Here is a 144,179-nt window from a genome sequence, read left to right as displayed (position 1 = left end):
ACTGGGCTAGCGCTGGGCGGGCGCCCATCTTCCACTGCTTGGCGGTCTCATGGACCGCAGAGCTACAGCACAGTGGGTGGGTAGGAGGTGTTCCAGTGAGGGGGGTGGCAGGCAGAGGGCGGAGAGAGGGTGGGCGGGAGGCATGTGGGGGGGAGGGAGGTCCCATGGAGCTCCACTCCACCTGATCCAAGGCATTCGTGTGGGGGGCAGCGCTAAGGTCAGCGGTAAAGTGAGTAGCTCCATTGTGGGGCTGCTTCCCTTACATGGGAGAAGGGGACAAAAGTCCCTTTCTCCTGAGGCGCTGCCTGCGGCAGGCTGAGGTACACAGGATGCAGTGGGAGCCGTTCTCGGAGCCACTGCAGCTGTGCACCCTGGGCAGCTCAGGATTGGGCTGTTGCTCAGAGTCACATGTGTTCCTGGGGGGGGGGGGCAAAGTAGTACATTTCTTCAGGTGCCAGGATGCCTGTATAAAGCTTCCCTCCCCTTCGGCTTCTGAGGTGTTCAGGAAGATGAGAGTAAAGCGGAGGAGATGCCTCCACTTTGCTTTCACAGCTGCAACTGGCTCAGAAGCCAAGGGGGAGGGGGCCACTTTACATGGATGTCCTGGCACATGAAGAAACTTATTGCTTTGCCACCCCCACCAGGAACACCTCTGAACTGGGATACAGAAGCCAGGAGTTTCATGCACTAGTTAAATGGTCTGTCCACTGGATTATATTACTTGTATTGTTTTCATTTCTGACATTTAGGGTTGATGATCAATTTTTCTGTATGTGAATAATATACCCAAATACAAAATATACCCATGCCTTGTCAAATGAGAATTATGCTCACATTTATTTGTTACTTGTTGCTTTTAAAATGCACACAAGCAGGGCCTGATCTATTTCATCTCCCTAGCTGGGTATATTTTAGAGAGAGAAGTACGAAAACCACACACATGGGCCCTTCTCACTTCATGGGACAGTTACACAAGTGCAAGACCTATAATAAAGCTGACTGGCTCATTGCAGGTATGTCAAAACAGCAAAGAGTTTATAAATATTATACATATACAGGTGTGACCTCGTTATCCACTGATTTGCTTTACCTCTGATACAGAAGTCCACCTTGTGATAAGGGAAAAAAAGCATCAGAATCCAATTTCTTATCTTCACACTATTAAATGTGCTATAGTGTCTATACCAATGCATTCTGGGGTGACAACTGAGGAGTAAGAAACCTGGAAGTAGGTCTTTAAAGTGGTTTTTCTCCTGATTTGGTATTCACTGATTTTTTTTTTTCTAATCCACTGGGGATTTTGGAAAGGAGCCCCAGTGGATAATGAGGCACCACCTGTAGACAGCAGTTGTAGCCCTAGTTCCTGGGGATAAGACATCCAATCCCTTCATTAGAAATAATTATAAAGGGTTCACGAAGTTCTGTTTGTACTAAAATCACAAGCCTCTTTGTAAGACAAACAAAAAAATTGTTGGAAATATAAAACGGGGTTTGTTTGATTTTAGATTTTTTAATTATTGTAAATTGTTTTTAATGATTGTTTTTCATGTTGTATTTTTAAATTGTTTGTAAGCTGCCTTGTGTGCCTGTTGGGCAAAAAGGGTATAAATTAATAAAATAAATAATAATAATCCAATAGCAGACATTTTTATCCATGTGTTATGTTTGCCCTATAATATACACTTTTGAGGGAACAGCGGTGAGACAAATAAGTGGAATGACAAATTATAACTTAGCATGGAATTCAACAGTAGTCAGACTATTAGAGAGGGTTTACAAAAGGAAACCTATGATCTAACCACCAATTTTTTAAACAGCCGCAGAACTCATAATTGCAAAAAATTGTTGCAATTTCACAGAAGCTCACAGAATGTGTAGAAAAAGTCAAGAGTATAGGAAGAACTTGTAAAGACATGGTACCGCTTTCATTCGTTTTTGAAAGCATAAATACAACTTTTTGACGGACAATGGATTTTCTGTGTTGATTTAAGTAAAACATGAATTTTGGTAAATCTGTATTTTTTTCATTGTATGACCATTTACACAATGCTGGAATGTAAGTATTTAAATAAAGATGTATAATGCAAGGCAAATTTTTTGTTGGTCTGTTCATTTTTTTAATTGTTCTCTCCCCCCTCCCCCCCAATCCTTGGTCTTCACAAATTGAGTTGTGTAACTGAAGAACTGGCAGCAAAAATAGCTATTGCGGTTCTTGTTTGCAGAACAACCTGCTCTCCGCCCCTTTTCCTACTCTAAGTATTCATTTTCCTTTATGTAATTTGTATGAAATGCAGATATGTGCAACATTTTAAACCACATGTTTGTACAATGGACTGTATTGTCTTTTTGACTCTACAACTCTGCTACTTTTGACATTTTTTCCCAGCACTGTTCAAATTAACTTAGTTCATCACTCACTTGGCATGTGCTCTCAATTTTCACCCAGAGCTGGTGGTCTCATTCACAGAATTCATTTTTTTTTTTTTACAAAGGACTCCTACTGAGCAGACTAAAGATTTCAAAGGCATTACAACATATTCCTTGGTTACCAGGCAACACATCCCTGTTGCTTAAAGAATGTAACAATTTATATTGCTTGCCTGTCTATCAGTAGCCACAGTTCATTTAGAAATGCAATTTTTCTAGAATTCTTACCCATTCATGCCAATTTATTTCTCCGTTTTCAGTAGTTTGACATTGGCTGGAATAGCCTTTTGCCTTTTACCTTTTACACAATACCTTTCAAGCTCAGTTTCCAATGTAATGCATGTATGAAATGACTTTTGAATGAATCTGTGTTGGTGCACACTGTGAAATATTGAAAAGAATGTAACTAAACCAAATTAACTACCAAGTTAACTAGTGTATTTCTAAAAATTGGGGTAAAACCAATGTTGTTTCTTTGTCACTATAGTCCGATGTACCTGCTGAAATTGGTGTCTAGTACCTAGCGAGGCTAATCAACTTTTGTCTGTATAATTCCTCTTTTGCACCACCCTAATGAATCTGATGAACTGTAGACTTTGGAGCTTTGCCACCATGTTCAGCTTTTTCTCCCCCCTACTTATTATTATTATTATTATTATTTTTGGCTACAGGCCGCCCAACTGACCTGCCTGTGCTAGAATAGGCAGGCCAACAGACCTGCACTGTATTCAGTGCAGTGCAACCCAGGGCTAGGGGAATCTACTCCCCTTCCCCCAGGTAACATGGCAGCAGTCCAAATGGAGCTGGTCAGATCTGTGACACGTAAAGAGAGATCTGGTCTTCCAGGGTGCCAGGCCGCCTGGGAGGAGGGATTAGGATCTGGCCTAAGTGTCAGATCCTGGCTCCACCCCCCTCCCAGGCCTGATCTGCCCACAGGTCTGCTTGCCCTCCCCCCTGCCCTAGGATGCCTCTCTGCCTTCCTGAGGCTCATGCACTGGCACCTGCTGCCAGCACATACCCTCCACCAGCACTGCTGGGGTGCAGTCAGCCTCCAGAAGCTGGTGCAAGTCCCCTGCACTGGCCTGCCGGCATCACAAAAGTGCCATAAGTCACTTCTGCACAACTGGGTGAGTTGGTAGGCCAGTGCAAGGGACTTGTGCCAGCCAAGGCCACTCTTTGGATCAGAGTAGCCCATTTAGGCACCTACCTAGGGGATGGATTTCACCATTAGAGCTCAGTCCTATGCATGTCTACTCAGAAGTAAGTCCAATTATAGTCAATGGGGCTTACTCCCAGGTAACTGGATAAGATTGTAGCATTAGTCTGTTACCTGATGTAGTGTTCCAAAGATGTACTTTCTATGCACTTCTGTTACTCCAATGCATTTAAGAACGGTGGGGCAGTCAGTCATCTTTCCTTAGGCCCAATGCCAGCTCTCAGTGGCCCTGCTCCCAAGTAAGCTATCCTGCATAGGATTTACAGCCTTTGTTAGGATGTGCTAACCAAGTAGTTTGGTAAGCAATAAGCCTGTGGTCAGGATCTTTTAAAAAAATCTACCCTTACCCCTTTGCACAAATGGAATCAATGTTGTATTACAACAAAATTTGTGTGTATGAAACTGCAGGAATAACGTCAAAAGTCACGAATGCAAAATGTTACAAAGGAATATGTCAGGCTTTTCTGGTGATGAATAGGTGTAGCAGACATCATTTGGGATATTTAAGAGGCATGCATTCTTATTTCTTTTTTAAAAGAGTTTTCCTTTTCCCCTGAAAAAAATATGCTTCCTTCTAGAAACTTTTCAGAGTGAAGTTAAGGACATGACAAACTGCCACTATACTCTTGTGTAGCTGTTTTATTCTCACCATTACAGTTTGAAATGCTAGGGTACAGACAGTAACTAATTAGCTATAAGTGGAAAAAGTTGAGAAGCTGACTTTAGTCATTCAGGGCATACATTCTGAGTCTACTTCCTCTGCTAGGTGACACTAGCCATATGCAAGTGTATGTTTGTGATAATTAACTATTGAAAAAATGCTTATGCCCAAAGTCTGATTTCATGCACCAAATGGCAAACTGAAATAGCAAGGTAATGGCTCAAAGTAGCAAAATACAACTGGAGTCCTAGGACACTAGAACGAATAGTTGTAAAGTCCAATCTCATCCATGTATATCCAGAAATTTGCCCAACTGACATCAGTGGAAGTGTGCAGAGAATTGCAGCCCTGTTGTGACATTAACTTTTATGGATTAGAGCAGGGGTGTCAAACATAAGGCCTGTGGGCCAGATGCGATCCCTAGAAGCAATTTATCCAGCCCCCATTATAACTGGACTGTCCCAGTGTGATAATTGGATTCTCTTGTATCTTGAAATTATGAATAAGATTTGTACATTTTCCCTTCTGTCATTTGCTGCTACTGAGTTTCTATGTGAGAACAAAGTGCTTATTTCTGGCCATCATCTGCTTAATGATGTCACTTTCGGCCCTCAGTAGGCACCATAAATGCTAACTTTGGCCCTCTGAGTGAAACAAGTTTGACACCCCTGAATTGGAGTGCATTTCATCAGATGCTTCCTCTGCTGGTAGACAGACACCACATGGGAACAGGGGGGAAATGTAAACTGTTGGGCAGAAAGGACATGCCTGAGAGGCATGCTCCCTGGTTTCATATTTCAAGAGATTCTGAAAGATTGACTTGGGAAAATCTCCAGAGTGAGCGCCATAATTTCTGAGGTAGCTGCTGAAAATACTTGTCTGTGCCTTTGCTCCCTAAACCTGGCACACAGATGGTATAATTAACAATGTGCTCTTGGTCACAGATTCAGATGGGATCTAGGGAAATATGTGTTGTGGTGCACCATGTGGGAAGCTGACATGTAGGAGCACTATGTGATGCTTTGTCATCTCATAAGTAGACTCTAGGAGTGGCCAAGAACTGAGGCTACTTAAGGGAGAAAAAAAGTGGGGGGGGGGGAGAAGGGAGGTGCTCTGTTAAAGTATCTTGTGCTATGGAATTCCATCCCTGCTTACTGAGCTCAGATCTTTAATCAGGATGGTAGGGACTGGGAGACTTCTTTAACTGGGCTTCTACTTGGATATCTTTTTGCTGCATGTCTGTAAATAGGCAAGACTTCTTCAAAATGGTTTTCTGGGTGAGTGTACTGTATGATTCCTAGCATACCTGGTATTCTGAATTCTGCTAATCGCAGAGTTGGAGGAGGTCTTCAAGGCCTTCAAGGTCTTCAAGGAGGTCTTCAAGGCCATCTCCTGACAGATCAGGAGAGAGATCTTGGGGTGGTGGTGGACAGGTCGATGAAAGTGTCGACCCAATGTGCGGTGGCAGTGAAGAAGGCCAATTCTATGCTTGGGATCATTAGGAAGGGTATTGAGAACAAAACGGTTAGTATTATAATGCCGTTGTACAAATCTATGGTAAGGCCACACCTGGAGTATTGTGTCCAGTTCTGGTCGCCGCATCTCAAAAAAGACATAGTGGAAATGGAGAAGGTGCAAAAGAGAGCGACTAAGCTGATTACGGGGCTGGGGCACCTTCCTTATGAGGAAAGGCTACGGCGTTTGGGCCTCTTCAGCCTAGAAAAGAGACGCTTGAGGGGGGACATGATTGAGACATACAAAATTATGCAGGGGATGGACAGAGTGGATAGGGAGATGCTCTTTACACTCTCACATAATACCAGAACCAGGGGACATCCACTAAAATTGAGTGTTGGGCGGGTTAGGACAGACAAAAGAAAATATTTCTTTACTCAGCGCGTGGTCGGTCTGTGGAACTCCTTGCCACAGGATGTGGTGCTGGCGTCTAGCCTAGACGCCTTTAAAAGGGGATTGGACGAGTTTCTGGAGGAAAAATCCATTATGGGGTACAAGCCATGATGAGTATGCGCAACCTCCTGATTTTAGGAATGGGTTAAGTCAGAATGCCAGATGTAGGGGAGGGCACCAGGATGAGGTCTCTTGTTATCTGGTGTGCTCTCTGGGGCATTTGGTGGGCCGCTGTGAGATACAGGAAGCTGGACTAGATGGGCCTATGGCCTGATCCAGTGGGGCTGTTCTTATGTTCTTATGTTCTTATGCCATCTAGTCCATCTCCCTACTTGAAGTAGGAAAACCCTCTTTACAACATATCTAAAAGGTGTGTGCTAAGCCTCTGCGTGAAGACCTCCAGCAAGGCAGAACGCTCCACTTCCCTTGTCTCCATTGCCAACTGGCTCTTACCATTGAGGAACTCCTGACATCCAACTGAAAACTCCCCTCCTGCAGAGTAAGCCCATTAGATTTAGTCCTACTTTCTTGGGCAGGAGAGAACAAATCCTTGCCTGCTTCCATGTGATAGCCCTTCAGGTATATGAAGAGCACTATTGTGTCTCCCCTTAACCTCTTCTCCAGGTGAAAGTTCCCTCAAATTCTCAATCTTTCCTTGCTTTCCAGACCCCTGGTTATCTTTGTTGCCCTTCTCTTATAGGGAAGATGTTTCTGAAGAATTGCCATATATTGAGAGAATAGCTTTGTTTGTAGGCACGGAGAACATGGGTAGGTGTGAGGGTAGTTGTGACAATTTTTGCTATGTGAAGGGCTTCCATCTCTTGACTATCCAGGCCTTCTCTATTTTCTGCTTACATAAGAACATAAGAACATAAGAACAGCCCCACTGGATCAGGCCATAGGCCCATCTAGTCCAGCTTCCTGTATCTCACAGCGGCCTACCAAATGCCCCAGGGAGCACACCAGATAACAAGAGACCTCATCCTGGTGCTCTCCCCTACATCTGGCATTCTGACTTAACCCATTCCTAAAATCAGGAGGTTGTGCATACACATCATGGCTTGTACCCCATAATGGATTTTTCCTCCAGAAACTCGTCCAATCCCCTTTTAAAGGCGTCTAGGCTAGACGCCAGCACCACATCCTGTGGCAAGGAGTTCCACAGACTGACCACGCGCTGAGTAAAGAAATATTTTCTTTTGCTTATAGAAAACATTGTCAGTGTGATTCATTCTCTTGGTTGTGTGGACTAGAAACTTGCTTTATTAGTTTGAAATAAAGGTAACTTTCTCTGGAATCTGCTCAAGCTATTGGATTCCATGTTCTGTGGCATGTAGCGCACTAGGGGGCATAATTGTGGCATTACAGATCTCTAGAGCCCTGGATTATATCAGACCCCACTGCTGCTCTTATAGGGTCAATGATGAAACAGATAGTTCAATATACCCAAATAAGCCTGCAGTCCTATCCACATTTTCTTGACAGTAAGCCCCATTGAACACAATAGGACTTACATCTGAGTAGACATGCATAGGCTTGTGCCCTAAGTCTCTAGGAGAGGAAGTAAATTGGTTTTAGCGAATTGGGGACTGGCTGCACTATTACAGACCTGACAGCTTGATGTTCTAGAATGCTAACATTTAGCAGGCCTATTATGAACTGGGAAAACTGTGACTCAGTTCCCATGGTAGCATCTACAGTTGTAAAGCAGCTATAGACAAGTGAGACTTTTGCAACAGCTGGATTTCCTTTCTCCTTTGTGTTTATGCATCAAAAACAAAACGGTATCAACAGGAGGCTGTCTGTCTTCCTCTACTTACCCCAATTGATGAATAGGATGGCAAGAGACACAAATAAATGACAGTGTAAGCTGCATGCTCCCTGGAGTCTAAATATAGGTCTCGTTGTCACAAATACCAGATGAGTTGCTTAAACCAGTTTCTGGCCTATCAACAGTCAGCCTGTGGGGATGGGGGAGGGCTTATATTTTTGAGTGCTTTGCCGTTAAAAAAAAAAAGTAAAAACAAATCTCCTGCATTTTAAAAGTTAGATCAGTGGTTCTCAAATTTTTTAGCATCGAGACCCACTTTTTAGAATGACAATCTGTTGGAACCCCCTGGAGGTGATGCCATTAATCTGGAAGTGACGTCATGGCTGGAAGTGACGTAATTAATTTAGGCTTCAAACCTAAACTGCGGCCAGCCAAAGGTCCCATTACACAGTGGCATCGCTAGGGGTGTGTGGGCTGCACTGGGTGACGCGCACAGGGGGGTGACGCACTGGGGGGTGAAACGCTAAAAACGTGGTGGTTAGGAGTAACCCCATCATATTATATACCGTTGGATGTGGAATTTCAAGTGGAATGCAATGCAAAAAACCAGAGTGAAATATCTCCTTTCTATCAAAAGTTATGGCCAAAAAACTGGAGAACAAAAAATGCATGGATCTCTATGGAAAGTGAAAGTGAGCTGTATTGCGTGTTTACTCGCGAGTAGGCGAACTTGCCTTAGTCTGTCGGAAAGGGCAGGCTGAGAGGAAACCAACAACACCAGAATGGTCCTGATCCAATGACTGCAGCCCCCAAAAGCACCTGAGAAGGAAGTCCCTACTTCTAAGCAGATTAATGTATCGAGCCCTATGGAAAGCGAAACTAAGCCATACTGCGAGTAAGCAAATGTGCCTTGGCTGGTGTGGAAGATCAGGTGAAGGAGAGTGCATGGTACCAGAATGGTCCTGATCCTATGCACCTGGAACTCAACAAGTGCTCCAGAAGGCTGCCTCCCCCCCCCCCAAAAAGGATCAAAACAGAGGCTTCAGCTGATAAGGTGAAAGTTTTTGAGACTTGCAAAGCCAGGTCGATCCTGACAGTGATCTGGTTTAAACAGAAGTTCTTAAATTGAACTGGGCACTGGGTAGGGCTGAAAATCTTATTAGTTTTGGAGGTGAGGTGTTATTGCAGGCAGGCTACACAGGAAATTTACTTGGTGGACCAGGCTGGCTTCTGCTTATTTATTTGTTTTACTTTAATTATTTATACTTATAAATATACGCCTGCATTGGCACGGTCATGTCGTGAGAATGGATGATGGCCGGATCCCAAAGGATCTCCTCTGTGGTGAACTCGTGCAAGGAAAGCGCCCTACAGGTAGACCACAGCTGCAATACAAGGACATCTGCAAGAGGGATCTGAAGGCCTTAGGAGTGGACCTCAACAGGTGGGAAACCCTGGCCTCTGAGCGGCCCGCTTGGAGGCAGGCTGTGCAGCATGGCCTTTCCCAGTTTGAAGAGACACTTGGCCAACAGACTGAGGCAAAGAAGGAAGGCCCATAGCCAGGGAGACAGGCCAGGGACACACTACACTTGCTCCCAGTGTGGAAGGGATTGTCACTCCTGAATCAGCCTTTTCAGCCACACTAGACGCTGCTCCAGAACCACCATCCAGAGCGCGATACCATAGACTTTCGAGACTGAAGGTTGCCAACACACACATTTATACTTATTTATTTTAATTTGCCTGATGATGTCACTTCCACCATGACATCACTTCTGGTGGGACTTGGACAGACTGTCATTCTAAGAAGTGGGTCCCAGTGCTAAAAGTTTGAGAACTGCTGCAATAAGGTGTTAGTAAGTTGACACCCTTGGGGGGGTGACACCACTAGTGAACAAAATAACTAAAATCACAGTTTGGAGGAATAATACCATCATGTTATATATCAATCAATGCATAATTTCATGCAGAATCTGTTCTATCTTTGTTCTATCAAAAGGTACAGCCAAAAAACCAGTGGGGGGCGGAGTGATGTTACATCACCACACCCACCACTTGGGGTGTTGCCCCGCCCACTGCATGGGGGGTGACGCACTGGCATCCTGCACTGGGTGACGCGAATCCTAGTGACGCCACTGCACAGTGTGCTCATGCTGTTATTTTGCATTGCTTGAAATTCAACCATTCTAGCTTGGAAGTCAAAGCACAACACAGACTTGGATTCTTTTCCATCTACACAGCCCTCCCCCCTTTCCAGCATTCCATTTTTCTCACCTATTCAGGGCAAAGCACTATGCCTCTCTCCTACCGGGAGCCCACCCTGCCGATAGCTCTGTACCTTGTATTTTCAGCTCTGTATTTTCAGTGGCAGCTGAGCTAGGTGCTACGTGACCCACCTGAAATTGGCTTGCAACCCACCTAGTGGGTCTTGACCTGCAATTTGAGAAACACTGAGTTAGATACTCGTATTAGGGTACAGGGACCAAGATGGCGATTTCTTGGCTTTGCAAAAGCCAGTAACCCAGAAGTCACAGCTGACATGGTTATCAATTGTAGTGAGCTAGTCAGACTTCTCGTGAACTGTTATGTCTGACTTCCACTGATGCAAAAAGTGTTCAAGATCTGCATCTAGAAATATGATTGCCTGATGATCTATTAAGATTTTATAAAATGTACTATATTGACTTTCTCATGACACCTACTGGTTTCTACAGTCTGAAGGCTATTTTCCATATTAGCACTGAGCTTCATTTTGAGTCAACAGCCTTGGCCTGCAAATGTACCTGACCATGCTTTTGTTGGTTTCAGCAGTGGATCTTGTGATTATTTCTATGTACACGTTATGAAGAATTTAAAATAGGATTGAGGGATAATTTCACCTAATAATTAAATTTGTCTCATTAATTTCATCTAATTAAATCGGTGATGTATTCTAGTATGGTGTCCTGGTAAACCGTGATTTTCATAAAGCATATTTAAAAGAATTATTGGGATGCCCTGAGTAAATTTCCACTGAAAAAAGCACTTACCCTTGGTACAGTCACAGCAAATATCTTCAGTTGTTTTAAAGAGGTAATAAAGAAAAATGCCCTATAATTCACATAGCTATATTTGTTATACCAGAGGGTTTGCCTCATTTATTTTTGTTGCCCTATTACTGAAGAAACCTCTCATACAGATTTTCTTCTTAAATGTCATGAATGTTGGTTGGATTTACGGAGAAATGTTCACATGATTCCCTGTGCTAGTAACACAGCAATGCAACAAGCACACTTTTTGCAACGGCTGAACAGCCCAACTGTGGACAGGTGTATCAGAATAAATTCTGCTTTAATAGGAATGGGGCAGCAGCAACATTGCACCCATACAGCAGGTGGGCAAATATCTACTTCCCCTCCTGTACTGCATTTCAAAAGGAAGAAAGTGGAAGAGGAAGTAGAAGGGAGAAAAGGGCTGGGCTACAGTGTCTCTTTTCCAGCAGCATTGACTGCCTTGGTACCATAGCACCATCTTGATGAGCAGGCTGGAGAGTGAGCTGTAAGGGTGGCAGTGTTTGTTGCTCCTCCCAATAATTCACCAGCTGACATTACTGTCTCAGTTCAGCTCATTATGAGGCTGGCAACTTTGTTGAGTAAATCTACATATGCTGAAAATGGTTTTTTTCCCCTGAAATGAGTATGTTGAAATGGTCAATTCCCATTTTTGATTTGTGAGTGATATGTTTTGATACTTTGTTACAACCTACAGCCGAGCAAATACATACTTGTGTGATATTAGTAGTAGAAGTTGAACAGCTGACAAGAATGTTTGTACTGACAGAGATATTGAGCTTAATAATAAGTTATTACACAATAACCTACAATGCTACACAATTCCCTTGAGTTCAAGGCAATGCTACGGGGAAAGAAAATGGCTTCTCGTAGTTTCTAGTTCTGAACATCCATCAGGGCTTTACATATGTCTGGTGATGTGGAGGTCTCTCAGGCAGCAGTTCTATGCACATTTACATGGGAGTAAGCTCTACTGAAATTAATCAGACTTCTGAGGAGACAGGCTTAGACTGGTGCTATAAGCAGAATGGAAATTTGCCAGCTCTGATTTTCCAGAGGAAATGCTTGGGTTTGTTTGTTTTTTGAAATGTAGTACCTAGCAGGGCTTTATCATTTATTTGGTTCAACAATGATGAGGCATTCAAAGTTAGTTATTATTTTTGAATGGTTCCACTAGACAACTTAGGGCGCAATCCTAACCCCTTATGTCAGTGCTTTCCAGCACTGACAGAAGGGCAATGCAGCTCTAAGGTAAGGGAATAAACAATCCCTTACTTTGAGGAGGCATCCGTGAGTGACGCCCAACTGCAGAATGCAGCACACGTCCCATTGGCACCACTATGCCAGTGCTGGAAAGTACTGACATAAGGGGTTAGGATTGCACCCTTGGGGTGCAGTCCTAACCCCTTATGTGCCTGCTTTCCAGCACTGACATAAGGACAATGCAGCACCGAGGTAAGGAAACAAACATTCCCTTACTTTGAGGAGACCTCCTTGAGTGACACCCAGCTACAGGATGCAGCACACATCCCATTGGCACTGCTATGCCAGTGCTGGAAAGCACTGACATAAGGGGTTAGAATTGTGCCCTTATTTTCTGAACTCTTACATGATGGGGAATATAGATTCTGGAATCTAGTCTAAAATTTGACTTAAAAAAACACAAGTAGTATCTGTTGAGAGTGCAGAAGCCAAAATGGGCTTTGGGATATACTTCAAATGGTAACAATGGACTCCAGTATCAAACATATTGATAGTATTTGTGATATAGTAATTATTTTTTTTAATTTAACTTTGTATGCTGTCTTGGGCATTTTTTAAAGAACGATGGAATAAAAATATTTTAATAAACACATACATACATGTTCTGTTCTACTTCTCATTCCTCTGCTTCATGTATCACTCCTTTCACCACCTTCATCTATGATATTTGCAAAGATATTCAAATGCAATGAAAACCCAAATACTGAAGTACTGTATATTATGCTCGCTGTGCAAATTTACAGACTTTTCTGTAATGATTTGTGATTGAAATATCTGGGTTTTCAAGAAACAAAATCTAGACTTTTTTTGGACAGAATTCATGTCTACAAAGAGTTATTCTTGGCAGCAGCCTAGCCATAGGGTGTGTTATTCAATGTTTTCAAGATCCTGCTCCCATAAAAACTTTTTCTAATGGTATTGCATTTCACCTTGCCCAGCAGTATATAGCAAGCAGCGCCTCAGGTCACCTTCAACTGTGCATGGCTGTGACACACACCAGAGCCTGACAGTTGTTTTATTTTGCAGTGATGGCCTGTCCACAAGTGACAAAGTGCTGCATCTCCTTGTTAATTCCACAGAAGCAATTGCTATTCCATTATGTTTTCATTGAGAACAGTAAAGTTAACAAGGTGGCAAAACCATCAGTACTATTTCTGTCAGAGGTGCCCAGTTTTATATTTGGTGGGCAGCTTAATATATAGGTGGGGTCTAGATATCCACAAGGGTCCTGTTCCTAGACCTCCCCTCCTGCAGATACAGAAACCCGCGAATAATGAAATCTGAGTTCCAACCCACAGGGACTTCTGGTAGTGTTTGGAGTCTTTCTGAGGCCAGTAGAAGCCATGCATAGCCTCTATGGGCCTCAGAAAGGTTCCTGGACACCGTAGAGTATCTCCGGTGGCATCTGGGAGCTCAGGTCTGGCTTCTACCACAGGTTCAAAACCTGCAGTTAGTTAAAACCACAGGTTCCAAATTTACAGTTAGGGAGTCTGGACCTGTGCTTAGTGCTATGTTGTCTTCCTCCTGCCTGGTGACTGCAGAAAACCATATATATCTAGCAGGCTAGCTTTCCAATTTTCTATATTTGAAAATTGTATAGAAACCAGTGTCAGGATACATTTACCATTTGGTTGGAAATGGGAAAATGCAAAGTGGCTTCTCCTATACTGACAAATGTTCTGATCATTGAGGATCTTATCATCTCGTGGGTCAATAAAGCAGCTAGCGTGCACAGAGTTACATGGGATATAAAGAGCAGGTTGCTTAGGTTGATTTTCAACATGTAGAACCTTGCAAATGCCCTGTGAGCTATATTGAGGTTTGTGGTGGAATGCAAAACTACACACTCTGTGAGTGACAAAAAAATCAAATGCCCCATCAGAGAAACAATCATTAGCAGAAAAACAAATGGCTGCTATGATCTAAGTAATAGAATACACCTATAGGCTTTGCATTTTCTAGTAAATTATTCTTATAAATAAATATTTATATCCCCACATACAGTCCATTCTTTTTATATGCAAATTTGCTCTCTGTGAATTTTCTTATCTGCTAGGGCCTGAATTGCCACTTGCCTCTCAGTATCTTCAACTCTGTTCTCATTATGTGCTAATTCAACCCTGGCAATGATAAGAGGCTGATGATGAGATGTCTTGGAAGGCTGCCTGAGGGCTGCTATGGGTCCAGGGCAAGCTAGGGGCAGGTGGAGGAGGGTGGGTGAAGCAACCCCCTCCCCACTGCTAAACTCTGAGGCCTTGTTGTTAGGCCAGCAACCTTCAATGAATCAAAGGATATCCAGAACAGAGAAATTGCCATTGCTGCAACCTTCCAACATGTTGAGGGGTACCAGCACAGAGGAGGACGCATCAGATTTTGGAGATGTTGATAAGCCTGCCCTATCACCCAGCCCCATAGACTTCAAGTTAAGATTCAGGTTCATAAAGATTCAGGTTCATAGTGTATATGGTGAAGAAGGTCTCCATTTTCCCCATAGGCTCAATGATTCAGTATTCGCTAATTTGGTATCCACTGGTTTTCCCAGGAACTTAGCCCTAGCAGGTAACGAGAGCAGATTGTATAAGGAGTAGGCCCCCCCCAAGAGGCTCACAATCTTAAAACAGATCATTTCAACCATACTTATGAAAATACAGTTGATACTTGGGCGATGCACACACCTTAGTTCTTCTGAGGCCTGCTCCACACACATACTTGTCAATGCAATATTGTGAGCACACGCATGTGTAAGTGGGCCATCGTAGAGATAACATCTCACACACAATGCTTTTGAGTAGACTCCATTCACACATTCAGTTCCCAGTCATCAAATAGACCATCAGCAAGTGTAGTACATGTGGTAGTGAACTTTTTTGGTGCTAGTCAACAGAGGAAGCAAGTTTTGACATCTCCATGTTTTCACCGGTTATCAGACAGACAACTTCTTTTTGCAGTCAGTCCTCTGATGGGTAAATCTAAATTAATTTTAGCAGCTGACACCAGTTTGGCTAAATGAGGCAAGCATATGAACATCATTAGTTGATAAATATGCAATTATCCATTCATAGGATTCTTTGCAAAGCAGAATGATGTGTGTAGTTGTCCAAGGTCCTGAAATACAATCAACTGTTGCTTGTTTCTTGATTCACCTACATTATTTCATAAAGCTCTTGGATTAAGCAATCTGGAAGACGCTATGCAGTCTTGGCTGATAGGGAAAAGTGGGATAGAAATACTAAAAAATATTAAAATATATCTAGAACACAAGTGTGTCTCAAATGACAATTTTTGTTATAGAATTATTTCTTAAAGCAGGGGTTCCCAAATTGGGGCATTGTCACAGACCAGCCAGGTAGGTCCTGTCTCTGCCCCCTTAAGGGGTGGGGCCATGATGAAAGTAGTGATGCGATCGCTGTGATCGCACAGCTGCCAAGGACAAAATGGTTTTTAAAACATAACCTTGGCAGCGTTGGCCTTGGGGGGGGGGGGAAGATTGTGATTGCAAACTGGGAATGGGTTGTGATCATTATTTTTAGCTATTCAGTGGCTTGGGGAGCCCTGCAGTGGAGACTGTGGGCTTCCTGTACCTCCAGGAAGGCAGGTACTACCAAGGGTATGTTAAGAAAAACCCCTTTTATCCCTGGCAGCAGCGCAGTCATGGTGATCATGTTGCTGCCTTTGCTCCTTTCCTGCAAGCACTTACAATAGTTCCCAGAGTGTTTGGGAATCACTGTCTTTACAGCACTGGATGCATTTCACAACTGTGATTATCAATATTGCCATAATTCTCTATTGCCCAGGGATCACAACAAACCATATGAAATAGAGCAGAGCTTTGAGCAGCTATGGTGCTTCATTGGTGTGACAAAAAATGCTTGTTAAGGCTGCAACTACCCTTAACTATATGAACAATATATAATAGAGGCCTACCAAAAAAAACAAAAAAACAAAACAACAAAACAAAACACTTTTTTTTTTTAGTTGCCAAAGATGTTTGAACAAATTTAGAATATTTTAGGGGTGATAATTTTAAAAATGCCCGATTAGCTCTGGGGGGTATGGCATAGCCACTTTTTATGCCAATTCAAGCAGCATCCTCATGAAGAATCTGACACCATGGCTTCTTCATGTGGAAGCTGCTTGAATCAGCATATAAGATAAGAACATAAGAACATAAGAACAGCCCCACTGGATCAGGCCATAGGCCCATCTAGTCCAGCTTCCTGTATCTCACAGCGGCCCACCAAATGCCCCAGGGAGCACACCAGATAACAAGAGACCTCATCCTGGTGCTCTCCCCTACATCTGGCATTCTGACTTAACCCATTCCTAAAATCAGGAGGTTGCGCATACACATCATGGCTTGTACCCCATAATGGATTTTTCCTCCAGAAACTCGTCCAATCCCCTTTTAAAGGCGTCTAGGCTAGACGCCAGCACCACATCCTGTGGCAAGGAGTTCCACAGACCGACCACGCGCTGAGTAAAGAAATATTTTCTTTTGTCTGTCCTAACCCGCCCAACACTCAATTTTAGTGGATGTCCCCTGGTTCTGGTATTATGTGAGAGTGTAAAGAGCATCTCCTTATCCACTCTGTCCATCCCCTGCATAATTTTGTATGTCTCAATCATGTCCCCACTCAAGCGTCTCTTTTCTAGGCTGAAGAGGCCCAAACGCCGTAGCCTTTCCTCATAAGGAAGGTGCCCCAGCCCCGTAATCATCTTAGTCGCTCTCTTTTGCACCTTTTCCATTTCCACTATGTCTTTTTTGAGATGCGGCGACCAGAACTGGACACAATACTCCAGGTGTGGCCTTACCATCGATTTGTACAACGGCATTATAATACTAACCGTTTTGTTCTCAATACCCTTCCTAATGATCCCAAGCATAGAATTGGCCTTCTTCACTGCCACCGCACATTGGGTCGACACTTTCATCGACCTGTCCACCACCACCCCAAGATCTCTCTCCTGATCTGTCACAGACAGCTCAGAACCCATCAGCCTATATCTAAAGCAATGCCATACCCCCCCCCTCCCAAAACTAGAGCCAATTGGGCAAAACTGATGCCATTCTTGGATTCAGCGCACAGGAATAGGTTCAACTTTCAAGACAGCAAAATGTGTGTAGGCCTGTGTAATAAGACAAACTCTAGAACAGTATCAGTGTTACAGTCCAATTCAGTGGACCACTTACGGCAATGGAACTAGTGATCTGCTCCTGTAAGTAGCCTTGGGACAGTGTAAACATCACACTGCTGTTGCATGCTATGGAGCTGCCAGCAGAAATGGCCAAAGGCTCTGTGCACACCACAGAACTCTCCGGAAACTCTCCTGGTGCAAGTAAGGTGGTAGATGGGGTGGTTTGTTAATAGTTCAGGGAATGATAGGGCTGGCTTGTTGAGGGCAGGATGAGAGCGGATCTCATTGGTGGTGGCGGCAGCAGCACTGAAATGCTATACCCATGGCCTAGGCCTGACATGCCCCCTTGGACCTACTTGGATTTATGCCCATTAAAGAGCTGGTGTAGATCCAGATAACCCCACTGGGAACCAAGGAATAGTGAAGTAGGTGAGTATAAAATTTCTTTACTTGCTGCCACTGCCTGGTCCCTGGAAAGCCTATAGCATGTAGCAGAGGTTCCATCAGTGCTACTGTATGCTCTCAGCTGGCCCTGGATAGGATTGAGCTGTTACAGCACAATCCTGAGTAGACATGCATAGAAGTAAGTCCCATTGTGTTTAATTCACATTCTGAACATCTTTTCATTAAGGCTGTCATTAAGTTGTACATATAAAAAACAAACCCCAAATCCACACATTTATTTTCTCATTTCATTTTTCCATTTCCCACTTCAGGTCTTTGTTTGGAAAAGTCATTTCTTTGTGGACTTTTGCCAATCATAGCAGGTTGTCATCAAGCAGTATAGATGCTGAAGCTTTCTGACATCAAGGCAGAATAAAACTGCATGACAAAGTACGTATGGAGTCATCTCCTGACAATCAAGAAGTGCTGGATTACCGAAGAATGAAAATATCCATTGAGTACACGTTATCGCTGACTGTCTGTGACTTGATAGCTAAAGTGACCGCCCAGATCTATTTTGAAATTTGAGGAAAAACAGAGAGGTTCCTCCATGGGCCAAACTTCTGTAAAGGAAGTTAAAAGGTATTTGGATAAGATTTGCACTCCCAGAGATCAACAAATGCCGCAATACTTCTGATAAATAGCTTCAACAGCAACGAGATCCACACAAGTCTGAAGTCTGTTTCATGTGGCAGCCCAATTCAGCATTCCTTTCATTAACCATGTGTATTAGGTTTTCAAAAACCAACAGTGTGCGCACTGTATGGATATCAACCTGGATGGAGAGGATCATTATCAATGGTACAAAAAATCTTCCTCACTGAAAATGAAGCTAAATAGTAACTTTTTTCAATTTTGTACAGTAGCATTATTGCATATCTCAAGATATCTTTTTTGTTTCTTACGGGTATAATGCTATCAGCAATTTTTTGGGGGCCAAACATATTTGATGTTTGCATTGATGAATAGTATGCATTCAATGATTTAATATGTTTGTTGTTTTGTTATATACTGGCTTCTCTCAGACTGTCTACACCAGCGATTTTCAACCTTTTTCATCTCACAGCACACTGACAAGACATTAAAATTGACTAATGGCACACCATCAGGTTTTTGACAATTGACAAGGTGCACCAATGCTGCCAGTGGAGGCTCACATTCCCCATTGGCCCTACTAATAAATGACCTTCCCCCAAATTCCTGTGGCACACCTGTGGACCACCCATGGCACACCAGTGCGCCATGGCACAGTGGTTGAAAATGGCTGGTCTATACCTTTCTGGAGTATCGTCACAGCGTGAGACAGTTTCAAGCACAGTAATGTGGCTCTTCCGAATGTCTGTTGCTGCAGTCAGTCCCAGAACCATCTGGGTAACTGATGACTGGATATGCTTTATTTCAATCATTTCACTTCCAGGTGAGACAAACTACCCAACATTATCTCCCACCCTGCTGAAGCACACAGCTGCCCCATGGAGGCAAGTCTGAGCCATTTCTGGGCAGTGACAGCAACAAACAGGCTCTCACCAACAAACAGCATCTTCTGCACTCTGCTGCCACTGCCTGGAATGGCTCCAATAGGTAGTAGAGGGCTTACATAGATCTGTGGAAGAGCATGTGCCTGATATGCAGAAAGTTCCAGGTTCAATTCCTGGTAGGACCTGTGAAGATCCCTCTGAAACCCCAGAGGACCAAATTGAACTAGATGGACCAACAGTTGGGTAGCCCAGTACTGAGCTGCCTGGCGCATGGGGCTGCAGAAGTGCTGAAAATGGCGGCCACAGCATCCAATGTGCCCCAGGCAGCTGCCTCTGCCTCCTTGGGGGACTTTTTTCCCCTTCCCACCAGGTAAAGCAAGTAACCTTGCAATGGGGCTACTTGATTCTACAATGACCCGAAGGTTGGCATAGAATGAAGAGTGTCCATCCCAGGCGGCCAGCCCAACATGGAAACTCAGTATCTAGTGGAGCAAAGCTCCATAGATCCCACCTTCCCCCTGCCCCACTCCCTCCCCCCAACATGCCCTCCCTCCACCTCCTCCCGCCCTGGAACACTACTTCCCTGCCTCCCCCCACACCCCCACCTACCTCTCCATTGCCCAGCTGTCCATGCGACCACTAAGTGCGGAGGTCCAGTGCTCCACCGGCGCTAGGCTAGTGCCAGTGCTCCACCAATGCTAGGGCCCGCAAACGTGCCTTACTCTTTAGGATTCATATGCTCTTAAGACTGCAGTTACCAGACAGGAAGTAGTTTTGAATAAGCAAAGTTAACAATAGTGGCTTGTTGCCAGCAAGTTGCACAAACCATTTAGCTGATGTTAAGACAACTGTTTTTTGCTGTTTACAATTACAGTTCATCAGTGATGAACACATTAATCCAGGAGACAAAACGCTGGCACTTAGGAAATTAATCTCAGCACTGAGGTCATTTTTAACACCAACATAAAATCAGAGCCTGGACAACTCATGAGACTTGGCAATGACCTAATGTGATGCTGCAAATAGTTATGTTCATGACACTGTTGGTTGCGTCTCAAAGCCCTGAATCAGAAAGTCTTGACTCAGGACATTTCTGCAACCTTTCTTTAATGAGTGTGTGAACATCAGACTTGTTTTGGCAGACAGGGGTAGAGTTGGAAGGGACATTGCCAAGCTTTTTATGTTGGAAACTGAAAATGGGCTCCAAGAAGTACAACACAAGGGCCATTGGTGGTCATATTCAGATCTAGGAGAAAGATAAGATTCTGTGGCGTTTTTAATAACAGCGTTATTAATTAAAGCAAAAAAAAAAAAAAACCACAAACACATTAAAACTAACTCTACCAATGAGTAAAGTGATGCTTAAATTGTTATATTCTGCATTTCTTTTGAAAGAAATATACATTCAGGACAGAAATACAATAATGAAGGTTAATGGCAGCATGCTTTTCCCTACTTGCTAAGGTGACTTTCTATTGATTTTTTTTAAAAAAGAAATAAGCTTAAAACTCCTGAAGAGTTCTAGTGCTCTAATACAAATTGTTAGTGCCTGGCTTCATTGGACATTAAGTCTGCATATTCAGATCTAAATCTGGATGATTCAGCTGATGAACCCTGAGGTCAACGATTGGGGCTGGAAGCTTGGGGAACTGGGGCCTGATTAATAGACCCAGGGTACTACTCTGCTGATTAAGCACCAGTATTTATACCAGCCCTTGCCAATCCAAAGCTGTTCTGAGCCTGCCAATTGCTATTGTTCATTTAAACTGTGCTTTTCAACCAAAATTGACTCCCTTACCTTGAGGAGGCCTCTGTGAATGCCCATTCCCCCGCTTCCCACTGCAGGATGCAGCACATGCCCCGTTGGCACTGCTGCATCGATGCAGGAAAGTTGGATAGACTGGGCCCTTAGTGAACTAATATGGACCATGTGTGTATGGATAGGTTTGGGCCCTAAGTTCAAGTCCAGCCTTAGGCCTTATCTAGTCATGCACAGCCCAATCCTAAGCTTTCCAACAGCTGTTGGAGCAGCGGTGCCAAAGTGGCTATCGCTGTATCCAGCCGGTGCTGGAAAGTTGCCAGGAGTCTCCTCAGTGGAAGAGAACATAAGAACAGCCCCACTGGATCAGGAGGTCTGGTCTGGGCAGGAGGTCTGGTCTAGAGGGCTGAGCCTCCGTTTGCCTGAAGATAACGTCCGAAGGTCGCCAGTTCGAGGCCACCGGCACCGTGAATGGCAAGACCTTGAAGCAAGCCTTGACCTGATAAGCCTAGCTAAGTTATTCCACCTGCTCTTGGAGAGATGAAGGAGCTGCTTGTCAGCCTGTGTGGGAGGAATCTGGAGGCCAGAAAGTGTTAACAGACCATAAAAGATCCACCTGAAATGTTGTGCAGTTCTTGAAAGATAGAACCTCTCTTCAATTGTAAAAATCCCTACAGGGATTTAGAACAGCCTGCCCATGTAAACTGCCTTGAATTAAAGTCTGAGGAGAAATCTGATGACCAAGAAAGGCGGTATATACGAGTAAATGCCTATATTATTATTATTATTATTATTATTATTATTATTATTATTATTATTATTATTATTATTATTAGGCCATAGGCCCATCTAGTCCAGCTTCCCGTATCTCACAGCGGCCCACCAAATGCCCCAGGGAGCACAACAGATAACAAGAGACCTCATCCTGGTGCCCTCCCTTGCATCTGACATAGCCCATTTCTAAAATCAGGAGGTTGCACATACACATAATGGCTTGTAACCAGTAATGGATTTTTCCTCCAGAAACTTGTCCAATCCCCTTTTAAAGGAATCCAGGCCAGATGCCATCACCAGATCCTGTGGCAAGGAGTTCCACAGACCAACCACACGCTGAGTAAAGAAATATTTTCTTTTGTCTGTTCTAACTCTCCCAACACTCAAATTTAGTGGATGCCCCCTGCTTCTGGTGTTATGTGAGAGTGTAAAGAGCATCTCTCTATCCACTCTGTCCATCCCCCCTTCCCTTGGAGAAAGGCTCAAGCCCTGCAATGGGGCTTCTCAAGGCTGTTTTGCCTGCGCAGACTTGAGAGACTTCAGTTGCTCTTACCCCCAGCAGCAGCATGTCCTCCTCCTGCTGGCACTGGGTCTGGTGCCCAAGTGGCACGGGCCCAGCTCCAGCACTCCCTGCTCACCGGGTGCTGTAAACATGCTTTACAGCACATTTATGACACCCAGTGTCTGCTCTAGAGCTCAGCATCGGCACTGGGCCAGTTTAGGATTGGACCATCAGTTCTTCAGACAGGCCCCTCTTCATGTCTCCTTTGGCTAGTTTGTGTCATTTCAATTCAAAATCTATAGATCTCAGCTGCTGGAACCATCATCAAAACAGTTTTTTTTTAAAAAAATTTTTTTATTGAGATTATCACAATACATTATATTTTCAATAAATCCAAATCAACAATTTTCATTCCAATCATTACCTTTATCCCATTTCCACTCCCCACCTCCCTCCCCACCTCAAGTCATTGAACTTTACTATTAAACCAACAACTATCCGGGTGCGGGGTCTGTCTTTTCCAGCAGTGTCCATACTGTACTACATTTTCCACCATCAAAGCAGTTTTACAAGCAATCTTTCAAGACCTCCCTGGCCTCTTCATTGATATACAGAGAAGGCCAGGATTTGGAATGCAACTCCCTCAATTTAGGTTTACGTAAAGATAAGCCTGAATAATCCACACTTTTCTGATCACTATCAAAGTTATTGTAAACAGCCTGCAAAGTGCAGTCTAATCTCATTCTGTTTTCCATTCAGGTTTGCTGAACTCATGTCACTTGGCATCCCAGAGCCTCTTCAGGCTTCAATGGGATTTTCACCTATTCAGAGGAAATCAGGCTTTGTCCTGGTCCCATAGTAGCAATCATGTAACATTCCAGTCTTACAGAACTCACTCATTAACATTCCTTCCATGTCTGCACTCAGTAACTCTTCTTCCCAATGTACAACACTGAGCACAGCAGGGGCGTCAAAATGATGGAGAAAAAAGAATGTAAACTGACAAACCTTATAGACAATGCTCATGGGGCTTCTTTACACAACTGTCGTTTCAAAACCCTCTCTGCCCTTCACAGATCAGCATTGCAACAATTAAAGTGGTGGCACTCATATTGATCCCCCCCCCCTTCCTGTTTGATTTAGTAATGTACAAAGTTTTGGGTTTGTTCCAAAGACTCCTGAACAAGAAGTACTGACTTTCCCCCTTATATTTTTTTGGAAGACTTTGGAGAAAATATAGTGATTCCTAGTATATGATATAACACTTAAGCGTGCAAAAAGTAGGCTGGAATTGCAACACTACATGGAAGTTTCACACCAAACAAAAATATATTTACTTGGTAAGCAAGCCATACGTGTACATTTTTCCAGCAGAGCAGACAGCAGTCCCAGGAAGTGATGGGGTTCTATTTATTTACAAAATTGATACTCCATTCTGATAAGATCACCAAAAAACCTCCCATAAATAGCAATAAAAACAATAAAACAATTACGCTTTCATTAGAACAGGGGAGCCCAAACCCCAGCCCTGGTGCCACTTGCGGCCCTTGAGGACTCCCAATTTGGCCCTCAAGGAGCCCACAGTCTCTAATGAGCCTCTGGCCCTCCGGAGGCTTGCTCGAGCCCGCGCTGGCCTGATGCAACTGCTCTTAGCGTGACGGCCAACTGTTTGACCTCTTGCGTGAGCTGTGGGACGAGGGGTCCCTCCTCTGCTTACTGTTCCACGTCTGTGATGCAGCAGCAGCAGCAGCAAAGGAAAGGTCAGTCTTGCTTTGTGCAAGGCCTTTTATAGGCCTTGAGCTATTGCAAAACCTTCATCCATTCATATAAGTTCCATTTCTAATATATTTATTTTTGTAAATTTATTCAAATTTGAAAAGTAAAATGGGACCCATCTCACTCACCCCAGAACAGTGTCTGTTCTGGTGACTGTCTGCTGGTATTCTTTTGCATCTTTTTCGATTGTGAGCCCTTTTGGGACAGGGAGCCATTTAGTTATTTGATTTTTCTCTGTAACCGCTTTGTGAACTTTTAGTTGAAAAGTGGTATATAAATACTGTTAATAATAATAATAATAATAATAATAATAATAATAATAATAATAATAATAATAATAATAATAATAATTGAGTGTTGGGTGGGTTAGGACAGACAAAAGAAAATATTTCTTTACTCAGCGTGTGGTTGGTCTGTGGAACTCCTTGCCACAGGATGTGGTGATGGCGTCTAGCCTGGACGCCTTTAAAAGGGGATTGGACAAGTTTCGGGAGGAAAAATCCATTATGGGGTACAAGCCATGATGTGTATGCGCAACCTCCTGATTTTAGAAATGGGTTATGTCAGAATGCCAGATGCAAGGGAGGGCACCAGGATGAGGTTTCTTGTTATCAGGTCTGCTCCCTGGGGCATTTGGTGGGCCGCTGTGAGATACAGGAAGCTGGACTAGATGGGCCTATGGCCTGATCCAGTGGGGCTGTTCTTATGTTCTTATATTCTACTACTACTACTACTACTACTAATAATAATAATAATAATAATAATAATTCTTTTTTCCGTGGCCTCTGACACAGTGTCAGAGAGATGATGTGGCCCTCCTGCCATAAAGTTTGGACATCCCTGCATTAGAACATAATAACAGTCCTGCTGGATCAGGCCAAAGGCCCACCTAGTTCAACTTCTTGTATCTCACAGTGGCCCACCAGATGCCTCAGGGAGCACAAAGACACAAGAGACCTGTATCCTGGTGCTCTCTCTTGCATCCGGCATTCTATGATACCTACTGCTAAAATCAGGAGGTTGCACATGCCCATCACAGCATGTAACCTTTGAACAAAACAGGCCAAATATCAAACAGTGGCAACTGCAAATCAGAACCAGAGAGAGCTGCTGCATTATGGACCAACTGTCTTCACAGTTGGCCCCATGTAGAGCACATTGCAGTACTTTATACTGGGAAAATGGTAAAGCAGGAAAGGCTTGGCTGCCACCCTTATTCACTTTGCAGTGGTTACAGATTTTTTTGAAAATGGAAATAACAGATATGCTCATGAATTTCCTGTGCCTTGACCAAGTCATCCTGATTTCAGTGAATTTTTATCCAAGTACGGGTGGTTAAGAGCACAGTATGTGCTTTTCTGCAAAAGGGATTTTTTTGTTTGTCTCATCCATTTGACTGACCAGGGCCCCAATCATCTGCAAAAACACAGGTGTTCCAGTGGAACATTGGATGGAAAATCACTAAAAATGCAAAATCCTGCAAAATTTGCATTTTTTTATTTGTTTGGCAACCTTCAGTCTCAAAAGACTATGGTATAAGCGTACAGCACCCAGTATTCTCAGGTGGTCTCCCACCCAAGTACTAACTAGGCCTGACCCTGCTTAGCTTCCAAGATCAGATGAGAAAGGGCATGTGCATTTGCACTTTCTCTCTAAAGAATTTAGGAATCTTTAGAAGGGGAGTCCAGAATCTTCCAGACTTTTAAAAGGTGGATTCAGCTCTGAATGTCAAACTCACTGATAGTTATAAGGAATGAAACAGTTCAATTCCACACATAGCCATATCCATCTGCACCCTGATATCCAAAGTGTCACGGCCGTGTGTGTTCCATACTAACTGTTTAAGCCATTTCTGCCCAACGTTGCATATACACAACAGGGATCAAATGCGTGTACCTGTGGGTTGTGTTTCAAAAGCTGCAAAACTATTTGTGAAATAGCATTGATCCAAACCCCTCTTGCCTTGCCAAAGATTCCTCTACCTCTTTATTTATTTTATAGTACCTCTGAAGACCAGTTCTTATGATGACTACACAGAGATGCTTTTGAAAGCTAAGATTATGTAGTTGCTGGGGGCCAAATGAGACATGAACATGGAAGATCTGTGATACCTTTTTATTTGATTAAAAGCAACTGCAACCGATCAGTGCCACTTTGGGAGAGGAGTTTCCCCAATTCCCCCCTCCAGCTGATATTAGCCACAGAAGGGGAAAAGACTTGTGACCAGTTTGTATGTTACACTCAGTGCCTAACAGCAGCTTCAAATTGTGCATGTGTGTGCAGTTTAAAGCGGAAGTTAATTTCTCTGCCTCTCTGCCTCTCTACATCATAGCTTCAGTCAAGATCATCAGGGAATCAGATAATAGACCCGAGCATGAACTGCGAAATGCTTGATTCAAATTGCCCCTGTCTTAAATTCACTGAATAGACCTAGGCAAGCCTCAGCCTCCTTACATCTGCAATATGGAAAGATTAATACTGACCAACTATACAAAGTTGCTGTAACTGAGATAATGTATGAGAGGCATTTTAAGCAGCAATCATTTCTTTGCAGGCCAGACTGCATCTGGCACTGGCAAATTGGTCACCTGAGATCACTGTTGCAAACTACCTATTTGCACAGTCCTGAGAGGTAGCATCCCAAACAGTGGTTTGTGCTCAGGTCACAACATTCCTGTTCCTTTAGATCAGGGGTGACCAAACCCCGGCCCTGGGGCCACTTGTGGCCCTCAAGGACTCCCAATGTGGCCCTCAGGGAGCCTCCAGTCTCTAATGAGCCTCTGGAGCCTGCACTGGCCCGACGCAACTGCTCTCAGTGTGAGGGCAACTGTTTGACCTCTCATGTGAGCTGTGGGATGAGGGCTCCCTCCACTGCTTACTGTTTCACATCTGTGATGCAGCAACGGCAGCAAAGGAAAGGCTAGCCTTGCTTTGTGCAAGGCCTTTTATAGGCCTTGAGCTATTACAAGACCTTCATTCATTGATTTAAATTCATCTTTAATATATTCATTTATGTAAACTTATGTAAATTTATTCAAATTGTACATGTAAATTAATCCCCCCCCCCCGACACAGTGTCAGAGAGATGATGTGGCCCTCCTGCCAAAAACTTTGGACACCCCTGCTTTAGATTATCAATTGCCATGAGCAAGGTGCAATCTGCAGCTGCCTATGCTGGAGAAGGATGTGTGTGTGTCTGTGTCAGAGAGAGAGAGAGAGAGAGAGAGAGAGAGCTGCCTTCAGAAAGTGGTAGAATTCATAGGCAGGATTCACAATCATCTTCTGGACTTACTGCAACATGTGCAATTAATGTTTTTCCTTCACACTGCATGGGCTGAGTGGGAGGCTGCATGGGCAAAGCAGCTTCCCACCTACTTTAAGCACTCAAGTGATTTCGGCTTGCGGCAGCTGATTCTTGCAAATTCAATGTGTGCAAGGAGAGAGCTGGGTTGAAAAGCACCACTGATGGGTCTAACCGGCTGCACTTTTGCTCAAATCTCAAAGGGACTCAAGATGGTCTTGTTTTCTGTCTGGGTGAATGCAGTCAAGCGTACAAGACTGCTGTGACACTGTCTCTAGAACTAGCTCCCTGGAGGGGTGTCTTGGTGCCAACCTGTCTCTGACCAGAAGTCCACCCCTAGAATGGAAGGAAGAAGGCAGAATCCTGCAGCAAATGCATGCTGGGAGTACAGGGGAGGGTCAGGATGGCAAAAGGAAATTTCCCCCAGAGATAAAAATTGGATAGGAAGAAGAGACCAGGGAATTTGCTTGAAAAGAAGGAAATGCAAGAAGCAGCCTACTTTGGAGATGGTTTTTCTTCTTATTCCTAGATCTACACAGTGGCTCAAAATGGAGCGATGACTACTCTCCAGTCACAATGCCTAATGCTTCCCTTCTGTCCTCTCACACACTCACACATGCACAGCATGCCAGTTAATTTCAGCCTCTTTCAGAACTATGGTGAAGCATGCAGCTTACTTAGTAATTTGTAGTGTCTTGCATCCGTTATTTTGAGTGAGTAAGTAAGTATTTTAAGTGTCGACCCAATGTGTGGCGGCAGTAAAGAAGGCCAATTCTATGCTTGGGATCATTAGAAAAGGTATTGAGAACAAAACGGCTAATATTATAGTGCCGTTGTACAAATTGATGGTAAGGCCACACCTGGAGTATTGTGTCCAGTTCTGGTCGCCACATCTCAAAAAGGACACAGTGGAAATGGAAAAGGTGCAAAAGAGAGCGACTAAGATGATTACTGGGCTGGGGCACCTTCCTTATGAGTAAAGGCTATGGTGTTTGGGCCTCTTCAGCCTTGAAAAGAGGCGCCTGAGGGAGGACATAATTGAGACATACAAAATTATGTACGGGAAGGATAGAGTGGATAGAGAGATGCTCTTTACAATCTCACATAACACCAGAACCAGGGGACATCCACTAAAATTGAGTGTTGGGAGGGTTAGGACAGACAAAAGAAAATATTTCTTTACTCAGTGTGTGGTTGGTCTGTGGAACTCCTTGCTGCAGGATGTGGTGACGGTATCTGGCCTAGATGCCTTTAAAAGGGGATTGGACAAATTTCTGGAGGAAAAATGCATTACGGATTACAAGCCATGATGTGTATGTGCAACCTCCTGATTTTAGAAATGGGCTACGTCAGAATGCCAGATGCAAGGGAGGGTGCCAAGATGCAGGTCTCTTGTTATCTGGTGTGCTCCCTGGGGCATTTGGTGGGCCGCTATGAGATACAGGAAGCTGGACTAGATGGGCCTATGGCCTGATCCAGTGGGGCTGTTCTTATGTTCTTATGAGTACACTCATCTTGTTCCTACTATAAGTGCAGTGGATTTTATTTTTGATTATCAGAGAAATTCATATGCATGGGATAAATCTAAGCCAGTATGGCATAGTGGCTAGACTCTAGCCCAGTGATTTTCAACCTTTTTCGTCTCATGGCATACTGGCAAGACACTAATATGGTCAAGGCACAGCATCGGTTTTTTGACAATTGACAAGGCACATTGTGCTGCCAATGAGGGGTTCACATCCCCAATGGCCCTACTAATAACTGACCCTTTCCCAAATTCCCACAGCACATCTGGGGACCATTCGCGGCACACCAATGTGCCATTGCACAGTTGTTGAAAATGGTTGCTCCAGCCACTCAACGGTTCTTAAGCTGTGGATCCATGCCCTACCAGAGCGTCACAACCAAATTTTTGGTGGGTTGCAAAACTTACAAGACAGATTCGGCTATATGCATCAAGGGTTAACCCATTTTTGCCCAGCTCAGAAGTGTTCACATTTGGTGCCTGTTGCGTATATGCAACATTGGGCAAAAATAGCTTAAACAACCTGCTAGTTGGGGGAGCAGTGCTGTCCAATCACTATTATAGCTGCAGAAGCTGAAATGGGTGGTAAAGTGAAACTTTTTTTTGGTGGGTCTCAATGCTAAAATGCAGCTTGAGCATTACACTAGGCCTGGGGAGAGCCCAGTTCAAATTCCAGCTCAGCTATGAAACTCACTGGATGACCTTGGGCCAGACACCTGCTTTCTGCCTAACTGATCTCCCAGGTTGTCCTAAAGATAAGATGTAGAGGAGAGCCACGTATGAGCTCCCTGGAGGAAGGCTCACTTCCAAAATGTGTCTTGAAAGCATGCGAGGATAAAGAAATTCAAGCATCCTGTGCACATTTACATGGGAGTAAGTCCTGTTAAATGCTGCAAACATGTATTTAAACATGTATCTGGGTAAATACGTATATGACATTTATTGATCACAATTAGAAAATCACCCTTGCTCCAAGGAACTCGGGGTGGTGTGAGTGATCCCTCTGGCCTGCCTTACAGCACAATCCTGTGCACACTTTCCTGGGAGCAAGCCCCAGTGAACGTAATTGAGTTGACCCACATAGGATTGGGCTATTAAGCCATTTCTGCCCAACCGTGGGTATATGCAACGGGATCCAACGGTGTACACCTGCGGGCCAGGCAGAAATGGGTTTTCATTATCAGAGGTCAGTGGTCAGAACCCGTCCCAAGCTTGATGCTCTAACCCAGCCATTTTCAACCACTGTGCCATGGTGCACTGGTGTGCTGTGAGTGCTCCACAGGTGTGCTGCTGAAATTTGTGGGAAGGTCATTTATTAGTAGGGTCAATGGGGGATGTGAGCCCCCCACTGGCAGCATGGTGTGCCCTGTCGATGGTCAGAAACTGGATGGTGGGCCTGGACAATTCTGGTGCCTTGTCAGGCTGCAAATCGCTGCTCTACCCACTGCACGGTACTGTCGCCCTCCAAGAAGACCCCCGTGGACGTGCCAGGCGCGGGGAGATCTCACTCCCTGAGCTCTGTCCCACCCTCGGAGGCGCACACCCCTCTGTCCGGGGGAAGGTCCTGGGTGCTAGCGATGGACCTGCGCGCCGGCCTGGGGACTGGGACTACTCCCCCCGCCCGGCTCCCTGCAGGTGCCAAGTGCCTGCTGCAGGGGCTTCCTCCGCAGCCCCCGCGCCCTCCTCCCGCCCCACTCGCACGGCCGCCGGCTCTGCCCTCCGCCCCCCAGCCCGGCGCGCCTCCGCGGCAAAACTCCACCTAACGACACTGCAGCGCAATCTCCTCCTCCAGGCGAGGAAGGGAGCCAGTAAGTAGCCAGCGCGCCCCAATGCAACCTGAGCCCAGCCCCCTCCCCTTTTCTCTCCCATCGCACCCCCTCCCCTGCGGCCCCCCCGCTTCCACCAGAGTCCCCCCACTGAAGTTTCAGATCAGCTGCTCCCAGCCCAGCCCAGCTGGAGCGCCTGCCTTCCTTCCCTCCTCCGCCTTCTCCCCCCCCATCCGCTGCTGCTTGCTGCATTCAGATGGGATGGTCTCCCCCCCATCCACCCACCCACCATGCGGCGGCTGCAGCAGCCTCCTGCAAGCGGGTGACTGACTCCCCCTTGCCAGCCTCTGCTCTGGAGCTGGGCTCGCCCTCGGTGGCTGCCTGGCGATGGTGGCGGAAGGGAGGTGGGGGGGGGGGTCGCTGAATGCCTTCTCCGGATGCATTCGCCCTGCAGCCTGGCAGGCGAGGCTTGACTGAGTGGCTGGCTGGCTGGCGAGGTTCCCTGGCACCCCCCCTCCCGATCTGCATCTGGCTGGATGATGCCTTCACGTGTGCCCCAGCCCAGTGTGTAATGCTGCAGTGGACAGCTTGCCACCCGAGGAGCCTGTGCGAGTGGGCAAGACCAACCGGCTGCTGATGGGGCTCCTAGAAAACCAGGCAGCGCCTTGGACCTGACTTCCTTCCTTTCTCCAGCTGGCTGCCTTTTTGCTTATGCCAACCCTCCCAAGGCTCACTTTGGCATATTCCCCACTGCTTGATCCCCCACTTGTTTCCCACTCCTCAGCCCCTCTCCTCCTTGTCGTGTGGCTCTGCTTGTCTGGAAACCACCGCTTCCTCCCCACCCCGCACTCTCAGGGCGCAGGCTCCCCCCTGATCTGAAATCAATTTGTTTGTTTGGCTGCAGCACCCAGGCAGGAAAGGTTGGGGAGTCATTCATTCAATTCTCTTTCCCTCCTTGCGCAAAGGAAGCGATGAAATTTCCAATCGAGACGCCAAGGAAACAGGTGAACTGGGATCCGAAAGGTTGGTGGTGCTTTTTCACTTTTGGAAAGAAAATCATGTTCTTTGACCCATTGTTCTAGCTGGGCTTGCTTTTTGACTGCCTAAGAACTGGGAGAAAAGGGTGGCTTTGGCTGAGATTTGAACTAGGGGCTTTGTTGTTGAGCTCTGCCCCTCCTCTCCTCTCCTTGCCTGCACTCTTGGAAGATGGGCAGTGTTAGTACGAGGGGGGGGGGAAGACTCAGGAGGGAATAAACTTATCTGACTGTAACAGCAGATAACAAAATTTGGCATTGCTTCTCTTTCCCTGCTGTTTCCCTTTCCTTCTCTCTCCCGTGACATTTCAGTCTCGGAAATGCAAACTTATTTTGGGATGATAGGTATCCTGGGAGATTCTTCATTTTATTATGAGATTCCTTTGTTGCTCTCCAATCATTGTCTCCCGGTAAACGGGTGGTCGTTATAGACAGCGAGTGTCTACTCCAATGTCCTCAATGTCAAACATCTCTTGGGACTGAGCTGGGTTAAAATGCCACTGCAGTACGCTCCTATTGGGATGGTAGTCACAAAAAACAGGGTAAATAAAGCCGAAAGAGTCCTTTAAGCTAGCTTACTTCCACCGTGTTCACAATTGAGCAGTGCGCCAGCTGTGTTGGGTGGCTGGGTTAACGTTGTGCTTTGGTGAAGGTTATGTTGTGGGGGGACCGGGTGGGTGAGGTGTAAAGGACAACGCCAATGGATGCATGCAGTGATGCTCTAGTTTTTGATAAAATAGTCTTGTGTAAAACACACGCATGGCTACGTTTTCACTCACACGCCACATGCACAGACACCTGCTTCCAGCAATCTGTGGAGTTGGTGCGTAGTGAAAGAAAGGTTTAGTACTGTCCTTGTGGTGAAGTATTCTGGGAAAGTGTGGCTGATGAGTAAAGGTTGCTTAATGTTTCGGAACAGGTTGAAAACACATGCCCAGAGGCTTCCGATAGCAAATACTGGCCATTTAATGTTTGCAGGAAAGATGGGGGATGCCAGATGAATGCTTTTCTGAGGGTCTCCTTTCCCACGTTCCTCATGGTTTGACTGAGTGGCTGGCCAGCCACAGTTTGCTTGCCCCACCCCTGCTCTCAAATGCATGTGTATTGACCCCAATATCCAATTAGGTGTTTGCGTACAGCACATTAAACTTGACTTCAAGCATGACTTGAGTGGCATGAAAAATCAGGTATGTAGTGACAAAAATATCCCAAGTAGCTGAATTTCTTGCCTCGGTTATGATGTGCCTGTGTGTAGTCACCATGAAATCTGTGTTCTTTTTGAAATCTCCATTGTGTGAGAACTGGGGAAATGGTATTATGTAATTCATTTTTCTTATTTGCCGTTTCTTCGGTTCTGCATAGATTGTACTCCTGACTCTTTGTGATTACTGAGGACCCTGGCAATGATGTTCTGTGTGTGTTCAAAACCTGTTAATTAATCAGATGTGAAGGGCATTTTTCTTCACACCCAACAGGTGGCTTGCTGCAGCTCTCCATTTGCAGGGAGAACTTCAACATCTCCAAGTGACTGACAATGAACCGCTATAGACGGTGTGATTCTTGCCCCAGAAAAGTGCATTTTTTTGTCTGTTCCCATTTTGGGCTCGAATCAACCCATTAGTCATTAAGTAACACCAAAGAGAAAGGAAAGGACATGTTAATTTCTAGTTGTGTTGCAAATGTTCAAAACAGAACACTTTTAGGTTCTCTGTAGATGTTATAGCAATGATGTAGGAGCAATTTTTCTGTCAATTTACCCCACTGTGCTACTGTATGATTGTAAGTTCTGTCAGCACCGGGACTGGGGGTTTCTTACCATCTAGTCCAGTGGTTCTGAAACTTTTTAGCACCAGGACCCACCTTTTAGAATGACAATCTGTCAATCTGTTGGGACTCACCAGAAGTGATATCATTAACCTGGAAGTGATGTCCTTGCCAGAAATGACATCATCAAGTAGGAAAATTTTTAACCGCCCCCCCATATGACCAAATCAAATCAAATCAAGTAAATTTAAAAGTTCACAGTAAGTATAAGTTTAAAAATTTATTTAAAATAAAAAAGAATCCTCCCAACCAGTTGCTGATCTGGTGTTTTTTTTTTAATTCCTCAAACAGCAAAGGCTTATCCACACTTACATGGGAAGTGTACACTCTGAATCTTATCCACACTTACATGGGAATAATCCCCACTGACTATCATTATTAAAAGCATACCTTTTAAAAGTACGACTCTGTAACATTTCCCCATATGCAGTCACATACCATCGTAGAATTAAGTCTAATATATTAAAAATAAAATACACATAGAAATGAATGGGGACCCACCTGAAATTGGCTTGCGACTTATCTAGTGGGTCCTGACCTACAGTTTGAGAAACATTGATCTAGTCATTGCCCCAGTCCTGGCTAGGACTTTCAGGCTGCACCTTCCCTTGAAATTGCGGAGAACTACCTTTGTCTTGGAGTCATGAAACAGCTTTGGATTCTGACCTCTCCAGTGGAGATTCTTTATGGGAGTGAATAGTCCTTCCTATGTGATGTATGGGCCAATTCAGACTCCTCAATGGAAAGATTCAAGGTGTCATTGATAATCCATCCTCTTCTTTCAGAAGTTTTTAGAGAAGTCTTCCTTGGACACTAGGACTACATACTTACCTGAGAGTTAACCTGTTGAATTCAGTGGGGCTTATTCTGAGTAGACATGCATAGGAGTGGGCTATAGGTCTGGCAAATTCTGGGGCTGTGAACTCCTGGATAGATGATCCTGGTTTGAATACATTGTTGGAGGAAATGTTAGAATGGACTGGGGGCCTGATCACAACAAAGGGCAATTTCCTGTCATAACTATTACATGTTGTAATATTCCTAGCTTTCATTAGAAGGGATGGTGGAAAATCATCTGAATTCATTTATGTAATACAACGTAATTACATAGAATTACGTAGAAGCTGACGGAACATACCAAGATCCAGGTCTACAGAGCTTGCGTCCTGAGTACACTTCTGTACTGCAGCGAGTCATGGACTCTTCACTCACAACAGGAGAGGAAACTGAACGCTTTCCACATGCGCTGCCTCCGACGCATTCTCGGCATCACCTGGCAGGACAAAGTTCCAAACAATACAGTCCTGGAACGTGCTGGAATCCCTAGCATGTATGTACTGCTGAAACAGAGATGCCTGCGTTGGCTCGGTCATGTCGTGAGAATGGATGATGGTCGGATCCCAAAGGATCTCCTCTATGGAGAACTCGTGCAAGGAAAGCGCCCTACAGGTAGACCACAGCTGCGATACAAGGACATCTGCAAGAGGGATCTGAAGGCCTTAGGAGTGGACCTCAACAAGTGGGAAACCCTGGCCTCTGAGCGGCCCGCTTGGAGGCAGGCTGTGCAGCATGGCCTCTCCCAGTTTGAAGAGACACTTTGCCAACAGTCTGAGGCAAAGAGGCAAAGAAGGAAGGCCCATAGCCAGGGAGACAGACCAGGGACAGACTGCACTTGCTCCCGGTGTGGAAGGGATTGTCACTCCTGGATTGGCCTTTTCAGCCACACTAGTCGCTGTTCCAGAACCACCTTTCAGAGCGCAATACCATAGTCTTTCGAGACTGAAGGTTGCCAACCAATACAACGTAACTACAATAGAAATCCCTGGAAAGGGTTATGCTGATAGGCCACTATGAATGAAATACTGCACAATAGTGGTAACTTAGGGCCCAATCCTATGGGCTGTGGCGCCAGTACCATGCTGGCTGCTGAACAAGCAGTAAGGTGGCTGTAAGGCACTTTTGTGCCAGTGCTAATGACACGCCACCAGCACTGAGCCCAGCACCAGTAGGTATTGGACTTCAGTGCCCAGAGGGACACTGGAAGCTCCTAATGGTGAATATGACTGCTGGCTGGTGGCAGGGCTTTTCAAGGCGGGGGGGGGGGGAAGGGGGCAGAACCAGGTGGGGAAGGCAGGGGAGGGGAGGAGCAAGCCTGGGAGGGGAGTGATTCAATTCAATTCACTTCACTTGCACCAGGTTCAATTCCTGGTATCTCCATGTAGGACTGCGGAAGACCCTTGTCTGAAACCCTGGAAAGGCACTTGATAGTCGTAAACTAGGTGGGGTGAAGGTTGGTTTCTATGTAAAAAGCATCATGTGCTCATAGTGCAAGTTCTCAGACTTTTGAACTTTATCAGTCACTTGAGTGTGACAGGCAGAAGTATATCTGGATGTAAAGACACTGGGATTCTTGTGCTTCGTCTCTGCCACTAAATCCAGAGTCAAGGTTTTGGCAAGTGGTTTGCTTATTTATATATTTGCATGCTGGTTTCTGCAGTTGTAAAATGTGTTGAAATAAACATTGTCTGATGTATGGGGCCAGTGCTAAATGTAATTACCATCTGTTAAGCGATTTGGTGTCCCCAAATGGATGGAGCTATGTAAGTTAATTACAGTGCATTTAGGATCCAGTGTTAAAGCAATTATATGGGCTGAACAACTGCAGGTGTGATTGGTTCACAGTGTTTTCAGGGCTGCCACCTATGCTACTTTTTGCTTTTTATGATCTGTAAGATGTAAGTCTGCAAATGACCAGATGTGAATCAAATTCCCAAAGTCGATTCTGATGGCCATATTATTAACCTGGTAAATGATCACAATATGTGGTTGTTTAAACTTTTCATTATGTGGTGATTCTCTGGAAGATGGTAATTTCTTATGCTTAGTAGGTGTTAGTGGAAAGATCTGATGCAGCAATCATGCTATAAATTGGTTAACAGTTTGTCTGAATCTGCATCCAGGTACCAGTTCAGCATCCTGCATGGAACCTGGTTGATCAAGGACTGATATGGGCAGTACTTTTACCAGCTCCCTTCACTCATGCAAGAAATCTTCTGTGTGAGCATTGTGGTGTGTAACTTTGAAGCGTACAGAACTTAGCAATAGCAATGTCAACAAGTGACACCTGGGTTGACCTCTGTGTAGTGCGCGGGAGAAATGTTCTTAAATAAATCTATAGCACTGGATGCTTTGTAAGGTGAATGTTGGCAGGTGAAGTGAAGTACCATCTGTAGTTTGGAGATGCAGACTATTGTGAAGCCTTTTTTTTTTTTTTTAAAGGGACAAATACAGCCAAGGTTATAGCCATTTTCAGACTGATGTTTCAAAATCATGCAGACTTTGTGCAATCAAAAAACATTTTATTCTAATAAATGTTCCTCGGTCTGGGCCTCTCTCTCTTCAGGCCAGAGGAAGGAGGTGTTGCTCTAAAGTTTTTCCTGCACTCAGGAAAGGTAGCATAGCCAGCCTGCCTCTAGTAGTTCTTTTCAAATGTCCACAGGAGGGATGCTCACACACGTACATAACATGATTCAGTCAGGCATGTGGGAAAGGGCTTCTCATGGATTTGGCCGGTCTCCATGGTCTATTTTCCAGCATTTTGCTGTTCATGGGGTCTCGTCGCACTGCTCCGGCTCCTTTTTTTGGGGCCACTGTCTTCAAACTACTTATTTGTTCCATCATTTTAATCAAGGCTCTTTCTACCCTTATTAAGTTTAGCACGTATGCACAGATTGTGGCTCTCAGGAGTCAGGACACATGCTCCAGTAAGGCTGATTGTTCTCATGTGTGCCTTGCTCTGTCTTAAAGGCTTTTCAAAAGATGAAGGGAGTCCATTATAATGAGACCTGTTTCTGAGGGAGTGGAGACATGTTCAGACCTCATAAAGTTCTCTCTTGGGCTGGAGAGCTTGCACAAATTCTCTCCAGCAGACAGGCCCAAACGAATGGTGTTACCGTGGCAACTGGGCAGATCTAACACTCTCAGACTATGCGACTGTAACACTCTATAGAAGTTCAAAATATTGAGCCGCTGGTAAGCGCCATAGAATTAGACCCACAAAGGGTGATAATTATTGTCTGGCAATCTACTTTGGGTTTTCCCTATGACTTTGTCTTTTATAACACATATTGGCTTGTATTGAAGCATCATTGACGCAAGCAATAAAAATAAAATAAGGTTCTTGAGAGTCACTGCATATTTGTGTGGCCCTTAAAACTGCAGGAAAAAAACACACACATGAATTTAAAGGAAAGAACTGATAGTAGGACAAGTAGAGGTTGTTATTGCTGACACTGGATATATACCCTGATAGTAAGGAGAGGGCTGTAGTGCTGCTGCTGAGGAAGTCATAAGTTTGCATCCCCAGCAAAATTGCAGTCTGGTGTAAATTCAGCAAAAGCTAATGCACACCAGATCTACAGGAACTGGACAGCTCAGCATGTGAATTGGCTGCACACCCATGCTTAAGGAGGTGCACCATAGACTTGCCTGAACGCTGGTGTCATCTCTCTCCTGGCATCTGCAGGCTTTGAGGTTAGCAAAATTGCTGTTGCCGATGTGGCTTCCTTCCACAGGGACACAAACGTGCTTTAAGGCACGTTTGTGACCCTCCTATGCCGGCCGGCATAAGGCGCCTTTTGGATTGCGCCCACATACGCACAACATTTGTTTTACTCCCATTTCATGCACCTGCTGAAGCCCATCCATGGACCCCAGGTTAAGAACATCTTCTCTAGGGAGTTGTTAGTAGTTACAATGAAAGCATGGACTGTTAAACTGAGAGCTTGGAGTGCAATGATAAATATTGCACTTTATGCTGTTGCCACTTTTGAATGAGAGTGATTCATTCATCCATTTATGGATAGTTCCCAGATCATCTCACAAATCCATACAGTGTCATCTCTAAGCACTTCTGAGTCTGCTATAGAAGAAAAAAAATTGAGAAATCACATGCTTTGATTTACTGTGAATTAGAAGGAACTGCATGATTTTCTTTTTCACAATATGTGGAATGTGCTGGAGTGACAAAATTCCCTGCTGCACCTGTATCAAGCAGAAGATTCACAGTTGTAACTGTAGTACAGTACAGTGGGCCCTTGGTATCCTTGGGGGATCTGTTCCAGAACCCCCGCAGATACTAAATTCAGTGGGTAATTAAATCCATAGGGGCCCACTCAGGGACTCACCTGCAGATACTCACCTGCAAGCTGTGGTGGGCACTCTGAAGGTCACGTGTAGCCTCCCGACCTCCTCAGAAGGTCACTTCCAATCATGCCTGGAAGGTCCTCTTGAGGCCTTCCAGCTGCAGGCTTGGTATCTTCAGATGCTGAAAATTGCTAATCCTCAGCCCATGGATAAGGAGGTCTCACTGTATAATGATGTTGTTGGTTCATTTTTACAGCAGCTAAGATTAAGTGTTGACTAAGTCCTATTCATATAACATTTGCTCAGTATGTCATTCAAGTGAGACCTTGAAGCAGCTGGCAAGCTGAGCTGAGTTATTCCACCTGCTCTTTGGTATGAGCAAAGAAATGGCTTGGCTGCCCTTCAGGTGAGAGATGAAGGAGCTGCTTGTCAGCCAGTGTGGGAGGAAACTGCAGGCCAGAAGTGATACCAGAACCTGAAAGATCCATCTGAAATGTTGTGTGGTTCTTGAAAGATAGAACCTTTCTGTTATTGTAAAAATCCCCTCGGGGGTTTAGAGATATGTGAACCACCTTGAATAAAGTCAGAGGAGTAATCTGATGACCAGAAAGGTGGTATATAAATACCAGTATGATGATGATGATGTCATTGGTTTCCGATCTCCAGTCTTGCACCATTTCTGTTAACACGTCTGTGTGTGTTCTGGGCACAGTTTAAAATGCTGGTTCTACCTCTAAAACCCTCAAAGGCTTGGGTTCAGGATTTCTCAGCAAATGTCTTCTCCCATTGGAACCTGCCCAATGCTCAGACAGGGCCTGCTTGATGGTGGTGCCAAAGTTATGAAATATCCTCTTCACTGAGAGCCACCTGGCTCCATCTTTGGGCATTTTTTAAAGACTGTTTTAGTATACTCTCATCTGTGCAATCTGCTAGTTTAGTCATTTCAATGTGTGTCTTTATTTTTTATTTTATTGCTGCCATCAGTATTGCTGTCTTGTGATTTTATTGTATTTTAAACATTTTGTAAGCATAATAATGTTGGTGACAATTAGATAGGCCATCTGCATCACCATCACCCCCAGAATTTGTCATAGTTGGCTCATTCTATGGGCAACTGGGAGATCTGCCCAAGATAGAACCAAGGTGACTGTCCAGGCTGCTAGTATGAGCAGTGGCACCTTGGGGAAAACTCATGGTTGGCGCCTTCCATTTTATCTTCTTCCCGGATCTATTCTTTGAAGAATTCTTTGAAGAAACTCATGAATAAGGTGGGAGAATAACAAATTGATCATCTAACAGACGCTATGAACTATGCACATCAACAAAATGGTTAACAACGAATCTGTACCAGATCAGGCTTTATCTCTGGGTTGTCAACAGAGGTTAAAGATATAATGTTTCAGACAGTATCTGTGCTGTAATGTACACGTCTGTAGTATTTAGATATCAAAGCATCTGTGCATTGGCAGGAGCAGGTGTGCAGTCCTGATGCCATACTGAGCACTGAGCATGCACACTTCTACAAATGTGCAGAGAGAGCTTTTTACCCCAAAGAACAAAAGACGACATACCTCAGACATTTTTAATTAATTCAGGGTGACTTGTGCCAGGTATCATTTCAAATCCATTGTCTGTGTTTTGCAATGGTGGAGTCAAACAGCTTCTTGCGAAAGGTTCATATTTTGCTCACTGTCCTCTTTAAAGGGATGAGCAGCAGACTTATTGCTCATGGATCATTTCCCTCTGAAATCTATTTCAGTACAAAAGGTGTGTGAACTAACTTCAGCTGTTTCCTTACCTGATAGTTGCTGACATGATGTGACTCTTCCTAGTCTCATTCTGCATTCCCTAAGAGAGCAGAAGAAGATGGGGGGGGGGGGGAATCTTCATTTTAAAAGCCTCTTTGTTGTGGAAGAGCAGCAATTAGCACTTCTATAGCAACGAATTCCCATAGGACCCGGTTGCTGTTTTGTGCAACAGGTATGAATACTATGATTTATCAGAGCTGCAGAGTGTATATTCTGGAAGGACTGGGTCAACCTTTCCCCTTAAATAGAAAACAGTTAATTAGAAAGCAATGCTTGGAACAAGCAACACAATGTGTTATTCTGTGCAGGAGTGCTTTTCACTACAGGTTGAGTCTCAGTATCCACAAGGGTTCCATTCCCAGAAACTCCCCCCCATGCAAAAAATCATGTTAAAGGAAATCCATTTAAAAAACAATGTCCCTTTGCTTAGCGATTAAAAACAACCTTTCTTACCTTTGTAATGCAAGACAGAGGTAGCAGGCAGACAATCAATCAATCAATCAATCTATCTCCAGGTGCTTAGAAAGGCTTCACTCTGAGGCAGCGACCCCACTCAGAGGGAACAAATGCAAAGAGGAGATGATCATCGATTCCACTCTGCATTCTTTCACATGCTCAGGAGGAAGGGAGGGGTTGCTTACCTCAGAGTGAAGCTGTTCTATGCACCAGGAGAGAAAGAGATTGATTGATTGATTGATTGTCTGCCTCTGTTACAATGGTAAGTGAGGCTAATGTTAAAGGATGTTTTTCCTTTAATTTAAAGGGCCCTTCTCATCGCGTTGAGAAGAAACCATGCATGAAAAATCTGGGGATAATTAGATTATACTTCTACTGCTGTAAGGGAGTTAGCACTGGCAGAAATCATGTTCTGCCAGTGCTACAGCCTGTTAGGATTGGGGTGTTAGTGAAATTCACTATTCTATTAAATGGGGTTTAATAGGTAAGTTTGTATAGGATTGTAGCCCTTTGACCCTATCCTGTGGGCATGCTGAGCTTCTGGAACTCATGTTCTGGCAGCATAGTGTTCTTTATGGTGGTCACAAAAGGCACAGCCTCTGAGCATGGCAGGCAGCTTCAGCCATACACCAGAGGCTTGTACAGAAGTTCCAGCGCTGGCAAGTTGGTGCAGAGGGCAGGTGAAGGGTGGGCAGAATGGGGTGGGTGGAGCAGGGTGGGGGGAGGAATGGGGCAGGGAGAGGGGTATATCAAGGCTGAGACAAAGGAGGTAGCAGTGGCAGCAGTGCCACCAATATCCTATGCATATTCCTGGCCTTCTCAAGTCCACTCTGACCTGCAAAATTGCAGGAGTAGGTTCAAGTAGAGCTATTCAGGCAGCAGAGGTTTACCCCTGGGCAAGGGAATAAATGTTCCCTTACTTAAAGGAAACCTCTACAACTGTCCCCCTGCAGGATGCAGCAAGTGCTCTGATGGCACGGTTGTATCGGTGGGTGGTTTTAGATAGAATTGGGCTGCTAGTTAGACAGACATAGTGCGAGGTCAAAAGAATGCTGTTGAAACTGGCATCCCTCCATTGACTCAGTAACAGACCAGTTGGTGTTTTCTGTTATTTCCAACTAGTCAGATGTTGTCAAAGCCAGTTTATTGCTGTTGCCACCAAGAGCTCACATGGTGATTATTCACACTGCGTATGAATCTGCAAGAAGAATTTTGACTTTTCAAGAAGAAAACAAAACAAAACCCAGCAGTTATTTCAGTCTCAGAAAACATAAACATCCATCCAAAGACTGTCAGATTTTTTGAAAACAACTTCTCAGGGATGTAAAGCAAGACTTGGCTTTAGCATTTTAGATAATTTTTTTTTAAGGTTAGAAAAATTCAATAGAATTTGTTAATAGCAACCAACCATGATAGCTAATATATCCGTCATGTCCAGGGGAAGTCTATCTGTATACCAGATGCTGGGAACATACAACAAGGGAAGACTATCATCTTCATGTAGTGTTGCATGAGTGTCCCAGGGGCATTTGGTTGGCCAATACAGGAAACCAGAAGCTACTCTAGATGTGGTTTGGTTTACAAGGCTCTTTTTGTGGTTTTAAGATTACAGTACTATAATCAACAGATGAGAAGAACTGGAAGGAGAGAAGTATATGTACAAGAAGAGAAAAATCCAGACTTTTCTTGTACAAATGGCATCCTTCTCCATGCGGATGCTGATTGGACCATGTTGGGAACTCAGCAAGTCATGGAAGAGGTGGTGTGAATTACTGAGACTTCAGGCGCACAACTTCATATAATGTTCTCACAGGTACCATGTTTCCAAGGTCTAAAGGACCTTCCCCATCCCTCACAGCCTTTGAAACCTTTGCAGAGAGCTCTCCAGGGTGCTGTATGCAGTCACCAGTTGTTAACAGAGCTGCCAGCTCAGTAAAGAGCTGCAGTATGAGAAAAGGGGGAATGAGTTTGCATCTCCAAGCTGGTGACTTCACTTGAGTACTTTTATTTCAGCGGAGAGATTTGGCAGCAGTCTGTGCAGTGCTGTAAAGTCAGCCTTGGGGCTACTGTTCTTCCTACAGATTGCTTCCTCTCATTGCTGAAGAGTTTGCTGGTAGCACTTGTAAAACACCTGCCCTTGAGCAATCTCTTTATGCTGACCTTGGTGCTGACTTTTTCATGCCAGCCTTACACTCCTGTCCCTATCTGATGCTTAGGAGGCCATTGATCTGAATTATGTTAGATCCTGTTTACACATCATGGCCACTGCCAGAAGGCTGCAGCATAAAAACTGGCTCTTATTGACTTAGGCCAGTGTTTCTCAAACTGTGGGTTGGGTCCCACTAAGTGGGTCGCGAGCCAATTTCAGGTGGGTCCCCATTCATTTCAATATTTTATTTTTAGTATATCAGACTTGATGCAACCCTGGAACTGCATTTGGGGAAATGTTACATATCTGTACATTTAACAGGCTACTATGTATATGCTTTTAACAATGATAGTAAATGGAACTTACTTCTGAGTAAGTGTGAGTAGGATTGCAGCCTAGGATTGTTAAAAATTTTTCCTGCTTGATGATGTCACCTCCAGTCATGACATCACATCTGGTGGATCCTGACAGTTTATCATACTAGAAAGTGGGTCCTGGTGCTAAAAGTTTGTGAACCACTGACTTAGGCAATACTTTAGCTGGTCCTAATGGTTTCCATTTTTTGTCCTGCAGTGGTGTTCTGCAGATTAAAGGACTGTGGTGTTGACTAACAGCATACTTCCATAGGAACAAGGTGGGAACAAGGGTGCATTGTTCAGTCAGGGGAAGGGTGTCAAGCAGAGAAGTGGGCAGGTATGAAACATTTTCCAGTTAAAAAGTAATGAACGAATAAAGGGAGTTTGGGAGAAAATTTCCTTGTCATGTTATGCTGGAACTATAGGAACTGCTAGAGCATGGCTCTGCCCTTCCTGTACTGCAAGAGTAGTATGGCAAGCCTGGAAAACGTGGGTTGTGACTTCTAAGTGGAAGAGCATTCAGAAATACAGTTGGCCAACTTGCAGTGCGAAGTAGTATACATGTTCTGTGTGTTGGAGACTGGACACAGGGATCATTGATGTGAATAGCAAGACCTTTGACTACCGGATGCTGTGGGTGACCATCACTTTTATGTCCTGCTTTTGAACTCCCAGAGACATCTGACTGTTGTAATGTTCATGCTGGTTATATACGTAAAACCTGACTTGATCCAAAAGTTGACTCCAGTGTTGTTGTTTTTAAATTGTCCTTATATTCTCATATGTCACCATGAAACCTTATCTTCTGCTTAGTGGTAACCATTCCAAAGAGGTTTCTAGTCCTAATCCTGGTTATGAAGCTTACAGCTTGCTTCACACTTGGATGCGCATCACTTGCTCTCTCAACACTTGACACAAGCAAATGTATTAGAATATAAGAAGTGCCCTGCTGGATCAGGCCCAAGACCCATCTAGTTCAGCTTCCTGTATCTTACAGTGGCCCACCAGATGCCTGAGGGAGCACACAAGATCACAAGATGCTTGCATTTTGCTGCCACTCCCCTGCATCTGGCATTCTATTTACCCTTGTACCCACCAGCAAAGACACCAGATTGCTTGGGTTTAACTCAGGTCATTTAATGAAATATAAGTGACCAATTTTTAATGCATGAAACCTACTAAACACATCTTCCCTCCTTCACCAGTCTGGGGTAGGAGAAAAAACTGGTCCATGGCCAATTTGGATGACAGAAAAAGTTTCCTACCTGGCCCTCATGATGAGCGACTAACTAATTTCAGACTGTACATACCAATTATGGCTCATAATCTGTGATGGAGTTTTCCTCCAGAAATCTGTCCAATCCCCTTTTAAAGGAATCTAGGCCAGTTACCATCATCACAACCTGTGGCAAGGAGTTCTACAGACTTTGTGGAACATACCTGCCCACTTCTCTGCTTGACACCCTTCCCCTGACTGAACCCAAAAATATTGTTTTGCATTTGAATTGGGTGATGGTATGTAGTTTCTTTGTGGTGATCAGTGGCATAGCTAAGGAGGTGCAGGGGGTAGCAGTTGCACTGGGCATCAAGCTTTAGGGGGGCAACAAGCTGAGCTTGACACTAGTGACCAAAATTGTGAAAGTCTTTATATGTATGAATAATACCATCATTTTATATATCATTGGAAAGGTAATTTAATGCAGAATGCAATGAAACAAACCTCTTTGGAATATCTGTAGTCTATCAAAAGTTACAGCCAATTAACCAGAAAATGAAAACACAACTGTCTTTTGGAACAAAAAGTGGATTTTCTTAACTCAAAATAGAGGGAGAATAATCCCTCTTCATTCCAGCACAGTGCCTCAAACCAATCAGGGGCACACTTTTTATTTATTTACTTAATTAAATTTGATTTTGTCTTGGCGTGGGGGGTTACAAATCTTTGACCCCAGGTACCAGATAGATGCCTTACCTATACCACTGGCTGGGGGAGGTGACAGAGCAATTGGGTGGTGAGCTGCTGGGGGGAGGCAGGTTTCCCCCCAATTTTCACTTTTTAAAAAGTCCGGTGTGATGTCACTTCCAGTTGTGACTTCATTTCCAGGGCATTTTTAGGAGCTTGGCACTGGGCTACACGATCATTAGCTATGCCACTGGTGGTGATCAGCCTGTAATAGCTCTTTGACACATGCAAGATGTGTGTTCATGGTGTGGACAGCAAGTGAAGAGTATACATTTGTGAACCAGACTTGATGTTTGGCTCTAATGTGTGGTTTCCTTTCTCTCTTTTATTGTCTTGACTACTGTTTTCTGCTAAAAGTGAACAAAGCTTCTACAAAATAGTGGCTTATTTATTTACTCTTTATACTGCTTTCCAGTAATTAGGATTTGGTTTAGACCAAGAGCTATTAATTACTGGTGTTTCAATTATAGATGATTAAAGAGGACCATGTTGATTTTCCAGAAGCTAACAAGAATTGCGTTATTAGACACTCTCTGATGATATACGGCAATTGTCACACCAGGATTGCTTTACTGTGACAGTTTTAAGGGGTTTTAAAGAACTGTTTGGATGACAAGTTGACAATTAAGCTTTGTTCCCACATGGACTAGGACACTGTGGACCCAATCCTATTCAACTTTCCAGCACTGATGCAGCTGCAATGCAGCCCTTTGTTCCCTTACCTTGAAGTGGTCTCCGTGATTAGTCCCCTACCAAAGGATGCAGTGCATACCTCATTAGTATGGTTGCATCAGTGCTGGAAAGTTGGGTAGGATTAGGTTCTGTGAAATCTTCTCAGCCAAATGAGAAACCTAGACCAGAAAAGTAGTCTTCCTTGTGTGGAGGAAAGAGAAGGAGAGACAGAACAAGGTGTAAAGTACTTCAGAGGTGAGCAGTATTTTCATTGTCCAACTCCCTTTTCAGATATTTGCATCTCTTGGGACGTGTTCCTCTTTGGCCTCCAAATCCAGAGATTTCACCACTTTTTCCCTTTCATATGTAGAGCCAAAATGATGTTCCCACCCACTGTGGGTTGAGACACAACTCCATAAATGTGTAGGGCTGGTACATGGATTGTAGTAGCCTGGTTATTTCACTTGTGTATGTATACAGTGATTCCCCCTTATCTGTGGGCTTGGCATCCTCAGGTTTGAATATTTGTGGATACTGAGCCTACAACTGGAGGGCCTCAGAAGACCACTTCCAGTGACCGCACTTCCAGTTTGCCGGAAAAACTGGAAGTACCTTTCAGAAGTGTCTGGGAGGCCTTTTGAGGCGTGAGGAGGTTGTGCGTGGCATCCACACTTCTCCGAAAGCACCCTGAGCATAACTGGAAGACACTTCCTGGTTTGCCAGTGGGGGGGGGGGGCAATTTCATTATTCGTGAAATTCGGTATCCTTGGAGGGTCCTGGAACAGATCCCTCACAGATACCAAGAGCCAACTGTAGTAGAATTTATGGTAGAAGATAGTAGGGTGAGGACCTATTAAGCCAGATGGGGCTATTTCAAAGTGAGGTCACTATTGGAAGCCTGATAGAAACAAATTCTTCTTTTACTGTATATGCTGACAGTTCTCAAATTGTGGTGGAAAATGTAGAAGGCTCTTGTGAAATCCCTAAGCACTATTGTTGTGGTAGGGTGTAGGAGTTTCTAGCAGAGCGAAAAAACAAACGGCAGCGCAGCAGAAACTCGAGGCTAATGTCCAAGGCAGTCCTTCAGGAGGCAAAGAAGTACTTGACACGAAAGTTAGGTTCCATCACCAAGATATATTATTTACAAGGATATTTACCATAACATGGTTAAACATACAGCAACACACATATACGGTATCCTGATTTCTATGCCCCCCTAACACCCAATTGAGCATTTGTCAGCAGCCTTGTTTTATGCACAAGGCACCCCCACGATCAGGTGCACAGAGTTAGCAATCAGTAACAGCTGCTACTTGCTACAGACAGACTATTCAAACATAGTGCTTGTCACATTTCCTCCTGTGCACAGGACCTGAGTGATTTCCTGGGTTCAGACCTCAACAACTATCTCATGACCCTTCAATTTTAGCCAAGCCAGGGCTCTGGTAGCTATGAAGTCCAGCAAAAATGGCAAGGGAGGTGAGGCTCCTGTAATAGTTTGACGCTCGTGACTGCTGTTACCAGGAAAGGTAGCCTAGCTGGCTTAAAAGATGGTGAGTCTCAGACTTCTCTGTTGAGCGAACATATCAACAAGTGACTGTGGATGTCACATCGCTCTCTGAGTGCTTTGATGGGCTAATAATAAAGCATGATATTTTGGGACAGAAGTGGTTGTTTTCAGAGTCTCAGGTAACCTTTTAGATTTGATTCTAATCATAGGCTTTGCTTTTTATGCTGGGCTGCTTTCCTCTATCTCTTCCCCTTTTCTGAATTAATTGACACAGCAGCGGCAGCATTTGCTGCAGATTGTGGCAATGTTGCTGAAGTCAGCACCACTATCGCTGCATTAGAGAATCCACTTTAGGGAGACAGATGTAGCTGTTCCCTTCTTGATTTCTGTGCTTGCTGCTTTGCTTCAGTGTTCAACGACTATTAGGATGAAATTTGTCTTATCAGGGCAAAAGAGAAAACCTTTTGCCAGGTATAGCTCACTCTGCAATGCAGTTATGGCGGTGGTAGTTGGGGTTTCCAGAAATTTGACCTAGAGCTTCACACAACTGGATGTCTTTAATGCCATGTTCAGCCCCGGAAATGGGAAGTAATGATAAAAAAGAGAGTAGGGGTATCTTTGAGTCTGTGCCAAGAGCCTTTGACTCCACAGTTAAATAACCCAGGCCTACGAAATTGAGGGTCAGAAAAGTTTTTCCCAAACTTTATGGTGGTTTGATATGAATTTGGGGTGCCGATTCCAAAAATGGCATCTGTTTTGCCCTATCACGTCTAGTTTTGGAGATATAGTATAGCCTCTTTAGTGAATGGTTCAAGCAGTTTCCTCATGAGGCAGCTTCTTCCTTAAAGAAGCGCTGGCCTGCAGAGGCCAACGCAAGCCTCCATGCTGGCTTCCTCTGAGTGCCTTGTGTTGGCCTGGTTACGCTGACACAAGGCTCTGAGGTAGGCGGGGGTGGGGAGGAGGGGGGAGGGAGGCGTTCCTGGGAGGGGGGAGGGTAAGCATTGGGTGGCCCTGGGGGCAGGCAAGAAGTGTTAGGCGGGGCTGGGATCTGGCAGTTATGCCGGATCCCAACCCCCCATTCCCAGGAAGAACAAAGCGGCTCCAAGCCACTCCACTCTCCTTGGACTTGTGCCCCCTCAAGAGGAGGTGCAAGTTCGAAGAGACCCATAGGGGCCAGCGGTCCTTACCCGGAGGTAAGGGGAAATCTTTCCTCTTGCCTCTGACTGAGCCGCTTTTGACTCCTATCCTGTGCTGGATACAGCGCAAGCCTCTTGTCTTGCTGTTCCAGTGCTGGATAGGATTGCGCCTTTAGCCACCATTTTTCTCCCAGAATGCTGTAGGAATTGCACTATAATATCATGATGCCAATGGGAACTTTGTTCTTTAGTTATTAGCCACCAGATTGGGTCCTCTGTAGATTAGGACCATGGTGGAGGGTGGGATTAAAAACTTCTCGTCCCCCACCATGGTCCTGATCCACAATGAGTTGAATCTGACTGGTATTAATCAACAAAAAAACTAAGCTTGTTCTAGTAAATAACTAATTTGTTATCTTGTGCCATCTTGTGCCATTTGGCTTTAAGGATATTTGGAAGACCAGTTTACATGACTAGTCTGCTTGTGGGTGAATACTTTTTTATGACTTGTTGTATCAGGCTCATGTTGAACACATTTGTTGAAATACATATATCACAACTACAGATTATAGTAACAGATGCTATTGCTTAAGTGTCATGTGCCAGGGTTTTGGTAGGGTGCAAAGTTGCAGCTTATGCTTGTGATTCATTAGCTCATTTACTACAAACATAGCACAGCCTGATCAAGAAAATAAACTGCATGGCTTGCCATGTACAGTGTAGTCATGAGTGAGGAACTAGTCCTCATGAGGTGTGATGAAGGGTTTGAATAGATGACTCTGTTCTGAAGCTCTCTGTTATAGCCAGGAGCAAATCACCTTTTCACCATCAAAGCAACAAGGGAGCATTTCAAAGAACATAATTCCTGAATATCTTTTATTGCTCATCTGCTGAGTAGGATGATGGCAACAGGCAGAGTGTGGGTTATCATAACAGTTCTGTTCTGCTGCATTCTTGTAGACTCATAACCAGGAAAATTTGGAAGTGAATTTACAATATTGGGTCTTGTTAGAAGCTGTTGTTTTGGGAGGTTAGATCTGGAGTCACCATCACTATGAGGATCTTCCTTCAAATTAGATTACTGATATAAAAGAATCATAGAAATTGAATTAGTGCTGGAGTGACATTTAGGCCATCTGGACTTTTCCCTCAAGACTTGCTTCATGCCAGCTCTTTAACCCATTTCCTTCAGAAGATAATTAGTGTTACCTTTTCCAGCACCCAATTTTGATAACAAGGCTGTTGACCTAAGACAGAGTAGTTCTCTTAACTACGAGTTGTTCATCCTGAAGCATTAGTGTTCCTGTGAAATCACCCTTGCCCTTATTTCAGCAATGGATTACTTGCAAATAATTAAAAATAGAATTGCAAATGTTAATTGATTTAATCGGTAGATCAATCAACTAAGCCTTTAGTCGATTAGTTTGTTAGGGCCATTTTTAAAGGTCAGAGAATATCAGGCTAGAGTTAGATAAAGGATATCTGCACAACTTGGAGGCTGGTTTGGTTTTTAGGCTGTGTTGATGCATTAGAAAATCAAAGCAAAAATGCAGTTATGACCTACCCTTTCAGATGTGGCAGCTCTGGTTTATTAAATTACAATAATATTGCCTTCATAAAGCGCATGTATTGAGATTTGGACACACCTTGAGTGCAAATTAAAAGATAATCCAAAAGCCATTTAAACTCCAGGAAAACATTTTCATCTAAAGGACATTGCATTTGGTGCCAGGCAAACTCATAAAGGCAAGGGCACAGGAAGTTGCCGTGTACATTGGTCCATCTCATTCAGCATTCACTACACTGATTGGCTCGTCAGGGTTTCAGTCAGAGGTCTTTCCCTTTCCTAACTACAGAAACCAAGGATTAAGCCTTTCCTCATGTGCTTTACTGCTGAGCTACGATCCCTCCTGTAGTCTCAAGGCTGAGGCACCACCTTTAAGAATGTCTGGGCCAGAAGACATTATCCCCAGAAACCATTCAGTTTACCTGAGAAGGGAACGGGACTTAGAGTTGAACCTCAAATGCTGTTGTTGATAACCAGGTAGATTTGTTTAGTTGTAGACAGTTCTTCAGACACTGAGCATTCTTTAAAATCTTTTTTTTTCCCACTGAAGTTACAAGCACTTCCCAAGACCAACTTTATGTTATATAGTGTTGTTAATAGGCCTTGTGTTCCATACCAAAAAAGGAAACTGGGCCATAGGACCCTTAGGCTTCTGGAAGTGGGCATGCAGATTAACAAAGAAAGGGAACTATAAAAAGAAAGAAAGAAAAACCCAGCAAAAATGCTTTAAAAGTTTAGGGGAGAAAAATGCTATAGTGTCAGTAGTTCCTTTCCTGAGGGCTTTTCACCTGAAGTAAGAAACTGTGTAGCTGCTACCTGTGAGGTGCTACATGGAGGTGCCAGCATCTCCCACAGTGTATATAGGATCATCAATCTCATGTTTTGACATGTATCTGCCCCAGCTTACTATCTTTGGCTGCCACTGGTTGGGATGGAGGAAAGTCTTCACTGTGGTGACATCACATCATAATGGGATTGGTACCAGTGGGTGTGTAATTCCTGGGGCTGGTTAAAGGCCCCCCATCCAGACTGAGACCATGATGGGGGCAAAGGGTTATAAAGCCCCCACTCCAGTTCTGCAGGCCTGATCTAGGTCATGTCCTTTCATGACTACTGTGTGTGTGGGTGAGAGAACATGCACACAATTGCTATGCCCATGCTTAATGAAGAATGTCGTTTGGACCTAGTCGGTCAAGGTAGCAGGTAAAGTCAGCAGGAGTTTTAGGACCTTGGATGGCTCCATGGTATAATGATGGGTAGAATCTAGTCAAGCTCTATATGTCCTTGCTGGTCCTGACTACCCCTTCCAGATTCTGTACCTTCCTTGAAAATGGAGAACCTGAGTCCCCTTGGGGAGAAAGGTGGGGTATAAATGCCTTAAATGAATAATTAAATAAAGGGATGGCACTATGGGCAGGAGCTAATGCTCTGTTGTCCTTTTGTGAGTTCTCATTGGCAGTTTGCCTGTCTTGGTGAGTAAGCTCTCCAGAGTGTGGTGCCCTTGGGGATACGAGTGCTGGTCCCCTGGTGGAATTTGATTCAGGGGCTGAAGTCTCTGGGGCTCTTGGCTTGGGATTCTAAGTCCAAGTTCTTTCAGGTTTGGGGGCTCAGGTTCGGAGTTAGGATCTTAGTGCCTGATCTGTCTGTGACAGATCAGGAGAGAGATCTTGGGGTGGTGGTGGACAAGTCGATGAACGTGTCGACCCAATGTGCGGCGGCAGTAAAGAAGGCCAATTCTATGCTTGGGATCATTAGAAAAGGTATTGAGAACAAAACTGCTAATATTGTAATTCCGTTGTAGAAATCTATGGTAAGGCCACACCTGGAGTATTGCGTCCAGTTCTGGTCTCCACATCTCAAAAAGGACATAGTGGAAATGGAAAAGGTGCAAAAGAGAGCAACTAAGATGATTACTGGGCTGGGGCACCTTCCTTATGAGGAAAGGCTACGGCGTTTGGGCCTCTTCAGCCTAGAAAAGAGACGCCTGAGGGGGGACATGATTGAGACATACAAAATTATACATGGGAAGGATAAAGTGGATTGAGAGATGCTCTTTACACTCTCACACAACACCAGAACCAGGGGACATCCACTTAAATTGAGTGTTGGAAGAGTCAGGACAGAGAAAAGAAAATATTTCTTTACTCAGTGTGTGGTTGGTCTGTGGAACTCCTTGCCACAGGATGTGGTGATGGCATCTGGCCTGGATGCCTTTAAAATGGGATTGGACAAGTTTCTGGAGGAAAAATCCATTATGGGTTACAAGCCATATTGTGTATGTGGAACCTCCTGATTTCAGAAATGGGCTATGTCAGATGCAAGGGAGGGCACCAGGATGCAGGTCTCTTGTTAACAGGTGTGCTCCCTGGGGCATTTGGTGGGGCCACTGTGAAATACAGGAAGCTGGACTAGATGGGCCTATGGCCTGATCCAGTGGGGCTGTTCTTATGTGCTTATGCCTCCCCAGTCTGTCCTCCTGGTCTTCTGGATTCAACAGGCTTCTTGCCTTCTACTTCAGTTGCTGAACTGCTATTTGGAACCAGGATCATGACAGTGTATTGCATTAGCATTTGATGTCTATTTTCTGCCAGCATTTCAGTTTTGATGGTGATTATTTCAGTGCTGCTTTATGTGTGTTTATTGTTTGAAAAGTGTCATTTGTGTGATTGCTCTTTGAAATGTACTATTTTACAGATTTTATTATATGTCACTTTGGGTGTTTTCATGCAGAGAGATGATTTTATAATGATTAAAATGAAAATTTAACTAACGAGGGGTGCAGATGCTGACATTTAAGGCAGTTTGTTAATGCTTCCTGACTGTACCCTCCCCAAACAAGAATCTTACCTTTCCCCAATGGCCTCTTTTCACTGGGGAAAGACCGTGTCACAACACTGGCAAGTCTCCTTTGAGGCATGAGGATATGCCAATTTAATGTGTGTGTTGCATAAACTGAGATTCGTCACTGCCTTTAATGAGAGAGATTAAATCCCTTTCCTGATAAGTTAACAAACACACACAGGCGAAAAAAAAGCCATCTCGGGAAAGCAGACTCTGAAGAGACCTTTTCAAAGAGTGAAGGCTGTAGATGGCAGCTAGTTGTTCTTTTTCAGAGCTGAAGGTGGTCTGAAAACATGGAGTAGCAGCTTTCCAGATGTTTCTGTGAGTCCTTGATGGGAGTTTGCCTGCATTGCTGAGTGAGCTCTTTGGAGTAAGAAGCCTTTGGGGATGAGAATGCTGACCCCGTGATAGAATCTGGTTCAGGGGCTCCTCTATTTCCAAGCACAATTCAGTGTGCTGGTTTGAACTTTTAAAGCCTTAAATGTCTGAGGAGCCAGGGACTTACAGGATCACCTTCTGCTTCATGAACCTCTGGACTGTAAGAACATCCTTGGAAGCCATACTCCAAATCCCCCTGTTGCTTGAATGAGGTGGGTGATAGCCAGAAATGGGACGTTCTCAGTTGTGGCACCCTTCCTGTTGAGAGAATGGTGTAGCTGCTACCTGTGGAGTGGAGAATGGTGGTCCAGATTATCTCTGATGCTCTAACTCAGTGGTTCCCGTACTTTAGGAGTCTACAAACCACCGAGGCAAAAATTGGAATCGTCATGGAATGCATGCAACCCCCATCCCTTGCACGCAAAAACTACTATTAAATTTGTAATAATTAGGTATTTGTTAGATTTATTATTTATAGAGAAGATTTGTTGGTTTTTGCTTTTGTTACTGGCTGCAGCTGCAGGTGTTTCATTCTCTTCCCTCTCTGGTGGTCCACGGGGAGTGCTCACTCAGTGAGACACTGGAAGTGCCAGCTACGGCTGTGGACAGTGTGTTCTCTACCCTCTCTGGTGGGCTGTGGGGTCGTGCTCACTTGGTGAGACTGAAAGTGATGGAAGGTGATTTTTTTCTTGAGCCCTCGAGGACCATTTAGGGGCTCAAGGACCGACTGTGGTCTTGTGGTCCACAGTGCTCTAGCTGAACGTTCTCTTCTGTGCTTCTTCTTCCACCCTGTTCCCCTCGTTCTTTTTGAATCCAGGGAGCTGAAGGAGGAAAATGGGCAGTGGAGACAGGTGGTGGATGTTCCTCAGCGGTCATCCACTGGAGGTGACTGCCTCAGTCAGCCTCATGGACGGGTCAGCCCTCAAAAGAACAAATAATCTTCTTTCCTTTTTTTCTAGGCGTAACTGAGTCAAATACATCAAAAGATGATGTAATGCTTCAGGGAATCATAATGTGCCATTTATCGGAAACATCATCCAATGTGTAAACCTTGACTTTTGACACTCTTTTCCCTATGGCCCTGAACTATTAAGGTCACTTATGGAGACTGCATAATTTTTGCATTACCAGATACTGTCTGATGGCAACCTCTGGTTAGAGCCTCAGTCCTTATATACTGATGTGAGTGGATTAAAACCTCACATTTAAAGAGCCTTTGCAGAGGCTCTTGATGCAGTTCGTCTTCCTTAGAGGTCAATGGCAAAACTCTTGTTCGTTAAGAGATATCTGTTGCACCCTTAATTTTTAAATGTAGCACCTTTTTTCTATCTGTGCTCTCTCCATCTTTCTGTCAAATAGGACAATAGGTGGTGACAGCACTCCCAGAGAATACAGAGGAGAGAGATGCTGCCACTCATGGTTAAATGAACGCTAAGCTAGATGGATCAGTGGTCTGAATTAGGATGAGGCATTCATATGCCCAGTCAATCCACGTGTGCCTCAAGTTAGCCATGAAAGTGGCCAGTTTTGCTAAGGACAGCTGGAGAAAAAAAAAAATCAGAGTTGGCATTTTTATAGAGCCTTTTGCATGCCTTAGTGCTAAAATCAACACCCCTGCACAGTTGATCAGCATTATTGTATTCCTGTTGCATTTGGGTGGGTGTTGGGTGGCTGAAACAGAGAGAAGACTTGCTTATCTAAGGCCACTTGGAGCTAGAGATTTGGTGGTTCATAGTTCTGTCTCTTAATCACCGCGTTGTACTGGCTCTCAGTGACAGAACAAGGATATTTTGGCCTGAGATCTAGATCTCTAAATCCAAGTCTTGGCTATTAATTGCATGACCTTGCTGGCTCTTTATATCTGCCAAGTATTCTGCCAAGTATTAATTAGTGAATCATCTCTTAAAACTGTGTAAAAAGCAATATGAGTCATGGTAACAGACAGTCTTTCCCCCCTCCTTGGGGAAGGAGGGATGGAATTGTGATTGGGAAAGCAACATGAAAGGGTTAATTCCTCCTCCTGTATCCTTGTTGCTCCAGTGTAATTCCTTCCTCCAACAAGTTTTTTTGTGCAAATGAACCTTGGCAGACCTGATTGTGGAATTCCCATGTCATGTGTAGTTAGGCCTCAGTTTGATGTCTCACTCTGCAAGATACTGAGCTTCCATCTTTGATTTCCTTCAGTGCTGTCACCTTCACGCTTTTCTTGTGGGCTTCTCAATGAAGTCTGGTCAATGCTGACAACAGAAAATTGATCTAGGAGGTGAACCATAGTCTCATCCCCAGGGCTCTACTTATGAGATGTGACAGTGCTCTTTCCTTGGTGATGCCAAGGATGCCAAGAAAATGCCGTTGGATTTTCGAGGACAACAGTAGCTCACATGTTCTATTTTTTCTTTTTGCAACCTGTGTTCATCACTTTATACTGGGGACCCCTAGAGCAGATATGATAACAAACCTTTTGACAGATCAAGTGAGGAAATGTACCGTCTGATGATTACTTGGACTCCAGTTCTTATATGAAAGTGGCAATTGTGTGTGCAAGTGAACATAAGAACATAAGAACAGCCCCACTGGATCAGGCCATAGGCCCATCTAGTCCAGCTTCCCTTATCTCACAGCGGCCCACAAAATGCCCCAGGGAGCACACCAGATAATAAGAGACCTGCATCCTGGTACCCTCCCTTGCATCTGGCATTCTGACATAGCCCATTTCTAAAATCAGGAGGTTGCACATACACATCATGGCTTGTAACCCATAATGGATTTTTCCTCCAGAAACTTGTCTAATCCCCTTTTAAAGGCATCCAGGCCAGATGCCGTCACCACATCCTGTGGCAAGGAGTTCCACAGACTGACCACACGCTGAGTAAAGAAATTTTCTTTTGTCTGTCCTAACCCTCCCAACACTCAATTTTAGTGGATGTGCCCTGGTTCTGGTGTTATGTGAGAGTGTAAAGAGCATCTCCCTATCCACTTTATCCTTCCCATGCATAATTTTGTATGTCTCAATCATGTCCCCCCTCAGGCGTCTCTTTTCTAGGCCCCAGCCCAGTAATCATCTTAGTTGCTCTCTTCTGCACCTTTTCCATTTCCACTATGACAGAAAGGGCTGGGAATACTCGATGACTAGTGTTGTAGGAAAAGAGGAATACTGAAAAATCAGAAAGAATTACAGTAGAATCTCTTTAAGTTGACCACCCAAGGGACTGGAGGAAATTGGTCAACATAGGGAGGTGGTCAACATACGGGAAAAAAGGAATTTAAATATTATCATGTTTAGCTCCCAGGACAACAGATGCAAGGCCAAGTTATTATTTAGATTGGATTTTTAAAAAAGTTTTATTGCAAATATCAATGAGAATTGATCCTCTTGTGATGCGTACTATTTATATCATCTATATCTATAGCAAGAGACAGAGAATAAACAGCCCACAATCAGTGTTTAAAAAAACCCCTGAAAATTCATAAGTTTAAAAAAATTGTAAGTTAAAAAAAATACTTGGTTTCTTAGCAGACAGGCAGACCAAACATAGCCCCAACAGCTGAAAAAAACAACACTTTTTTACTTAGTCTGCCTGGCCTCCACTGGGTCTCCTCAGATTCACTAAATGCCAGAAGGTGTTTGATATGGTCCCTCACTAAAAGCTGTTGAGAAAACTCCACAGTCAGGGAATAAGAGGACAGGTCCTCTCATGGATTGGAAACTGGTTGGGGACCAGGAAACAGAGAGTGGGTGTCAATGGGCAATTGACAAAAAAAGTGGAGAGAGGTGGAAAGTGGAGTGCCTCAAGGATCTGTCCTGAGACTAGTGCTTTTCAACATCTTCATAAATGACCTGGAAACAGGGATAAGCAGGGAGGTGAACAAGTTTGTGGATGACACTAAACTTTTCTGAGTGGTGAAGACCAGAAGGGATTGTGAAGTGCTCTAGAAGGATCTCTCCAAACCGAGCGAATAGGCAGCAAAATAGCAGTTGTGTTTCAATATAAGTGTAAAGTAATGCACTGGTGATGGGAACCAAAGTGAAAGGACAGTGGCTTCACTATGCACAAGCAACCTCCTGTTCCTCACAACTTGGTACATGTCCAGGTACAATCGGCATCCAGTGCAGGTCTGTCGGCTATGTGCAGTGTGCCCACCTATAAAAACTCTTTCGCACACGTGCTAGCAGGCGTAGGGGAGGGATTGTTGCGTGGCTTCTTGCTTTTCCAAGATGGAACAAACCAGACAAAACACAGGCCCACCGTATCGTGTTCAGTGGGCAACTTACGGAGTTACGTTTACGGAGTTAGTTACGGAGTTAGTTTACGGGTAAATTAATACTCTGTGCAGTGGTCGAAGTGGTCAAGATACAACTTACGGAGGTGGTCAATATAGAGAGGCTGGTCTCCCATAGTGTATATGCAGTGTCTGTCCATATTGTGAAAATTAGGTCAACTTAAGGAGGTGGTCTTTATAGAGAGGTGGTCAACTTTGGAGGTCCTACTGTACATCATTCAGGAAAAGTTCTAATTTAATCTAATCATACCAACTACTGAGCAGAATTCTAGGACACAGGCTCTCAAACTGTGAGACAAGGACCCACCAGTGGTTTGCGACCCAATTTTTGGTGTTTTATGAAACTGACAGGCCAAATTAGGCTATGTGCACGAAGGGTTAAACTGCTACTTGTGGGGGGCCCACAAGTCACCGTTACAGCCACACCCCTTGGCATTTATAAATCAGGCAGCAGCCTATAAAACGTTGGAGAACTACTGTCCTAGGATGATTGTTATGGAGGCTGTCAAGTTAGATAATTAGAACCGATTTTCCTTATCATATCAACAATAGATAAGAAATTATGTTTGTGTGATTACTGTGAGAAAGTAGTACTTTTTGGGTTGTTTTTCCCACATATGTGTGCAATGTTCGGTCTGTAGCTATGAAATAAATGATGACTTCGTGTTGGGATTTAACATGCCCATTTGATTTTTCCTTGTAGTGAGTGTTCCGTCAGCCGTTCCCTCAGCTTGTCAGCCTGAGACCAATAAAACCAACGGACACAATCCAGCGCCAAGACTCTCTGTTTCCTCCCCCCGGACAACCGTGATTGCCAGCATGGAAACCCCCTCACAGGGTTTGCAGACAGTCATGAAGTGGAAAACAGTAGTGGCCATCTTCTTTGTGGTTGTCGCCTACCTGGTCACTGGAGGCCTTGTGTTCCGGGCCCTGGAGCAGCCTGAGGAAAGCAGCCAGAAGAACAGAATAGCCAATGATAAAGAAGAATTCCTTAATGTGCACAACTGTGTATCCCCGCAGGAGTTGGAGGCATTGATTAAGGTGAGAGAACTATGAGAGGTACATCGGGGAACAGTTACACACATGCCTCTGTGGCTTGCCCGGCGGTGAATGTTGGCTTGCTGTTATGTCTGGGAACAGTTGCAGGCACTATTTATTGATTTATTTCACCACCTTTCAATATAAATATTTCAAGGACGTTCACAATAGACTAATAAATAAATAAATAAATAAATAAATAACAGTATTATAAAATGGCAGCAATCCCTTACACTGCATGATAAAATCAGAACATTCTCATCAGAAGAATTTGGCAGTGGGTAATGTCTTTCCCTGTGTGACCCTTACAGTCATCAATGTAGGTGCCCACTAAACCTCCATGGGGAGAGAATGCCACATATGTGTTGCCTCCACATTCCATAAGTGTCTTGCCACTATGGAGGTTTTTCCCAAGCTGCCACCCACCTCATCTCTAACCACGGGGAGGACTTTTAATTTGCTCAGGCCTTTTAAATTTGAGTGATGTTAGTCTCTTGGTCATCTTGCACTGCCACTGCAACTCATGGGTTTAGGGGGCTGGTCCAGCCAGGTAGACCCTCCTGTGAGTTTAGACCTGAGGATCTAAAATTGGGGCGTTGCGATGCCCCATCCTGAGGACCTCAGCCTCTGGCCCCTTACGAGGCGGGGGAAGGAGGAAGGCAGTAACGCAGCCCCCAGGATTGTGCCACCACCAGGGACACAGGGGCTGTTTTCAACCTTACCTGTGTCCCTACCAGCTTCCCTGGGGTGCAGGGAGCCCAGCGGAGCCTTCTGTAGGGCACCCTGCAGATTGTAAAAAGTTTAAAAAAAAGTTTTTACTTTTTACAAACTTCAGGGAGCTCTGCAGAGGATTCCATAGGGCTTCCTACACCCCAGAGAGGCTGGCAAGGACACAGGTAAGGTTGAAAACATCCCCTTTGTCCCTGCTTGCGGTGATCCTGGGGATCATGTTACCACCATTCCTCATTCCTGCAAACACTTAGAGTGGTTCTCGAAGTCTGAGAACCGCTGGTGTAGACCCTTGGCTAGGTCAGTCACGAATGGATCCGTGACACTTGCCGCCTGTTTATAGAGAAAGCCTATTGGTAGCCAGCCAGCAAGGAGCTGTGCTTCCCAGCAAGAACAGAGCAAATTTTGGAGATAGCAGTTGAATGACTGATTCGCTAAGAATCTGTGGGTAACTTGACCTGGCTGAGGAAGAGCCTGCCGGAATTGGCAATTGCAAAAGAGATTATAAGGGAACTTCCATAAAGATTAAAATGATCCCCTGTCCATTAAGGTTTGTTTTTGGCAGTCAGAGCTGGCTAGCTAGCACACAAACAAATCTGGAGTCAAAAATGAAATAAGAACTGGTTTGACTGAAAGAACAGTATCTAAATCTAAAGCAAAAGTATATTTCTGCCATACAAGCTAACAGAGCTCTGTATCCGCTTTGAATGTGACTTCCTTAGCAAAGATTCAGAAAAATAACTGCTTCTTGTATCTATAGTCCTCCTTACAGGTGACTTCTACATAGGGATTTAAAAGTCCATAGAGACATAGGAGGCTTCCAGCATTATCCCCTGATCTGAATTTACAGCATGGGGGTCATAGTGATCAGAAACTGTTCTCATGTGACAGCTGTGTGCTAGTCTGCGTGAAATATCTTTCATCATTGTACAGTTCTCAGTTCCAGAATCTCCCTTTGTCAGACTAAGTTAGGTGCCCAGAATGCAAGTGACCTTAGAGATCAGATCTTCCTCTGTTAAATGGGCTGCCTTCCCTGTTAGTGACTTAGGGAGAGGGAAGGCTCCCTGTTGCTGTCCATGCCATGTGGGTTTTGTGGATAAACAAAGGGCTTGGTTTTGGCGTTTAATCTGGCAGTTTCACCCACAGTAGATTGCTTTAAAAACAGCAAAGAATTGGCTGCAGTTATTGCTTATTAGGCCAATACAATTCTGCGAAGGGCCTTCTTGCTGGTGTGTTTGATGAAAACAAGGACTTATTAATGAAAAGTATTTGTTTTTTTGCTGTAATGGTGGTTTCTTTTTTTAAAAAAAATCTGGATTCAGTGTGTGGAATATCCTGTTGGTTTTTGAAAGTAATTGAAGTACTCCTGAAGCTAAGAGTCCAACTAGATGAGATGTTGGAGGCTTGTAATGGATCTTTTGTCCCTTTAAAGTTTTGCAAGCAGCAGTCGGGACAATGGGTGGCCTGCTGGTACACCAGGTGAAGTGGCTGTCTCAGGCAGCAGGTTGGCAGGAAGCAGTGGGTTGCCCTGCCCATCTAAAACCTGCCCCTGCCTCTGACAGTCACTTCTGCAGGACTTCACCGCACCTGCTGCTGTCATCTGTTCTTGCTATTATCTTCACCCATGTCGTCTCCACCCATGTCATTCCCAACTCATGGTCCGCAAGACCCTGAGAAGTAGTCCGCAAGGTCTCAGAATAAAAAAAGTTTGCCTTTAACCACTTCCAGTGTCTTGATGAGTAAGTGCTTCCGCAAGGATCACCAGAGAGGGTGGAGAATGGACCAGCTGCAATCTGCGCTTTAGTTGGCGCAAGTCCAAGGAGAGAAAAAGGGTGTGTCGGCTGCTATCAGAGGGTGCTAAAGTATTGGGTGTTTTTTGAGATCCTTGAAAATTACAAGGCAAGAGCCTTGCCTAACATAGGTGTCAATTTCACAGATGAAAGATATGCCAGTTTCTTTTGTTCTTTCTTTCTTTTTTTTTTTTTTTTTCCAAATAAGTGGCATTCCTGCAGGTTACATTCTGTATTTGTTTTTCTGCATCAAGAAATGTATTAATGGACAGAAATGTGCCCCACCACCTCTGTTTCTGAGTGGGGACACTATTCCCACATTAGATTTTGTGTGCATACTGTGGACTGAAATTTTTTAACTGTGCATATGTACACATTATTCACGCATAATATTCAATGTATGCAGAGCAGTCTGAACCATCTGTATTCTACATTTGAAGGGTCTTGTCTCAGGGTTCATTTTAAAAATGAGCATAGGTACAGTCATTCACACAACAATATGTGCAGTTGTACATTCACTTTTACGCATGTAATGTGTGAATCAACTGCGAGAGAGGAGGAGAAAAAAGTTCTCATAGGTATTAAAACATTTATGTTATACCTTGGGACTAAACTTCTTTTCTGAAAAGGTGAAGGCTGCTATCCTAACCCTTCTTGTGGATGTAAAAGGCTCTTTTCTCCTGAGCATAACCAATTTCTTTTTCTTTTTCTTTTTAACAATGTCATTACTACAGCCTTAGCAGTATAACATGATTGTGTTCTTTCCTTGCAAGGAGTGTTTTGTCCTTTTTTTTTCTTGTTCCAGCCTTTAGCTTTAGCGAGCTAATGAATGATCACTGAGCTCAATGAACAGGCAGGCTGTATCACTACAGAAGCCAGGTCTTCTGAGCAGGCTACAGCTCAGGGGAATTCACTTTTGTCCTTTGGCATTTCATTGGCTTAAGCGAGGATTGTTTCTGAAAAGTACGTAAATTAAATAGGTCCAGCCAGCAAAAGTATCGTATCAAATGGCTTCCAGCCAGCAAGTGCACAGGATTGGAATGGATTTTTGTCAGTAAAGGGACATTTCTGTTTGATTTTTTGCTTAGATGCTGCAAAAGTAGTTAGCATCTCTTGCAGATGCACAGGTTTGAGACCTAAACTGGACCCAAAGCTGTGACTGCAAATAAAGGGTACGGAAGGCAAGAAGAAGGAACTGTGTTCCCTTTGTGAAAGAGTTAAGCACTTTTCTATTGTACCTTTGTTGCTGTGGTTTTAAAAAGTGCTGCTTCCCCACAGCTGGCTCAGCAGCATACCGCATTGCAACAAGGACTGACTTGTCTTTTAAAGGACATATTCAAAATAATGTGTGGGGAAGGTGGGAGGGGCAGGGCATCTCCTTTGAACCGGATGCAGGGCATTTTACAGTGTCCTGCCAGTTGCTTGACTTTTTTCCTCCATTTCCCTGCATGCCACAGCCTCAATCTAAATTACTGTCCAAAGCTGCTGTTAGCTGCAGCGAGTAAAAATTATGGACAAAACTGTATGCCTGCTACGCTTCCCCCTTCAACTTTCAGAGAAGTTGTTTTAAGTCAGGGAATGGGTGCAGGGGCAAGGGATTGTTCCCCAACCCTATACCATGACCTCAGATTGAAATCCCTGATTGTGGCTGCTTTTTGGAAAAATAAAATGCAGTAGGAGACTCTTGCACTGTGCCTAGTTCATTGTAGCAGATAACACCCTCCATGTGACTTGTAGACAGAACTTCCCCTTCCCCTTAAGCAAGGAACTTTCTTCTGATATCTTGATTTCGAGAAACAAAACAAAAGTTTGAAACAGTGGTGGCAGCAAACTTATTTTCAAAACATTTTTACTGTAATATGCTGGCCAAAGCCTCTGCCAGGGTTTGGCTGAGCTGCTAAGGGTCACAGGGGGCCTGTGCAGATAGACAGGTTGTTAGGTGCCATTGGCTGTGCTGCTGTGATGTTGGAGAGAGGCACGGTTGAGAGAGGAGAGGTGGAAGAAGGAAGGAAACGGGGTAAGGGAAGTTGGAACCTGAGACAGCAGGCCAAGGAGCAATGAGGCATAGGGCAGGAAGAGTGGAACAGAATGATCTAGAGCAGCCATTTTCAACCTTTTTCAGCTCACGGCACACTGTCAAGGCACACAAATTGTCAAGGCACACTCCCAGTTTTTTACTTACATTAAATTACTACAGGGAGATTATTACAATCTCTGCACATGAACTGGAGGTTGTCCATGACTTTGTGTACCTTGGCTGAACGATCTCCGACACTCTTTCTCTTGATACCGAGCTAAACAAACGCATCAGTAAAGCAGCTACCACGTTTTCCAGACTCACAAAGAGAGTCTGGTCCAACAAGAAGCTGACGGAACATACCAAGATCCAGGTCTACAGAGCTTGCGTCCTGAGTACACTTCTGTACTGCAGCGAGTCATGGACTCTTTGCTCACAACAGGAAACTGAACGCTTTCTACATGTGCTGCCTCCGACGCATTCTTGGCATCACCTGGCAGGACAAAGCTCCAAACAACACAGTCTTCGAACGAGCTGGAATCCCTAGCATGTATGCACTGCTGAAACAGAGACGCCTGCGTTGGCTCGGTCATGTCGTGAGAATGGATGATGGCCGGATCCCAAAGGATCCCCATCTATGGAGAACTCGTGCAAGGAAAGCGCCCTACAGGTAGACCACAGCTGCGATACAAGGACATCTGCAAGAGGGATCTGAAGGCCTTAGGAGTGGACCTCAACAAGTGGGAAACCCTGGCCTCTGAGCGGCCCGCTTGGAGGCAGGCTGTGCAGCATGGCCTTTCCCAGTTTGAAGAGACACTTGGCCAACAGTCTGAGGCTAAGAGGCAAAGAAGGAAGGCCCATAGCCAGGGAGACAGGCCAGGGACAGACTGCACTTGCTCCCAGTGTGGAAGGGATTGTCACTCCCGAATCGGCCTTTTCAGCCACACTAGACGCTGTTCCAGAACCACCATTCAGAGCGCGATACCATAGTCTTTCGAAACTGAAGGTTGCCAACATGATGATGATGACTTAGGGGTAACCTTTTAAAACCCTATGACTTCATTTATGGCTTTGGAATGCTCTGTTTTGGGACGTTATGATGACTTCACAAATTGGTGACTAGCCAATGCTATGATGACTAAGTCCAAAAAGTACTACCACCTTTCAGAGCCCGATACCATAGTCTTTCGAGACTGAAGGTTGCCAACCAAATTACTACATTACAATTAATTTTTAATTAATATAACAAACACAATTAAATCATTGCATGACAAAGGGCACAATCCTAACCAGGTCTACTCAGAAGTAAGTCCTACTTTGTATTTTGTTCAATGGGGCTTACTCTCAGGAAAATGTGGTTAGGATTGCAGCCAAAGACTAGGGGGTTGGGGGGGATGTGCCTGTGGGACTTACCTCTGAGTAGACATGCCTAGGATTGCGCCTTTGGTTGCACTCTTTTTTCTCAAATACAGGAGCAGGCAATTGGCACTTCTCTCTCCTCCTCTCACCCACCCACCCCCTCCCACAGGCACATCCCCCCATCTCATAATTGCAGTTAGCACCTCTCCTACTGTCCCTCCCCTCACTCGTCTGCACCTTCCAAAGGTCCAGAATCACTTGCCTCACATTCTCCCCCCCCCCACTGCCAATTGCCTGCTCCAGTATTTCAGAAAAGAAGTGTGACCAAAAGCCAAATCCTAGGCATGTCTACTCAGAAGTACGTCCCATTATAGTCAATGGGGCTTACTCCCAGGAAAGTGTGGATAGGATTGTGGCCCAGCGCCCCTCCTCTGAAAGGCAAAGGCAAGGCAGGGAGGGTTGCTTTGGGGAGCTGCAGGCAACTGTGGCAAGGAGAAGGGACTTAGAAGGACCCTCAGCTAGCCCATTCTTAGGCTGGTGGCCTCAGCAGACTCGCTGGCTTCCTACCTGCTTGCCTGCCCCTGGCTCCCTTGTTTTCTCCCAGACCTCCTCCAGGCTTTTCTGGTTGCCCAATCAGCACGCAGGGCAGACAATGGACTTGATACCCAATCCTAGGCGTGTCTACTCAGAAGTAAGCCCCATAATAGTCAACGGGGCTTACTTCCAGGTAAATGAGGAACGGGTTGCAGCCTTCCCTCTTGCTTAGCAGCAGGAGATGCAAAGCAGATGCACTGCTCCTTTTTCGCTGCTGCCGTGTGAGGGTCGAAGTAGCCGCTTCTCCCGCCTATGGCTGTTGTCTGCCTCCTCTGGCCCCGCGGCACACCTGAGGCTACCTCATGGCACACTGCGGTTGAAAACTGCTGATCTAGAGCAGGGGTGTCCAAACATTTTGGCAGGGCCACATCATCTCTCTGACACTGTGTCTGGGGCTGGGGAAAAAAAGAATTAATTTACATTTAAAATTTGAATAAATTTACATAAATGAATTTATTAGAGATGGAACTTATATGAATGAATGAAGGTCTTATAGTAATGAATTTAGTAATGAAATTAGTAATGAAACTAATGAATTTATTAGAGATAGAACTTATATGAATGAATGAAGGTCTTGCAGTAGTTCAAGGTCTATAAAAGGCCTTGCACAAAACAAGGCCAGCCTTTCCTTCTCTGCCACTGCTGCATCACAGATGTGAAACAGCAAGTACTGGAGAGAGCCCTTGTCCCACAGCTCAGGTGAGAGGTCAAACAGTGGTCCTCACACTGAGAGCAGTTGCTTCGGGCCAGCATGGGCTCCAGCAAGTCTCTGGAGGGCCAGAGGCTCATTAGAGACTGGGGACTCCCCAAGGGCCTGATTGGTAGCCCCCGAGGGTGGCAAATGGCCCCCAGGCCAGGGTTTGGGCACCCCTGTGCTATTCCAACCTAGAGGACCTCTTTTTTTGTCCAAATTTTATTTCACTTTGTTAACCCTCATCCAGACCCCCATGCTCAGGAAATGAGAGTCTGGTCCAACAAGAAGCTGACGGAACATACCAAGATCCAGGTCTACAGAGCTTGCGTCCTGAGTACACTTCTGTACTGCAGTGAGTCCTGGACTCTTTGCTCACAACAGGAAACTGAATGCTTTCCACATGCACTGCCTCCGACGCATCCTCAGTATCACCTGGCAGGACAAAGTTCCAAACAACACAGTCTTTGAACGAGCTGGAATCCCTAGCATGTATGCACTGCTGAAACAGAGATACCTGCGTTGGCTCAGTCATTTCGTGAGAATGGATGATGGCCGGATCCCAAAGGATCTCCTCTATGGAGAACTCGTGCAGGGAAAGTGCCCTACAGGTAGACCACAGCTGTGATACAAGGACATCTACAAGAGGGATCTGAAGGCTTTAGGAGTAGACCTCAACAGGTGGGAAACCCTGGCCTCTGAGCGGCCCGCTTGGAGGCAGGCTGCGCAGCATGGCCTCTTCCAGTTTGAAGTGACAGTTGGCCAACAGACTGAGGCAAAGAGGCAAAGAAGGAAGGCAGCCGGAGGGACAGACTGCACTTGCTCCCAGTGTAGAAGGGATTGTCACTTCCGAATCGGCCTTTTCAGCCACACTAGACGCTGTTCCAGAACCACCGTTCAGAGTGCAATACCATAGTTTTTCGAGACTGACAGTTGCCAACAACAGCAACAACTTACCCAGCATTTGGTAGAACAGAGAGGTTGTGCTGAGTGTTATTCACATATTCAGGACATCCAAATCCAAACTCCTGTTTGAGCTCTCACAGTGTTTTCATGTAGATGTTAAATACCTTGGGGGACAGAATGGAACCCCATGGCATGCCATAGGCCAGAACAGGAGTCAGAGCAGAGTAAGGGAAAGTGCAGTGGTCCCCCAGTACCAACTTCTGGGATATATCAGCCAGAAAATATCAGAGCCACCACTAATCAGTGCCTCAAAGCCCTAGTCCAGCCAGATGACCCAGAAGGGCACCATGGTGCTGAAGGCCACTGAATCTACTCTTGGCTATCACATCTAAAGACTTTCACTGATGGGAGTTTGTGCTTTTTGAAAATCTCCAAAGAATTAACCATTTTGTAATAAATAGCTCTCACATTACATGAAGTGATAAACATCCAGGGCCTACGAGGTATTCTGTTTCTAACATGTTTTATTTTCTGTTCTGCATAGTGCTTCACTTTCAAGGGATGTTTTGTAGTAAAAAAAAAAAGTGTGCCATATTCTGGTACAGTGAATTAATGGTGTGCTTATGCCTCTTGAGTGCAGTTTAGCTTCCAAACTCTTTCTTTGCACTTCCTAGGAGAAACCATACTGCAGGTCTATGTTTGAATCCCTACTAGGAAGCTGTGTATAACCCTGTTTAATAAAACCTGAAGACATACCAGCACCTGTGTGGGATCTGAAAGATAAACCCCATTTTGATAGACAACTCATAAACTGGCTTACATGAAGTTGGGATGCCTAGGAAATACGCCCCTACCTCATGCAAGCCAGCTGGAGTGGCTAAGAAGCTTGGTACAGCTAAATGAAAATATTTAGTATGACTTCCTTTCTTTGTTCCAAACATCTGGCTGGTACAGGTGGTCCCTTGATTTCCACAAGGGATCCATTCCCAGACCTCCCGCGGATACTAAAATCCATGGATAATCAAATCCACAGATTGCAGCACCTATCCTCCTATCATGGCCAAAGTTGCGCTCTGGTTGAGTTCGGAGGCCCTTCTGAGGGCCACGTTTAGCCTCCCCAATCCTCCGGAAGGCCAAAAACCAGTACTTCTGGTTTTCAGCTAAAAAACAGAAGTGTCGATTTTTGGCCTTCCAGAGGCCTCAGAAGGCCTCCTGAGAAGGCCACACATGACCTTCCCAACCCTCAGAAGGGCCTGACCAGAGCACAGCTCTAGTCGTGATCGGAGGACAACAGGTGGGGCAGATCCATGGGTTCAGGACTTGTGAAGAGGTAAAACTTTGAGTCCTGAATCCGTGGATAAAGAGGACCCACCTGTAATTTCAACTCAGCATGCCTCTCTGACCTCTGAACCTCTCCTTATATGCATCTCTTCTTTCTGTCCATTTTTAAATCCCAGATTTATTTCCCCCCTCAGATTGTTTCCTCTCTTTTTCTTCTCTTCTTCTCATTGCTCTAGATCAGGGGTGCCCAAACCCCAGCCCAGGAGCCAATTATGGCCCTTGGGGGCTCCCAATCCAGCCCGCGGGGAGTCCCCAGTCTCCAATGAACCTCTGACCCTCTGTAGACTTGCTGGAGCCTGTACTGGCCCAACGTAACTGCTCTCAGCATGAGGACGACTGTTCGACCTCTCACCTGAGCTATGGGACAAGGACTCTCTCCACTGCTTGCTGTTTCACATCTGTGATGCAGCAGTGGCAGAGAAGGAAAGGCTGGCCTTGCTTTGTGCAAGGCCTTTTATAGGCCTTGAGCTACTGCAAGACCTTCATTCATTCATATAAGTTCTATCTCTAATAAATTAATTTATGTAAATTTATTCAAATTTTAAATGTAAATTAATTCTTCCCCCCCCCCGGCCCCTGACACAGTGTCAGAGAGATGATGTGGCTCTCCTGCCAAAACGTTTGGACTCCCCTGGACTAGCAGATCCAAATAAGGTTTCACTCCCTCTGCAGGAGGAGGGTCATAGGTTGTCGGTCTTCCGGGACATTTTGCTACTCCTGGAACACCAGGTACTGGCTGTGGCCAAGGGGTCTTTTGCTCTTTACCCAGCTTAGGTTGGTGTGCCAGCCGTGATAATACCTGAATTAGTTAGACCGGACCTGAGTGGTCCATGCACTGGTGACATCAAGATTTGATTATTGTAATTTGCACCCTACATGTGGTTGCCCTTGAATAGTGTTCAGAAACTGCAGTTAGTGTGCAACGCAGTGGTTCATGTGGCTGTGGGGACTAGGCAGTTTGACTCTGTCAGATCACTGCTCGTTTGACTGCTCTGGAAGTTGGTTTGTTCTGGCTATAGGGTGTTGACCTTAATGCCTTCACAGTTTAGGACTGAGATCTCTGAAGTACCATCTCCTCCCATGCCAGATGGTCTATCCCTGAGGTTATTTGGGAGGAGCACCTGCATATGCTGCTAGTTGAGGCTCAGTTGGCAGTCATCAGAGGAAGGGCCTTCTCTGTAGAATCCCCTCAGTTATGGGACTGTCTCCTTAATGACTTATGAGCTGAACCTTCCCTGTTGGCCTTCCAACAGGGGCTCAAGACATTTCTGTTCCATTCTGCCCTTTGCTTTTATGATTTCTTGGTTTGATTCCTGGTGTTATTTGAGTATCATTGCTACTCTATCTGTTCTTGCTGCTAGTTTTGTATTTTATTGGGTTGTTACAGAATTCGATTGTATTGGATTGCTGTTTGCCACCTTCAACCTTCAGTTACGAACGAGAAAGGGGTGTCTAACTGTTTTAAAATAAATACAATGGGGCAAAAAGGAATTGACAAATGTGGCAGACAGGAAATGATATACTTTGCTGTTGCTGTGCTGTGCTGATATAAACTTCCTCTGAACCTGACTACTGTCTGAAGGGATAATACTGTGCTAGACCGATTGCTCATTGATCATAGAGTCACAGAAATTGAAAGCACCCTGAAGCCTAGTTGTGGAGGGAAGAGAGGACTCATTGGATTACACTGAGAGACCCCTTCTGAATATATCCATGCACGGGAGACAAAAGGCATATATTCATGCCTTTTGACAACTGACTCGGGGCCCAATCCTATCCAATTTTCTGGTGCTGATGCAGCCCAATGGGGCACATGCTGCATCCTGCATTGGGGGAGGCAGTCTCAGAGGCCTCCTCGAAAGTAGGGACGTGTTTGTTCCCTTACCTCTGGGTTGCATTGCAGCTGCATCAGCACTGGAAGGTTGGATAGGATTGGGCTCTGCTGCCAGAAAATTTATTTCTTTGTTTTAAGTATTGATACACTGCCTTTTGTTTTTATACAGTGGTTTACATAGGCAGATAAATCTTAAACCACCATTTTTCAATGGTGTATTTACAATCTTTGGTCTATGAGTGAACCATCCACCACCACATGTTTCCCTTTTAGTATGGTTATCTCTTCTGGCTGTGTGCTATCAAACTTCCACAGGCAACTGTAAACCAAGCCCAGGCAGGTTCTCAAGAGCTTTAGCCATTCTTGCCACTCTACCTCTCCATGCTCCCCAGCTCTCTCACAACAAGTGGCTCACTAGCGACCTGGTTTCACGTCTCCCCTGCAAGGGCATAACCAGAGCTACTCCTGCTTAGCTCTTCGGGGAATACAGCAGCTCAATCACTGGACCACATCTCCTGTTTCTGTTTTAACTACTTGGGAAAATGACTCTGTTTTAGCTGCTTGGCAAGATGGATAGTCCCAAGAAGATCAAATAGGTTTTGTGGAAGTGCTAGATTACACACATGCATTGAACGGACTGGCCAAATCTTTAGATACAGTAGTAAAGGCTAATTGGGAAATGTGTGCTTGGTGAGCATTTTTGTCTTCTTTATTATCTGTTTTGTTCTGGACAAAGCTGCTAATATATCCCATGGCTTTATTTACTTCTTTTTAAGAGCTGTTTAAAATGACCTGTCTGACGCTAATGTCTTCTGCCTGGGAGCATTTGTGCATTGGTGGGAATCAATTGCCCCCCTAATAAAACCATGAATGTCATCTCTTTTCTGAAGGTGTCAGACCTGAGTTCATCCCTGCTGTGCAAGACAGGGAGAGTGCAGCTGTCATTTGGTCGATGCACAGCACTGTTATTACTGCCTGGGCACATTGTTGATTTCATCCATGAAAAGCAATTTGAGGATTGAAGGCAGTATAAAAACCTTTTTAGGAGAAGAACTGGAGAGTGTAGCATGAATGGTCCAGGATCCCAAGATGAATTTGTCAGTAAACTATTTGGTAAAACACCCCCCCCCAATTATATTCCAAACCTTAGAATGCAGAAGTGAAGGAGTCACTGATAAGGGCACAGCTGAAATGCCTGCAGACATTTGTTGGAAGAGTTTGGGGTGGAGCAATAAAGTTCATCACTCTGATGCAGGTTCTCAAACTCTGAGGGAGCTTTACTGCCTCAATATGTTCTTGTAGGGGAGGGGCTAGGGCAGTGACACGATCAGAGGGATACTAAGGGGGGGTGCTTCGGACTTACTGTGAATGATGTAGGGCTGCAGCAGGCTGCAGGAGGTGTGGGGAGTCCTGCGCAGTCCTCCCCGACTCTTGGAATCTTTACTCAAAGCAGGCACAAAGCACTTCCGTTTTGCAGGAGGTGCTTTGTGCCCACTTTTATTGCAAGTCCAAAACACCCACCCTCCCCCCTTAAAGGGATGGGGAAGCATTACACAAACTGGTGGGTCCTGACCCACCAGTTTGAGAACCACTGCTCTGGTGAATTTCGGTATGCAACAGCCATTTCTGTGCCTTGCGCCAGGTGGGGTAGCTAGAGGGAGTGCAAAGCACTAAATCTTACAGGGAGCCCCACTGCAGAGTGCAAGGGGTCCCTCCCCCTCCCCTTAGGAGCCATTCCATTAGGAGGACATTCGCCTCCATTTTGCACCCACCACCTGGGAGACGTTTGCATCTGTTTTCATCCACTGCCTGGATTGGCTCCGAAGGGGAGGGAGGGGGCCCCTCACATGCTGTGGTTAGGCTCCCTGCAAGATTTAGTGCTTTGCACCCCCTCCAGCTAGTAAGTGCAAGCACCCACCCTTCACCCCCCTGAGGGACATGATCCTGGGGATCACTTCTCTGTCTTTGCCTCTCCCCCGCAAAGACTTACTGAGGGAGTAAAGCTCCTCAAAGTTTGAGAACCACTGCGTTAACATTCTTTCCACAATAAAAAGTGCTACCTCAGATTCCGAACATATCCGCAAAAATTGCATATCTGCTTTTGCAAAAGCTACGATGGATCTATCACAGTGTTTCTTAACCAATGGTATGGGTACCACCAGTGGTACTGAGGTGGTGTCTGGTGGTTCTGGACCCCTGCCACCCAGCTGCAAAACCACGAACATGCCAAACAGTGGAATGAAACTTGGCTAAATGGGCAGAGCTTCAAAGCATGCTTTTATGCATTCAAAAAAGCCCTCCCATCCACCTTCAGCCTTTTACTGGTGTTTGTCGTGTCACATCTGGCTTCCCAACCCAGGACTAGCTGGCAATGATGTCATCGCCAATGACTTCTGATGGTACTTTGAATAGGTGGATCGAGGTGGTACAGCAGAGGACAAAAGTTGAGAAACACTGATCTATCACCAGTCTTTCGGATCCTAGCGTTATAATGGAATAGGTTGACGAGTATTTGGGTTTTGTTCAACACATTTCCCCATTCAATGAGCTGAATGATGCAGCACTGAGTGTCATGTTGGGCTGTTGAGCATTTATCCTCTGCATTTGCATTTGTCCTCTGCATATTGAACATCTGCCATTTATTTCAGAACCTCCCGTGCAACAAGGTACTGTGTGTTCGTTCATGTATTGCGAATCTGTCATCACTGTTTGGTAGCCTCCTGTAGCACTGGAGATAGTTATTGGCAAGTGAGAAACCTGGGAGTTAAGTCTAAATGCTTCCTGGGAAGAGCTTGGGGACTCCATCATACCTAGGACTTGATGCCATTCCGTCCCAGCATATCCCATGCTTTAGCATCTTTTCCAGTGGTTGTCATAGGCAGTTGGTGCTGCTGCTGGATGAGGAGGGAGAGCGGTCAAAGGAGTGAACATCTCCTTGCTTTCTGGGATGAACTCTACAGCAGGGCCTTCCAAACCTTGGCCCAGGGGCTGGATCTGGGGTTTGGAGTAGCCCTGCTGCCTGGTCACCAGAGCTTACTTTTCTGCCAGGTCACTGCGTGTATTTCAAGTAGATCGGGGGACAGAGATACTCTGGGCAGTTGTGTTTGCCCAGACGTCCTGTTGCACAGTCTGTTGGGACACCAGGCAGCACACCTGACCTGAGCATTTTGCAGAAATTAGGTAAGACTTTTCTTCCAGGATGGCTTTCAGGGCTGCTGGTGCTCACAAGACTTACCAGATCATCATCATCATCATCGCCACTAATGTTTGCATATTAATAAATAAATATAGCACCATAAGTATGCAAGACACCTTACAGTGTATCAGAGTACAAGTCCCTTGCCCAAGGAGCTTGCAGTATAAAATTCAACATAGTGGAGGAAGTATGGAGAGAGGAGGCAGAGATTAACAGGAGAAGAATATGTCATCACTAAGTTTATATGCCTAGGCTTAGTTACAGTAAAATATGGGCTTACGTGAAACCCTTCACATCACTTTTTTTATGTCTGTGTATCTGTCAGTCTATCTTTTCGTTTTTGTTATCTGTTCAGAGCCTTTAGGTTAAGCATAGTCTGCAAAGATAAGTAAATAAATAAAAACCCCACTTTTATTTTTCAGTTCATATCATGGAAATTCAGGAAGCTCATACTCAGGCTTTTTGTTCTGTACATGTTCAAATCCATTGGGCTTTTCTAACATTATGGCTGTCAAACGCTCCAGTAAATGTCCCTTGGTGGATCACCATGTGAAATACACCTGCAAAATTGTCCTGGCCTCTGATAGATTCCCACCTGTTCCTTGCTCTTGCACCAAAGGAAATAATGTGGGCAATTAATTGGCCACTGGGGACACTGACAGCCCAATCCTATCCACACTTTCCTGGGAGTAAGCCATATTGACTCTAATGGAACTTACTTCTGAGTAGACATGCATAGGATTGGGCTCTCAGCTTCTCTAGTTGAGCATGTCACCCGACAGCCCAGATTCTAAGGTTTCTGCAGGGCTGTGTTGCTGTTTACACTCCATTCATATCTAGTGTGTGACTAGAGTCTAATTTATTTTTAATGCAGACAGTGATTCCAGGGTACGAGATGGAAACTTAAATGATGTATGTTGCAAGGCAGCTGCCCCAAAGCAGGGGAGATGATCTTCCACATAATTTAAAATGTGGTCTATTCTAGACTTGGAATCTTTTCATATCTGGGGTCTTTCTCCATTGCCATATTTTCCTTAGTAAGGTAAGTCAGCCCAAAATGCTTTTATATGTTCATTATTAAGTGTCCCTCGGCAGACTCTATCCCCTCTCCTTAGAGCGGAAGTGGGTCTAATCTCAATAGAAGCTCATTGCCATTCTGCGTTAGCTTTGTACTGGTGTGAATTAGTTGCAATGCATGATTCTCGTCTCCCTAAGATCTGTTTTAGAGAACAACTTATTAAGCCTGCTCGGTTCTCTTGGGCAATTTTAGTAAAACAGATCATGGAGAAATATGAAATAGTCATGGATACTTTGCCCTCCTATATATCTAAGGAAGTTAAGGCCATGGTAAAAGACAAAATCCGCCTTTACCATATGTGACGTGACTTGTGTGACATCTCCAGTTCACCTTTTTTCATCCTGGCTTCCACTGTATAAGCTATCTTTTGTTTTAGAAAATTACTTAACCTACCTTACAGTTCCACCACTGCGCAAAGCTTTTACTGCTCTGCGCTTTCAGTGTATGCAGATGATGGTTCTTGAAGGCAGATATAAAAATATTCCTTATCATCTTAGGACGTGTATTTGCAATTCTGGTGAAATAGAGGATATTTTCCATTACTTATTAAAATGTCCTCTATATGAGCTTTCCAGACCCAAATATTTGTCTAATATCATTGCTCTGTTTCAGGAGAGATCTACTTCAGCCTTGATCTCCTGGCTTCTTGCTGATTCTGACCCTGATGTCACTCATAAAGTGGCTATTTTTGGTCTTGTGGCAAAGAAAATAAGAGCCAAATTGTTACAGTCTTAAATTTTTTGATCTATGTTTAGTATTAAACCCCTTGTTTATTTGCCATGCTTTGTAGGCTGTGATGCTATTGTGTGTTTTTATATGTATACATTGTTATAAGTGCTTTCAATATTGTAATGACCTATGGTTATATAATAAATCTCTAAATTTCAATTTCAATTTAGTAAGGTAAGGTTCATTGCATGAATAGAGCCTGTCATCTTCATTTTCCAAATATACTATGAGAGGTCAGAGTAGTGCACTTTTCCATAAAAAGGGATCCCTCTTTACAAAATGGAACCAGTCATGCACATTTCAGAAATACCTTTTTTAACATTTTGTTTTTTTAAGTTTGAGGTTTTCTGAGTGCGGGCAGGGAAATGGCTGGCTGAAATTCTTGGGTTGTAGTCATTAAGATTCCTCTTTGAGCTGGCTGTGAACAACATATTTTTCCCCTTCAAAAGAGCCAGGATGGTGTAGTAGTCTGGAAGTTGGGAGATCCCGCTCAGCCATGAAGCTTTCTGGGTGACCTTGGACCAGTCAGCCTCACCTACCTCACAGGTTTGTTGTGAGGACAAATGGAGGGAAAGAACCATATACACCACCCTGAGCTCCTTGGAGGAAGGGCAGTATAAAAAGGGCTGCTGGCGTGCCTCCCTGGTGTGCTAGCAGTGATTGCCAGGCTTTCCCCGCCTGTCAGCCGGCAGCAGCTGGCTAGCCAAAGGGGGCGGGACAGATGAACTTTTCCAGCGCGCATGCGCTGGGGTTAGCTCAGTCCATTCCTGGGAAGCGACAATGTGAAAAACAAAGAAATAAGTGTATCCATAGATATAACTCACATTATCTATGAGGTCTGATTGAAAAAGCCAAGTAGCTTTCATTGAAGGGTTTCATGGAAAAGATGCAGGATTCTTGTTAACTGCTGCTTGTGGGTGAACAACCTGCAGCTCCCTTTTATGGAACCAGACTGTGGACCCCGTCAACCGAACATTATCTACACTGCCAGGCACTGCCTCTAGGATCTCAAGCAGACGGGTTCGTTTCCCATCACCTGCTACCTTTTAACTTGAGATGCTGGAGATTTAACATTGGGACTTCTGCATGTGCCAAGGAGGTGCTCTGTTGCTGGGTTATGACCCCTGCCATATATGATTCTCCTACAAATTCCATGTGGATTTGTAGCTTTTGCTATCAGTATTCTTCTGAGGAGAAAAATAAAATTTGTAACGAAGCTGGCCCTTAAGAGATAGAAGCAAAGCCATTCTGAATTCACAGGGGAAAAATGGCTGTCAAAGACTAAGGTTACATTTTCACATCATGCAATGAAAGCCCAAAGCAACGTGTGCCTGTGATGCTCTTCTAGGCAGTGACAGCAACACATTATTCCCAGAGGTGCGTGCACTGTGGCCGAGCAGACTTGTTAGACTGTGTGACCGTGGATGTGGTTCTAGCATAATGGGTCGTGTCACCCACCGTGTGCCTCTGAAAAGGGGAAAATAATGTGTCCCCTGGCAGAGGTAACACCGATTTAAGCTGACAAGGTCTCCTGGCCTATCTGGCTAATCTAGCTGTCAATTACACTGATATACGCATTGCTGGGGAAATAAACAAATGCTCTCTGCACTCTGAGATTCTGATGTGTAACACATTTTTCCCCTGAAACTGTTGGAAGTGCAGAATAAATACACCTCACCCCTTTCCCTACAGATCAGCTAGCCTGTCACATCATTTTTCCTTCCTGTTTTATCCTTCTGAATTATCCAGAACATAGGAAAATTAAATGATCCAAAGGTTATTAACTCTGTGAGCGAGTGGCTAAAAGATCTTTGTCCCTAATTCACGGCCCAATCCTGAGTTGCCTGGGGCGCACAGCTTCAGTGGCGCCTCAAATGGCTGCCGCTGCATCCTGTGTGTCTCGGGCTGCAATGGGTGGCACTTCGCCCTCCACACACCTCTCTCTCCGCCCTCCGCCTGCCTCCCCCCTCCCTGTCACACCTCCTCCTCGCCTCTCCCCCCTGCTTTCCCCTCTGAGGCTCCTTGGTCCTCCTTGGTCCTCCTTGGTGAGACTGCCAAAGGGTGGAGGCCAGGTGCTTGCCTGGCACTAGCCCTGCGCTGGCTAGCGCTGGGCTAGCACGGGGGGGGGTAGGCTTGGCGGTAAGCCTTGCAAACATGCCTTATGGCACGTTTGCGACAGTGTGCCCTGGCGGAAAGCCGGAGCACCGAGATCAGGATTGGGCTCTCAAATGTCACCTCACTCATGTTATTATTGGAGGACCTTAGGGAATGCATTCTCTAGGACTCTGGGCCTAAGCAAACATGACATCATGGGGTGCAGGCAAAGCACTTACCCGTGCAAATGTTCCACACATTTTTGTTAAAATGCTCTTACTGACATGGGTTGCTTCACTTGCATCTAGTGTTTGCTCCTCTGCAGTGTTCTCAGTTAAACCACTGATTACTGGCGTGCTTACATGACCTATGGATGGGCCAACCCATGTGGTATGTGCATTTGTGTATGGCAGATCACTAATGGAACACTTACACAACTAACAGCCCAATTCTATTTGAATGCCCACGCAATCGCATTACGGTGTTACTGAAATAGCCTGTGGTGTATTCAGTGCAGGCTATGAGGCTGCTGGAGTTCTCTCCAAGATAAGGGGACTTTCCCTTGCAGGTGCTATGGGGCTACTTGGTCCTGCACTTGTAAAATCACTGGCGCAGGCATGTGCAGACCTGTGTCAGCCGATCGAACCTGGGAGGTGGATTGCCCTGCTGTCACCATCCCCACCCGCTCCCTGGTCCAGTCAGCACACCCTTGGACCCCCTCCCCATTTTGCCCTCCCACACCTAGAAACTCCCACGCCGCTTGGTGGTGAACCTACCACCATTGGTGCCCAGTGCCTCTCGGACCGATGGGAAGGCCCAGCACCTGCCCTTGCTCGCCTCCACGCCAGTGCCTGCCTCTACTTAGCTGCCGCAAAGTGCTTTCCAGCATTTTCATGATGGCCTTTACCAGATCAGCATGTAGGAGACCAGTGCTGCAGCCCTGATGAATTGGCTGTAATTTTTTTTAAATCTCTGACCAGTAATATTTGTAGTTTGGGGATAATACTGTGGTACTATTTTGCTTGGTAGGATTCTTAAAGGATTTGCTGAGATAATGTAGCATTGGCTCTGAATGTTTAATTGAGCATGAACTCTGCTTTGTACAGTATTTTACTGACTTACGAAAAAGATTGTAGTTTCTGAATTTTGGTGTGGGCTGCCTGGGAGTGGTGAGCCCCAAAATGGCCATATATTGAAGTTTCTTTATACAGTGGTGTCACTAGGGTTTGCATCACCTGATGTGGGAGGCCAGCATGTCACCCCATGATAGACTTCTTCCCATGCATTGGGCGGAGTAACCTTCCAGGCAGTGGATGCAGTGGATGTGGTGATGTACCATCACCTTGTCCCACAGGTTTTTTAGTTATAATTTTTGATAGAATAGAGGCATCTTAATGCGGTTTGTCTCATTGCATTCTGCATGAAACTACACACTGATTGGTATATAGCATGATGGTATTATTTGACAATATCAAGATTTTAAATATTTTGGCCTGTAGTGGTGTGACCCCCCTGTGTACATCACCCAGTATGGTCTGCATTCCCCGCACCCCCTTAGTGATGCCACTGTCTTTATACTGTACTAAATCAGACCATGGGTTCACTGAGGTCAGTATTGTCTACAGTCCTTATTAGCAAGGACTTTTAGAATTTTAGACAGGGCTTGCACTCTGTTACATGCACTCTTTACCGAGTTACGGCCACTTCCTGAAAACTGGGAGGGGGTCACACCAAAAGGCAGGATAGAAACATTTTTTAAAAGGCAGTACAATAAAAAATGTGCAGGAAGTGCTTTGAATAGTTGAGATGTTGCTATCTAAATGTTTTGTTGGGGTGATTATTACTGGGTTCAAACTACATGGAGGACACAGTTGCCCTTCCTGACAAGTTAGCCCTTCAGCTTGTGTGCTGCAAAAAACGTTCATTGCTGTTGGGATTGCAAAGTCTCCTTTGAAATCTGTCTCCAGCTGGGCTGCATTTAATGACAAAACATGTTGCTGACTAATTTTACTCTCAATTTGTTTGCAGCGGGTCATTAATGCTACCAGTGCAGGAGTCAATCCTGTTGGAAACTCTTCAAACAACAGCAGCCACTGGGACCTTGGAAGTGCCTTTTTCTTCGCTGGGACTGTCATCACAACTATAGGTATATATATGTATTAAACTTCAGGTAAATGCAGAGATTGAGAATGACTTTCAGCCCAATCTTCACCTTCCCACCCGATGGTGGTGAGAATCCAATGACAGCTGTAAGGCAGTAAGAGACTTTTGTAAGGCAGCCAGAGACTGTTGTAAAAGGCACTCCAACAGCAGCGCGTCAGCACTTCCCGAGCCAGTGGGAAGGCCTGCACCGTCCTGCCCACGCCAACAAGGGAATCCCCACTTGCTGGATGAAGTAGGGTGACGAGGGAGGCAGGAGGGTGAAACAAAGGGAGGGTGGAGGTGGAACCAGGTTGGGAGGGAGGCATCATGGAAGTGGGGAGCCTGCTGGAGGAGGAGGATCTGTTTCCGGCAGCCAACAATGGATTCTAGGCATTGACATCACTGGGTAACAAAGTCACTTCAGAGTGAAAGCAATGCTTCCTGAACAGGGAAACACTGAAAACTATCCAATGGGATGACACTTTTTGAAAATGTTCTTGAGAGAGTTACCCCTAATCAAAACTATTGGTAACCTTTCTGTTTTTTTCCCCCTACGTAACCTGCCTTTCTCCCTCAAGATAATGTATGTAGGTTCCCAGGGGATCCTCCATCCAGGCAACAAGCTGACCAAGACCCACTTAACCAGCAGTATTTCTGCATTCCCTAACTTCACATCATGCCCTGAAACTTTTTTCTATTCAGAAAGCATTTTTGTGAGAGATGGGCAGCCCAATCCTAACCCACACTGGCACAGGGAGGCCAGCTGGCCTGCACTGCACCCAGTGAGGTTGGGGCTGGTTATTGCTCAGCCTGAGGCAAGGGGAATTCCTCTCCCTTACCCTGGGTAATGCTGCAGCAGCCCCAATGGGGTTACTCGAATCTGTGCCACCTAAAGAGGTGGCGCAGATCTGAGCAATTGAGAGCTGCTCTGGGCTGATAGGGACCAGGGTTAGGTTCCAGCACAAGTGCCTAATCCTGGCCCCACCCCCCTGCTCAGTCAGGACTCACCCATGGGCCCACCTGCTGCTCAACCTCCCCTGCCCTGAAATGCCTCTTTCTTACCTTCGCCATGCCCCCCCGACCCCCGCGCAGACCTGACTCAGCTGGTGTGAGCTTACCTTCGTGCTGGTCCAACAGGGCTTGGACCAGCCTTCCTCCTCCAGAGTCATCACAGAAGTGCTTTATGGCACTCTTGCAATAACTCTTCAGCCAGTGCAAGGGACTTGTGCCAGCCAAGGTCGTCTTCTGCATTGCACCTCGAAGCTCTCAGAGGCTCTTGATGGGCCCTATCTTACAGTCTTTAAGGAGATATGTCAAAACTTGGCTTCTTCATTCAGTTTTTGAAAGATGGGTGATAGTTGTGGCTATGATGGAGATATGTAGTTTATAGTTGCACATTTGGCTTTATAGATGTTGCTTTTTAATTTTATTGTTTTATTGTAAGCCACCTGGGGCTGCCTGAAGATGGGATAGGTGGGGAGGAAATGGTTTAAAGTGAAATACAAATTGTGAAATTTGGCTTTGGGCTTTGCAGTGTGTGTGCTGCAGATCTCGATCCAGAGAGTTTTGTTTTTTTCTAGTTTTGTTTCTCAGTTGGAATAATTCATTTTTGGTCTGATCTATATAAATGTCTTTCTGCTTCCAATGTGAAAGTACATTTTTATTGCCAAACTGAAAAACCACTAAAATGAAATGGATTTTAATGGAGAAGTCACTAAAACTATCTGAACTTTTGTGGTACCAATATAGTAGCTATATTTCTAATTGCTTTTTTTTTGGTTGGTTTTTTTGTTTTAATGGAAAAACAATGTCCAAGACAATGAATAATAAAGCAATGAGGCCCATTTGAAGCTGTAATTCATTCAATTAACCCATTTTTGCCCAGCCCACAGGTGTACACATTTGATCCCTGTTGCATATATGCAGTGTTGGGCAAAAACGGTTTAAGTGAACGTTCACCAGAGTAAAAAATCTGCAGCTGTGGATGGCTCGAACCTGGGAGAAAGAAATGCCTAGAAATGCTGGCAAACTGCTCTGCTTTTAAAATGGTAGTAGAGTCTAATCTGCTGGACACTCACTAAATCCCTTTTCTCTCTCACAGTGAGAAAATGGAGATAGCATTCTTAAGTTCCCTGAATGTCCCACTACTACAGAGATATTGATGCTTGCTTTTTTCAGCTTGTAGCTTGACTGTTCACGTTGTGTTAATTTATTTATGTATTAAATATTTTTTTAATCTTGCCATTCCGCAAGGCACAGAATACTTGGATACTCCCTGAAAGTCTTACATCAAAATTTTTTTACATGGGAAGTCATTTGAGCTCTTGAAAGTACCCTACCACTGCTAAATATCGCAGAACAACAATTTAAAAGACCAGATAAAGAACATTCAGAGAGACTAAAGTTATCAATGTAGAGAATCAACAGAAAGCCAGTAGGGGTGTAGACAAACACTGAAGAGCTTGTCAAGAGCTGTTGGTTCAAATCCCCAGTCAGCCTTGAAGTTCATTGAGTGGCCCTGGACCAGTCACCATCCCTCAGCCTTACTTCACAAGGTTGTTGTGGAGGTAAAATGAGAGGCTAGTATTATAATGCCGTTGTACAAATCTATGGTAAGGCCACACCTGGAGTATTGTGTCCAGTTCTGGTTGCCGCATCTCAAAAAAGACATAGTGGAAATGGAAAAGGTGCAAAAGAGAGCGACTAAGATGATTACGGGGCTGGGGCACCTTCCTTATGAGGAAAGGCTACGGCGTTTGGGCCTCTTCAGCCTAGAAAAGAAACGCTTGAGAGTGGACATGATTGAGACATACAAAATTATGCAGGGAATGGACAGAGTGGATAGGGAGATGCTCTTTACGCTCTCACATAATACCAGAACCAGGGGACATCCACTAAAATTGAGTGTTGGGCGGGTTAGGACAGACAAAAGAAAATATTTCTTTACTCAGCATGTGGTCAGTCTGTGGAACTCCTTGCCACAGGATGTGGTGCTGGCGTCTAGCCTAGACGCCTTTAAAAGGGGATTGGACAAGTTTCTGGAGGAAAAATCCATTATGGGGTACAAGCCATGATGTGTATGTGCAACCTCCTGATTTTAGAAATGGGTTATGTCAGAATGCCAGATGCAGGGGAGGGCACCAGGATGAGGTCTCTTGTTATCTGGTGTGCTCCCTGGGGCATTTGGTGGGCCGCTGTGAGATACAGGAAGCTGGACTAGATGGGCCTATGGCCTGATCCAGTGGGGCTCTTCTTATGTTCTTATGTTCTTATAGGCTGGGATCATACGTTCTGCTGTGAGCTTCTCTGAGGAAGGGTGGAATAAAAATGTAATAAAATAAAGAGGCTGGAACACATAATTTTTAGCTCTTCACTGATGGGCAAGGAGTGAGGGGCCAGGTGTTTTAAGGAGTTCCTGTCTTCTCCCCTCTCCTCAGTTCCTTCTCTTCTGACTGCTTTCCCCAAGGCTCCATTGTGCATGAATGATAGCCGTAGAATTCTCCCTGTCTAAAGTAAGGTGTGAATGTGCTATTTCAGTTACAGCCCAATCCTATGCTTGTCTACTCAGAAGTAAGTCTCATTAAAGTGAATGGGGCTTACTCCCAGGAAAGTGTGGATAGGATTGGGCTGTAAGTCCCTTCTTGAACCCTCATGCTGGTTTTGAGCACTAATATAAATTCTTTGCGTCTTCACCCTTGTCTCCATTTTCCTTTCTGTGCTGAATCACACAGCTGTGCTATTGCAAATACACAGGATCCCTGTGCACAATCTCACTGCCCCCCCAAGCAGGTTACATTATTTTTTTTAAAAAAAAAGCACTGCTGATAACAGAGTTTCACAATCTGGGCATGAAGGTAGAGAAGGCTCTTCAGCTGGTGAAAGGACCCAGAGGAACTGATCCCTTTGATTAGTTGTTTTTATGCTGTAGTCATATACTGTTTTTATGCAGCAGTTGTTTTTATGCTCTAACCTGTTTGTATACTGATGTTGTTGTGCTCTGTTAGCTGCCTTGAACTCCTCCAGCCTGGAGGGAAAAGGTAGGATCTACGTTTTCAAAACAGACAAGGCTTTCTTGGATTGTGTGAATCTAGCCCATGTGTTACCTAAGACTTAACTAGATTGAGACCAGTAGTTGCCTGTCAGCCCAATCCTGTGCCTGCCTACTCAGAAGTAAGTCCCATTAGAGTCAATGGGGCTTACTCCCAGGAAAGTGTGGATAGGATTGGGCTGTGTGTCATAGACATAATGTTCTTTCAGTGGACATTTGAAAGAGAGGAAGTATTTTAAAAAGCCAAGCTAAAGTCAATTGGCAATGCCAGATAAACTATAAAAAATGAACTGAGAGACAAAAAGTCAAAGAATCTCTTCAAGATTCTGATGAACAGGATTGTAAGAAATTGAAATTTTGCTAGGTGTGATATGTGATAAAGAGACAGTGTAATTCAGAACTCAGACCTAAAAAAGAGATGAACCAGATGAGTCATCCTCCCATCAGAAGCCAATTTGTAGTCTATCTGCAGTTAGAGTGAACTAATGACAAAGCAGATCTCTTTTTGCTGGGGTTCATTTTGCAAGCTCTGACACCCCCTCCCCTACGCAGACAAAAAATATGTTCAGATTAATCAAATGACAACTTCCATTAAGAACCCAGTTTGATGAAGACTTGGTGACTTTGGGGGAGGGTCCAAGGATAATTACCTTCTGAGTGCTGTTAAAACTGTGGGCCAAACCACTGCCTCCCTGAAAGTGTTATGTGTAGCAGAGATGGATTGCAATTAGCGGCAGTGGATTTCACCAACTTGTTCCTGGAAATATATCCGGGGAATAGCTGTTGCTGAGTGGAGTTGCTGAGTAGAACTTGGCTGTTAAGGATGGTTGCCGAAAAGCATATTTGGTGAAATATCTGAACAGTCCTCACTTGGTGTATCAAAACTACTGGCTGGGAAGCCTCCTGCCTCACACTGGAAATGGTGCCTTCCTTGGTTCTCATATCAACTGCAGTTGTAGCTCAGTGATAAGAACATCTACTCCACATGCAGAATGTCAAGATTCCATCCCTGGCACCTCCAGATAGTTCAGGGAAAAACCTATCCAAATTGGGACTGTAGATGACATTTAGCTAGTCGCTCAGTCCTAACTCCCTGTGCGATTATATAGTGACAGCAGTGTAGCCTCCTCTGTATCCCATGGGGGAGTTTTGGCTGCTGGAGGTCTCCTCAGGGGAAGGGGACATCTGTCCCCCTTGCCCCAGGGCAAGCCCCAGTAGCTACTGTGGGGCAACTCGGACTTGAAGGCAGATCAGGTCTGGGAAGGGTGTTAGGATTTGGTGGGCATCCCTGCTGCTGAACCTGCTCCCCTCCTTCACCCAAGCCACTCTCTCCAAGCCCCATCTCCTCCCAGTTCCGCCCACCTCTCCAGCAACCCATCCACCCCTGCCCTCCCCTGTTTCACTCCCTGTATAGGCTTACCTTCCGGGGTGGGGGGGGGGTCTTCACAGATCTGCCAACAGGAGTGGGAAGGTTGCAGCCTTCCTGTCCATGCTCTGGCAGCTGATGCTGGTGGAGCACACTTTAGGGCTGCTTTGCAGCAGCCAGCACCAGTAGAACAAACATTCCACCAGTGAGGCAGCCCAGTGATGAGTTTGATTCACTATAAGGCAGCTGCCTAGGTAAATTTGCCAGCAGGGCAGTGCTTTCCTTGAAAGGGTACAAGAAGACTTGAAGCACCCTACTCAAGTCTTGGATCTGTACCAGCCATTTTGCTGGTGCTGGTCTGAGAGAGTAAGGGAGAAGGAAGAGGTGAGGGAATGGGGTTAGGATCTGGCACTCCATCCCCTCCCCCATTCTGCTTTCTACCCTCTCCACCCAGAAACTCCCCTGTTCCTCCCTCTCCCCATTCCATTCCACCCCCTGCCCGTCACCCACCTGCATTACTTTACCTGCCACAGCCCAGGTTGCCTTCTGTGACTGTGTGCCTGGGCTGCAAAGGCTAGTTAAGATTGGGCCATTAGCCACAATGTTGTACCAGAGCACAGTATGGTGCCATCAAGTACATTTTTTGCTTTTTAGATTTAAAAGTGGCATCATGGTTGAACACTGTCAGGTCAGCAGGGGAGGATGGCCCTTGCTTTCCCAATAGCAAAGTGGCACAGGAGCGTAGCATAGGAGCGTAGCACAAGAAGCAGGCAATCCCAAACAGAGCCAGAGAAGCAGACACAGGCTTGTTTGTTGCAGAAGCAGGTATTAGTAAAAGGACCAGGCAGAAGAGTAGTCAGTCAAATGGTCCAGAAGTCAGGGATACAGCAGGTCACAGTCACGAGAAGGCAGTCCAAATCCATACACAAAAACTCCACCACAACAACCCACACTTTGGTGTCTGTGCTTTCCCCATATATACTGGGGCCAGCCAATCAGAGTAAGGCAACCTCATAGCCACAAGACAGTCTTGTGACCCACTCTGATTGGCTGTCCAGTGGTGCGTTGCACCACTCCACCATAGCCTATGTGACTCTGTACACATCTTTCCCCAAGTCACATGACTCCCACCTGTAACAGGTGCAGCTGATTGCTAATCAGCATACAGTGCTGCTGTTCCTTTAAGTACATTTTATACCAGGCCTGGACATCAAGGCCTCTCCTGCCACATCCTGGCTTATAACAATTCAGGGCCTGGGATGCCAAAGGCCTGACAAACACCCATATGAATATACTTAATGGTAAATGAAGAATTCAAAGCAAAATGAGTATAAAGCAGCAGTTATACTATCCACGCATTTTTTTTTTTTTACTCTGAGGGCTGCCTGTTTCTAGCACCTTAAGGGGAGCGAGCTGCTGAAAAGTCCATATGTCACACTGACATCCCAATCAGTTTCAAGTGACATCAGCCAAAGGCTATAACAGAAATGCAAGATACAATACAAAAAAACAACACAAGACGTATTTCAAACATTTCATCAGGCAAAAAAAAAAAAAAATCAACTAATTAATTTTCATCTCAGCAGTTGCTCATGATGTTGTTCAGCAGTTCATGAATGTAGCACAAGGTTTTGGTAAAGGCAATTGTTAGCCAATAGAAAAATCAACTGTTTGAAGCTCTGACCTATTTGTCTTGCCCAAAAGTAGCCGGGGGAAGTAGTAGCCTATCCTAACTGTTGTCACATTTGAAAGAGAAAGCACATGGTCTTCAACTTCTCTTGAGCTGCAAAAACAGAAATGGGCAGCAGTTGGAGCAAATGCCCCTTCCATTATGACCATGGGCATCAGGTTATCTTCAATAGGATAAAGGCTCATCTTAGTGAGTGGCAGCTGATTTGAAAAAAATGACCTTCCATACAATTTTGGTTTTAAATCATGGCAAATAAGTTTAATTTCTGTCTTTTCAGACAATATCATGTTGGTGGAAGTATCTTAAGCCCAAGTTATTTTTTCTTATTTTTATACCACCCTTCCTCCTATGAACTTAGGGTGGTATACAGTGTTTCTTCATTCCTTTTGTCCTCACAACAACCCTGTGAGGTAGGTGAGGCTGAGAGATAGTGACTGGCCCAAGGTCACACAGGAAGCTTCACAGCTGAGAGGGGATTGGAACCTGGGTCGTCCAGGTCTAAGTCCATCTCTCAAACCACTACACCATCCTGGCTTTTAAGGTGGATACTTTCAGAATATGTCACATAGACATCAGGGGATGTTGGTCACTGGAGAATGGAAAAAAGTTATGTCTGTTTGTTCCTTGCCATGCATCTTTGTTTAGCATCTCTTCACCCTCTTTTCTTCTGTGTATCTCCTGAGCTGGGAGTTCATGAATGCTTTCTCTCTCTCTCGCTCTCTCTCTCTCTCTCAACAGGGTATGGAAATGTTGCCCCAAATACAGAAGGTGGGAAAATTTTCTGTATTTTGTACGCCATCTTTGGGATTCCGCTCTTTGGCTTTCTGCTAGCCGGAATTGGAGACCAGCTTGGGACCATTTTCGGGAAGGGCATCGCACGAGTGGAAAAGGTTTTTCGAGTAAGATTGAAATGGCTTTCTCTGGTTTCAGCCTTGGAAATGCTAATGGCAGGGCACAGACATTCCTTGAAGATTTGACATGGTAAGGTGCAGGGAGATTAGAGCCACCACTGGACCTCACAGACATGCCATAAATAGGTGTGAGAAAATGTACTTCTGCGTCTAGATCTCTGGAGGAATGGTTAGGGCAGAAGCTTCAAGCCTAGACGGATGAAATAGAGTGTCTGGTTAGAAGAGACTAAAAGATATAGGAGACATACCTGAGATCCTTGAAAAAGTCAATGTCATTCTGTTCTCATTGGATATAAAATCTACAGAAATGTCAGAGTACATTGCATGGATGATGGTGTTGCTGTATATGCCACAGAGAGAACTGAGCTCCATAATAGCTGCTGGATTTTATATATTCTGAAAATGGGGAAACAGCCGTTGTCCATTTATCACCCTGGGAGCCCGGGTGCAGCATGAGATTTCCTAGCAAGGCTAATCAGTATCAACAGAAGTCTTCCTGTACTCCATTTTCAGACTGTTAAAAACTGCAACTTGTAGGGCTGTCACACCATATCCAGCTGCCACACTTCACCCCTCTCCCCCTTTTTGCCTTTCTTAGCATTCAGCCTGATGAAGAAGTCTGGAGCAGTAGCGTAGCCAGAGGGAAAGGCAGCGCAGTAAGTACGGCAGGCGCACAATGCACCATGGAAGCTGCCCCTTCCCCTCACTGTCAGAGCCACTTGGGGCGGTGATGGCAATGCGCAGGTGCACATGCTCAGTGCGCGGGTGCAAGAGTGCAATACGCAGGTGCAGTGTGCAGGTGCAGAGCTGATCTCCATCAGATGATCGGCTCTGATGGTGAGTGGGAGGGGCCGCTTTGACTGTATGTTGTAGCGCCTGCTGTACTTCCTGTGCCGCCCCCTGGCTATGTTACTGGTCTGGTCTGGGGAACTCAAAGACTTGCTCAAGGTTGTGTGTCGTCTTGAGTAGTCCTAAGAAAGATTTCACCACATTGTGGTTTTTGGATATATAACTGCAGAATCACTGTGGGTAGAAATATCAGGCCCAAAATGTACTGGTGTCATATGGGCCTAGTTAAGATATTGTGATTGACATGAACTAGCAGGCATGAGTTTAGGGTTTGCATGCTTCTCCCCCTCACTCTGCACACGAGGATCTAGTGTGAGACATAAAGGATGTTAAGCCACTTTGAAATAGTGACCGCAGTTCAAATTCAGAGCAGTTTTCCTTCAGGGCTCTTTTATCTTTAGTAATGAGGACAACTAATTTCTTTAAAATGAGCATTGATATGCACCTGAAGCTAGACCAGCCATTTTCAACCTTTTTCAGCTCACGGCACACTGACAAGGCACTAAAATTGTCAAGGTACACTACCAGTTTTTTACTTACATTAAATCACTACATTACAATTAATTGTTGATATAACTAATACAATTATATTATTACATGACAAAGAAGCTCACAAGAAGCTTGGCGAGGAAAGGGTATGTGATTGTGAAAAGGATGAAAAATGTTATTAAAGTGTTATGCGAGAAAGTGCTGGCAAAGAGAGGTCAGATTGAGCACATAGGAGAGCTGTGGGGTGAGGGTGTGGGGTGGGGTGAATGAAACAACTGCAGGATTAAGCTGGAGTGGGGGGAAGAGAGAACTTGAAGCAAGTGATTCTGAACCTTTGGAAGGTACGGAGGAGTGAAAGGAGGGGCAGTAAGAGAGGAGCTGACTGCAATTATGAGATTTGGGGGGCAAGTGCCTGTGGGCGGGAGTGGGGTGGGGAGAAGTGCCAATTGCCTGCGCCCGTATTTAAGGAAAAAAAGTGTGACCAAAAGCCCAATCCTAGGCATGTCTACTCAGAAGTAAGTCCCATTATAGTCAATGGGGCTTACTCCCAGGTAAGTATGGAGAGGATTGGGGCCCAATGCCCTTCCCCTAAAAGGCAAAAGGCAATGCAGGGAAGGTCGCTTTGGGGAGTTGCAGGCAAACTGTGACAAGGAAAAGGGACTATCCAGGACCCTTTGAGCCAGCCAGTTCTTAGGCTGGTGGCCTCTGCAGACTCACTTGCTTCATACCTGCTTGCTTGCTCCTGACTCCCTCGTTCTCACTCACTCCTCCAAGCTTCTCTGGTTGCCCAATCAGCACGCAGAGGAGGCAAGGACTTAATACCCAACTGTAGGTGTGTCTACTCAGAAGTAAGCCCCATAATAGTCAATGGGGCTTACTACCAGGTAAATCAGGATCGGGTTGCAGCCTTCGTCTCGCTCAGGAGCAGGAGTAAGCGACAGCAGGAGGCGCAAAGCAGCCACGACCAGCCCCTTCTGCCTGCTCCTCTTCCTTCTGCTGCACGTAAGGCTCAAAGCAGCTGCTTCCCTTGCGTGCGCGGCTGCTGCCTGTCTGCTGTGATCTCGCGGCACACCTGAGGAAGCCTCACGGCACACTAGTGTGACGCGGCACAGCGGTTGAAAAAGCGGTTGAAAAGCGGTTGAAAAACGGCAGAAGAATATCGGCCCCTTTTGAGGATCTCTGCCAAAGCCCAAGACAGTCAACTTTTCAGTCTGCCCAGCCATCACTATCGATAATTTATAAGTGCTTTTAAAAACATCAGAGCTTTGCAATCTGCGGATGAATACACATCTAATGCCTTTGTTTGGCACACCTCTCCGCCAGCTTGGATCCCACAGGACGTCTCCAGAACAATCTGCAATTAATATTAATCACATCCTATGTTAAGGTTGTTTTCTAACTCTGCTGAAGGCATTTACATTCTTAAAGAGAATTAGTTTCATTTATTGTCAAACAGTATCTTGAATTGTGGGTGCTTTACAAAAAAAAATTGTTCAAGTTCACCCAGAAAGTGAGTTGACAAAACTGCAGCTACTGCATACAGTAGTTGTAATTTTCATGGAGACTTATTTAATACCATAAAATAGATAATAATAGCTGGATTTCTGTATGCAGGGAGATGTTTATATGAGGAGTATTCAATCAGTGTAGCCTGGGCATAGTTCAGTTGCTTGATCTGCTATATGTTTGAACTAGGTCTTAGTTCAGAATGATCAAGAAGGCAAGAGTTAGCAGAATAACAGTGCAATCCTATTACACATGTATACTCAGAAGTAAGTCCTATAATGTTCAGTGAAGCATACTCCCAGTTAAGTTTGTGTAAGATTGCAGCCAAAAATGAGGCAGAGCCCTACCATGAGAGCTACTTTTCTGGACGGTAACTTCTTTTAGGGTGGCCATGCTATTTCCATGTATGTATTCACCTGTTGTTACCGCCTAATCTCTGCATGGCATTTCTGCAAAGACCTGGGGAAACTGGTCCTTGACGTCTGAAGATGACTCACTAGGTTAGGTAGTTCCTCTCTTATGATAGAAAGTCTATTAAAAAAAACCTGTAGGTACCATGAACTTGCATTGATCTTAGGGTCTAATCCTGATTAAAGGCTGCCTAGAGGGTGCAAAAGTGCTGGCACAGTCCTTGCTGTATCCTGTGGGCAGCCAGAGACTATGTGGGGGCAGAGAGGTAGGTAAAGGACTCTTTTAATTTCTTTACTCCCCTCCCAAATGGACCCCTATTGGTCGACTTGGACCTGCACCAGCTCTTTAGCTGACATGAGTCCAAGAAGAGGCAAGGGGGCATTTCAGGGCCAAAACAAATGGAGGATGTTGGTGGAGCTGTTGACCCAGTCTACTCATCACTGCCCCATTCTGCTCACCCCACTAGCTTACAGTAGCTGGGTCTGGTGGCAAACCTCCAGCGCTGCCCCCATTTGTAGTGGTGCTTCTATAATTGCCACTGCCAGCATGCTGAGCACGTCATCAAAAGCCATTTTGCAACAGCAGAATCATATTCCACTGCTGCTAAAGCTACCCCAGGCCTAGTTAGAACTTTGCTTTTAATTTGATTCTTCTTTCCCACCCCCTAAAACAGCAGTTCCCAAACGTACTGGCTCCACAATGATCTCCGTGCTCTAGCAGCAGTGCACAGCTCCCAGAAGTTACTGGCGATGATGTCATCGCCAGTCACTTCTGGGTTCAGAGACATTGTGTTCTGCTTCAAACAGCAGTAAAGATGTCAGGGCAGATGGGAGGGCTTTTCTCAGCGCACAGTTTTGCATGCTAATACTCTGACTGCTGTGCCAAGCCTCCTGCCGCTGTTTGAAGCAGTGTGGCGTGGACTCCGTGTTGGGTGGCGGGCACCTTGCGACGCCCCTGTGCATTTGTCATGCCACCCCTGAGAGCCATGCCTCACAGATTGGAGACTATTGCCCAAAGCAAATAGACCATTTTTCTGCAAAATTCTGAGTGTGTGGAAATTGCTTCCACAATAGTTGTGGTTTATGAACACCTTTTGATACTTCCTATCTCTCCCAGTTGGGTTATAGTTGTTTTCAGTGACTCTCCTCAAGCACAAAGTGCCCCATACACAAATTTTGTTTTGTGTGCATGTCCTATACCTTGTTCCCTCTTATACAGTTGAATTGTGCTTGGATAAAAACCTTGTTCTAACTGTACTAGGGGAGGGAGTGTGTGCGTGTGGGAAGAGCTGTTCTTTGTGCGCGAGGTACGTGTGTGCTTGGAAAGCCTATGGGACTCATGCCACAATTTGGAACTTTGCCCAGCAAATGTCTTTAGCGAGCCATTCTGTTGCTCATTCCAGCAAAATTTTCGTTCACAGTCCTCTTCCTTTACTTTCTGTATGACATCTTGAAGCATACCTGAACAAGGGAGAAGGGTAATTTCTCCCACAGGAGTAAAACTAGAGCGCTGTTTTGCTGCCTGATGTGACCTGTGTGTTCCTAAGGGCTAAATTCAGTTAAAAGCTTGGACTTCTGCTTGCACTTGATTTAGAGCAATCTAAAGAACTGTTTTTAACCTTGGAATGATTCTGTGATTATTGGGGGTATTTTACATCTATCCTCTTGACTGAAGGCAATTTTATACATGAAGTTTCCATTATCTTCAGATTATCTTCCATTATCTTCAGATCTTCAGATCTCTCTCATGCTATTTGTGGGAATGTCGACCTGAAATAGAGAGTAGAAAAGAGAGATTTGATTTTCAGGTGTTAATTATGGCCATAAACCTCATGAGTTAAAATGCTTGAGGTGGCTGTGGGGAGGGCAAGAGTTGGACAGATAACATGGCTGCAGGCCAAAGCGAATTTTGGCATTATTAAACTTTGGGTATAAATAGTTCACCAAGCAGCCACATACTAGTTTGCCTTGTGCAAATATATAAATTCCTCCTTAATTGCCTGAGTTTTGTTTACTGAACTGCTCAGTCTGGATTTCAAAGGGCTGCAAGAGGTCAGAGACAGAGAAAGGTCTAACTACCCCTTCTGTGTCCACAGCTCTGGTCGGCTTCCCTGGGGGGACTGAGTACGCTAATGAGAGCTTTGAACTCCTTCCTCTTTCTGAAAACTTCTGAGTTCACAGGCTGGGAGGTGGGGGGGGGTTTAGCTCGTGCCATTTCAGCTGCACAAATGCTGAAATAGCATGTGACGGAAGAAAACATCGGACTTAAAATGTTAGCTCTTTGTGCCATTGGTAGCTGCTGAGGAGGTTTGCTACTGGGAACCGTTGGTCAATGCTGGGCGAGTGATCAAGGGAGCAGGAGAATTTGCAGCTTTAACAGTATTTATTATTATGCGGGCCCCATCAGCAATGTTATTGACCTGCTTTACATGGTTGTTTGTAAGGATTGCAAGAAGGTAATCTATATCAAGTGCTTTGAGCAAGCTATATCAGTGCCAGGCATTTTAATCAACACAGTCATTTCCCCAAGTGTGACAAGGGAGTGATAGCTCGCAGAGTGAGCTTGAGGGCAACCAGGAAGGCAGCAGATCTGGGAGTCATAACATCACACATATAACTTCCTGCTAGCAGTTTCATCCCTGGCCAGTCATGGATGGAGTGAATTGTGGCCATTGACCATATTCCTGTTTCATCTAAGCATAACTCATATTTTGGCTGCAAGGACTTGTGTTCAGCCTCTCTGGACTCTGCACGTCCTTCTAGAAATATGAGCTTTAATACTGCTGGCAAAAAGGTTATTGCACGTTGGTTTGACTCTGACATTTAACAATCTATTGTCAAGGTTCAAAAAAGTATAGGGAATCACTTTTTCGCAAGGACGCTTTTTCAGTGTGCTGTGGAGAGCTACCTGCTTGATTCCCCATTAACTGTAGCGTTAATCACACCACTTTAAATCCCAGGGCATTTACTGCAAGTGCGCTATGAGTCCAAAGCAATTATCCCTGCCACAAAGGTAGGAAACAAATAAGCGCTGTATGCCCGATTTAGAGTTTACTGTGCTGTTTATGTCTTTTGGACTTCCCTATGTGAAAAATTAAATATGAAATGGATGCTACTTCTCAGAAGTAAACACCTACTCAGACTATTCAGACACCAGAGGTACTTTATAGTTTAGCTGAGCTGGATCCAGGATCATTATTCCTTTTTTATTGCTCACGTTTTGTATTGATTGCCATGATGCCGAGGAACAATATTGTGCTGAGATTCAATATCTATAAATCCAGGATCTTAAAAAACAACAACAACAAACCTAACATGATTTTTTGTGAAATAAGAATGACCTCATTTCGGTTGCAGTGGAGTAGCCGTGTTAGTCTGTTACGGCAAAAGCAATAAAGAGCCTTTTGTTATAGCTTCAGCTTTTGAGCCCACTGCATTGGAGTCATCACTAGTATTTTGAAACATGTCTGTTTGGAAAGAAGATCAACCATTCAGAGGCATCGCTGATTTGGATTGTCCTTGTCATTTGCAGATGCTGATGCTGATTGAGCTATGTTTTCCTAAGTCAAAGCAGTTTGTGTACACTATTTCAGCAATTCTTGCTACAAATCACTAGAATATGGAACAGGGCTCTTTCTGTCCTCTCTGCCACTGAAGCTGTGGGTTTTCATCCCCAGTTTTCACTTCTCTCCTTCCTTACTGACAAACTAGCCAGGCCAAGGTGGCCCTCCACTGAATTTCCCCATATCTTACTTTGATTGGTTCTTGATTTGTTTTTAGCAGGCATTTTCAAGTTTTCTTAGCTACCTTGAAGACTTTAAATCTGTCTTATACTGCCTTATATAAGACTGCCTTATACTGAGGTCATGGTTGGCAACCTTCTGTCTCAAAAGACTATGGTATAAGCCTACAGCAGCCGGTATTCCCAGGCGGTCTCCCATCCAAGTACTAACCAGACCTAACCCTGCTTAGCTTCCAAGATCAGACTGAGGTCAGATCATTGCTCTATCCAGTTATACTGGATAGTATATAACTGGCAGTGGTTTTCCAAGGTTTCAGGTAGGAGTTTTTTCCAACCCTGCCTGGACGTACCAGAGGTTGAACAGTGGACCCTCTATATGCACAGTACAGTTAGTACCTTACCAGTAAGCTCCTGCCCCATCTCTAAATTAAAGGGGCCATTATTTTCATCTCCATGGAACAGCTGGGGGTGGGAAGGCTGATGCTGAGAAAATACTGGCTGACCAAAATCTACTTGCTGAGTTTGTAGCTGAGGGAGGATTTGTACTTTGGACTGACTGTCTTGCAGTTCATGCTCTTACAGCCCAATCTCATGGTGGAACATGCAGGCCAAGTGGCCTGCACTGTCTCCAATGCAAGGTCAACTCGGGGTAAGGGGATGTTTTCCCCTAAACTCAAGCAATGTACCAGTCACCTGTAGTGGCTACTCAAATCTGAACCAATGAAATTGCTGGCACAATTCTGAGCAGCCATGTAAGGCTGACCAGGCCAGACATGGCCTCGCCTGGAATGCCCCCCACCCCCTGCACTGACCTGCTTGGGTCAGTGCTTATTTACTGGGTCCAGTGCTGGATCTAGCACTGGTAGGCCAACACACATCTTTGTGCCAGCCCTGCTGGCTCACAAGTAGTCGTGAAAGTTCTTTATGGCACATTTGCAACACTAGGCCAGCACAGGGGGCCTGTACTGGCCTAACATGTAATTAGAATTGTGCCCTTAACCTCTTATGTCCTGCCAACTCTTATGTCACCTCTATTCCCAGAGCTCCTCCATCTCTAAGAACAACCTGCATTTCATGAGTGGGAATTGCTTGAATTTCTGAAATCTTCTATTTTTGTTGAATGGCCAAAATAACTCTAAAATGTTATAGTAATACTCCTTAGTAATACTAGGAGATTCTCACCAATTATGTATTCAGGTTCTATAAAGAGTATTAAATTGTCCCTTCCTGAGTTGCTTTTTCCCAAATGAAGGGACCACCAGCATTTAAAAACACATTTCTGTGTCTAGTTTGACCCTGAATGTTTTTCACCTGATGTTAAAATGTAGTCAGGAAACACAGGATATAGACTTTCACTTGTGGTGCTTCTGTGAGTCTTCCCTGGCCATAGCACTGTACAGATTGCCCATCATTGGCCTGGATGTGACTGCATCATAACTGGGAATATTGCAATGGTTTTGTCTATGACTCAACTAATGCAGTTTGAGCCAGAACTGAAATGAAAAGCTGCTGTCCATTACCCCAGAAGATTCATGCATCTAGTCTGCACCAGAGTCTGCAGGAAGATAACAAAAGAGGGACTGAGAGTTTACATCTGAAAAGAATGCAAACCATCAATCACGTTTTGGATTTATAGTGACTGCAGTCCATAGCGTTTTGAAAGCATGATCAATTTGATGCCATAATGTTTGCTTTATGTTCAAGCGCTGATGCTGCATCATGAGTTTCTGTAGATGAGCAAAACAAGAGTTAGGCACAGTTGGAAGCAAAATAAACCTAGATTAACTGGGTGTACCTGCCAGAAATGAGCTCCTTTACAACCTAGAAGTGCATTTTGTACGCACCAGAATCTCTGGTTAATTTTGACGGCAATTACTATCTTGAAAAGACGACTCTGTGTCTTGGGAGCAGTGCTGGTGCCAAGTTGGTTGAGGTCCTGGGGTAAAACCTCATACTGGGACCCCATGATGCTCTCATCCATCTCTGATAGCATATTGGGCAGTACCACTGGAACCAATTCAGCTGTTGGCTTGGCTGGGTTGGCCCTGTGATGGATGTGGGCCTTTGAACAGTGATCAACCTTTGATGACACCGCTCCTTGGGAATGTTTGGGAATTTTGGTTTGGGGAGGGAGGGTTTGATTTCATTCCTGAAAGAATACAGAGTTGACCAACTTCCACATTCTTGGCACCATTGTAGTCTTTCGGACATTCATTTAGGGGTCAAGACAATCCAACTTCCTCACAGATGTTCAGCTATAGAATAAAGTTGTCTTCTCATAGCTGAAGGTACTTTACCAGTGTAGTGCTCTGGACATCTGATGTTGCTTTCTAATGAGTCGGACCATTGATCCATCTAGGTAATGTTGCCTCTATCCTGTCACACAGTTTCAGTCCAGGTTTCCAGGCTGGTACCATCAACACTCTAACCCACCATTCACCTACCTTTCAAAGTTCCTCTTCTACTCCATCCCTCTTTTTCTTATCCAATCAAGAGAATGGGAGGAGGCAGAGAAAGAGCAGTAGCGGACGTGAGTAGGTGTAGCTGGGTGCTCTCCACCAAACTGCTGCCTCAGTTGGTCTCATGGATTGGGTGGCCCTGAGCTTGCAGAGTAAAGATAAAAACAATACATATGCACATAACAATGAAAAAAATAATGGATAAGAGTGAGCAGATCAATTTCTCTCAGATTCAAAGCCTGGGAAAAATAGAAAAAGACATTTGTCTTGTGCCAAAAGTACAACCAAATAAGTGCCAGTCAGGCTTACCTGTGAAGAAGTTTCCATGACTGAAGTGCTAAATCTGAGAAGTTCCTCTCTCAGTTGCCATTCAATTTCTTACCTCCATTGGCAGGAGAATCCACAAGGGACTTCTGATGATCAAAATGTCTAGTCAAGCTGGTGAGGGGGGAGATGGTTCAGGTGCCCAGACTCTGTCATGAAAGACTTTCAGTGTAAGTACCAAGAATTTAATTGTGCTCAGAAACAAACTGGTACCCAGTTACTTTTGAGGCAGTAGTCTGAAATATTAAGAGCAGCATCCAAGCCTTTGTTGGAGTAGTGGTCCATCACTGGATGCCCGTTCCATCAACAAAAGGAGGGTTGCAGTCACTTAAGGAATCTTTCTATGTACAAGAGTCTTTGTGCTAGTAGCACAATTCACCTCCCTTGAACAAAAACTGCTTCCAACAACAGAGCACTGCTCCACCACATGTTATTATTAACAGTATTAACAGTATTTATCTGTTACAGTATGTTCAGATGACACCCAAAGTGTTGGGCACATGTTTCTTTCAACATTAGGTGCTTCCAGCCACAAGTGATCCCAGCCATAAGACATAAGGCATAAGCCATAAGGCTGGGATCTGCAGAGCACTTCCTGGTGATGTGTAGAGACATGTGCTTCTACCATGTCATCTACTTCATTCACATGCATAGATCAAAATCCCATTGTGTCATGAGATGCCTTCCTAGCACACTGAAATGAATGGAGGTTGTGAAGTGGTGTGTGACTAGAGTTGTTATACCACAGTAAACTGTTAGCAGATTGTGGAAAATCAGGATGTTCTTGAGAAGCATCATATTTCAACACATTTCTTTTTGTGCCTTGCTTTTGATAGGCTTGGGTTGCTCTGTCTGTTTGCTCCTATTTCTGTAGTAAGAGACACGGAGTGGACAAATACCTGGGAAAATTGCAAGAGGGAATAATAACTTGGTTGTTGGAAGCAAAATTGTGCTTAGGCCTATGGGATTCCTTATTTTCAAGCTGCTACCTGACTGCAGCGTTTCACATTCAGGTGACCTTTTCAGAATTGAAGAAATGCTGTTTCAGCATCTACAGTCAAGAACAATGGGGGATGTTCATTGGCTGGTTGAATTGGTAACTGCCCAGTGCACAGCTAGCATTTCCATCGCAAGTGTGGTTGAGAGGGTTTCCTAAAACCTTATTTCCTTTCCAGGTGAGCTAATCTGAAATGAGATCATGACCGCATAAAAGCACATTCCCAGTTTGGAAAGATAATCTGGAAGCATGTAGGACCCAGACCTGGTTCTCAGTGAGCTGATATTTTTCACATTTCATTTTTATTCTGTCTTTCTGCTGTGGAACTGAAGGTGGTGTATGTACAGTTTCCAGTTGATCTCTCATCCAAGTGCTGGCCAGACCCAGACCGGCATAGGACAAAACTCAACATTAATCACTTCATTGGCTTCTGTTATTTTTGTTCATTTTTCAACTTCTATAGCAATTGTGAGAGAGGGAGTTGATCAGGATTGAAATTACTGGAGGGTGGGTGGTTTGAAACTATTGGATGGTGGGTGGTTTTGGAGGGAGGGTGGAGGTGACCCTTTATCCCTGTACTGCAGTCCCAGTGAAAATGCTTCTCCCACACTTGCTGTTTGATTCAGAAGGAGAGCTGCCATTGGTGATTAATGCTGCATCTAGTTTGGTCTTCAGTTTCAGTAAGATTACAGTATCATGGATCTTCAGACCATAATCTGTCGTAAATCATAGGTTAACCTGTGCCTGAACTGCTTTAGACTGGGGCAGTGGGAGGGTCATATGACTGAACATTTCTCCAACCCTTCCCTTCTGCAAAGAAAACTAGATGCCACAGAGAGGCTTTCTAGCCCTCTCCTTGACTAATAGCATCTTTGAATGGGAAGTGATTTGGTTGAGGGACATGGTATGAGTGAAACGCATTAGACCAGCAGTTCCCAAACTTGCTAGGACTTTGACACCCCAAAACCAGGAAGTGAATGATGGTGATGTGAAAAGCATCATGTGGTAATGCCACCACCTTTCTCTTCTGGGTTAGGAAGCCTAGCGTGAACCTTCAAAGAGCACAAGAGGGTCAGGTTGGGTGCGAGGGCCTGAGCTTCTTGCTGTTGCTTGGAGGCTCAAGGATGTGGTCTTCTTGCCAGGGCAGCTGGCAGCCCTGGCAAGGGCTTTGTGGAACCATTGGGAACCATTGCATTAGGCTCTTCTGCATCAAAGCTCTGATTCAAATTCCACACTCCCTGGTGTGGCACAGAAACATGGAATGCCCCTGTTGTATCTGCTGTACTTGGTTCCGAGTAAGAAAAGATAGAAAGGAATAATGTTCAAAAAATTGGATTGGTTGTACCATCGTCTTCATTTTGATATTCTACTACTCCTATCTAATAAAGGCCAAGAAAAGTCTCACAGAGTATTTTATGTGCTTCTTGGGACAATATTGTAAACATTAATCTTAAAACCAGAAATATGTAACTTATGAACAACAACTACAGGAGCTGTAACTCATTATGGTGACCATCTATCCCCAGTTCACAGTCTTCTTTCAGAATACACTGGGAGTATTGTTATTTTCATAAAAATCAAACAGTTGTTTGTGAAGGAAGGGGAATACGTGGGAGTCCTTATTGATGATTTCCCCTCTGCACACAAAGAGACTCAGTTCTGCACTGTATTAGCACATCTACATTAAATAGACATCATGGTTTGTATATTTAATTTTCCCAGGTAGCAGTTTATGTTGGTTTCAAGAAACATGTATTAACAATCATGGGAAATATTTATTCCCTGTTTTTCTTTTGCAGAAGAAACAAGTGAGTCAGACAAAGATTCGAGTCATATCAACCATCCTTTTCATCCTGGCTGGATGTGTCGTTTTTGTCACCATTCCAGCAGTCAGTTTCAAATACATTGAAGAATGGTCAGCTCTGGATTCCTTTTACTTTGTGGTTGTCACGTTGACCACGGTTGGCTTTGGTGATTTTGTGGCAGGTGAGATATTTTGACTTGTTCGTTGCCTCCAAATACATGTTGGTACAAAGTTTGAAAGGGATGGGGAGGGATAAGGGTACCAAACCCTGAATTCTACATTGTTAATTATATTTTGGAAATAATTGTACTTGTTCTCACTGCAAAATAGAATCATACCATAATCCAGTCAGGGGCAATATGTGCCTGAAAACAGGCTTCTCTGCACATATCCTGAACCATGTTTGCAAACAGTGTTGTGTGCAAGTTCCTTCCATGATCCATGTGGGCTACACCCATAGAACCCGTTCCAAACAAAAACAGAAAAAAAACAACCATCAAGATCCCCTCTGATTTATTGAATTAATGAACTGTTTGTTAAGAGGGACTAGATTAACTGCCTCCATCCTACATTAAAAGCTGATCATCCTAATAGTTGATCAGACAGAATTTAGAACTGATAAAGGATTGCACTTGCACAGCCCTGGCTTCTTCATTTATTAAAGCAATTAACATTAATTTGGAGAAATTTAATTAGGGGATGAGGCCACAGCTCAGTGGCAGAAAATGTCTTTTGCATACAGAATCTCTCTCTTTGACTCTTGACACCTCCAGGCATGGCTGAGAGATATCTGATCTGAAATGAACAGTGGCACTACAAAGCTGGCTGACCCTTGAGGCCACTGGGCAACCTCATCCTATCCCTGGCATCTCTGCCAGATGCAGAGGCTCCAAAATGGCTACCACTGTGTCCAGCGGCAAAGCAGAGGCTCTCCTCAGGGGAAAGCTCTTCCGCTCCTCAGGGAAAGGACTTCTGTCCCCTTCCGCAGGGAAAGCCCCAGGTCCCACAATGGGGCTTCTTAAGTCTGTGCCAGCTAGACTTTTGTCGGTACAGACTTGAGAGTCTCCATGTTGGGCTTTGTACCCTGACACAGAGGATGGGATACAGCAAAGCATGGTTCCGCCGGCCCCACTCCCCTCCTGGGCTGGTTCCTCCTCCCAACCCGCCTACCCCCTGCCCCGTTCCACCCATTCCCTGCCTCCCGCCACCCTGAAAATATTCACTTCTGGCCAGCTCTGAAGGGGCCCTGGCCAGCCCTCCACATGGTGCTGAGGCTCAGCACTGATATCCATTCCTCCCTGAGTGCCACGGACATGTCTTATGGCACATTTGTGAAACCCGATGCTGGAGCTCAGTGCTGGTGCTGAAAGCCCATGTAATTGGACTCTAATTGCAACTGACAGTAGATTGATGGGTGAGTGCCCACCTCTGTCCTCTCACTTGCCTCCTCTGCTTCTGCTTTTGTTCTGTCCACTTTTGGATAAAAGAAGGAAGACGAGGGTGGAGTGGGTGAGGAAATGTGGTGGAGAACAGAATGGTGAGCTCAAGCATCCCACTTTTTTCCTCTCTTCCATACTTCCTCTTCAACTCTGCCTCCTTCTTCCTTTTCTGATCAAAGGTGCAGGAGGAAGAAAAGATGACATATCACCATGTAAGGGGTGCATCATTTGGGACGCCACATCAAGTGCCAGCAGACCTTGAGCAGGCCCTGATGTGCAGAAGCATAATACAGTCTCGGTTGCCGGGACACTGATGTCACAATGTCATGTGACATTGTGATGTCACTTCCAGGTTCTCCTTGGAAGAGAGGACGATTATTGCGGTGGCTTAGTTCCCCTTGAAGGTGAGCCTCCACAGAAGAAGGAACGGGTGTACAAAGCCACCAGCAACTCCTCCTCTGGGTGAACCCACAAGTTATTGCCTTGTGGTGCAAGGCAGTTACTTCTGGGTTCTCCCTGGAGGAGGGAGTGCTCGCTGCAGCTGCTTTGCATCTCCTTTCTCCTGTGGAGAAGGAAGAGGAGGTGCAAAGCTGCTAGCACCTCCACTGTAACTAGAGCGGATACTGCGGGGCAGTCATGTGTGTGTCCCCCGGGGTGGTGCCTGGGGCAGGTGGCCCTCAGGCTCCTTCCTAATTATGCCTCTGCTGAGATCAGTCACTGTTGAACTAGAAAGACTAATGGTCTGATTCAGGGGTCTCCAAACCCTGGCCCAGGGGCTATCTGGCCCACAGTCTCTATCTGGTCCCCTGAGAGCCTCTGGCCCACTCGACCAAGCACGACTGGAGCTGTGCTCCGATTGCATCCAGAGGGTGTTCTGAGGGCCAGGAAGGCTGCATGCAACCTCCCAGGCCCTCAGAACACCTTCTAAAGGCCTGAAAACCTCATTTCCTCATTTTCCCGGAAAACTGGAAGTAACTTTTTGTGCCCTCTGAAGGCCTTAGAAGAGTTTCTGAGGGTCAGGAAGGCCTCCCTGGTCCTCAGAACATGCTCTGAGTGTTTCCTGTGAAGTGCTGGTTCTGAGATATTTACTCCTGTATAATTAAATAAGCTGCTTCAGAAGTGGGGGAATGGGGTTCCATTTGAGTGTGTGATTTAGTTCTGTGGTGTGTGTTGGTGCTTGGAGAAATCCTGGAAATTCGAGCCCATTTATTCATTCATCTCGGTTCCATCTCTAAAGTATTTATTTAAATTTTATATTTTAAAATTTTTTCCGGCCCTCAACATCATGCCAGCTATTTGATGCGGCCCTCTGGCTGAAACATTTGGAGACTCTTGATCTGATTCAGTATAAGTCGGTTGATATGATTTAAAATCTCCAAGACAGTTAAGGAAGTATCTTTAAAACAATATATAAATAGATCAATGGCCTGGTTCACTATAAGGGAGTCCCATGCATTCATAAAACTAACAGCAGTTAAAACAGCAACTTAAAACCCTGTATCAGTAAATCAGTAAAAGAGATCAGACGTTCTAGTTCAAAAAAATGCCCACTGGAATCAAACAGATTTTTTGTAGCATAATTTGTTTTTGTTCTGTCATGTTGGGGGAAGAAGTGCAGGATATTGTCTGGGGAGCCTTCAATTGCAGGGTATTGCCTGGGGAGGCTCTCTGAGGTCTGGAGAGCAAAGGGGGCTTTGTGAAATTCAGCCCTCCTACCCAAGAAATAAATTGTGGGCATCTACGGTCATTCTAAATAAATCAATTCAAGTTGTGCTGCTTGATGTCCCCTACTGGGAATCAACAGCAACTAAATGATGTGTATAAATGAATGCAGTGTTTCTATTTTACACAGGATATTTTCTAATAATAGCCATCTTCCAAAGGATGATGGAAATATTTTCAAAAAATTCCTCTCTTCAGAAGTTGGCAGAAGCTCATGAGTATAAAGAATAGCTGTCCTTCCAAAGTACAGGTCCAGCCTATTTATACACGGATTTTTTATACACAGATTTGGCTCAACACGAATGGCCCCTGCAAATGAGAAGGAATGTCCTGATCCCTGGAGAAGGGGAAAAATGCATCCCTTTAAAATCAGTTTTGAAAACTGAATAGTCCTTTAACAATAGCAATGAGAGAGAAAGAGAGGGCAGCTGGCTGACAATCCATCAATCCTTCTCTCGCCTGCAGACCCCTCCCTTCCCCCAGCATGTGAAAGAAAGGTGATCATTTTGCATTGGTGAAGGGAGGGGCTGTGTGAAGTACTGATGGATTTTCTTCTTAATGACTCTTATCTTGGAGTCAAAAGGTCAGCAAGGCTGTTTTTCAGTCACTGGAGCAAAGAAACTTTGTTTTTTCAATTGATTTGCTATACTGCGTTTACACACGCGTTATCCACGTGAGTGCTTGGAACGGAACCCACGCGAATAATTAGTCTCAACCTGTATTTGCAAAAAGGATATGCTTGCACCCTGTGGACAAACAGCTTATTGGAAGCCAGCTTGCAGAATTTCATTTTCTATCCCTAATAGAATTTTTGGCACTGTATCCACCCCATTATAGAAACCTGACATACGATGAGGAAGTCTAATGAGGTGTGTGGCTTCTGAATGTTCTGTACTTTCTGGGACAAGAACACTGCAGTAGCGAGCTGTAAATATCCATTCCTGTCCATTGCAAATAAGGAAATATGCAATTGTGGGATGGGAGGTCAAAGAAACAAGGGGAGGCCATTTTCTCCATGGCTTTGAAGAAGAGAAGGTGCTCTGAAGCTGTGTTGTTCATATTGTTTCATTTGCTGTAGAATCTCTTGAATCCAAAGTGCTATATACCACTTGCTGGGAAGAAATAGCAAGAGAGGGCAATTGCCTTCACGCTCAGCTTGTGATTTCCTTGGGGTAACTATTTGCCCACTATTGGAAAAGGATGCTGGACAAAATGAACCTTTGGTCTGATCCAGGAAGACTCTCCTTATGTTCTTACATCCTTCGGTGTCAGGTCACGGACCTCCCCTTGAGGCACCCCAGGGTAAAGGTCCACGAAGCTGCCCCCACTGCACAAAGATGCCCCCCCCACTCACCTGGAGTGAAACAGAGCCCCACGCTGCTCCAGGATCCACTGGAGAAGCCGCCTGAGGCTTCCCCATGGTCTTAAACTGTGCTTTCAGGAAAACAGAAGCACAGTTTCCGACTGTGTCTGGAGCCTCATTAAGTCTTCTGGCACAGTCCTAGAGGTCGTGGGTTCCGCACCTGGGGCATTTGCCCCATTCAGTGAATGGGAAGTCTGCCACTGTTGGTGTCATCCACCAATCCTTCCTAGTCTACACAATTTCTAGTCTACACAATTTCCATTGTGTCTACACCACTCACCTAGTCTACACAATTCCTAGTCTACACAATTTCCATTGTGAACCATGAATGGAGGATGCATCGAAGCATTAGTTGGGAGACGATTTGTGCAGTGCAATCTTATCTTGAGCTGGATCAGGCAGGGCAGGGGGCTTGTGCTGTATCCAGCACAAGATAGGGCCCTGGAGTGGCTCAGCCAGAAGTAAGGGAATACTCTTCCCCTTACCCCTGGGTAAGCCACCACAGCCCCAATGGGTCTCCTTGGACTTGGACCCAATGGGTCTCCTGAGGTGGCATAAATCAGAGGAGAGCAGAGTGGCTTGAAGCCGCTCTGCGCTGCTCAGGAACGGGGGTTGGTATCTGGTATAAAGAGCCAGGTCCCAGCCCTGCCTCCCACTCCCTGCTGGCCCAAGGGCACATCAGGATTGCGCCCTTAGTGTCTATTCTTCTTCCAACACTGTGACTTTCACTTCTGTTAATGTTAACAAGATTGATGAATGCCCTCAAATGAGAATGGAGGCCTGTGTGACAAGGACATGATTTATTACTATCAGGCTGTTGGTCCTTGTTGCTTCCAATGAAATGGCATTCAGTTTAGAGTAGATAAAATACATATATCTTCACATTCAGGTAGCCCAGTCCTAACCTGTGTTGGAATAAGCAGGTCAACTGGCCTGTGCCATATCCAATACAGGTTAGGAGGTGGCTACCATGCAACTCAAAGTAAGGGGATATATTTCCCCTTACCACGTATCATGTAGCAGCCACCCCTATGGGACTACTCAGATCTGCACCAGTGAAATTAAAGTTTAGGGTTATAATTTAGGAAGATTTTCAGGGTGGTAATGCCCAAAAATTGGAATGGGACAGTAGCTCACTGATAGACAACCTGCTTTGCATGCAGGAGTTTCCATGTTTAGTCCGTGGCATTTCTAGTTTGGACAGAGAAAGATTCCTGTCTTATTGAAACATTGAAACACAACTATCGGTTAGTGTCAATGTCAATGGTACAGAAATAGATGAAACAATGGTCTAACTCAGAGATAAGAGTAAAGACTAAAACCAGAGTTAGGTACCTTTAATTTCTGATTACAATAGAAGGATTTAAACTCACGCTTAATCGGTATGCAAAAAAAGTCATTAACTTTGGCTAGATTATCTTTTTGGATTGTAAACTCTTCCAGGAAGGACCAGTTATTCTATAGCTCTAGAAGAAGACTTTACATCCTATACAGTTTGAAACAGAAAAGTTTACCACCCAATGAGCTTTATCGCTGGTGGAACGCATGTTCTGCCAGCGTTAACCGCCTTACAGCAGTCATGAAATATACTCCAACAGCACACAGAAGCACATGCTGCCGGAGAACCGGTGGGAAGGCCACTGCTACGCTGTGTGCAGCAGTGGCGCTGTCAGAGCCAGCCGAGGTGGATGGTGGTACAGGGAGGCAACACAGATGTGCGCCGGCCTCTGGAGGCCGACGTGAGCCTCGCTTGACCAGCACAAGAGGTAAGCTTGCACTGGCTGAGTCAGGTTGGCATGGGCATCTGGGGATGTGTGGGGAGGGCAGGGAGGAGACGTTTTGGAGTGGAGGGAGGGTGGGTGATGGGTGAGCCTGTGGGCAGTTGGCTAATGAGTGGTGGGTGGGACCAGGATCTGGCATTTATGCCGGATTCTATCCCTGGAGCAGCTCTGGGCTGCTCGAATCTGTGCCACATCCTGAGCCCCATTGGGGCTACTGAGACTTTACCTGGGGTAAGGAGAAGGGATTCCCCTTGCCCCAGGCTGAGCCTCCCTGTGCCAGCATGGGTTAGGATAGGGCTGTTAGTTTGTAATCCCAAACGTATTTCCCAGAAAGTAGTCCCATTAAATCAATAAGGATCTCACAGTAACCATGCAATGACTCAGTCTTTCACTGGTAGCACTCATCCTGTGAGCACTGTGGTCATCTGAAACCACCCTTTGTCCTATAGCAGGGGTATCAAACATAAGTTCTGCAGGTCACACAGACAGTCCACAAAAGCTCTTTATTCAGCCCTTGGGCTCTCTCAGTACCACCATCAACTGCTCTCAGCTGCGGAGCTGTTCTGAGATGTCACTGCTGAAAGGTAGCCAGTGTGATAATTGAGCTTTCCTATATCTTGAACATATGATCAAGATTTCCTTCTGTCATTTGCAGCTAATGAATTAAGTGAGAAAAACTGCTTATTTCTGTTCCTCATCTGCTTAATGACATCATCTCCTGCTTTATGACATCACTTCTTGTCTGCAGCAGGCATTATGAATGCTATTCAGCCCGCTGTATGAAATGAGTTTGACAACTCTGGTCTATAGTGACAGTTTGTTGGGACATAACAACAACAACAACAGCAACAACTAGGTATTTATATACTGCCTTCCTGGTCATTGGATTACTCCTCTGACTTTATTCAAGGCGGTTTACATAGGCAGGCATTTCTAAATCGCTCGAGGGGATTTTTACAATCATAGAAGGTTCACTCTTTCAAGAACCACACAACATTTCAGATGGATCTTCCTGGTCTGGTCTCACTTCTGGCCTCCAGTTGCCTGCCACACAGGCTGACAAGCAGCTCCTTCATCTCCCACATGGAGGGCAACCGAGACACTTCTTCACTCACACCAAAGAGCAGATGGAATAACTCAGCTCAGCTTGTCAGCTGCTTCAAGATCTCCCCGTTTAGGGAGCTGCCGGTGGCCTCGAACTGGCGACCTTCTGATGTTATCTTTGGGCTAACGGAGGCTCTACCCTCTAGACCAGACCTCTTGCCCCAGACCAGACCTCCTGCCTCTTTGTGATACTTACTGAAAAAGCTGTTTGTATAATGTACGTGATTGGCTATGGTAGTATGAACATTTGTTCATTTACACCAGAATCCAATCTTTTGTCTTTATTAATCTGGAAAAGAATTTGTACTCTTGATAGAACTGATGAAAAACAAAAGGTGTCAGCTGGAGATCGGAAATGGAACAGGCCAGGGGAAAAGTGGCAGCCCTTTCCTTAGACAGCCTGTTTACGATGTGCAACAGATGTCATAATTTTCTTTACAGTGATCGCCCACTTGGACATGCTTAATCAGAATAGCCTCACTGCCCTCACTCCAGCTGCTTGCCCTTTCTTATTCTTTGAAAGCCATTAAAATGAAGCAAGGCACAGTGCATGTTCAGAGAGATTTGCAGAGGAAACTATATTTGGCTTTCTGCCAACCATAGTATGCTCAGGCCTTTTTTATGAGTCTTCAATCATTGCAGGCACGCTTGTGTACAAGCAGGGTAGACTGCACTTTCAGGCTTCAGTGGAAAGCATCAGATTGCTAACTGCCTGTAAAAGTGCAAAAGCTCAGGAGGAAGACAGTGGAGAATGGGGGGGGGGGGAGGAGATACTGAATTGTAGCATGGAAATAAAAATCCTGATTTCTCCCTAGATTTTCCTAACCAACTTTCAAGCAGTGGCATAGCTGTGCCAATGGGATGTGTGCTGCGTCCTGCAGTTGGGTGGCACTCACAGAGGCCTTCTCAAAGTAAGGGAATGTTTATTCCCTTACCTCAATGCTGCATTACCCTTATGTCAGCGCTGGAAAGTTGGTTAGGATTGCGCCCTAAGTTAAATTATATTTTGTGAATCCTTCTCAGTGATTTTTTAAAAAAAAAAATTGCTACCAAAACTGGCTATGTGGAAACAGTAGAAATTTAGCTTGTTACAACACAAGTTTCTTTTAAAATATATATTAATATAATAAAAATATATAAACATATTTCTGCAAAAACAGTCACAGGGCCCAATCCTATCCAACATTCCAGCACTGATGCAGTCTTACTGCAACCCCCGAGGGAAGGGAACAAGTGTTCCCTTATCTGGAGGAGGTCTGTATGACTGCCCCCCTACTGTAGGATGCAGTGTACTAACCAACGGCATCAGTGCTGGAATGTTGCATAGGATTGGGCCCACAAGATGGTTTATAGCAGGCATGTCTAACTTCGAACATGTCGTGATCTACTTTTTCCGGCCAAAAGTGCCGGTGATCTACCACCATGAAAATTAAGTTTCAAATTTGTTTCAAATTAAATTTTAACCCAATAAAGTTGGAGGATTCCCCCCTCCCCATTTTTAATGAACCTTCTGTCATTTACTTGGATGTGATCAGCTGTTAAGCAAATTAAGCAAGAACAAAACAGAGAGATGAAGATCCAGTAAGAACTGCGAGGGGAAATGGAAAGTGCATTTTTTCTTAAAGTTTTATTGAGTAATAACTTTCTTTAACTTTTATTGAGTAATTTGTGTTAAATTTACGTCAAGTATTGATCCAGGCTGATCTTGCACAATCTTTAATATTTCGCTCTTGCTCATTAGTGAGACGTCTGAGCCTGCATTTCATTCACCAGCTTTTTGAAGAAAACACAGGTCATGGTTCAGGATGTGGACTCACCTCCCTTCATTACAATCTCTGTGCATGAACTGGAGGTTGTCCATGACTTTGTGTACCTTGGTTCAACGATCTCTGACACCCTTTCTCTGGATACCAAGCTAAACAAATGCATTGGTAAAGCAGCTACCACGTTTTCCAGACTCACAAAGAGAGTCTGGTCCAACAAGAAGCTGACGGAACATACCAAGATCCAGGTCTACAGAGCTTGCGTCCTGAGTACACTTCTGTACTGCAGCGAGTCATGGACTCTTCGCTCACAGCAGGAGAGGAATCTGAACGCTTTCCACATGTGCTCCCTCCGACGCATTCTCGGCATCACCTGACAGGACAAAGTTCCAAACAACACAGTCCTGGAACGTGCTGGAATCCCTAGCATGTATGTACTGCTGAAACAGAGACGCCTGCGTTGGCTCGGTCATGTCATGAGAATGGATGATGGCCGGATCCCAAAGGATCTCCTCTATGGAGAACTCGTGCAAGGAAAGCGCCCTACAGGTAGACCACAGCTGCGATACAAGGACATCTGCAAGAGGGATCTGAAGGCCTTAGGAGTGGACCTCAACAAGTGGGAAACCCTGGCCTCTGAGCGGCCTGCTTGGAGGCAGGCTGTGCAGCATGGCCTTTCCCAGTTTGAAGAGACACTTGGCCAACAGTCTGAGGCAAAGAGGCAAAGAAGGAAGGCCCATAGCCAGGGAGACAGACCAGGGACAGACTGCACTTGCTCCCAGTGCGGAAGGGATTGTCACTCCCGAATTGGCTTTTTCAGCCACAGTAGATGGTTTTCCAGAACTACCATTCAGAGCATACCATAGTCTTTTGAGACTCAAGGTTGCCAACTATGAATATTTCGTTTTCAAGAGATGGCTTGTTCAATGAGTAATTTTTACTGATAGCAGCTGCAGTTTCTTTAATGTCCACATCTACTTTAAATGGGTATGACAAGTACTCCACAACTGTTCCAATTTTTTGGAAGTCACAGAATCTATTTTCAAATTCCTGGATAACAGAACAGATTTCTGTCACATACTTCTTGTTCTGAAAATCAAAATTTGGATATTGTCCCAGATGGTCCTGTGTATTAGGAAAATGATCAAAAGTGTTGTTTGCAAGGTCAGTCATCATTAGCTCAAATTTGCTCTTGTAGGATGAAACTGTACTCATCATCTCACCAATGCATTTGTTTTTACCTTGTAGTTCAAGGTTCATATCACTTTACAGGCGAACTAAGTCAGCGAGAAGTGCCAGATCACATAACCACTCCTCATCTTCCAACTCTGCTTGGTCATCTTCCCGCTCCTTCAAAAAACTTCTCATTTCATTTAGCAATTCATGAAATCTTTGCAGAAATTTGTGCCTACTTAGCCACCTTACATCTGTGTGCAAAATGATTTCCGCTGCCCCTTCATCAAAAGTAAGATTGAAAAGCCGTCTTTGAAGTGATCTTCCACGAACTGAATTTACAGTTTTGAAAGTGATGTCCATGACAGTCTTTGTATTGAGTCTCTTGCTTGCCAAAACTTGCTGGCGAATGATGCAGTGGTAAGAAAGGAAATCTGGGAAGTCATCATGCTGTCTACAGAGGGCTATGAAACCATTAACCTCACCTGTCATTGCTCTTGCTCCATCAGTAGTGATGGAAACAAGTCTATGCAATGGAAGATTACACTTTGTCACAAAACAATGGAAAGAACTGAATATTTCCTGACCGGTAGTTCTCCCTTTTAAAGAAATCATTCCAAGTAGTTCTTCTTTAACACTGAAGTCTTCAAAAACCATCCGGATAAAGACTAGTAACTGGGCTATGTCTCTTATGTCTGTAGATTCATCCAGTTGGAGTGAGAAAGCAACACAATTTGAAACATCCTCCAACAATTGTTCAGTTGTGTCTCCACACATCTTTTCTATTTGCCGCACGATGGTGTTTCTTGACAATTGTACATCTTGAATAGCAGCTATGATCTCTTTCGTATTTTTAAATCCTTCAAAAAGATTGTCAGCTGCTTCAAGAAAACAATCTTTTACAAATTCCCCTTCAGTGAAAGGTTTGCATTTCTTTGCGATCAGGTTGCTGACCTTGAAGGATGCTATGGTTGCATTGACCGAATGTGACCTTGGCTTCGCCATCAACTGTCGCTGAGTAGCCAATTTCGATTTAAGTTCTTTGAGCTTCAGTTTACGAATTTCACTTTTGGGTGGAAAATCAGCATCAAACTTATTGCTATGCAGAGCCTTATAATGACATTCCAGATTACCCTTTTTGGGCAAGGATACTGGGGCGTTACAAATTAGACAACAACACTGTCTTTCACCATGATGAAGAAGTAGTCTATTTCCCATTCATCATGAAAGTGGTAGGTTTTGCTCTTCTTTAGAACACTCATTTTCGTTATACTGGGGTGGCTGGATGTAAGAAGGCCAAATCTGCTAAGTTAGTGTAAACACTGGTTGAATCTGGTCCAAAACAGTCACTGTCCCAAGGTATTAAAGATCAACAGGAACTGAAGACCTCTGGATGATGTGCAGTACAAGGACTGTAGATGCCAAAACCACACATGCAGTTCTAAAAGTAAAAATAAGAATTCATCATACTGGCACCAATAATCAAATATCACCAAACAATCATAAAACAAACTCAAACACCTGTCCAGCAAACCAGATAAAATCAAATACCGCCAAACAAGTTCAAATACCACCACACGCAATTTAATAAATTCTGCACACAGTGTAGAATCAACGCAAAGGCAAGGCGAAATAAAATTGCAGTGTAGAATCAATGCAAAGGCTAGGCAAAATAAAATGGTTTGAACCAATTCGAAGGCAAGGCATAGGCAAGTTAGAACAAAATTGGAAAAGCCCGCCAAAATCACCAAATTCTTGACACTTTATTGTGTCTGCCCAAAAACGTTTAATGAGAGTGAACTATAAAGCGACCAACAACCAGCACACGACACAACTAATACAGTAAGTGTATTCAGTTAAAGCCCAGGCGAATGGATGTCGCCCGTTATATAACACACTTCTAAGGGGTGTTGGGGCGGGGGCAGGAATGGGTGATTCTGAGAGGCAGGAGACCAGGTTTGACGTGGGGCCTGTGGCGTCTCATTGTGGGGTGCGGGCAGCGGCCCCCTGGGGTACCCACAAACTATTGGCACGAAAACAACAAGCGCCTCCAATACACCTGCAGGCAAGATTCCCGCAGGCAGGGGAAAAAGACAGGCAAAGGATCAGCAGCGGCGGCAAGCCCTCAGCAGACGACCTGCCGGCATGTGCTCTCTCCTAGTGACGGGGCGAGCAGCTGGAGAGATGGAGCCAAGTGGGGCTGGCGATCTACCTCTGACCCCTCCGCGATCTACAGGTAGATCGCGATCTACCTGTTGGACATGCCTGGTTTATAGGAATAGGGAATAAGGAACTTGATCCTTGTCCAAAAGGAGCTCCCAGGGGAGGGACACCAGCAGCAGCAATCGGAAGGGATGCTATGATAGGATGAATAGGGACATACATCATGCATACAATCCAGCTACGAATACAGCAGAGTCAGTTTTTTAATTGTTGATTTATTGTTACAGTAGTAGTAGCTATAGTTATATTTGTTGTCGTCGTCATAGTAGTAGTAGAAGGAGGATGAGGAGGTGGAGGAGGAGGAGTTATTCCTATTATCAGCACCAGTACTATCAGTAGTAGTAGTAGTAGTAGTAGTAGCAGCAGCAGAAACAGTCTTGTTTCCTCAGCAGAAACATTCCTGACCTTTAACATATAGATCTGCACCTAGAGAGAATAATTAGTACATGATCTCTTCAGTTGCAAAAAGGTACCATTACCTCTTACTTACAACAGAAGGAGCCCTTAAATCATTGGTGGCTTCTGCACTCATTTCTTTTTTTCCTGGAAGTGACATCATACATTTGTTTACTTATAGCCTGATCCAGTGCTCGGTGTCACAAACGTGCTGTAAAGCCTGCTCACACTTGCCCATGAGGGGGGTGGCACCAGCAGAGGCTTCAGCTGCCAAATCCTATCCCCCCTCCAGGCTTGGAAGCCTGACATGGAGCTTCTTGAGTCTTTGGGGCTCAAGAAGTTTGGGGTTTCTTGAGACTTGAGAAGCCCCATTGAGCAGAATGGATCTTTACTTGGGGTAAGGAGACAAATAGCCCTTCCTCCAAGGAAACCTCCAGCCAAAAGCAGGGGAAGAACCATGTACACTACCCTGGGCTACTTGAAGGAAGGGTGCTATAAAAATGTGAAAAAATAAATAAAATATTGCAATAAGTTGCTTTTTGAAAAATGATTGCAGTGGTTGGGGGGAAAAAGGGGGCACGACTGATACACTAAAGATGAAACATGTGGATGTTGTTACATCCTTAGGTATTTCTTCTTGAGAATAATGTGCAAGTATAAACTCAAACGTTATTTGTCCCCTCCCCCACCTCAGGAGGAAATGCTGAAATCCCTTACCGGGAGTGGTACAAGCCACTGGTATGGTTTTGGATCCTGGTTGGCCTTGCATATTTTGCTGCTGTTCTCAGTATGATTGGAGATTGGCTACGAGTTCTGTCAAAGAAGACTAAAGAAGAGGTAACTCATGACAAATGTTTGAAATGGGGGCACTTACCTTGCAAAATTGAAGCTCACTGGGGTCGTTAGCTGCCATTTTTGACCCACTTTTCAGCACGCTCAAGGGGGAAGTTCGTAGAGCTGTAGTATTGATCCTAATGGGTGAAAGAAGAGAACTATGAACTGACGGAATCACTAAGCTCTTTGACAGTGAAACCTATTGTTGTTTTCCTCAGGTGCAGTGGTATATGCTCTGGGTTTTGTAGAAGAGGTAGTAGTGTAGCAGGGGGTGGGGCGATGCAGGAAGTACTGCAGATACTGCAACCCACTGTGTAAGCAGCCTCACCCACTCGCCGCGTTGCTATTGCTGCCCAGAATGGCTCTGATGGTGAGTGGAGGAGCCACTTACACGGTGCATTGCGACCCCTGCAGTACTTACCGCACCGCTACACTACTGAGGAAAGGCAGTGACAGTTGCAGTCCCAAACAGGGAACTATTATGAAAACAAAAATTGAAAGCAAGTTTTAACTTACTAATTATTTATTCATCTATTACCAAAGTCTCAGTGTCTCTTGTCTGTCTCTCCACAAACTGACTGCCAACCCTCCAGTTCAGAATGCTGATGTCACTCAAGTAGTGACATCATAATGTCACAATGAAAAAAAGCAGGGTGGATGTGTATTGGTTCATGGCATGTACAGATGTTATGGTTTCCAGGTCATCTAGTGTAGTCTCTCCTTTTTCATATCCCATTGTATGCTTCCCAGAACCTTAGCCTTTTCACTTCCATCATACTCAACCACTGAAAGGTCTTCTGCTCCCCCAAAGGGCTTTGCCCTTTCTCCCTTGTTGCCATATATGCCTGAATCTTTCTTCCAAACATCTCCATGTGGCCTGTTTCCTTATGTGCTTAAAAACTGTCCTCAAATCTCACCTTTTCATGAACACTTTTGGGCAAATGCGTGCACCATAGACCGCACATCATATTGTAATTAAACCTAATGTCTGGGTCCCATGTACTGGGTGGAATTCCGACTGCATCGGAACAGCATCAACCTGACAGGGCTTCAAGCCCAGTGCTGGCAGCCCTGGGACTGTCCCCTTGAAAAGGCTGGGCCCTGATATGGCTGGGAGAGGGGTACCAGCACCCAGGTCTTACTCCCTAGCCTTTGGCCCTTCTTGTGGGTCTCTGGGGGCTTTGCCTCACAACTTGGCCTCCTCACCTTTCTTGTGCCTCCTCATTGGCCTGCCAGCATCCTTTAAATGGGGTTGGTCCCCAGCCTGGCCCAACCTTCCCCTCTGTGAGCCACTTTAAAGTGGGCTTCCAAGCCAGCTCCACCCCTTTCTGGCTGCTGCCATCGCCTTGTCTCCCTCCCACTTCCGAGGCAGGCCGGCAGGCCCGGCGTGACACACCTCCACCTTCCCAACCTGGACCCTGCTGAGGTGCTGCTTGGCTCAGGAGAGTGTCAAGGCACCAGACCAGGATTTCCAGTTTCCGGAGCTGATGCTTGCCCCAAAAAACTCTTCAACCCAGGTGTTGGGGCCAGGACTCACTGCCAAACACTGTGCATTCCACCCACTGTTGCCAGTTTCCCTTGGCCAATGGGATAGACTGCCACAGCCTCTGGTGTACCCACTGCTGTGGTGATTGGGCTGAGATTAAGCATGGCTGGGGAAGACTGGGACCATGGTTCTTCAGCTGCATCAGATAAGGTGGACCCAAGACACCTAAGTCCATATCACTGCAATCATTACATATGCTTTCCATGTTTGCCCTGCTTCCCCTTTCCTTCCTTTTGTCTACTGCCTCCTTGTTGGCAAATTATAGACTGTAAGCTCCTCTGCATCTTATAAGGAGCCCTGCATCTTATAAACTGACCTGCTTGTTGATGGTGCAATGATAACTGCATACTAAGCATATTTACCTCTCCTGCAACTACTGCTACTACTACAACTATGTAGTCGTGGTAGTAAAGGGCCTATAACAAGGTGGCATTGTGCAGAAAAGCAATAAGGATGCTTAGAATTAGGCTGTAAGTGTATGCAGTAGCACTGCAACCATTGGCTGCTCCTGTGGCTTTCATTGTTTGTGGGAATGGAGCCATTTGGGCAATAGAATTTCCCAAGTGGTGGGAAATGCATTACTTTAAATGTATTAACGCAGCACATGAAGCAGGCAAGAGCCATTGAAATCAAATAAATATTTTCAGCCATGTTGCTTTCCCCGCATTTGCTTTGCAGACACGGGAGTGTCTTATACAAACAAATGCACTGTGGTTGCTGTCTTTTATGACCACCTTGAGATTCCTCAGCTCTCCTTGACTTCTGCATGTTTCCTGGACAGGTTGGCGAAATCAAAGCCCACGCAGTTGAATGGAAGGCCAACGTGACGGCGGAATTCAGGGAAACGCGAAGACGGCTCAGCGTGGAGATTCATGACAAGCTGCAGAGGGCGGCCACCATTCGGAGCATGGAACGCCGGCGCCTGGGTCTGGACCAGAGAGCCCACTCCCTGGATATGCTCTCTCCAGAAAAACGCTGCGTCTTTGCTGCTTTGGACAGTGGCCACTTCAAGGCTTCATCTCAGGAAAGCATCAACAACAAGCCTAACAACCTGCGCCTTAAAGGGACAGAGCAGCTGAGCAAGCACGGGCAGGGGGCATCCGAGGACAACATCATCAACAAGTTTGGCTCGTCGTCCAAGCTGACCAAGAGGAAAAACAAAGACCTGAAAAAGAGCATCCCAGAAGACGTGCGGAAAATCTACGAGACCTTCCGTAACTACTCCTTGGATGAAGAGAAGAAGGAGGAGGATTCTGAGAAAGTGTGCAACTCGGAACATTCCAGCACCGCCATTCTCACCAACTGTATCGAGCAGCATACGGACCTCGAGAACGGGATGATCCCCACCGAAACCAAAGAAAGGGAACACGAAATCAGATCATTACTTGAAGACAGGAATTAACTGTTAAAAAAAAAATTCGTTGACTTTAATGAACTAATGTTAGTCTTTTATATGTGTACAAGATATATATATATATATAGATAGAAATAGATATATGTATCAAGACCGTGTGCCTTATACAGACTCTTGAATTCAGTCTGAATTACATAGCATCTTAGGATATTTCACTGTGCCATAATGACTGAAGCTTGCTCTGCCAAAAGAAATCACAGTTTAAGACACTGGAGAATGGCATCCAAAGGTGGAATATTGAGAAGAAGAAAAAAAGTCAGCCTTCATATATTTATCAGGAGGAAACTCAGATGCCATGGTGGATACAGCTGAAAAAGGTGAACGCCATGGCAGAAATGTGTGAGAGCAAAGACAGCCATCTAGACAAGCATTTTAGGAAGCCTGGAAATAAGGCTTCTGTGACTCTCTTTTCCAATGGATCACACGTTCCTTTCTCCACTCATTGTTGAGTTTTTTCTTTAATTAAAAAAAGCAAAATAATGGGGTGAACTTTCAGCTTTAAAATAAGGCAGTGTTTATGTTTTAGCGGAGGATCCAAATGTGATTGTTCCCCCATTTTGTATTAAAAAAAATGTAAACCAGATGCATTTACTTTCTGTACTCCAAAAAAGAATTCTCACGCACAAGGGAAGCCACCTGGACACTGGTTGCAACATCAACAAAGACAGAGCAGAATGCGGTTTTTTCCCCCCACCCCTGGGAAAACACACACACACACACACACACACACAAAACAACACATTGTGAATATTTGTCATGACAAACAAAAATTTTAAAAAGAGGGGGGAAATAAAAAAATAAGTAACAACCCCTGCTCTTGGAAGAAATACCCATTATAAACTAAAAAACACTCTGGAACAACTTCAGGATCTGTATTGTTTAAGGGAGGAAGAAAATATTCTAACCTTGTGCCCAGTTCAATCGGCAGCGAGCCATTGGTTTTTTAAACTTTGCGTTCACACTTTGTATCACGGAAGGAGCTTAAGTTTTAATGCTGTAGTATTATGAATACAGAAAGCGAAGCCTTTGCATGATGTCAACCATTTGCTGTTCTCTGTAGCAGAATTTGAATTTTTCAATGTAGGCATAATTGCATATACCGTGTTAAGATGGGGGCAGGGCAACTTTCAAATCTCAGGGCTCTGTGTCCCTCTTGGTGGTTAGAGTTTAGGTAAGAAGTGCAGACATCTCCCTCAAATTCCATGAAGATAAAAGGCGGCGGTGATGATAAAATGTGTTAGAAAGATTTTAAGTGCTTATAGCTTTAAGTGCCATTAATATGATATTGTGCAAACATTTAATCACATACTTTGTTGAATACGTTCCTTTGGAGTTTCCATTTTCTTTCTCGTTCACTCTAGTTGTCCTTCCTTTCTCAGAAACTAAGCAAAAGATGTTACACGTTTTATGTTCATTGTCATATCCTGGATGAGGAGAAAAGGAAAGCACAAATGGCTTCAGACTTCAAAATGAATGTTACATTAAGAGGATGTGAGGAAATTAATTAATGGGAATGACTAACAATACTGGGATCCTGTGTGTGTTTTGTGTGCGAGAGAGAGAGAGAGAGAGAGAGAGATTCTGGTCATTGAACAAGGGCAGTTTTATGTGAAAAATGTGAATGTTCACGTATCATCTAAAAATCCTTTAGAAATCTGAGACCAACCTGAAATAATGTGACCTTTTGTTAATTTTTTTCAAAAACATACAACTATTACACTGTGTACTCCCTCCTTCCCATGCAATTGGTCAATCATGATTTATAGGGGTTCAACAACTAGGAATTTTTTCTCTAATTGCATCTTGAAACTCTGGTGAAGATACTCAGTGGCCCTAAGCTTGTGACTTCATTCATTTTGGGCCTTTGAATCCAACCCCAGGAGCTCTTATTAGAAGGGGTGACAGCATAGATGAGAGACAGAGTTGATGTGGGCCCTTGGTGGATCCATTAGTCCTTCTGAAGAAAACCTACTGTGGATGGTTACCAGAAGATCTTGGCTGGGTAACATGCTACTTCCCCTGTTGGACTTGCAGGAAGACACAAGTAATACCTAGTATCCCCAAATAGGGCCACTTACATGTACAATCATATATCAGGGAAACATCCATCATCATGACAGGTAAGGTTTGTGTGGAGGGAGGGCACTATTGCAATATTGCAGGGATCTCTGTGTAGCTCGTTTTCCTGCTTTTGGTAATCTCAGTTTCTGGAGTGTATAACAAGTACAGTACAGGTATTTCCTCTCTGTTGTATCTCTTATTGCATCTCAGTTGGCACCATAGAATTCCATGGTGACCCCTGAAAATCATGCCAGTTCCTTGTCTGCATAACCCTGTCCTGTGCTCTGTTTCTTGTTCGCACTAGAATGTGACAGAATGTTGGGACCTGATTTTTATGGTGAGACCTGCAAATAAGAAATAAGTTGTTTATGATGAGGGCTGATCATATCAATGCAGGAACCAGTTGTAGAGTATTGTCCCCCTTTACCTGGGGCCTCTGGAGTTATCAGTGTTGCAGTAACATGTTGGTGATGCAATTCCACATTGTTGCCAAATGTATTGTTAGAATAACCAAAGACACAAAATTATCTGAAAATGGTCCATACATACTGAAGATCAAATGACTCCACAGCCAGTTCTCTCGCGCAGTGATAGCTTTATTGTCTGTATCGCCCTGCAAAGTGGTAAGGAGGGCACGGCTTGGATCTATTCTGTGCTTGGGTATCACAGATTGATATGATCTGGGGCCAATATAATGAGACTACATGTGGTTTTTGAGGGACCAAATACCAGATTAAGGGCGCAATCCCAACCAACTTTCCAGCACTAACACAGCTGTGCCAATGTGGTGTGCACTGCATCCTACAGTGGGAAGGCAGTTAAGGTAAGGGCATGTTTATTACCTTACCTTGGGGCTGCATTGCTGCTAGATCAGTGCTGGAAAGTTGGTTAGGATGGTGCCCTAAATTCAATAATGTGGTAAATTCACGTTCTGCCAGAGGAGATGTAGTTCAGAAATGGACTGAACCCTTAACAGCTCAATCCGATCTCCTGCCAGTCTATAGCATGCAGCGCATGTCTTGTGGGACCAATCAGACAGCCAACAAAAGGCAAATAAAAATATTTTTTACTTATCTCCCAGTAGGCCACCTGGTCACCAATGGGTTTTCTTGGACATATGCCAGCTATTTTGCTGGCATAAGCCCAAGGAGAGGAAAAGGGCAGGTCTGGGCCAGGAAAAGGGGGATAGAATCTGCCATGTGCAACTGCTGCCAAGATCAACGCTCTTGCTCCACCAGTTAGGCCTGCTTCTCACCCTGATCCTCCCCAAAAGTGCTCATGAACTGCCCCCTCCATTGCCTTAACTGCACTGGTGGAGTATCTGGATGATTCTGGTGCACGCATGGAGCCTCTGGCCATGTCCACCAGTGGTTCCATAGTGCATTATTGCAGCACAATGTTTGCGCCATTGCAAGGTGACTTACAGCCTGCTGCTGTAGGTTGTCTATAGGGCTGGGCCATAAATCTCTCAACTGAGAACCTCTAATCTCAAAATCTGGGAGAGGAGTCAAGTGGTAGCTTTAACCAGTGCACTGCTACAACCTGTTTTGTGACTGGCAAATGCCGTTCCCTTCCACTAGCAAAATGCCTCTTTCAAAAATACTACCTGATGATTTAGCATTGTTCTGGCATTCTGAGGAAAACAAAATGGTGGCAGGGGGCACTGTTTTACCCCGGAATGCTCTTTGGCATGATGTTACATGTCAATGGTGCCTGCTTCCAGAGGGCATTCTAGGGGGAAAGATTATGACCATGGCCACAGTGAGGAACATTGCTACCGCCATTAACAACCCAATTCACACTGCAGGCTAGGTGTGTGCTCTGCCAATGCTGGCCGCTGCAAAAGCACTGTAAATGTTTGGACAACCTTTAACACAGAAGTTGCTTTTTCAAAAACAAACAAAAAGAAATGACAAAGAATGCCATCTCCCAGGCAGCTGCTAATGTTTGTAGAGTCAGTGGACCTTCACTCTCTGATCCGATACGGAGAATTACATTTTCAAACATTGGTTGCTAGTGAGATAACCTTGAGAGGGCAACAGCAACTAGACTCTCTAATCACTTTAATCTGAAGCTTATAAAGGCCTGATTCTCTGAATGATTGTTCTCTGAAGATCAGATATGGAACACTTCAGGAAAGTGCTTACTTCTAAATGCCAGCCAGTTAATGTTACTTGGTGACATGCTTTTTCATAAAGGCTGTAATCCTGAAGCGGGTTCTAGGCTCCACTCCTACGCTGTAAGAGAACAACTAGTGTACTGCACTAATTAATATATTTGAAGGCTTTGGGGAACCCAGGGTACTTATCTGCTGAGGAGCCCACCCCTGTACATGTGTTTGTATGGTGCCCTGCTCTCTAGTCTTGCCTCTATTCAGTCTTGCCTCCCCTGGAGATGTGTTATTCTACACCTTTGCATTGAATGTGATTGGATAATCTAATCACTGTTGATGTGCAGGCAGAAGAAAAGTGCTCTCCTAGGACAATAATGTTTCATTCTTCCAAAAGCAAAATAAGAGCCAATTGTTGCGCAGTTGCTTGTATTCGGTCATGGGGCTTAATGCAAATTGAAATTGGCAACCTACTAAAATTTGATGATTAGCCCACCTACATCTTCCATGATGGAAAGCAAGACAATGTAAATGGGGCTCCCTGGTGGTCTCCCAGCTAGGCACCAATCAGACTAAGGGCCCAATCCTAAAGGGCCATAGTGCTGGCACTGAGCTCCAGTTCTGACACTGGATATCATAAATGTGTTGTAAACCACATTTACAGAGTAGGAACTGGTGGCATCCGGCCAGCACCAGTAAGTGCTGGGCCCAGCACTGGGTGGAGGATGCTGCCCTGAGGTAAGTGGGACCACCGGGTGGTGTGTGGCCTTTCAGGGTGGGGGCAGATATTCTGGGGTGGGAGGAGAGCAGAATGGGGGAGGGGCCAGGATGGGAGGGGAATAGGACCAGTGGGGGCAAGTAATTAATTAATTGCAGTCAAGCCTCACCTAGTTCAAGTAGGCTGACTCCAAAGTAAAGTGGATATGATTGCAGGTGAGCTGATGACAGACAGGCTAGTAGGTTAAGAAATCTTCATGGCAGTTTCTCAGTCACATTTGGCCCTTTCCATCACTCTTGGGAGTAATCAGTTTGAAATTCTATATTGCTTGAGGTAGGAACTACAGACTCCTCACTCTACATTTTCTTGCCCACATTGATGTTTCATGAGAGTGAATGAAGTGGTTGAAAGCAGCATCCTTTCGGTGGAGACAATTCATATTTTCATTTGCAAGGTATCTACAATTATAGGACTAAGGGCCCAATCCTATTCCAGTCCTGATGCAGCCATAATGCAACGAGGGAGACCTCTGTGATTGCTCCCCCCCACCCACTGCAGGATGCAGTGCACAGCCAATTAGCACAGCTGCAATGACACTGGAAAGTTGGATGGGATTGGACCCACACACATCCAGGTAAATGAGCCCTTATTTGAAGGAACTAGTCTATTTCTTCTTTGCTTACCTTTACATTTATTTAGCACATTTCAAATGTCACATATATTATACCTAAGGGACAAACTAGATATGACAGTAACATTCAACCACCACAAAAAACGACAGCCATACATTTAGCTTCTCCACCTCCTACTAATATTTAGGGAGCATTATCTTCTCTGCCTCTCTATATAGCAGTATTTATCGCATGTCATGATGCCATAATGTTCTGTGTTTCCTCCCAGAAACTTGATGGTTGATGGGGGAGTGCAGGGGAATGCGTAATGTGACATCAGAAGACAAAATCAGTTCTACTAGACATTGTAGAGGGGAAGCTAGATGAGTGATGATGCATTCAATAGTGGTCATATGTTTACTGTTAAGTCTAGTTTGGCTCTGAAATCATCTCAGAGTTGGCAGGTCATGAAGAATTTGGAAATCCATTTCATGATAACAAACTAAATTATGCCAGAGGTTTCGCTGAAACCTGAGGCATGACGATCAAATACAGAGCTGTGGCAAGTTGCAAGGGAATACGTAACAATCACACATGCAAATCAAGTTGGAGACATTTAGTTAAGTGAACCACTGCAGAAATCAAAGATAAAACAAATACCGATTGCTATCCTAAGCATATTTTCTTCGCAGCAAGTCCCGTTGAATTGAATGGGATCTAATTTTGAGTAAATTTGGTTAAGGTCCAACACTTTATGTCTTGTTGTTCAATTTATTTTGGTGTTGTGTTCTACTGTATGATGCAATCTGATGCAAACGTGAGTGGATATTGAAACATGTTCGTGAATTCTATTCTGTTTGCTAAGGTGAAACCAGGAACAATTATTGGATTATCATCACAAACTCAGTGCATCTCAACATGATTGCCCTATGGTGAACCAGTCACATTGATTATCTGGTATTGTGTTGAATGCTACTTGTGAGCCCTTGAAGATTGCGTGCATCTGTATTCTTCTGTCTGGGGGGAAGTCTTTAATCTCTGCTGCACTTCCTTGCTTCCTTGAATGTGTGCATGTAATGCTAATAGCAATGTCATTCATTGCCTAAATGTTTGTGCTGTCATATGTTGGTTTGCAAACAGTGGTGTCACTAGGGGAGTGCAGGAGGTGAGGCTGACACTCACATGGAGGGTGACACCACTGCTGGTCAAAGTTTTTAAAATCTTGGTTTTTGAAATACTTTCAAATAATACCATCATGTTGTATATCATTTGATGTGTAATTTCATGCAGATTGCAACAAAACAAACCACATTTAAATATCACTATTCTATCAAACGTTATAGCCAAAAAACCAGCAGAGACAGGGTGATGGTGCATCACCATGCTCACTGCTTGGGGTATTGCCACGCTCATTGCATGGAAGGAGGTCCATCAGGAGGGTGATACACTGGCCTCCCGCAATGGGTGAAGCAAACCATAGTGACACCATTGTTTGCAAATCAGTCTAGCGTTCTCACTAAAATGACTGTGTTGCTTACATTTTAGACATACATTTTAGATGGCCGTCTTACAGTTTTCCATTCCAAGCTCCTGATGGGTAGAGCACAGGCAGTTCTTTGTCTACTTTCTTGTGTGTGGGATAAGATTTTTGCATCCAACACACCACCCTGCCTCTACAAGACTCTCTCTCTCTCTCTCTCTCTCTCTCTCTCTCTCTCTCTCTCTCTCTCTCTTATTCCTTACAAGAAAAAGAATGGTGCCTAACAAGATATGCAATTTAAACATAACAGCTTCTACCAACCTTCCAGCTTCATGCAGGAAATGTACCTGTCCTACTCCAGCAAGGAAGCTCTGGCAAGGAAGTCATCTACTGCATGCATAATCAATCCAATAGCAGATGGTCATCTTACTGTACATCCACATTTGCATTGTAATGACTGACAAGCCCTACTGGGTCACCTGACTGCATCTTTGGATCTAAATGTGCATCCACATCTGAGATCACTATATGTTACAGGAGTTGAGTTGTCCACAACTACAGTTGGATTGGGGCTGTTCATTTTGATTTTAAACCATGGTCAGGTTTTGCTTCAGCATTGTAACTTTCCGTTATTGTTCTCTTTGAAGATCAAGGATCTTGTTGTGATTTTTTCTGACTTGGATAGATGTTGGAATCTCATAAAACCAGAAAGGCTGTGAAATGAAGGTGAGAAGTCAGTTTTTGCTGAATTAGCTCGAGTGCTTGGACTGCAGTTGGAGAACGTCCCAGTACATATGTGGGACAAACAGCATGTTCTGATTTTCCATGACACTTTAATTGTAACAACTCAATCCTCTTGCAGAAAAGTTTTAGATTTTTTTTTCCATTCAACTTGCTGGTTTCTGTTTAATTTTATAGTGCTTTAGAAATTCATTTCTAGAGCATGAGGACTTTCAAATCAGTATCATTAAATGGGTACCAAGCCAAATATACTTGTTACTTTCTCAGTAAGTTATGCTGCTACAACTTCATTTAATAATGTAATGTTTTTCAAAGATGGGAAAAATTACAACCAAGACTTCTGGAGGATTCAAACATTTTTTTTCCTGTTTTTTCTTCTTCTTCGTTCAAATCTTCTGCAGCTGGGGCTTCCCTTTTCCTTTGGCATTTGAATCTCAGTGGTCAGTATCTTTAGCACTGTATAGCCTATCTGGGGGAGGGGATGTTGGGCAGGGAAAATGAGGCTAGGATCTGGTGTGCAGATGTGCTGCTGAGATCCACCCCTCCTGTTCTTGAACCACCCCTGCCGTCCCCCCTTCCTTGCCCTGAACTTCCTCCAGCCTACTCCCATGTTGCCTGCTTTGGTGTGGGCCGGGTGGGTTAGTCGGTGGCAGGCAGGTGGAGTTGCTGGCCATTTGCGCAGGCAGCTCTGACGCACTTGATAGCACTGCCACCATTTAAGGAAGTGCCCCAGCATTTTTGACAGCGAAACATGAGTTCCACTGTCATAAGCAGCCCATAGGATTGGATTGGTAGATGCATGGCGCAATCCTATCCTACGCTGGAACAGGCAAGCCTGGAGCACCTGCTTAGCCTCAACACTGGAATGATGTCAGGTGGCTCAGATGATGCTCTGGTCCTCCTTGGGGCAAGATGGTCTGAAACAGCATAAGAGTGTTTGGGCACAATCCTAACCTTACTGTATGCTGCTGCACTGGCCTATGGTGTCACAAATTTGCCGTAAAGCACGTTGCGACACCCAGCAAGAAAGCCGTACCAGCGGGAAGGCCTGTGCCATCCTGCCAGTGCTGGATGCACAAGTAGTGCCCAACTGAGCAGGTAAACACCCACCAGGTGGTGTATGAGATGGGGGAATGGCAGAGAGGGGAATGAGAGAAGGTATAACAGGGCAGGAGGAGGGCAGGGAGGAGGGTGGATCAGGCCTAAGAGGGGATGGGATCAGTGGCGCCAACACATGCCAAATCCTATTCCCCTTCTGGAACAGGGAGGTGATGAGGGCAGGCGATGGGTGGATGGGGTACAGGAAAGTGGCAGTTTCGGTGGCAGCAGCTGCTGCTCAATTTTATCTCCCTTTCTAGGCTCAGTCTACCATCCCAAGTCAATGTGCCAACAATTTTGCTGTTACATATCTGAGTAAATCCCTGAAGTGGCAAAAGCTTACCTCCAGATAAGGGAATGACTGTTCCCTTGGCAGAGGAGACTGCCAAAACTGCCCCCCCAAGGTAATGTTAGCCTTTTTGGCACTGCTTGGAGCCACTCTGTTCTCCCCAGGGGTTGCGATCCAGCATAACAGCTGGATCCCAGCCCTGACTCCTGCTCCCCACCTGCCCACCCCCGAGGCTGCCCACTGCCCACCCCCCCCACCCAGGAACGCCTCCCTCCCACCTCTCCCCCACCTTCCCCCTGCCTGCCTGTGCTCCTTGTGTTGGTGCAGCCATGCCGACGCAAGGCGCTTGGAGGAAGTCAGTGCGGAAGTTTCCGTCAGCCTCCGAAGGCAGGTGCTTCTCTGAGTGCTGGTCCAGCTTCCTCCCAAGGAGGCACAAATGTGCCAAGTCAAGGGCTGGATTGCACCCAAAGTCTTCTATCCCAGCAAGACACCACAATTGCTAGCAGAGCCAATGGTAACTACTAATCCCTTTCACGCCTCCTTGGGCAGTAGTTAGCCCACTAAAGGTTATCACCTTATTGGCTTCACTAAGCCAATCACAAGATCACAAGAGTCACAAGATCATGGGTATGAGCCATTCACAAGAGTCACATGATCACAAGAGTCACAAGATCATAGGTTATGAGCCATTCAAAGATAAGCACTTTTAAGTCACCTGGTTTCTCTTTTCTTTAACCTGTTTGTTTAGCCACACTAAACTGAATTGTTAGGTCATATTTAAACCTCTCTCATTGATGGGAACAGGGCTATGACTGGATTCTGTTTTGGATCCCCCTCTCCCAGTACCGTGATTTTTTTTTGGGGGGGGGGAGATGAAAAGTAGTCACTTTGTGCTAGAGGCCCCCACGATTCACATGGTTTCCTATTGCTTCCATAAGGCTGGGGTCAAGACAATTCATCTTCACTGAGAAGGCAAGAGGGAGAGAGAAAGACAGTGAAGGAGACAGGGAGGAAGAGGCAGCCATCAATAATGCAGTAGATTTCATGCATGGGTTTTAACATCATCTCATTTGCTACTTTAAGCACTCAGCTACACTTTAGCTGAGCCTGCTGAAGGAAGTTTATTCTGGAAAATGAATTATCATCCCTTCACTCAGTCCCCATTCTCCATGCTTATTTGTCTACTTTAATTAGATGATCTCATTGTGCCAAAATACACTAATTATAATATGTTACTGGGGACATCCAGTCTGGGGACATCCAATTGTGTATATATTTGCAACAATTCAAAAAGATCAGTGGTCTGAAATCATTTTTGAACTTGAACATTCTTGTCTGAGAGAAATGGGACAGACTGGATGCGTGGACTGGATGACCTGTTACATAGATGTGTGTGGGCTTTCAAAAGCAAACAGACATGGGAGACTTCAGAAACATGCAACCCTCACATATAATTTTCAAGTGGTGTGGTACAGAAAGGACCATGTATTGCAATTTCTTGCCCTAAGTTAACATCTGAAATTTTGTCTCAGAAGATGTTAAAAAAAAAAATCCCCTAAATCTGTTACACTTGTAGTCTGTCCTTCCTTCAGCTTGCTAAAGGAGGCAAAAGTGGAATGAGCCTATTTTATAGGCTGTAGACCAGTTTAGGTTGAGAAGCAGGGAATTGTCAAAGGCCACCCAGAGAGCTTCATAATGCCAAACCCAATTATACCTTGGCCTGTGGAGTCTTTGCAGAGGCATGCAGGAGGGGGTGTTTAATCACAATTTTCTCCTGCTAATAGACACTTTCTCCTGCAAAACCCAGGCAGGCATTTTTCCCCTCTGCTGTTTTGCACATGGACACCAAGAAGTCAGCCTGGGAGCTCTCCAAGAAGATCAGGGCAGTCAGAGCAGAGACTTGGACAGGAGGCCGGGGAGCTGTCCAGCAGAACTCGCTTTATAGGAAACTGGAATTGCAGTCATTGCAGGTGCCCCACTGTCCTCCTCTTCCTCTCCCCAAGCTGTTGCAATAGCAGTAAGGAGGCAGTGAGCTTTTCCATCCCTACCTGAACCTTTGCTGGATCTTGAGCCAGAGCAAGGGCTTCTGCTTGCCTCCATCTCCCAAGCAGGGCAGGTGGAGAGGAGGCCTCAAACAACTAAATGGATACTGTGTCTCAGATTCTGGCCTTCTACAAAGACCAAGTTCCTGCTGACCCAACAGGCCCTGGTTATTGGGGGAGGAGGTATTCTGGAGCTGGAGTCTAGATGGGGAGCATCTTATCAGCCTCTTGATGAAGAAGCCTTAGCGGATAAGTTCCATGTACCTATTAAAGTGTGTTCCACCAGTCACTAAACTGAGGTAACCAGGATGGATTTGGGCAGTAATTGTTCTTCAGGTTCACACACATGATACAAGGCATGACGGCCCACCATGAACTTCTCTTTGTACAAATCCAATTGAAATGAACAGGGACTGTGGAAGAATTTGGCCACTTGCAACTGTGAACACCTTTCTTAATTCTGACCCAAGGTCCTGATCCAATGTCTACCTGAGCTGGAGGGCCCATTCAATGCAGTATGTCTCTCCTGTAGTGGGGAGTTGTGCATCCAATGGGCACTGGTCCCCTGTGGAAGATGCGTATGAATAGCACACCTTTAAATGGACAAACTGAAATGGACAAAATGAAACTATGTCTAGTTTCAGAAGCCATATCTAAACCTGGAGCTTCAGCATAAACAACACTGTCTCCAGTGTTTGTTCTGCAAACAACAGGATGCGCCATAATTATTTTATTGACTATTTGCTAGTTGATAAACTGTGGGTCGAGACCCATTAGGTGGGTCGCAAGCCAATTTCAGTGGGTCCCTATTCATTTCAATATTTTATTTTTAATATATTAGATTTGATGTTTCCATGGTATGTGACTGCATTTGGGGAAATGATACAGACCTGTACTTTTAACAGGCTACTCTGTATATGCTTTTAACAATGATAGTCAATGGCAGTCACTGCTGTGTAAGTGTGGGTAGGATTGCAGCCTAGGATTGTTAAAAATTTTCCTGCTTGATGATGTCACTTCCGGCCATGACATCGCTTCTGGTGGGTCCTGACAGATTCTCATTCTAAAAAGTGGGTCCTGGTGCTATAAATTTGAGAACCATTGGCCTAAAGGGAACACTTTGTTAACTCAATTGAAATTCCATATTTTATGTCTAATTTGGAACTACCTGTACAGTGAAAAGTGATCTTTTAGTCTATCCTTTATCTGGTTTCAAGCCCAAAAATGAGGGTTTAAAAATAAAATGCAGAGAGGAAAATTGGAAATTGAGAAAAATATTGTGCTTGCCTCACTTATTTCTCAATTTAGAATCTCATCATAGAAGGTAAATCCTAATTCTAATTTTCACCTCCTGGACAGCTGTATTTGTGTGTCAGGCTCAGTGCTGTACTTGAGCTCTGTGACTGGGCTGGAATCATGCGCTACTTGTAGCATGCCAAAAGCTTAGCAGGTATGATCCTTAGCAGGTATGACCTTGTTCAGTGCTTTCAGTGGAAACCCCTGGGAACCCCTGGTGTCTGACATGCAGTCATCACTTTCACTAGATAACTCCTGTTTCTAGTGTAAAGAAACACTTCTTCTTTCCTTGTAAAGAAGATGCATTGGCCCCCCTGATCGCTTTGTACATTCCCAGCTCTTCAATATCCTTTTGGAGGTGTGACAACAAGGACTGTAGCGAATATTTGAATGGAGGCTGCAATGTAGGTATATATAAGCCAAGCTTACTCCCCTGCCAACCCAGCCCCAAACATGGTCTCTGTTGAATTCAAGAGCTATATTTTAAAATGCTGAAGTCCTGAAAACTGCTGGATAAAGCAAAGAGTCACAACTTCATGCCCCAGGGCCTTCACTATGTTTGTGTGGAGGGCAGGGCTGGCTTAGGAGCTGCAGGGTCCAACACAACTCATACTTTTGGGGGCCCCCACCCCTGCTAGGTTCCCTACTCACCAGGAAGAGCAGTAGCAGTGAGGCACCTGGCAGATGCATCATCGCCAACTGCTTTGGGGGGGGGGGGATTTCAAACCAATTGGACCATGGGTAGGTGGAAGGGAGGACCATCCAGTGGCAATATTCCACTCGCCTTGCTGTCCTAGTGATGCCTCAGCATGGAAGATTCCATGCCGGAGTATCAGCTACAGAATGATGTGCTGGCTATGGCTGAGGGCACTCAGCTTACCGCCCCAGTGTCTGACTCCTCCATGTGCAGGGCCCAATTTGACCAAATTAGTCAAACTAAAGCCTAAGGCCAGCCCTGGTAGAGAGGTTGTATCCAACGAGTAGATTCCCTCTCTGGCACTGGAGCTGTCACTTTCAGCAGGGGATCATGGAACTTTGTAAGCCTCCATAATTACTAGTTGCAAATGATGGCTTTGGGGCTGGGTGGAGTGAGATGGGGTGGCTTAGAAAGAAGTCAAACTCCTGATTTTTGGGGGAAGGAGCTTGGCTTGTTTATGAGCCAATCTGATGAAAGTCACGATGACTAAATAATCACTCCAAATTCTGAATATCCGTTTTGTTCTCCCCACACACCTACCCTGTTCAAACCATATAGATGATCCCAATTCATACTTTTTTCCTCAAGCACATTTCTGAGTGATTGACCTATCCTGTTAGGTTTTAGCCATCACAGAATTTTCTTTCCTTGGAAAGTCTGAGCCAATTCACCATTGAATCAGATTTGAGACATACGATCATTAGAAAGCTTCAGTGGAGTCCCACCAGGTTTGGAGTTATTTCCAAGAAAGATTTATAGTCCCTTTGATGAATGCACCCGGATCCTGGCATTTCCTATTATTAGTCACTATGAAACAACAAATAGAAAGGGAATTTTCAAGCAGGCATCCTCTATTGCTTCAGAATTTATGGCAGCACTAAATCAGAAGCCGTGGAAGGGTTGAATTCTCTAAGTCACTCCTACGTGGTTCTTAAACGACTATTGTATAAACAGAAGCAGTTAAATAGCAAAATCCATGGCATTTGTACTGTTCCCCCCCCCCTCCAGTCTTCTATTAATATGACTGCAGTGCCGCAGATCACGTTATTCTGTAGCCATTTCCTGGGTTTGAAATTAAGCTGAACATTGACTATGCAGAACTGTGTTGCGGGACCATAAATCAGACACTTTCAGCTGGCTTTTCCTGCACAGTGATTAATCACTCCTTGGCTGCTGGAGCAAACATCTCCAGAAGATGACCCTCTCTTCTGAGCTCCTGGATGCCATTCTTCAATTAAGCACTACGTGTCATTATAGATCAGTTTGTTGAAATTTGATCTTTGGTGCAGAAACACATTTGTTCTCATCAGCCACCAATGAAACACACTAATCTCCATATTAGATTACTGTAAGTGCTAGATATAGTGATGCCCTGAAGCCAAGTCAGGAATTTCAACAGGTCCAGTTGGTATACTGGCTCCCTCTTACCCCCAGTGTGTTAAGGTTATCTGATAGACTGAGCTTTGCAATGATTGAGCTCTCCTAACTCCCTTCTTTCCCCCTTCTACTTCCCCTGGGGGCTGGGGATAAGAATAGGCCCTCAGTTTGGCTGTACTTGTCGTAAGAGGCGACTAAACAGCCACTGGGTAGATGGGACTCGTCAGCCTGGGAAGGCAGCTCATCTGAGAGAAGGAAAACTCTGATCCCAAACCTCCACTGCCTTGTGGCTACATCCAGTTATGGAAAAGGTTTCAGGAGTCAACCTCGAGGCAAAATCCGGAGCCGGAGTCCCCGAGGCAGTTCATGGCTGAACATAATCACGTTCTGGCAACTCCTGCGACGCCGCTGGAACCAACCGTACTGGCCTTTGCCTTTCCATTGGACCATTTCAGCGACGTGGAGAGGGGGGATTTGCTGCATGGGTAACAGCCTATCCTCCATACCTACTTTACCCAGGCTTCGCGCACTGGAGAGGACACTCTGTTCCAGAACCACCATTCAGAGCGTGACACCATAGTCTTCCAAGACTGAAGGATGCCAACAACTTCCATTGAAGCTTCATTGTAAGGTTCAATTGGAAAAGGGTATCCCTGAGATACTTTGAAATCAGCACCATTACAAAACGACTACAGATGGGTAGTCCAGTAGCCCTCCACATATCTGTGGGTCCCATATCTGTGGTTTAACTTATCTGCAGTTATCAAGTCCCTACGTTACACCCATGAGTCAAGTCTCTTTGTTGGTAAATGCTTTGCAAACGGCGGCTTCCCCCGCCTTTTGCTTTGAAATGCTTTGGAAAAGAAAGCGGCAGTGAGAACCTAGACTCATAGTTGCTAGAGGAATGCTACAGGAGGTGACAGTGAGACCACTAACAGGAAGTAGAGTCTAGCATTCTCTCTGACTGTCTGCTCACTTTGCTGTTTGCTTTCTGTTAGTGTTGTTAATACCTGATAGTGTTATATGTGCCATTGTGACCTGGCCACAGTGGTCCATGCCCTGGTGACATTACAGTTACTACTGCTGCAACACACTCTTGGTAGTAGCTCCCTGAATGTGGAACTCCCTCTCAGATGTGTTACAATCAGCCTCCCCCCTGGATACTTTCTTTGGGCTTGAACGCTTCTTCAAAAAAAATTTCAAACAGCTTTTGTGGTGGCTAAGAGAGGGAGGGTGCATGGATAGGTTTTTGACAGTGGAGGATATTGGGGAATCTGCTGGGAATCTGCTGGGAACTTTTATCTGACTACTTATCCTCCATCTGACTGAAGTTTTTATATTTTAATCTGCTGCTTTTGGCCACTGTGATTTTAAGTATTGTTTTTATGCATGTTTCATTATGTATTTTTAACCTTGCTGTAAGCCACTTTGAGCTCCAGGCTTTTAGCCTGGGGAAAGATGATATAGAAATCTTCTAAATAAATACATAAATAAATAAAAACACAAAAAGAAAGCACCAAAATTACTTTCCAGTTTACTGCAAATGAAATCCAGCACAAACATCCTTGCCATTAAGCTACAGTTCAAATTATTACTACTACATATAAAAGAGTTACTTGAACCAGGATGATATTATAGGAATGAAATAACTGGAAATCCAAGAATGCAGCTAGAAGCCATTTCATGAAAAGATTGCTCCCTCCTATTCCCCCACCTCTCTCTCTGGTGCATGGTGATGGGAAAAACTTTTGCAGAACCAAAATATTTTATATGCTTGCCATTCAGAATCAGATGGTTCATGTGAACTATAAATTCACAGATTGTAGGGCTGGAAGGAATCTAAAAATGGTTTATATTCAGTCAGGACAACATTTTCTATACACTAAACCTTTTTTGTGGTCTGCTACTGCAGACCCTTTAACTGGTGATAGTGAGTTGAAATAGGCTGCGTTGTATTCGGGGCACACTAAATTAAACATATGACACATGATAAGTCAGACCATTGATCTATCTAGAGGACACTATCGTTTACCCTAACCAGAAGAGATTATTCAGGGTTCAGGGTTCAAGCAGGGGTCTTTTCCAGTCCTCCCTGGAGATACTAGGGATTAAATTTGGGATCTTCTCTATGCAATGTTAGCTTTTGATTACACAGGCCAACAAATATTTTGCTTCCTTAAACGTTACACCAAGTCCTGGGTATATTTGGGGTGCTGATTCCAAAAATGGCATCCATTTTTCCCGTTTTGGAGACACAGCATAGCCTCTTTAGTGAACGGTTCAAGCAGCTTCCTCATGAGGAAGCTGCTTGAACCATTTTTGGAATCGGCACCCCAAATTCATGTCCAACCACCATAAAGTTTGGGAAAAATGTTTCTCACCCTCAATTTTGTAGGCATGTGTTATTGAGCCATGCCAACAATACCTTCCTGCAGCAACCGTGTAAGCATTCTAGGAGTGGCCTGACATATTGAACTTCGCTTACTACATGGGTTAGCCCATTCCTATTCCATGCTACCATACCAGCAATTGGTGGATTGTCTGGCTGCACTGCTGGGAGCAAACACAATCCACAGGTGGGCCAGTCTATGCAGTAAGTGCATTTACCCAATGCACCATCCTCTTCAGGGCAGCCCAGTCTCCTCCCCCCCCCCCTTTCCTCTTTTCCCTTGTGTAGGAGAAAGCCTCTGGCAGGCCTCTGTTTTGGAGGCTTTCTAGGGAGGCCTTGCTAATAAATCTGCTTACAGGCCCTGCTAATAAACCTGTTACTAGACCAAAACCTCTGTGGAACTGTAATGCAGTCATTGAGGTTCAGCAGAGGGGCTGTCAGCATGCAACATGTCTGGTTTTTTTTTTTTTTTTACCACCACTGAGTTATGTCTTTGCTCAACAGTGGATGTGACAGGGTTATCATGGAGCAAACTTTGTCCTTTTCTTTAAAGCAGGGGAACTGTTTGAGAGAGAAGCACCACTGTTATGTATGCAAGTTATGCAGGATCAGGAGAGGAAACTGAATGCTTTCCACATGCGCTGCCTCCAACGTATTCTCGGCATCACCTGGCAGGACAAAGTTCCAAACAACACAGTCCTGGAACGTGCTGGAATCCCTAGCATGTATGCACTACTGAAACAGAGACGCCTGCATTGGCTCGGTCATGTCGTGAGAATGGATGATGGCTGGATCCCAAAGGATCTCCTCTATGGAGAACTCGTGCAAGGAAAGCGCCCTACGGGTAGACCACAGCTGCGATACAAGGACATCTGCAAGAGGGATCTGAAGGCTTTAGGAGTGGACCTCAACAAGTGGGAAACCCTGGCCTCTGAGCGGCCTGCTTGGAGGCAGACTGTGCAACATGGCCTTTCCCAGTTTGAAGAGACACTTGGCCAACAGTCTGAGGCTAAGAGGCAAAGAAGGAAGGCCCATAGCCAGGGAGACAGGCCAGGGACAGACTGCACTTGCTCCCAGTGTGGAAGGGATTGTCACTCCCGAATCGGCCTTTTCAGTCACACTAGACGCTGTTCCAGAACCACCTTTCAGAGCGCGATACCATAGTCTTTCAAGACTGAAGGTTGCCAACTAACTATGCAGGATCGAAATCCTGCATAACTGATTGGCCCAGACTTCTGGCTGGCCAATCGGGTGATGGATCGAAATCCTACCATCTGACTGGCCCTCTAGTTAATGTTTCAACTGCACCAATCAAGGGAAGCCTGGGCGGAGCTAAAGGGTATAAAAGCCAGGGGTGTTTGCCTTGTGTCACATTCATTCAGATTCATTGCCAGGTCCTGTTCTGAAGATGGAATAAACATATTGAGCTGTTATCTCTATGCCTTCCTTTATTTGCATGGACCCACTATATAACAACCACTGGATTTAAAAATCATGTTGGTAAACACAGGAAACTTCGGTTTTGTTTCCCCCTCCACTTTACATTTCCCCTTTGGTTTTCTAAAGGAAGTCAACTTCCCTGCAAAAGTTCAGCATGCCCCTAGCAATGACATCTGCTCGCCTATGTTCTTCTCTCTCTTGCCATCTAGAATACCTAGGGGTGGTTTCTCGCCCCAGGTAAAATGGGAAAGATGGAGGCCTTTCTTGGGTAAAGAGATGCAACAACAGAAACCTTCCTGCCTGCTCAGAAGCCACAGATGGCTTCCTTCCTGCTCCTGGCTAGAGATAGTCTCTGACTGCTTGGTGATATGCCTTGGAGCTGCAAGCAGAGTAATTACATTTGGGATATCTTAAATGGATTTTTTTTTTTTTTGCCTCAAACGAAGGTACACACTCATAATGCTTGTGATTTTCTGATCAGAAATTTTTCTTAACTAAAGATCTACCTAATGAGGAAGGCTTGAATCCCTCCCTCCCTCCCTCTCTCTCTCCTACGTCTCCCCCCCCCCAGCAGCTAAGAAACCACAACATCAGTGCATTTTAATTATTTACCATTTCTCTAGCACTTACAGTCCTTGAAACCACAATAGCTGTGTGGAAACTGTTAAAAATGGAACAATGTTGGCATCATTCAATGTATCTTTTTGTTGCATCAATTGGCTTCCTATGTGGCGGTACCAAATTCAGCCACATCATCATAAACCCTATTGGGGGGAAAATTGTGATTGCGTGCTTGAAAGCCCAGTCCTGAACATGGTAGTGGAGCAGGGTGCACCAGCGCCAAAGTGGTTACCGCTGAATCCTGCGGCCACCCGGCAGTCGCTGGAGCTCCTTGCAGTAAGAACATAAAAACATAAGAATAGCCCCGCTGGATCAAGCCATAGGCCCATCTAGTCCAGTTTCCTGTATCTCACAGTGGCCCACCAAATGCCCCATGGAGCACACAAGACAACAAGAGACCTGCATCCTGATGCCCTCCCTTGCATCTGACACAGCTCATTTCTAAAACCAGGAGTTTGCACATACGCATCATGGCTTGTAACCCGTGATCTATTTTTCTTTCAGAAATTTGTCCAATCCCCTTTTAAAGGCATCGAGGGCAGATGCAATCACCACATCCTGTCTCAAGGAGTTCCACAGACTAACTACACACTGAGTAAAGAAATTTGTCTGTCCTAACTCTCCCAGCACTCAATTTTAGTGGATGCTTCTCAAGTCTGCACTGTCTATTTTGCTGGTGCAGACTGGAGAGACTCTGTGTCAGGCTGGAAGACCCACAACGGAGTTCTGGATCTGGCAGAGCAGAGCTCCGAGGGTCCCACCCCCTCCCACCCCACTTCTTCCCCTGCCCCACCCAGCCTGAACCCTTGGCCCAACTACTTCCGGTTTTTAGAGGGAATACAGAAGTGATGTTTTTATGCCTTCTAAGGTATTTTGAGGCCTGGGGAAGCCCCTGAAAGGCTTCCCTCTGGAAACCAGAAGTAACGTCTTTTGGCCTTTTCCACCATTCTGAAGCCCGCAGAGGCTGCAGAGCAGAGCTCTGGTAGCCTTTGGAGGGTTTAATGTGGCTGAAACCACTTTCCTGAGAGTAAGTCGCATTGAACTCAATGGCACTTACTTCTGAGTAGACATGCAGAGGCTTGGGCTGTATAATACCGAAACAATCAATAGCTGCCAACACTCCATGCCTATATCCTCATATGTGAATAAAACATAAGAACATAAGAAGAGCCCTTCTAGATCAGGCCAAAGGCCCATCTAGTCCAGCTTCCTGTATCTCTGGGTCCCGTTAGGGAGAAGGGCGGGATAAAAATAAAGTTTTTATTATTATTATTATTATTATTATTATTATTATTATTATTATTATTATTATTATTATTATTATTATTATTATTATTATTATTATTATTATCTCGCAGTGGCCCACCAGATGCCTCAGGGAGCACACACAACTGTTGGAGACCTGTTGGAGACCTGCATCCTGGTGCCTTCCCTTGCATCTGGCATTCTGAGGTAGCCTACTTCTAAAACCAGGAGGTTGCACATACCCATCATGGCTTGTAACCCGTGATGAACTTTTCCTCCAGAAATTGTCCAATTTCCTTTTAAAAGCATCTAGGCCAGATGCCATCACCACATCCTGTGGCAAGGAGTTCCACAGACTAATTACACGCTGGGTAAAGAAATATTTTCTTTTGCTGTCCTAACTCTCCCAATGCTCAAGTTTAGTGGAAGTCCACTGGTTCTGGTGTTGTGTGAGAGGGAAAAGAACATTCTCCTATCCACTCCATCCATCCCCTGCATAATTTTGTATATCTCAATCATGTTCCTCCCTCAGGTGCCTTTTTTACATGTACTCTAGTGAGAACAATGCTTCATGCACTGAATGAAGTGGATTGTGAGCAGGAGGGTGGATGGGCAGGCTTGATGCTGATAGAGTTGTAACATAGTTAGATTTCTTTCTCAGAATACAAGACTCCTATTACATAATATAAGAACATAAGAACAGCCCCACTGGATCAGGCCATAGGCCCATCTAGTCCAGCTTCCTGTATATCACAGCGGCCCACCAAATGCCCCAGGGAGCACACCAGATAGTTGCATCTTAAAGATTTACATTTTAGCATAAGCTCTCATGTGACTTTGACATGGAGACTGGCATGCCCTTCCAACTGAGCTAGCTTTATGACACCCAGCTCTAGCAAATTGTCAAGAAAGGGCCAGCCTGGGCCAGATGCTATTAAATCAGGCCTGTTCTAACTGATACCTGGTTTTACTGGGAGAAGTGCAATGAAGAAATTAAGGGAGGTCGTTAGGACGATTGGTTTATATACTTATCCCTGTTTAATACATAGTTTTTTGGGTGTTTTTTTTTTTATAATGACTCTCAAGTAGGATTTTTCCTAGGGATTATTATTCCTCTGGGCTACCATGGTGTCTGAGCTGATCGTTAATCCTCAGAAAATGCCCTGTATTCTGAATCATTACTTAAATAGCTAACAGGACACTAGATCTAAATAAGATTCCTTGTTCCAATGAAACTGCATTCATAGAGGAAATTCTGGATGCCAGATTTGAATGTCTGTACTCTCTCCATGGCTTCCTTGATCTCACTGTTGCCTTTGATGCAGCTAAGTGTCCTTTCTTGCTTGACTCCCTCCAGACCTCACATTTATGTGACTCTGGGCATAATCCTAACCAGGTCTACTCAGAAGTAAGTCCTATTTTGTTCAATGGGGCTTAGGAAAGTGTGGTTAGGATGGCAGCCTTAGAGCCCGATCCTTTGGTCTGTGGCGCGGCTCCGCACCACGGACCACAGTCGCAAACGTGCCATGAGGCACATTTGCAGGGCTTACTGCCGGGCTCCTGCCAGAGCTAGCTCAGTGCCAGCCGGCGCTGGGCTACTGCCCGGCGGGCACGTGGGTTCTGTGGCTCGGCGGTCTCCTGAACCGCCAGGCTGCGGAATGGGACGTGGGGGCATGTACTGCCTCAAACATTCACTCTGTATGTCTAGATTTTTTTCCTATTTCTTTTCTGCTTATAAAATAAATCCTCCTGCCTTGCAGTCATTTTTTTCTTATCACTTGTCTTCTATGCCATGCCGGTTCGACTTTTAATGCCCGTGGTAGATCGTCCAATTTCATTAACCTTGCTTCTCAGATGTCTATGCTCCTGCCCATTGCTCAGTTCGTTTCATACTTGCTTTTCACTGAGAATAAGAAATATGGCAATACCTTGGTGTTCAGCATCGAGTTGGACCCAGATAGAAGGATTATCCCACTGCCAGTGGGGATAATAATAATAATAATAATAATAATAATAATAATAATAATAATAATAATAATAATAGAAAGGCACAACAGAGTTGCAACAATAATTCACTGAAACATCTGTAAAAAGTATAAACTGCCTTCAAGTAACAACTGGTGGAGCCACAAAATTGAAAAAGTAGTAGAGAATGAAGAAGTCAAAATGCTCTGGGATTTTATAATACAAACCGACAAACATCTGCCACACAATACACCAGACATAAGCATCATTGCTAAGAAGCATAAGAAAATCTGGATAGTAGCCATTGCAACAGCTCGTGACAGTAGAGTAGAAAATAAAGAACTGGAGAAAATCACCAAGTATAAAGACCTACAAATAGAAATTGAAAGACTGTGGCACAAGAAAGTAAGAGTAATCCCAATAGTCATAGGGGCCTTGGGTGCTATCCCGAAACAGATGGAAAAGCACTTGAACACCATCGGGATGAGCACAAGTACCATCAGCCAATTACAAAAGGCTGCCTTACTAGGAACAGCGCATATACTCCGGTGATATTTGTAACACAACATCATGAGGACAAAAAATAGCTACTTATCCTAGGTCCTTGGGAAGGACTCGATAGGTGGATACAAACCAAATCTAGTCAAAAACAGCATGACTGTGCGAAAATACAATAATGATAATAATAACCTGAGCATTTGAACAGAATAGGGGCCACAGAAATTACCATCCACCAACTGCAAAAAGCGGTTTTACTGGGAACAGTTTACGTTTTGCGACAATATTTATAACAGCAAAATAGGACATAAACCAGGCATCCCAGGTCCTTGGGAAGGACTCAGTGTCTGGATAAAACAAACCAGTCAGTAACATCTACCTGACTGTGCAAAATCTCATAACAATAATAGCACCACATTACGATGTCTTAATACATTACATCCTAATACAGCCAGCTGGGATAACTAATCTCATCAGCAGCTCTTGGATGTTTCTGGCACTCTTGAACTGCGTTCCCAGATGTTCTTTGGGCATCAGAGGCGGAAACTCTACCACTAAGCCAGACCTCCTGCCCTGGCTTAGATACCAAAGAAAGCATTGTGGTTTAGAAAAGTTGTCCACTTTGCAAGCAGAATCAGTGAAGGAAATCCCCCCCCCCCCCAATACCTGCTGACATCCATCAGGAACTATTAAAATCATTCATTCTATTATGTGCCCAGTCTGGTTTTCCATCATGATCAGGAAGAAAGGTGCAGAGCTGCGATACCTGAAATAATGTTGAGCAAAACATTAAGCAAAGCATTGATCTTTGGTTGCTGCTGGGATGGGTTTCCTAGGCTATTTCAGCCCAGGGTCTAAATCAGAATAAGAGGATACTCAAAGCCAGTTCACTGTACAGGTAGCCGATTTTTGAAGGTCCTTACTGGTCAGGTCATCTACCTTTCCACCCCTACTTCCTAGGAAAATAATTCTAAAGCCCACTCAATATGGTGAGCAGTCGTCTATGATTGATAGCAGGGGGTGCTGCCGTTTTTCAGGCTTGCTGCCTGTCCTAAATTTCTGCTATTTTTCTGGCACCATTATTCCTCCAATAATGATGTCGTTTCTCTACAGCGCTTTAATGGAGTGTCATGCTGGTATAGACCGGCGACCTGATAATGAATAGCCCAATGGGGGAACAGGGGCACAGTAATGCTTGGATCTTGTCTGGTTCTGTCTTTCAGTGAAAAAGGCTCGCACGTGTAATCAATAGATTATATTTTTAAAGGGACAGCAGAAAGACTACCGTGCTTCTTTATGATACTGTAGAAATAGGATTTAAAGAAGACCTTTTCTTTCTTTCTTTCTTTCTTTCTTTCTTTCTTTCTTTCTTTCTTTCTTTCTTTCTTTCTTTCTTTCTTTCTTTCTTTCTTTCTTTCAAAAAGAGACATTTATGACATTTGTTACTGTTTGGAAACAAAAAATTAAAATGTTTTTGGTTGAGATAAAAAATTTAAGTAGATAAATGACTGGTTAAATCAAAATGAGCTTATCTATAATAAAAAATCAAGGTGCCTTTTTGAGGTTGTGGTCTCCCTACTTTGTCTCCTGAAGTCTGGGACAGCTATCAGGTGGAGTCTGCCTCCTTGCCCCTTCTTTCCTGCTCTGGGGTTGCTTGATTGGCCTCCTCGTATACTCCAATAAGGTCTCAGAGCGTGGGTGAGGAGGTTTTCTCACACCCTTTCTCTCCTCCTGATGTAGCTGGTGTTTGTGCCCCCTCAGACTAAATGGTCTTCCAGGGCAGGCTTACTCCTCCACTCCCCTGTCTGCCCTGCACCTGGCCAAGCCCCCTCCCCACCCCTGGCCTTGTAGTTCATGTATGATGAGGAGGCTTGGACCAGGCCTCTTATGCGGCTCATGTCAGACCTGCCCTCCCCATCAGGCCTCACTGGTCCACCAAAGTCCACAGCAGTGAGGCCAATCACCTTCTGCCCCAGCAATCCATCTGCTAGCACTGCCCCTCTGGCTTCAGGTCCCATCTCTCCAGGCACTCTGCTGGCCATTGCTGGAGCCTCTGCTGACCACAACATGCCCCGTGTTACAACAGAAGGCATTGTGGTGCTCAGCTTCTTTGCACCTCTTCCTCCCTGCCATGGGAGTGCTACCACTGTGGTTCTTGCCTGACTGGACATGCTGATCTTACCTCCTGGCATAGCCTTGCTAGGGGCAGGCCTAGTGAATGCATCTGGTCCCAGACAGAGATATTAAAGGAAGTGTAAGATAACTTACAATTAATAAATTACAGCTACTAGTTATTGTTAAGGAGAAAGGTAATTGTTTGTATTATCTTTTTATTCCCTGCCACAGAGACACAGCTGAAGTAGCTTTCAGAGCTTAAAGTGTTATTTTAATGCACAATCCCACTGTAAAATCTGCTTCACTGGTTGGCTCCCACCAGTTAATTAGCTAAAGCCTGAGTTGATTCATCCACTAATGTATCGACGGCTGCCACTCTAGTTCTCATGCAACAGTTTAATGTTGCAGAAGCCACTTTTTCTTGTGATTCACTGGGGTATTCAGATCACCTGATGTGTTGTTTCAGTGGCAAAAATAGCAGCAATAGCAGAAACCTGAAGAGAGAAGCAGGGGAGGGCACCAGGACGCAGGTTGTATCTTGCTGTCTTTTGTGCTCCTTGTAGCATTTGGTGGGCCACTGTGAGATACAGGAAGCTGGACTAGATGGGCCTTTGGCCTGATCCAGCGGGGATGTTCTTATGCTAAAGCAAACACCTGGCACATTTGTGTGTGGGCTGTGTGTATGCGGTGTGCATGTGGGGGGAGAGTGTATGCTAATGGGTTTGGCTTTGGATTGGGAGAAAGAACTTCTGTCACTTCTTTGGAATGTTCAAAGCTGTTCATGATCACAATGACTACATGGAAACTGTAATTGTAGATCTATAGAATGGGGTCTGTAGGTCATCTGGGCAAAAGTACACTCAGGCACATTTATTACATGGATATTCAACTGACAGCGTAGTTTGGAGACTGTGGACAAAGGTCCTCATTCTTGTTAACCATTCATACCAGTGGTATGCAAAACTGATTGTAGTCATCAACACACACTCAGGTGGTTGGTGAGAAGTGGGTTATTCAGATTCCCCATGCTGCTACTTCTTCTCCAAGAATGAATTAGAAAGTATAAGAGTGGGGGGAAAGTCTGGTTTTCACATCTCCATCTAGAAGAGGCACAAGTTGTATCTACATAGGGAGTTTAGACACAGCTGCCCCAAAGTCCAGGACCTTCAGATGGACCTTCAGACTTTCAGATGGAACCACTGCTGATCTCTGAGCAAATCTTACCTAGGTAGGAGGGGAGCCATGGAAGGCAGTTTTCTGAAGGGCCCCTGCAACTGAAACTCTGACTGTATACAGTGGGAAGATATTGCGTGAGATACATGAGAAAACTACTTCTCATTCTTGCGTACCAACAGAACATCCAAAGCTGCTCTCAGTAACCCAGTGAAAGAACCCAAGTTGTTAAACTTCTATGAAGTTGCATGTTGCCAATGAGCAGCCTGATGGGGGCCATCGATTTATGGCACTACAGACTGACTGAAGTCCACACGATGCTTTTAGCAGCTTTCAGCAAATAAATGTTCACCGTTTGATTGGAAACAATGGTAACCAAATTTGTCACAGGATATCATTTAGCCTGGGATTAATATTCTGCTTTGCCTTTCTTGTCAAGCATGATTAACTTGTAGTGTTAACGGCAAGTAGACTCAAACCCCCCCCCCCCAATTGTCTTGTGGAGGTAAATCACAATTCCACCTGGACCACATTCTTGAGTTAATATGTTGCTTTATTGTTGTCGATGTGTTTATTAGCCTTTGCTTGGGGTATGTGCACAATGCTTCCTTCCCAGCTGTTTAATTAAATATTCTTCACTTGTCATCAAACATGAGACCTGAAAATGTTAATGGGTGTTGCAGGGCAGATACAGCTGTCCAAGTGCAAAGAGAAATCCCATATTACGAAGGAAACATCATGAAAAAATATAGCATCTTAAAGGGTGATTAATATGAAATAAAAGTGAATTGCATGTTTAAAATGTCATGGTAGTTAAATTGTACTGTTATTTAGGTATCCTTTTTGGTAGTGTTCGTCATTCTTACTATGAAAGCAGCTGGGAGTTGTCCATGGGACATCATACTTTTAATGTAAGGAGCTCCGATGTGAGAACACTAGTTCTCACAGCACAAGACCCCCAATAGGATTGGAGCCTATAGGCCCAATCCTAAAGATTGTGTGCCAGTTTACCACCAGCACACACTATCACAAATGTGCCGTAAGGCACATTTGTGGGCCCTAGTGCTGGTGGAGCGCCAGTGCTAGCCCAGCACCGTCTGACGCTGGGCTAGTGCTGGTGGAGCACCAGAGCTCTGCTGCTCGGTGGTCACACGGACCGTCAGGCAACGGAGATGTAGGTCGGGACATGGGGGGAGGCTGGGAGGAGGCATTTGGGGTGGAGGGTGGGCAGGGAGAAGGTGGGGAGGAGGCATGCTGGGGGAGGGAGTGGGGCAGGAGGGAGGCAGGACTGATGGAGCTTTGACACAGAGGCTCTAAATTCTATGCTGACCCCCCTCGGGTCGTTGTAGAATCAAGTAGCCCTATTGCAGGGCTATTCACTTTACCTGGGGGAAGGGGACAAAAGTCCCCTTCTTTCGAGGAGGCGGTGGCAGCTGCCTGGGGAG

General features: G+C 44.8%; 1 protein-coding gene across 1 annotated transcript; it reads left to right on the top strand.

The window, feature by feature from the left end:
* Positions 1 to 31,728: 31,728 nt before the first annotated feature.
* Positions 31,729 to 116,756, top strand: KCNK10 (potassium two pore domain channel subfamily K member 10). The gene is made up of 7 exons (XM_066612145.1): positions 31,729 to 31,780; positions 58,581 to 58,918; positions 79,302 to 79,419; positions 87,258 to 87,418; positions 100,006 to 100,192; positions 113,669 to 113,811; positions 116,136 to 116,756. The coding sequence occupies exons 1-7, from the start codon at positions 31,729 to 31,731 to the stop codon at positions 116,754 to 116,756; spliced, it is 1,620 nt and encodes a 539-aa protein (XP_066468242.1).
* Positions 116,757 to 144,179: the final 27,423 nt, after the last annotated feature.

Source organism: Tiliqua scincoides, chromosome 1 (assembly GCF_035046505.1).
Source record: "Tiliqua scincoides isolate rTilSci1 chromosome 1, rTilSci1.hap2, whole genome shotgun sequence".
Taxonomy (NCBI): domain Eukaryota; kingdom Metazoa; phylum Chordata; class Lepidosauria; order Squamata; family Scincidae; genus Tiliqua; species Tiliqua scincoides.
The sequence above is the reverse complement of the archived record's forward strand: the minus strand, read 5'-3'. Positions and strand labels throughout refer to the sequence as shown.

What these genes read in the sequence shown, in the direction of transcription:
- KCNK10 (XM_066612145.1), top strand. Translation starts at nt 31,729, where the DNA reads ATGAAATTTCCAATCGAGACGCCAAGGAAACAGGTGAACTGGGATCCG. An exon ending in CTTTGGTGATTTTGTGGCAG is followed by an intron (nt 100,193 to 113,668) that starts GTGAGATATTTT and finishes CCCCCACCTCAG; the next exon opens with GAGGAAATGCTGAAATCCCT. An exon ending in CAAAGAAGACTAAAGAAGAG is followed by an intron (nt 113,812 to 116,135) that starts GTAACTCATGAC and finishes TTTCCTGGACAG; the next exon opens with GTTGGCGAAATCAAAGCCCA.